Genomic DNA, 124,416 nt, shown 5'->3' on the forward strand with positions numbered 1-124,416 from the left:
GCTATGCCTCGATCCTCGCTTCATTCCGACTCCTAGAACTCAAGATTTCTTCGAAATTACCTCGAACAGTAAAATGAACTAACAGGAATAGAAAAAGTGTTTTCTAACGTACGGTTCTATCTGACAAGCTACTTCAAGCTTAAGTAACCTCAAATAAAATCTAGTGCTCGGGGTCCCGAAAACACCTTCGGGGACATTATAGTCAAAATTCCCAAAATTTCCTCCTGATCTCAATAACTCCCAATTTATCATCAAATAAACATTCTCATTACTCAATATCCCCAATAAATGATCCCGTTATGACAAAGCCGCTAATTCACAATATAAGACCGTCTCATGCCGAATAGCTTGAATATATCTCCATAATAATGGGATCTCATCCATAACTCACAATATGCACCAAAATACACAAATATGCCTTCAACGGGCCAAATTACCAAAACACCCTAATAATCAAATGTGGACCCACATGCATGCATATAACATCATTTTATAATATAATTCACATAACACATGCATATTATCAATTAATGGCATAATTAAACAATTATGGACCTCTCGACATACTAATCCAGCCATTAAACCGCATTAGGGATTTCGGGACATTACAATATCCCATTACCCTTTAATTCCCGGTAATGTACTAATCCTCAAATTACCCCGAGACTCACCCCGAGCCCCGAAATTAACTCCTTTATGACCAAACCGATAACTTGTATTCTGAGATCATCTCATGCTGAATGGCTCGAAAAAATCCACATTATGATGTGGTATTATTCATAATTCATCAACATGCATGAAAATACACAATTACGCCCTCAATGGGCCAAATTTCCAAAATGCCCTTATAATGAAAAATGGACCCAAATGCATGCATTTATCATCATATAATAATATAATTCACATAAACACGCATATAATCATTTAATGACATAATAAATCAATTATGACCCTCCTGGCCTCTTAATGAAGGTCCTAAACCTTATGAAGAAATTTGGGTCATTACATACTTGCTTATTTTGAGCTTACATTTTACGAGCCTATCTTTCGAGGCCATAATTTTTATTCTCGAAATTTGGGTGTAACATTTTGCCCCCTCAAAAGTGTTGGTTCGAATCCTATTAGAAGGAAACTTTTGAACTTATCCTTTCGAAAAACATGCCACCTACCATACTCAAGTATGGACACACGTCACTCAGAGATTGCACATTCAGAGTACTTGAGTACCCTATTTTTTCGTGCACGTCCATCCCGATTCTTTTTGCTGCCAATGTTATAACCAAAACTCCATCCATCAGATCAAGTCCCAATCCAAACCAAAGGTCCAGATTCATTCGACCTTTTATATCCCACTGGGTCATATATAAGCCCTCTCTTCTCCTTCATCACTCTCATTCTAATCCTTATTCTTCAGAAAACTCAAACCAGAGAAAGAAGAAAAACCTAGAGTTTTTTCTGTGCATGTTCTCTAAATCAAAGAAAAAATGTACCCCAGTACTTCCGACTTCGTGAAAGCTTTACTGCAACCGTTCCTTCAATCAACGATTTCATCATTCCTTAACTAAATTCTCTTTTAGACTTGTGTGTCCAGTTGACTTTAGTCTTTTATATATCCAATTATCATCGCCCTCAGCCCACGGAAGCCATGAGAGAATTAAGAGAATCCATCCTCAAGATCCCCTATGGTCGACGATCCCTCTCCTATCTTGTAGCGACCCAAATTTGCTAATAAGGCCTGAAGCCTTGATTAGTGTGCCTGGAGGGCAATAATTGTTATACTGTATTAATATATGTGAATTTAATGAATATGTGGTTAGAATGCATGTTTAGGTGATTAAATATGCATGTGGGCCCCATTTGGTTGTTAGGGGCATAATGGTAATTTTTGCCCGTTGAGGGCATAAATGTAATATATGTGATAATTTCGATATAATGGTGATATATTTGTGATGCACGTTCCGAGACGGTCTTAGAGAGCTATTTCGCTAAAAGTCACAACGAGATTAAATACCCGGCTTGGGAGGAGTCTAAGGGTATTTCGAGAATATTATAAATTTAGTTGGGGACTTTTAATTAATGATTAATGGTATTTTAGTAGCTTGGGTAACCATAGGCAACCATTGAGGATAGTTACTCTAAGTGAGAAAATGGTATGTTTGTAAGAGGATAAGAAAGGTCTAAGTTGGCCTTGAGGGTTAATTAGAATATGGGTTAGATGGAAAGGCAAATGGGTCTTTTGGCTGGGATTTAGATAACTATGGCTGAGTGGGAAAGCTATTCACGTTTTCTACACTTAGACAAATTCAACTCTTGCTGAAAGTTAAGGAAAAGTTAAGAAGCAAGAAGGAAATGAAGGAAGGGCAAATCTCTTGGGATCAAGAAAGGGGTTTAGAGCTGAGATTAGAGCAATTGAATTCAAGCTTTAGCTCAATGGTGTGTTAATCACAGAGGTAAGAAATTCATCCATGGTGTTTCTCTAAAGTTTAAGCTTGTTTTGAGGATTTGAGAATGAGGGTTGATGCTGAATTTGCAGCTTGTTGTTTGTGAGAATTCAGCTGGGAATCAAAGGGATTTAGCTTGGAGTTGGAGTAGGAAGAAGCTCAAGGTCGAATTCCATCTTGAGGTAAGAATTCCATGCATATTTGAAGTTTATTTATGGTTTAGTTTAAGGATTCTGAAGGCTGGTTTAAACTTTGCAAGGGCTGGTTTAAGTTTTGAGAATTTTGAACCACTAAGTGATTCTTGGGTTTGATTGTGTATCTAGGCTTGTTGTTCGTGTTTCTGAGTTGTTAGATGGTTTATATGGGGTTTTGAATTGAATTTGTGACTTAGGTTTGCATTGGTATTGGATTGGGAGTGTTTTGGCTCGGGGAAAATGTTGGGAGAAACCCAGATTTCTGGGTTTGTGAAGGGGTGCCGCGACCCTGTTCTTTTGCGCTGCGGCGCTAGGTTGCATCAGGGAAGGGGGCCACGCTGGGCGCCGCGGCCCTTAAGGGCTAGCACCGCAACGCTAGGCCATTTCTGGGCAGGGGAAAATTCAGTCTTTAGGCTTTTGCCCAGGGGGCTTGGGGGACGCTTCCGCCACTTTGTGTGGGGATCCGGGAGGTCCCGAGGGCTCGGGATTGGTTCCGGGAGATGCTTTGAATTGGTAGTAATGGGAGTGCTATTTATGTGTTGTGACTAGTTTCTCAGTGAGGCTCAGATTAGGGGACCGTGCTCAAGGGTTCGGTGCTCAAGAAGCTCGAGACACAGGTAAGAAAGTTGTTGTACCCATAGAGCAGGGCGAGGCCCCATAGTTGTGTTGCAGGGCACGACCCTATATGATTATGTGTTGGGTATAGCCCATCGATTATGTTAGTATATGCTTAAGTTATGTTTTAATTATGTTGTGTATGCATATATGTGAATGATCGGCAAGAGCCAGGAACGGCGAAGGCCGGGAAAGGCGAAGGCCGAGAACGGCAAGGGTCCGGGAGCAGCGTTTAGCACGCGGAGTGCGAGTTGCCAGGGTAAGACCCTGAAGGATACCTGGGATATCCTTACGGTGTAGACCGCAACTCAGGGTCTGGTAAAGCGCTTGTGATGGCATGGTCGTATGTGTTTAGCATGTAGACAAATTGGTTATATGATAAATGGTTCGTATGTGTATGTTATCTGTTTATGTGGAGTTTTCTTGCTGGGCTTCGGCTCACGGGTGCTCTGTGGTGCAGGTAAGGGCAATGAGAAAGTCAACCAACCATGAGTATGGAGAGCGTGATGCGACGCGTACATGTCTGGTCTGCCTGGCTGCCACGGCCAAGGGTATTATTGGGAGTTGTTTGTAAATAACCCTATTTTTTCGTTTAATCGACTTTAAATATATTTTGAGTTGTAAATATTTATAAACAGTGTTTTGGGATCCCAAATGTTAAGCATTTTATGATTTTCAGTATATGGAATTATTTTCAAAGTTTAAGACTCTGTTTATGGTTTGATTACACATTTGCCTTAAAACCTCGATTAGCGAGCTAAAAGCACGTTTAAAACTCACTTAGTAATGACTCTAAGGAAGTAGGGTGTTACAACTTGGTATCAGAGTGAGCCAAGGTTTATTGGTTCTGAAGATTGACCAAACATGTACGCTCACTGCCAGTGACAAGCTCGACTCGGGGTTGGTCGGGGTTGGTTGGTATGGTTGATTAATATGCTTGAATATGTGCTTGAATGCCCTGTTTGCCTGCTTGTTTCATATAGAGCATGATGAATGGGTTAACATATGCATGATGCCAGGGCATGGCCCGTTGTGTGTTATATGATATCTGAATGTTATCTGGATTGTTGTTCATGGTTGGCTGTTGTGATTGGGAGGTGGTATTGGATTTTTTTATCATGCCTGATGAGCGGCGTCATTGGTTGCAGGCATATAGTCGTGATGCCTCGACAATCATCTAGACTTCGCGACAGTCGGGCCGAGGATGACAATCAGGGTCAGGACCCTCCACCTGCCCAACAGAATTGGCAAGAGATGTTTGCGGAAATGGAAGCAAGGTTGTAGAGAACATAAGAAGAACTTCGTCAGTTGAGGCAATAGGCCCCTCCACAAGTCACTGGGCTGCCAATTCAGCAGGGTGTGGCGCCAGTGCCGGTTCAGCCTGTGGTAGAGAACAGGTGGGAACCTCTGTATGAGAGGTTCAGGAAGCAGCATCCTCCCACCTTTGATGGTGGACCAGACCCACTGCAGGCAGAGCAGTGGATGAATATGGTTTCCTCTATCATGGATTTCATGAGGGTTGAGGGAAACAAGAGAGTAGCCTATGCCAGTTATATGTTTAGAGAGGATGCCCACATTTGGTGGGATGTTGTGGTTCAGAGAAGGAATGTGGCAGTCATGACCAGGGAAGAATTCAAGAATATCATTAATGAGAAATATTCTTCAGGTGATATGGAGTCGGATCTTGACAGCCTCTTAGGACAGCCCCCCAAACCCCGTGGATCCAAATGAGGTCGTGTAACCTCGAAGAAAGGGCTCGCCTCAAAGTTGGTCAAGATCGCTGAGGGCTCATCTCCCTTAAAACCCGTCTCTACCGAGCCTAAGGCCCAAGCTCCAGCCTCCACCAATGGTTCTTGGCATCACTCTTGCAACCTCAATTGCCGCCACTGCCAAGCCTTTGGAGACCATGCCACCTCCCCAGTTGAAGAAGGCTCCTCCCGTTCAAACTCCTGTCGCGAACAAAGGCAAAAAGATCATGCCTCCTTCGGCCCCTAAGGCCACGAGTGCCCCGACTGTGGTCCGCAAGTTCATGGCCTCCACCCGCATGCGGGAGTACCCTCTGGAGAATGGGGCGGGGGCTCTAAAAGTCGATCTGTGCTCGAACATGTTGTTTTGGGCTGGCCAAGCATGCAGCAACCTCGATGCTGACGTTTGGCGGTTCCTGAGAGGTGACAATCCCATACACCTCACTGACCAAACAGTGGAGCTTTCGATATTGGTGAGTTCTATTTTTTATTGTCTTTTAACTTCCTTTATCATCCGTCTAGTTCCTAACCCTTCCAAATTTTTTGCTCCAGGCCCTTCTTGGTGTACTCCGTCAGAGCTTAGTGTTTTCCTCCAAGATGACAACGGCAGAGAACCTGGTTTATGAGGCAAACCATGCTCGTATTCAAGCTGAGGATAATCTGAAAGAGGCCAAGGGAGCCTAGTCAAAAGCTGAAGAGGCCCGTGCCAAAGCAGAGGATGCCCTCAAACCTCTTCAAGCCAAGCTTAGCTCCTCTGAGGCGTTGGTCAACGACCTAAAGCCGGAGCTTGACACCAAGATAGCAGAATTTGATGCTGCTAGGGCCGAGATACCTCCTCCGAGGTGTTGGTCAATGACCTAAAGTGCTGCCAAGGCCAATGTCGAGCGCCTGATGGAAGAAAAGAATTCCTCCTTCGAAATTCTTGAAGAAGAGAACAAATGCATGCTCTAGGAGTTTAAGGCCAGGAAGGATTGGGCTATTGACCGAGACATGTGCATGATGTGGTCTCTCAATCCCGACATTGACACCTCATTCTTCCAGGACAAAGAAGAGGAGTTCGTGTCTAAATGGAAGGCTCAGTTGGCCGAGGAGGAGATCACGACCACCACTCAAGATGGCGGAATGGGGCAGAGAAAGGCGAGGAGGCTGAGTCCAATATGGTCAACAAATAAACTGCTTCAAATAGAGTTGTATCCCTTAGGATTTCTTGTAATTATATTTTTCTTACCCTTGGGGTAAAGACAATTTATAGCTCGATTTTGAGCTATCTTAATTACCAATTTATAACAATAGTAATTTTTATGCACACAATTTTCTAGCTCAAAAATCTTTATGCATTCGATTTTACCTTTAGCTTTTTGCCTTAATATTATGCTTTGCATTTCTTGATCGAAATATTTCGAGCCTACCACTATTAAGGACTTGCTTTTATACTTGTTTATTCGTGCAAATATATCTATTGGATTTAGGTTCGAATTTCAATGCATTCATGCATAGTTTATTCAAAATATCCATGTTCAACTTCATTATTGTCAAGGTCGAACCTTACTTTTACCATATACTTGAAGGTACTTAATTGGCATGTAATTTTAGTAGTCTAGTCATATTTTGCTTTTCCAGTCACTTTTCCTCATCCTCGAGTATGGCCTCAAGGTTGCGAGGTCGAAATTTGTTTGCAAAATTTTCTATCCTTATTGTCGACTTAGTTTACAGTTGGTTTATCTAGAATTATAATTTTTTACCATCGGTTAGGTTTTGCTGGTTTGTTCCAAACTTATTTAGCTCGCATGTTTGGTTTATAATCCATACCCTTATTGACATGTCGGGTTAATAATTCAGACATTTTTAATTCGCGATCCATACACTTATTTTCATGTCGGGTTAATATTCCAGACATTGTTGTTTTTTATTTTTTTATGTCATATTTTTTCAAACCTATGGTATGATTGTATACCACTTATGCCCCCTTAATATCCTATGATTGTGATCTTAGGTTATTGAATTACGAGGGTTTGCAAAAAAAAAAAAGTATAACAATAAAAAATATAATTTTTGAACTAAATTCAGAATTTTATTGATAAAAAGTAAAAAATCAAGCACATGCTTGGTTACAATGAAAGCATCATTCCTACATTACTGATAATAAGGTCATAGATGTTCACCATTCCAAGGTCGCAGAACCAATTCTTCGTTTAACCTCACTAGCTTATACACTCCAGGTCAAATAATGGAGTCGATCTGGTAAGGTCCAAGTACCCTGGCAGACGGGTCTCGTGTGGCTAAGAATATGCACCTTAGCACCAGGTCTCCTAATCCGAATTTTCTATCTAAGACCTTCTTGTTAAAATATCTATTAGCTCATTGCTTGTATGCAACATTTTTTAATTGGGCTTCATCTCGTCTCTCTTTAATGAGGTCCAGACTTTCTTCGAGCTAAGATTGGTTCGAGGCCTGACTGTATGCATCACACCTTATTGTGGGGATTTTGACCTTGATAGGCAACATGGCCTCGCATCCATAAGTCAGCGAGAAGGGGGTATGCCTTGTTGACGTCCGGGCTGTGGATTCATAAGCCCACAAGACTTGAGGAAACTTCTCTTGCCATTTCCCCTTTGCCTCTTCTAACCTTTTCTTCACGGAGCTCTTTAAGGTTTTATTGACTGCTTCGACCTAGCCTTTTGACTGGGGATGGGCGACAGAGGAGAAACTTTTTATTATCCCATTTTTTTCCCAGAAATGTGTAAATAAATTGCTGTTGAACTGGGTCCCATTATCTGATACTATCTTCCTGGGCATCCCATATTTGCAGATGATATTCTTTACTACGAAATCTAGGGATTTCTTTGAGTTAATAGTGGCCAAGGGTTCAACTTCGGTCCATTTTGTAAAATAATATACTACGACCACAACATACCTCACTCCACCTTTTCCAGTTGGCAAGGAGCCTATGAGGTCAATCCCCCATACTGCGAATGCCCATGGGGAACTCATCATGGCGAGGTCGGTGGGTGGAGCTCGTGGAGTTGAGGCAAACCGTTGACATTTATCACAATATTTTACATACTCGAATGAGTCTGCCTTAACTGTGGGCCAGAAGTACCCCTGCCTAATCACCTTTTTCGACAAACTATGCCCCCTAGTGTGATCTCCACAAAATCCTTCATGGATCTCTTCCAAAATATTTTTCGCCTCGGGAGTAGTTACCCACCGAAGTAATGGCATAGAATACCCCCTTCTATACAATTTCCCTTCCATAATAGTGTACCTTGGAATTTGGTACATCCGCTTTCTAGCCTCATTCTGGTCTGCTGGGAGACTTCCGGTTTCGAGGAAGTCAACTATTGGGGTCATCCAGGTTGGTTGTGAGTCGATCATACATACATCTTCTTCATCAGGCTCATTAATACACGGGGTCGGTAGAAATTCTACTGGGACCACGTTCAGTGTGTCAGCTTCGTTAGTTATGGCGAGCCTGGCCAATGCGTCTGCATTTGAATTTTGTTCTCAAAGGACTTGTTCTATTGCGTAGAACTCAAACCTTCCGAGTGCTGTCTTTATCTTTTCTAGGTACATGACCATTTTTATACCACGAGCCTTATACTCCCCCATGACTTGGTTAACCACCAACTACGAGTCGTTATAGCAATGTATAGTCTTTGCTTTGAGCTCGGTGACTATTCGAAGTCCTGCTAATAACGCCTCATATTCAGCCTCGTTGTTTGACGCCTCGAAGCCAAACCTTAGTGTCGAGTGGAAGCGATTTCCTGTTGGGGTAATTAGTATAATGCTTGCCCCCAATCCATTTTCATTAGAGGATCCATCGACATAAAGTTTCCACAGCTTGCGGGCTAGGGTTATGACTTCATCGTTGGAGATCCTAGTACATTTGACAATAAAATATGCCAGAGCATGTCCTTTGATTTCCGTTCTTGGGTGATAAGTGATCTCGAACCGTTTGAGCTTGACAGCTTCAGGCTTGGATAAAACCTGCCTCAGTGGCTGGTTAGTTAACACATGGATAGGGTGTGCTTGGAAATATGGTCGAAGCTTTTGAGATGCGTGCATTAGGCACAGAGCCAGTTTCTCCATTAATGGATATCTTGATTCTGCCACCAGTAATCTCTTGCTGATGTAGTATAAAAGTTTTCGTATTTTCTTATCCTCCCGTACCAATATTGCACTAATGGCATGCTCGGTCATGGCGAGGTATAAGTACAAAATTTCTCATGTATTAGGTTTAGACAAGATCAGTGGTTCGGCGAGGTGGTTCTTGAGATTTTGAAATGCGAGTTCACACTCCTCCGACCACTCGAACTTTTTGTCCCATCTTAAAAGATTAAAGATTGGAAGGCATCTGTCTGTAGATTTCGAGAGAAACCTACTTAAGGTCGCCATTCGTCCAGTTAGGCTCTGGACATCTTTATGTTTTCGAGGTGAGGGCATGTCTATTAACGCCTTGATCTTGTCGGGATTAACCTCTATTCCCCAATAATTTACTATGAATCCAAGGAACTTACCCGAAGATACTCCTAATGAGCTTTTTTGTAGGTTAAGTTTCATGTTGTATTTTCGAAGTACAACAAAACACTCAGTGAGATCTTCCACATGATTATTGTTATGTTTACATTTGACCAACATATCGTCCATATGAACTTCCATGTTATTCCCTATTTGTTCAACAAACATCCTTTTTACCAGCTTGGAGGGGATATCCAGCTTGTGGTAATTCTAGTATATTGCATCCCCGCGGATCCCCAGAGACTCGGGATCCCTTTATACGCTTATTTATGACCAGGCTGTCATATTTATTATCCGAGATAGCGGGAACCTATTTATTCAATTATCAAATCATATCTCAATATAAATGTGGATTATTTGTGTTAAATGTAATATTTATGTAAATGCGTGATTGACTCACGTGGTTACCCAAACCTGTCCATGGAATTCCCTTATAAATATTTGGAATATTAGACAGGAAATGGACCATTATTCTGTAATACCAAAACTCTGCCAAAATAGAGAGAGAAACAACAATAATATTGACTCGTGGACTAGGTGAATTTTAACCATTGAACCACGTAAAAGTTCTGTGTTCTTGAGTGAATTCATATTATTATTCATTACGGTTTACTATAAAGCACTAATCTTCCTTATTATTTCTTAATACACTGTTGGCGAAAAACTGCGTCAAAAACGTCGGGAACTTGATGGCCAAGTGCCTAACAGACGATACTGCCCCTAGCCCAATCAGGGTTGGTCTCCCGAGCAGTACGTTGTAGGCCGACGGTGCATCTGCCACCACGAACTACATCATCTTGGTTACCGAGACTGAATAGTCTCCCATGGTTACGGGGAGTTCAATGGATCCCGTACAGGAAATCCCTTCTCCTGAAAATCCATACAATGTGGTTGCATAGGCTTTCAAATCTCGAAGCGTGAGTCCCATCTTTTCTAGAGTGGCCTTGTAAAAAATATTCACAGATCTCTCGTTATCAATTAGGACCATGCGTACCCTCTTGTTCGCCAGCTGAAGCGTGATGACCAGGGGGTTGTTGATAACTCTACAAAATAGAGTTATTTTACTACTTTTTATGTGCTAATTGTTGCTTAATTCTTGAGTTTTTAATTAAATTATTAAGTTTTAATTACTTTTTGAATTTATTAGTTTCATTTTAATTTTTATAGATTTTTATGTATTTTTATAATTATTTTGTTGTAAAAATTTATATAAATAAAAAAATGAGTATTGTTGAACTTAAATGTTAAATTAAGTTATAATGAATATTTTCAAAGAGTTTATATGAATTATTTATAATTGAAAATATTTTATCATGACTTAATTTATATTTATTTTGTAGGAAATTGTTTTATTTTCTTGTTCTTGAAGAGCCAAGAAAGAGTGAGAAATAAAGAGAAAAAAATGTTAGTTTTGAAGAAAATGACATTGTTGAAAATGCCATGCCTTCAGCTCATTTGGGCCCAAGCCCAACAACTCCACCACCTGAAGCTCCAGCTGCCAACATCACACCAAGCATCACCACATCACTCAGCACTCCAACTTCCCCAGCCGTGACCATCACCTCACATATGCACCCAGCATGTGCATCTTCATTCGGCCAGCCTTTCATCCAAGGCCCAATAATGAAGCCTTCCTCCACGCCACCAGCTCCAATCAATGAACCCAACGCCTGGCTCAGCATCAATCCATGCCTTCAGTCCACTTCGGCTCAAGCACCATCTGCTTAGCCCAAGTCAACCATGCCAAAGCCACAAAAATAAGACCAAAAACTCACATTTTTCATTCCCAATATTTTTCACTCAAATATCAATTCACTCTTCCCTATTTTTCTTACCTAAATAAACATTCCTAATTTATTTTTTTACCCTAGCTTTTCACCAATCTTTTACCCAACCAAACATTTCATTTTTCCAATACTCTTACACTTACTCTATTTATCCTACCACTTCCCAACACAATTAAATTAATCAATTTATTTATTTTAATTTGATTAATTTAATATCCATATTTTGCCTATAAATAGAGTCTTGTAAGACCATTTGGGGAGCTCTTCTTCTTCATATTTTTCATCCTCTTCTACACATTTTTCTCTCTTCTTTTCACTAGTTTCTCTCTACCATTTTCATCTTTTGAAGAGCATGTCAAGTATGTTATTTTGTAATTTTTATCTAGTTATGAGCTTCTAATCTTTTTCAAAGGTTATTAAGATGATGATGAAGCAAAATGTAACTAGATAGTATTTTTTATTGTATGTTGATTTCCCATTTGTGTAACATTGTTTATGGATTTTTCTATCAATGATATGCATTTTTCATCTATTATTGAGTGTTAAAGCATATTACACTTAGTTCTTCATTATGCAAAAAAATATGATATTCTTTGATTAAATGTTTTTCATTAAATTGTTCACATCTAATTCTTAGAGCATAAGTATCATATTTTGCCTAAACATAATCTCTTTGATTTTTTGTAGTTTCATTAGGTTGTAACACAGCTAATGCTTAGAAATTATATCTTATATAAGTGAAGAAAAATCCTACATTTTTTAAAGAGTAACTTGTGCTTGAATAGAAAATATATTTTAAAAAAAATATATAGTGTGATTTATTTCAACTATATTAAAACTTGGGAATCAATATACTTATAAATACTATTGAACTTGCATTTTGTGGATTCTAAAATCTTAATAATCTTATTTTACATATCTCATTTGAAAACCATTTTTATCATTAATACTTTTATTACTTATCTTTTATTTTTCTAAAACAAAATCTCATCAAATATTTGGAACTAGGTTAGAATATTATTGCTTTGTTTGAAATAGTTTCTTTTGATGTTAGTCAACTCCCATGGGTTCGACCTCGTACTTACATGAACATTATATTCCGAAACGATTCGTGCACTTGCGAGTTTAAATTTTAAAACACCCTCTTTTGGGTCCAACAGTTGTTGTGAGGAAACGTGACGTGTGACGCATCATCTTCTATAAAAGTGATGGGTTGAGTTTCAACCCTCTGCTGTTTCGGAGCTCGTGTTTCGGGCTCGTAGGGAGACCCGTCCCTAGTTTTGAGTTCGTTTACGTATCTCTTTTGGGCCTTTCTGCCCGATCTTGCAAGATGTGGTCCCCCAGCGATGGTTACCACATCCTCCCTATCTATAGGGGGAGGTCAATCATCCTCCCATGCCCGAGAGCTTTTATGTTGGGAATGTTGCGCAGACGTTGCCCTTTGTCCTGTCGAGGCTTGGTTGGGATTCCGGTTTCTCACATACTGTCTGAAATATTCCTTCGAGATCAAGCCTTCAATCTCGTCCTTCAACTGTCGACACTCATCAGCTGTGTGTCCGACGTCTCAGTGGAATCTACAATATATATTGGAGTCCCTCTTTGCCTTCTTATTCCGCATTGGGTCAGGTCGTCTAAATGGGACCTAATTCTCGTTGGCAATAAATATATTCTCCCGAGTCTCATTAAGCTCAGTGTACACTGTGTAAATGGAGAAATACTTGTCTCCCTTCTTCTTTTCCCTCCGTCAGCCTCGGGGTTATTCCCTTCATTTTTCTTCCTTTTTGAAGGGTTATCCCAAAAGGGCCTTGACGTTTATGGGGCCACCGAGGTCGAGGCTGAGTTGATATTTGTCATTGTAGTTACGGGCTGAGAGGCCAGGTTTAATGTTGACCTCGCCTCTTCTACATTGACAAATCTCTGGACCCTCCAGTTGAACTTGGTTAATGACCTTATGGGTTTTATTTGCATATCTTTCCAAAGGGGACTCCCTCGTAATATACCAGCTCTGACAGCCATCAGGTGGCCACTATCATCGACATTACGGGCTCGAGCCACTTCTATATTAAACCTCGTAAGGTAACTCTTCGGTGATTCTCTCTGCTGTTGTCTGAGGCTTTAGGCCTGACGCACACTATGGCTTTGAACTGTTTCTTAAACTTGCTAACTGATCCAAAGACGAGATCAAATGTCTTCTAAACTTCTCGAACTAATTTTTTGCTGGTCCTATAAGAGTAGTTGGGAACAACATACATCAGAGCTCATAACCAACATTGTTGGCTCGCATGATGTTATTGAATGTGCTCAGATGACTGTACGGGTCTGAGTTCCCATAAAATGGTGCTACATGGGGTATCCTAAACTCTTGCGAATATGGAGTGTTAGAGATATATGGGGCAAAAGACTCGAGCTCCTGATCGGAGTCTTCAGCCTTCTCTCTACGACGCTCATCTTGTAAGTGTTATATTATTTCATATAATATAATGTTAGATTAAATAATGTGATTTGTCACACAAATGTGATTTTTCACACCTTGTAACATATTATTGAGAATCACAAAAATTAGACACATGTGTGTGCCCAAATGTGACATATTTTGGAGTTACAAAATCAGTTACAAATTTGTAACTCCCAAATATTACCCAATAATGTGTATATTATATGTTACACATTTGAGATTGGATTTCATAAATCCATATGTGAAATGGTTGATAGAGATGTGATTTTAACTCCCATAATGTGTATGGAAGTTACAAAATCAAGTGGGAATGAATTTGGAACGTTTTGAAAATTTTGAAAAAATTGGTTGCTGGAAAAGGTCTAGGGATGCGGCGCCTGTTTGTCAAGCCGTGGCCGAAGAGGCAGAAACACTCTGTGGGCCGCAGCGCCTGCTTGTTAGCCCACGACCCAAGTGGCTGACAGCATATTCCAATTTTCGGTTTTATCCAATTTTGAACGTTTCCAACAGCCAAATAACTCCTAAATCTCTATTTTAATTCCATAAACATATAATTAATCATTGGTAATAGCCATGGGGGTTGGTGGAATTTGAAATTCAAAGGGTGTCTCAAAACTCTATAAATAGGGGCCTAATGCTCACTTGTAAGACACACCATTTTCCATCCACAAAGCACTTGGCTGGAAAATACACCATAGAGGCTTGATAATTCCATAGAGCTATTTCCTAGAGAGATCCCTTAGTGCTTAGAGAATTGGGGAAATAAGCTTTTGGACAAAGGTTTTGAACCTTGTTCAAGTTGGTGATCCCCACTACTCTACACTTTGGTTGTGTGAGAGTTTGTGTTTTCCATTGATATTTTCATTCCGTTGTTCTTCTTGTATTATTAGTGTATTGATTTTGTAATCCTCTTCTTTTATTCCCATTTACATATTTATTGGTGTCTTTTGTTTTAGGGTTTTTGTTCTTATAATTCTCTTCCTTCTCTTATTTCTATTTGCTTGTATTTTGAGCAATTGAGTTGTAATATTTATTTACTCAATTACCTTGTCTATTGTATTTTTTGCATTGAGTTGTATATTGGTTTTTCCATATTTCCATTGAGCAATAATATATATTCTCTAACAGTAAGAGCCTGAATGCCCTTTCCAGCTGGTTAATTCTCTCCTGGACCGAATCCACTAGGGGTCGAGCTTGAGCTTGAGGGAGCTGGTTATTGTTTATAAAACTCCAAGTCCTTGTCCTGGCATAGGGTTATTTTGGTTTCCATATGCCGATTGTTTTCGACCGTTCAAATGGTCGCGTAAGTCGAGGTTTGTGGGATTAGCCTATCCCCGGTTATGGTTTAGGTGATCCCGAAGGTCAGGATGATTCCCCCGATTCCCAGCATTCCTAGGCTCGGTATTATATATGCTTACAGATGGGGTGTAATCTGAGCTCCCGCTTATGAAGCTAACAGTTCTCTCCGGCTGAGAGGCTCGGTGGTTACGAGGGGGATCATTAACTGGCCTCCTTACCCCAGTCGTTTGTGATCTCGACACATGGCTTCTCGACAGTTGGGGAGCCCTGTGTTCTTGAGTAGCCTCTCTTTCGCTCCTATGTTCGAGTCTGGCCTGAACGGTTTCCATTTCAACTGCCACTGTGAGAGGGCCTCTATGTTGCAGGTTCTGGGGCCTCTCGGACTGGTGAGGGGTGTCTTATTAGAGAGGGTGGATGTCTTAATGGTGATGGTGGCAGCCTCCCATTGTTGGGCCTAAATGGTAAAGAATGGGCCCGGACAGGTTCTGGGTTATTTCTTACTATTTCAGTGTTTGGGTTCCGAGCTACTAGAAGAGATCGGTTATTCCCCGTTCCTGTAGACAGTTCTGCAGTTGGCTTGTTAGTAGCCTCCACCTGAGTGTTTCTTCTGGGGCGTTCATCACCAGGATTTGTTATGGGCCTCGGCTGAGCCTGCTGAGCTCCTTGCTCAGCTCTCCTGGGGGTCGTGCTCCCTCGGGGATGTCTTATTGGCCTCCGGGGTGGTGCTTGGGCCTCAACAGCCTATTTGGCCAACTCTTCATTGCGCCTTGTCGCTTTTGCCAATTGTTGGCGCAGTTGGCGATTCTCTAATTCAACAATAGAAATGTATCTCTCTATATTATAGTAGAGATCCTCATCAGGCTTGGGAGTAAGCGGCCCCTGGGAATTAGATGAATCACTTCTCTCCTCAGGGCCCTAGACAGCCATGGGCTGCTTCCCAGGTTGACGTAGGTAGTCGTCAGTGCGAGGAGTTTGTTCCTCTGGTATTTGGGGCAATGGTCGCCCACCAGTACTGGGTTTGTTTGTGGCGGCCATTGATAATTCAGGAGGCTTCTGATTAAACAGTCTAACGACTTGCTTAATGCTCTCAATGAGAGCACCAAACTGTTGACGCCATTTTTCGTCAACTTAAATAAGAAGAGCACTGCACACTGAATTAAGAAAATTAATAAAAAACACACGAGATCTTATGTGGTTCAACAATTAAAATCTGTCTAGTCCACGAGTCAATATTATAGAGTGGTGAAATTTTCTCAAAGCTTTTAGAAAACAATTTTCGCAGAATATTCTCAATTCCAAATTTTTTGTCCCCACAAATGAAATTCTTCAGTCTATTTATAGACTGGTTTACAAAATATATTCCTTCTTATTTTGGGAAGTTACAATTCTAATTTGAAATAAATACAAATAAATACATTAATTACATAATATCCCATGATATTCAGAATTTATTATCAAATTACAACAAATCCCCAAGAAATAGGGATTTTCAAATAGTAACCGTATTCAAACTAGATCACCAACCTCGAACATATAATTTACACACTTTCGAGATCGACCAATATCACGAGCTCATCATTATGGTTAACCTCATCCTTAGCCGGTAAATTTATCGAGATTATCCTCTTCGAGCCTGCAATGCCTAGGCTCGAACCTTCCTGACTGTTGCTTGGTCGCCAATAAATACAAATCAAGAAATTCATACAAGTGTTGAACCCTTGTAGTTGATCAGTCCTGACTTCGAGCTTGACTTGTAACCTCGGAACACCTTTGAGACAGTGTGTAGCTTCGAGCTCGCCAATTCCATCGTCGTATGACGTGGCTTCTGACACTTTATGATGAATTGTACAAGTATTATATAGATACTTGCTTATTTTGAGCTTACATTTTACGAGTCTATCTTTCGAGACCATAATTTCTATTCTCGAAATTTGGTGTAACAAATGGTTTTTTATTTTTTTCCGTTAACTTTAACGGAATATTCTTATATTTAACAGAATATTTTTTTATTTAATAGTAGATTGTAAACATAACTTAAATTAAAATTAATAAATAATTAAACAAATTAAAATATGATATTTTTGAGATATTTTATAATGATAATTATTTAAAAATAATAAAACCATTCATTTTATAACTTAAATAAAATTTAATTAAACTTAATATTATATTAAACATATAATATATAATATTTTCTTGGCATTGCCAAATTCAAAAACTAAAACAAACATAAACTTAAACAAAAATAAATTAATTAATTAATTAAAATATTATATTTTTAAGATATTTTATGATAATTTAAATAATTAAATTATATTTATTAAAAAATAATAAAGGCATACATATCATTTTTTTATCTTATAAATTTTGTGTGATAGTTTATTTTTTATCAAGTGATTAAAGCTATTTTTCTTCATCAAATTCACCAAAGGATATTAGGAGATATAGTAAAAACTAAAAATAGTTGATGCATATATACTACTATCTACACTATGACTTTTTCTATTATTATTTTATTTCTATTAATAATTTTTTTAAAATATTATTGTATTTTATATATATGTCATGTAGCCATGTAAATATATATTTATATCAACATTGTCTTTAGATGTCATATATGTAGAAATTATTGATATAAATATTTATATATATTATAGAACTATAATTTATTCTATTATATATATATTTAAAAAAAACAACGAACCAGTTTTTATTAAAATTATAGGCAATATTTATAATTTTAAAACTAAGCAAACATGTATTACACATTGCTTCTACTGCTTCTACCTAGTATATATAAATCACTTTACATCTGGGAAAATATTACAACTTTTTCAATTGCATATTACATATCATGCTAAATTAAAGTTAAATTTTAGTATTTGGTCTGCATACTATATTTAGCATATTTTTTAGTATAATCTAAAATAATTGTGCCAATTATTACTATATCCATACATAGTTCATTATAATTGATGTAAACTAGTTAATATGACATTGCATAGCTACGAACGTACCTATGTCAACCAGTCACCAATGAAAGAAAAATGTGTCATTTTCATATATATATATATATATATACTTTTTTTGTTTTCAGTGTTACATATAAAAATGCATCTTTTTGAAGAGTAGTCACCAACGGTTCTTATTAATTCGTTACTTGAAAACAATTAGAAGTGACTAGCTCCGACAAGTTATTACACCTTCAAACTTCAAAATCAATGTGAAATCAATGTGAATTCGAAGTGATAGTATCGATCGAAACCACACACGCATATCTATAAATATATATATCTACAGCAAGAGGATGATGGAGATATTTTGATTTATTAGATCAGTTTTTTTGCTTTTATTTCACTCAAAAATAATGTGGCTGCCAATTATATATAGTATATATCTATATATGTAGGTCGTATATCGACCTATTACAGAGCTTAGATTCTTAATATATAGTACATATAACATGGCTCTACAGTTTATCATACTTTGTCAAACATTTTCATTTCAATACGTAACTTGTGCCCTCGCTTTCGAGAGATACAATAATGCATTTCGCTTCTACGTAAAAAGTTTGTAGATAATGAATTTTTTTTGTTTTAATAGTTTTTTATTTTTTTTCGTTAATTTTAATAAAAAATTCTTATATTTAATAAAATATTTTTATATTTAACGATAAATTGTAAACATGACTTAAACTTAAATAAATAATTAATTAAATAAATTAAAATAGGATATTTTTGAGATATTTTACAATGATAATTATTTAAAAATAATAAAATCATATATTTTATAACTTAAACAAAATTTAATTAAACTTAAACTTACTATTATATTAAAAATATAATATATAATCTTTTGTTGTCACTGCCAAATTCAAAAACTAGAACAAACATAAACTTAAACGAAAATAAATAAATAAATAAATTAAAATATGATGTTTTAAAGATATTTTATGATAATTTAAATAATTAAATCATATTTATTTAAAAATAATAATGAAATACATATCATTTTTTTATCTTATAAATTTGTGTGATAGTTTGTTTTTTATCAAGTGATTAGAGCTCTTTTTATTCATCAAATTCACCAAAGAACAGTATGAGATACATTAGAAACTAAAAATAGTTGATGCATGTATACTACTGTCTACACTATGACTTTTTCTATTCTTATTTTATTTCTGTTATTAATTTCTTTTTAAATATTATTGTATTTTATATATATGTCATGTAACCATGTAAATATATATCTATATCAACGATGTTTTTAGATGTAATATATGTAGAGATTATTGATATAAATATTTATATATATTATAGAACTGTGATTCATTCTATTATATATATATTAGGGTTTATACATTTTTGGACCCTGTGTTTTTTCTGATTACATGTTTGGACCCTGTGTTTTAAAAAATTTATTTGTGGACCCTATATTTTGTAAAATGATTCAAATAGACCCATAAACTCAATTTCGATGAAGAAAAAACTAAAATGTAACAACACAGTTTTTAAGCAGAATGATTTTATTTTTGTTTTGAATTGTTAGTTTGGTGAATTATTTGTGATTTCGGTTGAGAAAACTTTGACCAAAATCAGGTTTAGGGTTCTATTTGAACCATTTTACAAAACATATGGTCCAAAAAGTAATTTATCAAAACACAAGGTCCAAACAAGTAATGAGACAAAACACATGGTCCAAAAATGTATAAATCCTATATTTTAAAACAGTGAACCAATTTTTATTAAAATTATAGACAATTTTACAACTTTAAAACTAAATTAACGTGCATTAGATGTTGCTTCTACCTAGTATATAAATATAGATTAGATCATAAGGTCTTATTATTTGAAATAAATTTTTTATTAAAACAATAATATTTAAAGAATGAATATGAAAAAAGCATATTAATATATAAGATGGCGCACAACATAAAGTGATATTTTTATGTATAATTAAACGTACAACTGAGTCTTATTTATTATAATTTAAAATATGAAAATAATTAAATACAACAACTCAATTACCCTATAGTAAATGTAATTTATTATAAATGTAAATATAATGCCTGGGGCAGGTGCCATCTCGAGCCAAATAGTTTTGACTGTGTATAACAGCGTACAAACATGTACAGATAAGATAAGAGACCATTTAAATATTCCAACAAATTAATAAAAATAATAGAATTTCGAAATGATTGACTCGAAAAGATAAGAATTAATGAAGGTATTCAAACAAAACTACGATATCAAGCTACGAAAAATACACTTGTAATAAGTTAAATATATACAATTCTATATATAAGAGGTCCTACAAGGTAGCTTTTTGAGAATTAACATGGCCTTTGGCCAGTTTTATATATGGCTAAATATGCATGTTTGATAAGAATGGAAGTCAAATAATAAGTGGAGGAGTGTTGTGTTGTGCCACATAAAAACACCAAATAAACCTTCCTCAGTTAAGAATAATGAACATACAAAAGGTTACACCTCACCAACGACTACTACTACTTGAAATTGAAATGTATGATTGTGAGCAGCACATCAAAAGCGAAACCCTACATATATAATAATTATATATTTAGTTTGAAATGGAATTACTTACTTGGTACAGAGAATATATACACATTTATTCATTAAATATTTTTGTATCTTTAATCTTGTGCTCTTATTAATTATTGATATGTGTAGGGTCTAGCCATCCTTTTTGGCAGCCTCCCCCTCACTCAATCATTACTTGCTTATAGTTAAGTTTTTGCCCCCCCTATATAAAAAAGCTCTATAATTGATCGAATATAGCCTCTATATATTATTAAGAGTTTTATTTTTGTTCTTTAAACTTCTAAAAATGTTGGCTACATCACTTCTAATTGAATATGCATATGCATGGTTTAAGTACATGAAATCAATATTATAAAATTGAGTAGATTTGAATTATATACCACAACATTAGATTAATTAAGGTACTTATAGTTATATAACTCATACTTACTAAGCTAAATTTATGAAATCAATAGCATATATATTTATTTAATATCAATTATTAGAGATCAATATAAACCATTAATTTTAATCTAATAGTTAATATTAAAGTAACTATTAAGAGTTCACATATATAGTTAATATTTTAAGTAATTATGATTGTGAATACTTTATAGATCAATAATGCATAGTTAATAATTAGTATTTTAAGCAATTATTATTTAGGGATCAATAATTTGTGGGAAAGTTAGTTTATTAAAATGGTAAGTTGTGTTAAGGGCAGTCAAGCTTCTCCGGCGATCGAGCATGTTTTGAAACTAAAGCAACCTTTAATTTTAATAAATAAAGGATAATGATGAAAATAAAAAAAAATCAACAACACAAGTGAGTTCATATATATAATATAATATAATAAGAATTATATTTTATTAAGATCAAGACTCCGTGTTTCTTAGTATATTTATATAGAGGTGTGATATATACATAAATATTATGTACAGTAATATATTAATTTAACCTATTAATTATATTTATCAAAATTAGAACTTATTATTTAAAAAAACAGTACCACATAATTATAATGTGTAATGTTTAAATGCATTGAATGCACGTATTATTACTCACTTATATATCCGCCAGTGAGTTGATCTATTTATATATATATATATATATATAGATTCTTAACTATATAATATATGAAAAAGAATGCTGGTTAATTAATTAATCTACAAAAGATAATCTTTGTTCCAATTTATTGGACCCCAATAAATATGGATAACGGATACTATTTTTCTTCTTCTTCTTATATTTTTATATGAGTAAAGAGACGATCTACCAATCTTGTTAGACCACTTTCAACTCCTTTTCCCTACATGTTGTTCGTTGCTTTGTGACATAATTAAATTACATTATAGCAAATATTAATTTCAACATATGCTTCGATCGAGTCAAGCCTCAAAACGACTAATTAAATGGACCAATATATATATACAGTATATAATAAACGAATTTGAGGTAATATTTAATACTATAAATGGAATTACACGTGGAGTCCATTGCTTGTGCTCTCAACTACATATATTTATTTGCTACCATACCATATATATTAATTAGAATTATATATACCCACCAACGCGCATGAAACATTAGCATATACGTCACAAAACTAGAATAATCATAATGAGTATAAAAATTATAATAGCAAACAAAAATTGACTTGGACACAATAATTGAAGATCGATCACGAACAAGTGTGTTTCCGCGTAAGCCGCCTAATATAGCAGAAACTATTTAACTTATTCTTTCTAGATTTTTTTTAGATATATATTTTAGTTTCCCATATAATTAAATTTGGAGTGTATGATATCGTACAAAATGATACTATACATATATACATTATTATTGTTAAATTAATGTGTATTATTAATTTTAATTTTAATTACTCACGTCTCTGTAAATATTTGGTGTGCAAATATTATGACTCTCTATTGTGAGTGAGAGAAAAATGAGATAGAGTTGGTAGTAATTTAGGTTGTGTTTGGTAAAAATTTTGTTTTTAAATTTTTTAAACACAAAAATAGAAATATTATTTTTATTTTTGTTTTTTATTTTTATTTTTAAAAAATAAAAAATAATAAATGTGTTTGATAACTTTTATTTTTATGTTTTGTTTAGCAATATAAAATAAGGTGGTGATTTGAAAAAGAGAAGAAAAAAAAAACTAAAAGTTGAAAACAATTTAAAAAAAATTTGAAAGTGAGAATTTTTTATTTTCAAAATTTAATAAATTTTGTTTAAAATTTAAAAAAATAAAAAATAAAAATAGAGTTACCAAACACTATTTTATATTTAATTATCAAATTTTTAATTAATTAAATAAAAAAGTTGTTTTTTTAATAGTTACCAAACAACACCTTAATTATTACGTTTTTTCAAGTATTGTAGACAACTTACTTCAATTTTATAACTCATCATTTCACTTGAATTGTTTGTTTTCTCTACAAACAAATGATTTTATTACTTATAACATTTGATTTTGTTAAAAATATCAAATTTCTTTTATCAATATTATTTACCAATTCTGAGCTGGCGTCATACCTTTCTAGATTTCCTTTATTCTTTGAATTCTTTTTCTCTCAACCAATAAGATTGTGAAGGAATATTTTATTGTTATAGATATTTTGGGTATACTTGTACTATAAATACCCCTGTAACCAACTGTACAATTCATTTTTCAAAAAAAATTATACGTAAAAAGCACCTTTCACTCTCTCTGTCGATTCTTCTTCTTCTTCTTTTGGTCTATTTTATTTCTTTAATTTGGTATCAGCGCCAATGGCTTCAACAACCTCACAGGGAGACTCTTCAATCAACAATGACAGACCTCAAGACGTCGACGCTCCTCCTCCAGCTCCGGCTCCGATTGCACCAGTTCCTGTTGCTGCACCTGCCCTGCCAGCTCCCCTGCATCAGCCTCTAGCTCCAATCGCCATTCGTCTCGACAGGGACAACTATCCTTACTGGCGATCACAAGTAGTTCCAGCGGTGCGTGCCCGTGACCTCGATGGTTTTCTGTTTGGCACAAGACCGTGTCCCCCTCAGTTCGTCGACATACCACCTGGTCATAACCACGAAATACAAAGGCAGGTAAACCCTTTATATACTATTTGAATTTGAACTGATCAGGCCATATTAAGTTGGCGTCTCAACTCTATATCTGAGGCTATGTTAGGTCATGTTTTGCGGTGCCGGTTTTCTCATGAGCTGTGGTCTCTCTTAGAGAACCTTTTTACCACTCAATCTCGAGCACGCACACTTTAGCTGCGATTTCAGCTTCAATCCCTTAAAAAGGGATCCCTGTCTATCCACGATTACATCCTGAAAATGAAGGCCATAGCAGATGGTCTCAACTATGCAGGACAAACTTTTAGTGATGATGATCTCATCCTATACATTCTTGGAGGCCTAGGATCGGAATACGACTCGGTTTTCATCAACCTTACCTCCAGGGCTGATCAACTCACCCTCTCTGAAGTTCAGTACATTCTCCAAAGTCAGGAGATGCGCATCGACCAAGCTAACTCTGCCCCTAATGCAGTTCTTGCTCCACCTACTGCACATTTTGCAGCACGAAATAGAAAACCCTTTGTTCCATCCAACTCGGGCAGATCCTCTAACTTCCGCGGTCATGGATGTGGCAGAGGCAGAGGAAATCAAGGACGTGTGGTCTGCCAACTATGCAACAAACCTGGTCACCATGTTGCTAAATGTTACTATCGATTTGATGCTGCCTTCAATCCAATTAACAACAATCAAAACCTTACTCAAGGTTCTCCATCAGCTCCTACTCAAGGCACCAGACAGCAAGCCTTTCTTGCCAACTCCAATTCGCAGTCACGTCTTGATGAGACCAACTGGTATGTGGATAGTGGAGCCTCGAATCACATAATAGACAATACCCACAACCTGCAAAATCCAGCAGAATACAGTGGTAAGACAAAGCTCACAGTCGGTAATGGTCAATCTCTATCAATTTCTCACATTGGTACATCATTTATTAAACCTCTTGGCAACTCTAAACCTGTCAAGTTAAATATTGTCCTATGTGTCCCCAATATTGCTAATAATCTTTTGAGTGTTTCACAGCTTACCAAAGATAACAATGCTTATGCCACAGTTTATGCTGACTCTTGTGTTTTGAAGGATATGGATTCGAAGAAGGTTCTTCTTCAAGGGAAGGTTAGCAACGGGCTATATCAACTCACAGCACCAGCAGCATGTTCTTTGCGTCACACACCATCTAGCTTTTTCAGTCAGTCATCAACCAACAATAGTCGTAGTGTTTGTCCCAATTTCGAGTCTGTCAAGTCATGTTTTCAAGTTTCTGTTAATGAATCAAGTTTGTGGCATCTTAGGCTAGGCCATCCTTCCTTGAATGTACTCAAACATGTTCTAATTAATGAAAAGAAATCTTTACCTTCTAATATGCATTTCTGCTCTAGTTGTCAACTTGGTAAAGCTCATCACAAAACCTATCCATCCACCCTTAAGGAATCAAAACAACCCTTAGAACTGGTGCACTCCGATATATGGGGTCCATCCCCCAATATATCTCGACACGGCTATTGTTACTACATACACTTCCTCGATAATTTCAGTCGTTACACATGGATTTTTCCTCTCAAAACCAAAGATGAAGCCCTCTCTGTCTTTAAAATATTCCAACTCCAAGTCAAAAAACAACTCAACAACACCATTAAAACTGTCCAAACGGATTGGGGTGGTGAATATCGAAAGTTCGAACCATATCTTAAATACATAGGAGTCAAATTCCGGCATCCTTGCTCCCACACTCATCAACAAAACGGCAAAGCTGAGCGTAAACACTGACATATCGTCGAAACCGGCCTAACACTTTTAGCACACTCGAGTATGCCTCCACGTTTCTGGTTGGAAGCTTTTCAAACAACTACCTTCCTCATCAATCATTTATGCACACCTGTCCTTAACTACAAATGTCCTATCCAGAAACTTTTTGGCCTCACGCCTAATTATAAATTTCTGCGAGCCTTCGGGTGTGCTTGCTACCCATATCTTCATCCATATAATTCTAACAAACTTCAGGTTCGGTCAGCTAAATGTGTGTTCATCAGGTATAGTCCAAGCCATAAAGGATATCTGTGTCTTCACTCTTCGGGTCGTGTTTATATTGCCAGTAGTGTTTCATTCGATGAAACAGATTTTCCATTTGCCAATGGCTTTACCTATCCTACTGCCCACACATACACCTCTCTCACTTCCACTCAATATCCTCAATGGCTCCCATATATTCCTAGTGTGACTTCAGAACCTACTTCTGGTGCTATGATTGATGATGTGGCCGGCTGCTCACCCTCCCCTAAAGATGATTCAGCTTCGAACTCCCCTGCTTCACAACCACGACCAACAGTGGCCTCCCCATCTTCTTTATCTCCTTCCCATACTACACCTTCTCCTGGCTCAGCATCTTCTTATTCTACCATACCTCTGCATATTACATTACCTATATCTCCCCTGCCCTCTCCGTCATCACCAACACCACTCTCTGGACCCTCGAATATCCGTGCTCCAGTCCCTTCTCACCCCATGATCACTTGGGCTAAAGCCGGGATTTACAAGCCTCGTGTCTTTCATGCTTTCTCCCCCTCTCCTCTGGCCTTTCTTGCCGAAACTGAACCTGATTGTGCCCTTACTGCCTTAAAGCTATTCCTCATTGGAAACGAGCCATGGACATTGAATTATTTGCCTTATTGAAGAACAGGACTTGGGTTCTTGTACCCCGCACTGCTAATATGCGGGTAGTCAACAACAGGTGGATCATTCGTATCAAACGCAACTCTGATGGTAGTGTTAATCGCTACAAAGCACGTCTCGTTGCAAAGGGTTTTCAACAACAACTCGGTGTCGATTTCTTTGAGACATTCAGTCCAGTTGTGAAAAGCTCCACCATCCGTGTCATTCTTGCTCTTGCTGCGTCCAATAACTGGGACATCCAACAAGTGGATATTGATAATGCATTTTTGAACGGTGTCCTCACCGAAACCGTATACATGAGTCAACCTGTTGGCTATGTTAGTACCACTCACCCCACCTATGTGTGTAAATTACACAAGGCTCTTTATGGCCTCCGCCAAGCACCTCATGCGTGGTTTGATCGTCTCAAACAGGTTCTGTCTTCCCTTGGCTTTATCAACTCTGTCTCAGACTCATCCTTATTTTTTTATAAACAAAGAGGGGTCGAATTGTATCTCCTTGTTTATGTCGATGACATCTTGCTAGCAGGGAGCAATGATTTTGTTGTCCAAAGTATTATCAACAAAATGCAGCAAGTTTTCTCTCTTAAGAAACTCGGATCCATGAATTACTTTCTCGGGTTTGAAATTACTCGAGGCACATATGGCATTCATCTCTCGCAAGGCAAATATACTCTTGATCTCCTCAACAGAGCCAACATGATGCATTGCAAATCAAGTCCTACTCCCATTAGCCAAGGAGACAAACTCAGCTCTCATGACAGTAAACCTTTCGATCAACCAACGTTCTTTCGCAGTGTTATGGGAGGGTTACAATACTTGACTTTTAGCAGGCCAGACATTGCGTTCACAGTAAATAAACTCAGTCAATTTATGCATAATCCCACACAATGTCATTGGAATGCTTGCAAGCGGTTATTACGCTATCTAAAGGGCACTGTTGGACAAGGACTCGTTTTCAAGCCATCGAAAGACAGGGGTGTTGAATGCTTCAGCGATGCAGATTGGGCAGGGTCCATTGATGATCGAAAGCCAACAACGAGATATTGTGTATACTTGGGAGGCAGTCTCGTCACTTGGTGCTCCAAAAAACAGAAGGTTGTGGCAAGGTCTTCAACAGAGGCCGAGTATAGAGCCCTTTCGCAGACTGCCACTGAAGTCGCATGGCTCTTCTCTTTGTTTGCTGAACTTGGCATTAAGCATAATACACCTGCTGTCATATGGTGCGACAATGCTGGTGCCAAACAACTCGCTTCAAATCCAGTATTTCACAGTCGCACTAAATACATTGAAGTTGACGTACATTACATTAGAGACCTGATTAAGAGGGGGCTGATCGAAGTTAGACATATTCCCACTTCCGAGCAAACTGCAGACATCTTCACCAAGGCAGTCTCCATTAATCAATTCACCTACTTAAAAGACAAGCTTGTCGTGGTGACTCAACCAAGCCAAGCTTGAGGGAGCGTGTTAAAAATATCAAATTTCCTTTATCAATATTATTTACCAATTCTGAGCTGGCGTCAGACCTTTTTAGATTTCCTTTATTCTTTGGATTCCTTTTCTCTCAGCCAATAAGATTGTGAAGGAATATTTTATTGTTATTGATATTTTGGGTATACTTGTACTATAAATACCCCTGTAACCAACTGTACAATTCATTTTTCAAAAAAATTTATACGTAAAAAGCACCTTTCACTCTCTCTGTCGATTCTTCTTCTTCTTCTTTTGGTCTATTTTATTTCTTTGATTGATTTACATGTGTTTTTTATTTTTCAAGCAATGGCAGAACTTTTTAAGGTCAAAACTCTTGAACTTCTTCTTAATTAGTTAATTTGATGATTTTTTTTCTTCGTTGTTTTATTGTCTGAATTTTAAGGTCATTTCTGTCTTACTAGGTAGAACTAACGTGCAATACATATTTGCTTAGTTTTAAAATTATAAACATGTTTATTCAAACATGTATTTATTTTTATTATATATTTTTTAATTATCATATAAATTTTAAATAAATACAAAATATTATAAAAATAAATAAAAGATGTATAATGTATGGCATAAATGTATTAAAAATATTAGGGCAAAACATTGACTATAATTTTAATAAAAACTGCTGGTTCACTTTTTTAATATATAAATATAATATAATGAATTACAGTTTTATAGTATATATGAATAATCTATACATATATAACATCTAAATACAACATTAACATAAATATCTATTCTATATAATAAGTGTGTAGATAACGGAAATTCTTGGTTTTAACGGTTTTTTAATTTTTGAATGTTAACTTTAACGGAATATTCTTATATTTAACAGAATATTCTTATAATTAACGGTAGTTTGTAAACACTTAAAATAAAATAAAATAAAATAAATAATTAAAAAAATTGAAATAGGATATTTTTGAGATATTTTACAATGACAATTATTTAAAAATAATAAATAATTAAACAAATTAAAATATGATATTTTTCATATATTTTACAATGTTAATTATTTTAAAATAATAAATAATTAAACAAATTAAAATATGATATATAAAATAAATAATTAAAAAAAATTGAAATAGGATATTTTTGAGATATTTTACAATGACAATTATTTAAAAATAATAAATAATTAAAAAAATTAAAATATGATATTTTTCATATATTTTACAATGTTAATTATTTTAAAATAATAAATAATTAAACAAATTAAAATATGATATTTTTGAGATATTTTAGAATGATAATTATTTAAAAATAATAAAATCATACATTTATAACTTAAATAAAATTTAATTAAATCTAAACTCACTTATTAGAATAATATCATATTAAACATATAATTTAATCTACTGTGAATTAGCAACAAATTTTTTATTTTTTAAAAAACTAGCAAAAAACTTAAATTTAAAATCCACGTATAATATTTAATATTATATTAAATATATAATATATTCTTTTCACTCCCAAATTCAAAAACTAGAACAAACATAAAGTTAAACAAAAATAAATAAATAATTTAATTAAAATAGGATATTTATTTCAAAATTTATATGACATTAATATAAATTTAATAAAAATAATTAATAAATTCTATAAATAAAACTAAGTAAACGTGCATATTGCACGTTGCGCTTACCTAGTATATATATATATATTTACATGACTACATGACATATATATAAATTACAATAATATTGAAAAATAAATTAATAAAAGAAAAACTCATAATGTAGAGTAGTATACATGTATGCATCAACTATTTTTAGTTTCTAATGTATCTCATAATATCTTTAGTGAATTTGATTATGAATAAAAATAGCTCCAATCACTTGATAAAAAATAAACTATTACACAAATTTATAAAATAAAAAAATGATATGTATGGTTTATTATTTTTAAATAAATATGATTTAATTATTTAAATTATCATAAAATATCTTTAAAATGTCATATTTTTAATTAATTTAGTTTTGTTAAGTTAATGTTTGTTCTAATTTTTTAATTTGGCAGTGACAACAAGATATTATATATTACAAATTTAATATAATATTGATATTAAATTTATGTTTGTTGCTATTTTTTATTTTATTTTATTTTTGAAAGAAAAAAAATTGTTGCTAGTTGATAATAGATTATATTATATTATATGTTTAATATGATATTATTCTAACATGTGAAGTTTAAATTTAATTAAATTTTATTTAAGTTATAAAACGCATTTTAATATTAAAACATGTATATACATACGACACTAAAATTATATATTATAATTAATAAACTTAACGTTGTTGTTAAGTTTGCTGTTTGGATTTTATTATATATTTTAATCATATTAATATGGTGCTAATAGAATATATATGATACATGAATTTTAATTAAATTAAAGTTTGTTGCTAGTTTTTTTTTAAAATAAGTTTGTTGTTAGTTAATAGTAGATTATACTATATGTTTAATATGCTATTATTCTAATATGTAAAGTTTAATTAAATTTTATTTAAGTTATAAAAAGTATGATTTTATTATTTTTAAATATTTATTATTGTAAAATGTCTAAAAAATAACTTATTTTAATTTATTTAATCAATTTTACGTAAGTTTAAATCATGTTTGAAGTCTACCATTAAATATAAAAATATTATATTAAATATAAAAATATTTAGTTAAAATTAATAAAAAAAATAATGTTAAAACTAAAAATTTTTATTATCTGCGCACTTTTTATAAAGAGGAGATAGTGGATAGATTTTTAAGAGCATATAAAAATGTCAAGCATGCCTTTAGAGTTAAATAATAAATTTAGATGGGTGAAATCTTTTCCATTTTCCTTATTTATATTGTCTTCTTTCTAATTTAATGGTGATATCATTCACTCACCCATAAAAAAACAAAAAAGAAGAAGAAGAAGAAGAATGCAGTACCCCATAGATATGTACACGTGGGGTTTAATTTGTTGACCCTTTGGCGAACAGCTTGATAAAATCTGCCATTGAGTCTTGGCGCTTGACCTTTGGCGAACAGCTTGATAAAATCTGCCATTGAGTCTTGGCGCTTGACCTTTGGTAACTCGGAAAGTCCAATATAATTATAGTTCTTTTTTGGCAAGTCGCCATTATATATGGTAGTGTCCGGTGACGAAAGAGGATCCTTATATACGTATATCAATAAAATCTCTAATGGCCATCGCTTTAAACATGTGCTGGTATATATAATAAATACGTACATAATAATTACCCTTGATCTTCTTCTTTATTATTTGTTGAAACACCACATTATCTTTTACGAATCTTTGTTCGGTTGTATATGCGTACTATACTACTGTAGGTATTCGTTAATGTAAGGTTCAATTTATAATTATTAAAAAAAAATGTCAAAACTAAAATAATGTACCTACGTACGAAATATATATAAATACGTGTTTTTCTATGTCGATAGTAAATGATTCTTTTATGGTGACCTCTATACATATTAATAAGTCGGCAATTAAGAAAAATTTTAACTAAATTTTCAAAATGCAGCTGGCCTAGACGTATACATATTTGTATCTAATAATTAGCTTTTAGGAATTAGAACTCTAGGAATTCAAACATGGGCTCTGAAAGTCCTAAAAACTGAATCAGCTAGATTAGGATGCCACCTTGTATTTTTAATATATATTTGAAGTAGAAGAACTATATAGTACTTAATTACTCGTAATATAATTAACATCTTATCTCATAGTATTATACATGAAATGAAAGATTGTCAACATATAAATTATGGCCTGCAAAAAAAAAACCTAGTACAGTAGTTCCCATTAGCCTTTGCCCTTTAATGATCATTATTTTCCTGTAATTATTTCCAAACTGACTCGAATATATATGGTTGTTATAGTTGTTACACTTAGTGCGCAACAAAGATATCTGTATAAACAAGTTTTACACGTTGTTGTGAGGTGTTTGGATCACAAGAATATATCAGGGTCGACAGTGTTATTTTTTTTGGTACTAAAGTTGACAAATCACATTTGATGCAATATATGGTCTGATCACCTTTTAAAATAAAATGCTATTCATTACGTCATTAATTGACGTATGCAATTTCATATCTCTTACCAAAACAAAGTGTTGTTAGGCGTAAGTTAGCGTTACTCTATATAAAAATAAGTGTTGTTATTAGAAATAACATGATGTATATATAATTATATTATAGAATCTTGGGTCGTCAAGAGGATTAAAGAGTATACGTAGACAAGTATGCAAGCAAGAGGAAGTATATATATATATATATATGGTGTCCGAGAAGAGCAGATCGATCGGCAGAGCCCAAATCTTTGCTATTAATTAGTTTCCATGTAGAAATATATATAGTAGTTTTTAAACCATCTCAAAAAATTAATATGCGGTATATTTTGCATAATTTTAAGTATTATACTCCAATGCATAATTGTAAAAATTGATGTAAAAATAAATCTTTCATTAATATTTATTTGATATTTATTGAAAATATACAAAAAAAAAATTATTTAATTTTTTTTATTGTTGATAGTTAAATATAATAATAAAATAATGAGTTAAAAATTCTAGTATTTAATAGTAATTATTAAAATAATACTAAAATAATAAAAATGACATAAATATAATAAATAAAAAGTGTAGTATTTATGGTAATGCAAAATATGCAGCATGTTATATTATGTGTCAAATTTGACATAATTTTTAGCATATGCCAAATTTGGCATACTATTTGAGCAATTTTTTTTGTTTGTAAAGTGAGTTATATTTTAGCAATGCATCACCAATTTGCCACTCTAATGCACATTAAATTTTCACCATCTAACACATGTACTGTGCCACACTGGATAAATGGACACTCGATCCATGACCTACTAACTATTATATTAATTAATTCGAATTATGGGAGTTGCAATTCAAGCTCAATCAATTTATTAATTATGATGCCCATGCCCAGCTAAGTCAACAAGGATCAGTCGGCCTAATAAATAATGCTTACTAATAGAGATCACAACTAAAACCCAATCAGCATGAAATCACCAATAGTTAGAGTATTGTGAAAAGTCACCAATATTGTACAACACCACCATTTCATATGTGATATTATTATTAGTGCAATTTAGTATTAAGTTATATATTTTTATTTAATGTATAATATGTAGTATCTGATTTCAATCAACATTAAGCAGTTTTAGTTACATAATAGTATCCTATAGCAATACTCCTAATCTTATGTTTAATTATATGCATTAGTCAACATATATATACTAAACAAAAATATTACTTTTAATCACTAAAAATAAAAAAAAAAATTGTAACTAAAAAATTATTATCATACTTGTGTTATCACTAAAAAGTTCGTGGTTAAAAATGTTAGTCACAAAAAATATAATGTTATTACTAAATGTATTTCTAGTCATTATATATAATATATTGTGCCTAAAATTATAATGGTAACTTGTAATCAAAAATTACTTTTTAATTCACTTGCAACTTTTTATTATGACTAAAAGTTACATTTAATCACACAAAAATAAAAAGTTATCAATAAATGATATAATTATTTTAGTGTTAACAGTAATTAATTAAATCTATATGTATATTTATAAATAGATACTAGCTAGCTCCTTGTCTCGTTGATAATGTGCACCCAATAAAAGTAGCTACAGTGCAGTCAGCAAGGGTTAAACCCATATCTATATATAATATACAGTTTAATAATTACGATCGAGGCACTATTAAATCACCTCTTTGTTTAGTAGCTTGATCAGTAGTGACTCAAATATCTAAGAGCACTTAATATGATATAGTGTTTCTCACCTTGTTTCACACATACATAGTTCAATACGTATTTCCTCAAATGAGGAACGATAGGGATATATGCATAATTTGGGTGTTTTTGGAGCAAATTTTTGGATCAAGAAATGTTAATAAAATGTGGAAAAACAACTAATTCAAAGTTGTTTTAATCACATATCTAATATGCTTAATTATGTGGTCTTTCCAAAATTGACATAGAGTGCTTAGTTGGCGTTTATTCAAGCTAGGCAACTCACCCGTCTATAGATATAGACAAAAACGTTTCACACGCACACGCCCCTCCAATTAAAATCACGATCATTTCCCAACTCATAACAATGACCTACGCACGTGCTTAAAATAGTATATGCCACTACAATGTGAACTACGTACTAATAGAAAGAAATGGGTAAAAGATCGTTATGTCTACATTCAACTAATTAGTAATTTGAATGAAGATTTGTGGAAAGGACAATAATTATTCGCAGGAAACTCTTTTAACTATTAGTCGGTCTAAAACAATTCAGCTTAATCTAATTTATAAATCGTCGTAGTTAATGTACCTCATTTTCCCTCAATTAATTAAGAAATCGACACTCTTTTGTCGGCGATTCCCAATGAACCGTTGAGTCAAGACCATCCTATGTATTATAGGATAATTCTTAAGTTGCTGAACTGTGTATCTCGACAACTAAATAAGCTCATGGCGCGGTTCAATTAAAACTTTTAATAACGGTAAAAAACTTCCATAAAAATATATATGTACTTATTAGTAATATAATGTACCTTGCATGTAAAAAATTACTTTTGTAGCTAATAGGATAAACGCAATTGAAGATAACAACAGGAATTCCCACACCAAAATTAGAAAAAAAATCTTAATATATATACATTCATTCACTCAGTACGTACAATGAAAATTTTGGTTTACAAAAAATAAAGAAAGCAGTTCTGGACTTCGACTCTTCAATACATTTACAATCCAAAAAAGTAGCAAGTTGTTCTTCTTCATCCTAAAATATGAGTTTAAATTAAAATTGAGATAAATAATATGAAGGAAAACGTATAAATTATTAACTAGTTGGTAGTTTCCTTGATTGCCTAGTTATAAGTACTTGTTAAGTTTGAGATATTTGTGTTTTTATATAATATAAAGTAATTAATAAAAAAATATTTTTTAATGTCACTTTTACTGTTTACTGTCTTTATTTTTCATAATTTTTACAAATTAGTATTTTAGATAAGGTATCGAGTGTATTCCACAATGTATCAATCTTTGATTATCTAAATTAAAAGTATTGAAGCTGGCAATTTTTTTTTAAAGTATTGAGTATGTGAACCTCTGCAAGGTTTTAATAAATTTTGAGTAATTTAGTGTTAAAAATAAAATTTAAATAGTTTATTGCGCTTGTATTTTTTTTTATATTTGTATAAAAATAGTTGTTTAAATTTTGTTTTTAATACAGTAAATTATTTAAAAAAATTTAAAAATTTGTAGAAGATTGTTATAATTACAATGAATATCACTATTAAAAAAAAAGTAAAGTGCGAGCATCCCACCTGCCCAGACAGAGCCATGCGGGGCTGAGATAGGACCTAGCCCACACTTAAATTTTGAAGAAAAAAATAATGTATATGTATATGTGTAAAAAAAATTATTTATTTTATTGTAATAATTTAAATCATGAATAAGAAGATGATAAACTCAGGTACAAGACTATTTTGCTTTTAGTCCCGATCTTTCATAGTATATAGGCCCATCACGTTATAAAGCCCATTTTGTGTAGTTTCATATTTGATTTTACATAATAATAATAATCAATTTTCCAAAAATGACTTTGATCTTTAATTGATGCTAAAGAGTAATACTGTTATTTTAAAAGTAAATTACTTCTACAAAAAAAAAAGCGAAGTACTTTGACCTTTTCCATAGCACCGTCAAAGAAGAAAGGAGGATCACTAGCTTAATCATTTTAGAATATTCGTCAAGGCATCAAAACTTAAACTCGCCTTAATTAATTAATTTCGAAAATTAAAAAAACCTTAAACTCCGTATGCCTAAAGTACATTGCTACATGCAGGTAATGAGGAGAAGCTGCTGCTTTTTCTAAATAATCGGACGTTTTATAAAACACTTGAAAGCCTTATAACAAAATCAGGCATTTATTTCTCTGGTCTAAAATTAGCACATTATTATATTCTCTTCCCCAACCGTACATAATAATAATAAAAAAAAATGAAATCAATTAATTTCAAATAACAAAAAAAAAATATTACCACAGCAGGCTACTCATATATTTAATGAATATTCTCGTATGATTCCTTACTCAACCAATGGATGCACGCCACGTTACCATATAAGTACAGTACGTACACACAACAATGGTGTAATATTTTCCATGCACGTGTCTTCTGTACGTAAATATATGAAAACCATGCATGAAGCTTTTTCCCAAATAACTAATTAATCCTTATATATATAACCAAGTATATTACTGTCTATAGCTACCACATCTTTCTCATCTCTCTCCTTATTCTCAACCAAGTACTAAGTCAAGTTCCTCTCTTCTCTCATTATTACACTTTCCTTTTCTAACAATCGTACCACTTGTTCGAACTGATTATTAATAAATAAATAAACAAAAAGAGAGGAGAATGAAAATGCCGGCCGGAACTGATGATGATCACGATGAGAGCTCCAACAATAAGAAGCAAGTAGTAGGTCAAATAGAATCGTCAAAAATTAGAAAGGACGATCGTGATTGTGATTATGAACACCGTGATGATTCGATAACGATAAGTATCAACGGCGAAGAAATGGCAGCTGCAGGTAGAAGAGAACGACGTCGTTGTAATAGCAGCGAGCACTCGCATTATTCGCATGCAATCCACCCAGTGATTATACCACCTTTCTTTTCAAGTGTTGAGAAACTTAAGCACAAGTTGTTTGAGATATTCTTCCCGGATGATCCCCTTTCGAGTTTCAAAAACCGTACGGTTTGGGAGAAAGTGTGTAGAGGAGCTCGGAGCCTCTTCCATATCTGCCATTGGTTGCCTCATTACAATTTCAGGCTCTTTAGATCTGATCTCATAGCTGGGATCACCATTTCTAGTTTGGCCATTCCACAGGTACACACATATATATATATATATATTATATAGCGACTATTTATATATAATACATTTGATGATCAATAATCATCTGTTTTGCTTTATCTTTTTAGTTATATACATATATAGACTAATTATTTTAGAAACATTAAATATATGTGTGTGTTTTCTTTGATCATTTCAGGGTATTAACTATGCTAAACTAGCGAATTTGCCTCCAATAATTGGGTTATGTGAGTTATGTTTTTAGTTTTCGTGTATATGTATATATATTATCTGATATAACTTAATTAGTAATAATATTATATATGTTGATCAGATTCAAGCTTTGTGCCACCGGTGATTTATTCGTTTCTAGGGAGTTCAAGACATTTGGCCGTAGGTCCAACCTCCACAGCAGCATTGGTGATGGGGACAATGCTAAGCGATATGGTTTCCACTAATAGTGAACCAGAACTCCATCTCAGACTTGCCTTCACCGCTACCTTTTTTGCTGGCTTGTTTCAGGCTTCTTTGGGGCTTTTTAGGTAACAAAATCCATCGAATTAATCTTTATATACATAATATGCTAGTTATTAATTACCATGATATATAAGACTAATAATTTATAAGGAGTTTTAGTTGAGCATAAATATATATATGAAAACCTAGAACTGAAATTGCATGTATATAAAAATAATAAAATAACTCTTATTCTATTGAGGTTCACTGTTTTAGGTTAGGCTTCATTCTTGATTTTCTATCAAAGGCAACTCTGATTGGATTTATGGCTGGAGTAGCCATCCTTGTGTCCCTCCAGCAGCTTAAAGGATTGCTTGGGGTATCTCATAATATCACTAATAAGATGCAGCTGGTTCCTGTTATGTCTTCTCTATTCAAATATAGAAATGAGGTACTCATATATTATTGCTATAAAGCTATCAAATCCACATTTATTATAGTTAATAAGGTTGGACAACCAAACATAAATTAAGAGATGCCACCAAATTTAATGGGCTTTTATTTTTAATTTTGTTTAATTAAATATTCTTATTGGGCCTTAAAATTGTCAACTTTCAGTGGTCGGGCACAATCATTATAATGGGCTTCTGTTTCCTGGCATTTCTTCTAGGAGCAAAACGATTTGTGAGTAATGGCCTATCAGTACATATTTTATAGGGAATTTTTAAAAAATAGGGCTTTTATATTATTATTATTGTACAAAAATATGAGAATTATACTGTTCTTAATTTGTATGGGAAATTTATTAAAGAAAAAGTTAAAGTATGAAAAACACAATTAGTAGCTAACTAAAATATAAAAATATCACATTTTTTTTTATCATAGTTATGTTTTTTTTTTATTTTGAAGGTAATTTTTTTTTTTTTAATTTTCCATTTTTTTTTCCTTACTTGTTTTTTCTTCTATTTTTTTCCTTTTTCTTTTTTTTTTCTACCAATTTTTTCCTTCATTTTTTTTTTCATTTATCTATTTTTTTTCTTTCATTTGTATTGTTTTTTTTCATATTTTTTCAGTTTTTTTTTCATGCTATTTTTTTTTCATTTTTATATTTATTATTTTCCCTTTCCATTTTTTTTCTTTTTTCACACATATGAGCTTTTTTTTCTTTTTTTTTTCTTCTTCCATTTTTTTTTCATATTTTTCTACCAATGTTTTCATTCATATTTTTTTTCTATTCATTTTTCCATTATTTTTCTTCTTCTTCTTTTCATTCTTATTTATTCATCTATTTTTTTTTCATTCATCATTTCTTTTGTTTTTTTTTTCATTTTTGTACTTATTCTTTTCTCATTCTATTTCTTTTTTTTTTCTTTTTTTCACACATATATTTTAACATTACATAATTATTCTACTATTTTTTTTATTTATTATCTTTTATTATTGTAATTTTTTTTATAGTTTTTTCCACTATATGTAAAAAAAATTCAAATCAAATTTTCAGCATTTTCTTTTTATTGTAACACTTATAGGAATACCAAAATTTGGAAAGAAAACTAATAAAAATATGAAAACGTGAATGGGTAACTGGTTACCTTCACATTCTTTGTGTGTATATTTCTGAAGGTAACTAGTTACTTTCACGTTCTGGTGTGTGTATATTTATGGTTTCTTTATGGTAACTAGTTACTTATGTTACTAAAATCATAGTTACTTCTTCTTCCATTTTTAATGAAGTGTTCTTCCATTTTTTCCTTCAAATTTGATGTTTCTTTTCATATTTAATATGAGTAACTCCTCACCCCTCTTAGGTAACTAGTTACCTCTCTTATGAAAGAAAGTTACTCATCTCAGGATAACTGGTTACCCCTCCTGGTGTATGTTATTTAACCTAGCTCTAGGATTTTTTTTTTAAGATCAATCAAGTAACTGGTTACCCTACCCAGGATTTGAAAAAAAAAACGTACAATCTTAAAAAAAAACATGTTTATAATAAATAAATAATAATTTTAAAAACAATTCATATTACAAAAAAAATTTGCAAAACAACCAAAGAAAAATTTAATATAAAATTAGTAATATAAAAAAACAAATAACCTAAAAAAATAATAATCAAATTACAAACATACCCTTCCAAATTTGATTAAGAGTAAAACTATGGCATAAACCAACTTTTATACAAAAATATGGGAAAATAAACTCATAAAAGTGAAAATTCTTAAAAAAAAAAAAAGCCATAAATTAACTTTTTTTTTTTTAAAAAGTCATATTTTTGCACACTCTATTAAAAATCTCATATAAAATATAATTTCCTCTATTTTATACTAATTACTTTTTTTTTTTTGGAGTACTAATTACTATTCATAACTAGCTTTTATATTTCTCAGACCAAGTGTAACACTCATTATGTATTTGAACATCTTATACACCAGAGCTCAAAAAAGCCAAAGTTCTTCTGGGTTTCAGCAGCTGCTCCATTGACTTCTGTTATTTTTGCAAGTGTCATAGTATTTGCCCTTAAAACGAAATTCAAACATGTTCCCAAGGTAAGTAACAATACGATACTCCAGTACTTAACCTTGCTCATCACTTTACAGATAAAAAGACTGAACTAACAAGATCATTCTCAAATACCCTTATATTCATCATTATACATATATGTATATTCGAAAGACTAAATTGAAACATTATTAGATACTTGTATTATGTATACTAAAATGATCAACTTTTGACCCTATTTAGTTTATATTCACTACTGTCAAAAGCAGATTGGTGAGCTTCCAAATGGTATCAACCCTCCTTCAGCAAACTTGTTATACTTTGAAATTGATCCTTACCTGGGTCGTGCTATCCAAACAGGCATTGTAACCGGCATCTTAGCTCTCACCGTACGTTTCCACTCTTTTGTTTCTAAATTATCTTTTTGTATTCTAGAGTAGGTACTTAATTAATGCATATTAAAGTATGTTCAATCGCAGTTCCAAGTGAGGTTCTGTTTGGTATATTCTTTTGATGAGATCAAAAAACATTAAAATTGAAATTTACACAAAATTATTATAGCACTATAATAGTAGTTTTTCGGTCAAGATACTTAATTATGAGATATCAAGAAATAAAACCTTGTACAAGTATTTTATCTTGTTGTAAGCTCTTAGTGGTATAAACTTTAAATTTTTTATTTTGTTGGCTTCTTGGATTGCACTCAATAGGAAGGAATTGCGGTTGGAAGAACATTTGCTTCAGTGCAAAACTGTCAACTTGATGGGAACAAAGAAATGATGGCAATTGGTGTAATGAATGTAGCTGGTTCTTGCTGCTCATGCTTTGTAACATCAGGTAAAATATAATTATAAAGATATATAAAAGTTTTTCTAATTTTTAAAAATCTTTACAATCAACCGGTTATGATATTGAAAAATCACAAACATCAGGTTCATTTTCGAGGTCCGCGGTGAATTTCAACGCAGGAGGAAGAACACCACTTTCAAATACAATAATGGGAATAGTTGTGCTTGTGACCCTGCTATTTCTCATGCCACTGTTTATTTACACACCAGATGTAACATTAGCAGCAATTATCATAACGGCTGTCCTTGGATTAATCGATGTTAAGGCTATGGTCAATCTTTGGAGGCTTGACAAGCTTGATTTCTTGGCTTGTTCTTGTTCCTTTTTTGGTGTTCTATTCGTCTCTGTGCAGACTGGCCTGCTTATTGCTGTAATACTACATATCTTACTTTCATTTGCTTTTTTTCCCTTAATTATTATAGCAATCAAATGAAATATAATGATGAAAATGTGTAATAAGATTTGTTATACTAATGATGAGCATAAAGGAGTTCATAACAACACAATCTGTATTAATTATTTTTATAGGAGCTGATGACTCTTCTGTTTTTTTATTTGAAGATTGGAGTTTCTGTGTTCAAAGTAATTCTACATTTGACAAGGCCAAACACTATGATTTTGGGAAATATTCCAGGCACCCAAATATACCACAGTCTTTATCGTTACAAAGATACAAGAAGAGTTCCTTCCTTCCTCATTTTGGGGATTGAATCTCCCATCTACTTTCTTAACTCAACTTACCTCCAAGAGAGGTTAGTATTTAGTAATAGCAATCTCTTCCCTTACTTCCAACTTTCCCAAACTATCGTAATTTACTCAGAATCTACTTATATACTAGTGATTTTTTTTATTATTATATTACATATAATCTGCTGTCAACAAAGTAGTTTTGTACACATAATGAGTTTTGAAATTGTATTTGACGCTTGACTCGTTTTCTTTATTTCAGGATATTAAGATGGATACGGGATGAGGAAGAAAGGATTCTAAGAGACAATGAGTTACCTTTGAAATGTGTAATCTTTGATATGACTGGTAATGCCATTATATACATACATAATTCTTTGCTATTAAACTGTTTATAGAAACAAAGCTAGACCATTGAATTGAATCAGTTGACATCTAAAAGGATTTTTAGAAATGAAAAAGTCTTTAGATTGATTCATTTTCGCTTATCCATTTTTCAGCGGTGACAGCTATAGATACCAATGGTCTTGATCTTATATCGGAACTTAAAATGACTCTAGACAAAAAATCTCTCCAGGTAAGATTGAGAAACGCACTTAAATATTATCTGAGTACTTAGCTTGTTTTAATATGTATTTGGGCTTTGTAGTTGGTTTTGGTGAACCCTGTGGCAAGTGTAATGGAGAAGCTCCACCGTTCAAAGATAGTGGATTCATTTGAATCCAAGGGACTATATTTGACAGTAGAAGAAGCTGTGAGTGACATATCATCGTCATGGGAACCTTTACCATAAATGGGATGTGAATCGTAATTAATCAGGATATAACTTCACCACAATTTCACAAACAAGTACGTGGAAATGGGGTTCTGCTTAATGACTTCAGCAGAGTACCAAAAGCGATTGAGAGCTTAATAGGAAAGAATATCTGTGCACATATGTATACTTAGTCACAATTCACAAACACACCCAGTTACAGCTACAGGTTAGAAAATAGTATATATATTTATATGGATCAATCAAACGACAATGTATATGTACTTACCGTTTATGAATGAAAAGCAGAGAAAAGCAGGGCCGCTAATAAACCACTGGTCCACTACTACTGCTTTTGCATCGTTGTTGTAGATAAACACATTTTTCATGTACTCTTTATTTTTAATTTTCAGGGAGTATTAATTTTGTAATGCTCTTATCATCTTATGAAAATATTATATGTAAAGTTCACTTTTGGATAACATTAGCATAGCATTACACTGATGTGAAAACAATTGAAGAGCAGAGTACTAAGACAACAAAATCAGAAACTACATTTGAGCTTTTTCTTTGGATAAAGCAGATAAAAAAAACTCTGTAGTACTAATACTAATGTTAGCGTCAGTTGTACTAATTCTTGCCACCAACAAAACCGCCGCCTCCACCAAAGCCGCCCCCAACACCTCCACCAAATCCTCTGCCACCGCCAAAACCTCCCCCCATTCCTCCGCCTATCCCTTTCCCCATTCCTCCACCAAATCCAACGCCACCCCCTCCACCATAACTACCTCCAAACCCACCGCCAGTGCCGCCACCAATCCCCCCACCAGAACCACCGCCAGTGCCACCACCAATCCCTCCTCCAGAACTACCACCGTTGCCTTTGCCAATTCCTCCACCAAATCCGCCTCCAATTCCTCGGCCACCTCCATTACCACCCACCCCTTTGCCAATGCCGCCTCCTGCACCACCGCTAGCACCCCCTCCTCCCACTCCTTTGCCAATGCCTCCTCCAAGTCCACCGCCAGCCCCTTTTCCAATGCCACCTTGATGATTCTGGTTATCATTTTTCTTATGCTGCTTCCCCCCACCGCCTATGCCGCCTCCGCCTCCAATGCCACCAACCCCCCCACCGCCGCCGCCGCCAATGCCACCAGCTACACCACTGCCTTTCCCAAAACAACCGGGCTTTCCAAAACCAAAATTGAACCCGTAACCTTTGCCAAAACTAAAAGAATGCCCAAAGCCCAATCCTTTCCCGCTACCACCACCGCCACCCCAACTCGGAAAACCATCAAAAAACCACTCTGGCTTCTTCACTTCCTCCAGCCTCCTTCCTTCAACACCCACCCAAGCTACTATAACCAAAACAACCCATAAATTCACCAACTTCCCCGTCCCCGCCATTACTTGTATGAATTATAATGATATATTTCTAAGCTCTAATGTTGAAGCTTGAACTCTTTGATGTACCGTGACTTTATATATAGCATGTATGGATCCAAAATAAAGTAAATAAATGAGACAATTATTCAAGTGGTAAGTTAAATGATATTGTTGGAAGTTGGAAGAAGGAACAAGTATTGTAATTGCTACCGCCATCACCACCATGGACAATTACAGCTTTCAGCTTTTTTTTCCATGCAATCTAGGTCGATTTAATCACATGCCGGTTTACGTGATTGGGTCAATTGCATTGCATGCGTAAGCATTCATGGTCTCCATGACTTTCTCATGTAAGTACCTCTCTCTCTCTCTCTCTCCCTCACACACACACACACTAGCCCCTCTTTTACCCTCGTTACTATCATTATTATTTCTTTCCTTGATAACCGAACGACATTAATGGTACTCAAACTACTCAGACCACAATCCGCATGCACACCACACAGGTATCAACAAGCTTGAATTCAAGTTCAATGTTGAAGAGAATCATAATTACATTAATAATCGCAATAAAGAGGCGAAACATCAGACGACGTGTAGTTTTGTACTTACTGAAGTTCGGAATAGCGGAACCAAGTCAAAAGAAACGACGTGTCGTTTTGTATTTATTTCTTTTTTTCTTTTGAAGAATATTTTCTATGGGAAAAAGACTGAAGTCTTTTACAGAATTCTTAGTTCGATAAAGCCTCTCAGTTAGTCCAACGTTGATTGTTTGTTCGGAGATGGAAGCCATTGGCGACGATCCAAGGTACCCTCGAAAATCCTATACTCCAATTCCATATGGTTCCTCTAACCCCCAAAAGCAAAAGACTCGTACTCGAGACACCCCATTTACTCGCCCAATCCCCAACTTTAACGACGACGACGAAATGGATGAGTTCAACGAAGAAATTGACCACAAAAACGGGAACATAAATGGATCTAGTCGTAATTTCGATGAGGAGGAAGATTTCCTGAAGTATCCGAAGAAGAGAAAGATGAAGAATTTGGTTTCGGCATACGAGTTCGCTCCTTGGGTCAAACAGTCGGAATCTGGCCGAACTACTTCTCGAGCCGACGAAGATGATTGGACTGAGCATGGAATGTTTGTGCTGTTGGAGGTTTGGGGAAACAGGTTTCTTCAGCTGGGGCGAAAGAGTTTGAGGTCGGAGGATTGGGAAGAGGTGGCGGAGAAAGTTTCTGAGACTTCGAAGATTGAGAGAAAGGAGAGCCAGTGCCGAAATATGTTGGAATCATTGAAGAAAAAGTACAAGAAGGAGAAGTTGAAAATGGAGCAAATGGGATTGAAATCTAGCAAATGGGGTTTCTTTAAGAAGATAGATATGTTAATGGCTTCTTCTCCGAGGCAGGACTATGGGCTTGCTTGTGGGGTTGATTCGGGTGAATTTGTGTTTATGAATACAAGGGTTTATTTGGATAGGTCAGATGGGTTTGATGAGATGAAGGATAGTCCTATGGAGTCGGAGGCGTCTGAGGAGGAAACTGAGGATGGGAACGGTGGGAGAGATTGGGATAAAGGGTCTTCCTCGTCCTCATCGTTTAGGGTGTTAACGGATTCAATTCATAAGTTTGATGAAATTTATGGGAAGATTGAGAGTAGCAAGAGGCACCAAATGATGGAGTTGGAGAAGATGAGGAAAGATTTTTCTAAAGAACTGGAGCTGCAGAAGAAGCAGATTATGGAGAGGACTGAAGCCGAGATTGCAAAAATCCGGGAAGAAGAAGATGATGATGACGATGATGATGATGATGATGAAGATGATGATGATGATGATGATGATGAAGAAGAAGATGAGGTTGAGGTTGAGGTGGAGGTGGAGGAGGATACCAGCGCTTCTGCCGTGGACCTTAGCGAGTGATACGGGTGTGTATTATGTATAAAACTATAAATTTATTGTTTACAACAATTTTTTCCTTTTTGTCATGTGATGTGATATGGGTGGTTATACTAGTTTTGCTGAAATTACATAGTTCTGAATTTTGATCACTCGTCAGGTCTTATCTATCTACACATGGGAACATTTAGGTTCGTTGTGTTTCTTGACTATGGTGTCTGTTGCTTATGAAGCTCTGATTGGAAACGTCGAGTTGTTTGTTTGTTAGTTTGTTTTTCTTCGTGTTAATGCCGTACGGGGTACCAAACTTCTTATAGCAATGAAGCTAGCCATCTTAGAGGAGATTATACTTGCAGGTGTTCGGACATTCACTCGTGGAGTTCGAGCCTTGAATCTGATTGTTGAAGCTGTGCTTATGTTTCGAGATTTTACATTTATAGGTAGTAACAGAAAGAAAAACTCTAATACCTTTATTGTTATTTAAGTGATTATGCCCCAACACCCTTTGGTTTAGTGCTTGCTTTACTGGGCATTGTTTCTTTAATTGATCTATTTAGCTAGTACTATCCACCTACTACTAGTGTGATTTTTTTTTTTTTTTTTGAAACAGATGGTTTATAATCCTTATGTAATTCAAGCCCTTTTTTCACCTGAAGTTATACTTTTGGTCCAAAACTTTAAACTGCATATATAATCTCGTAGAGTCAAAACGTCCTGCTCAGCTACATTTAAGCGAGTTCTGCTAACTTTTGCTACTACATGTTATAATAAAGTCTAGCTAGATCTTTAGGCGGTAGGCTTTTGTTTCTTGGACATGCGGTAGCCACCAACAATACAAGCGTGGTCATGTTCAAAAGGCTTGAATTGCTCAGCCTGAAGCTTCTTCACTTATTATTGGTTTAGCGGGAACTGTAGAGCCTAAGATGCTTTTAGTTATTGTCTTCCTTTATTTGCGCTTAACTGAATTTTATGCACAATATGAAATCTTTGTCTACTTTTTCTTGTTCCATTTTATACAGACTACTCCTTCGGGTTGAAATTGTAATCTATTTGATTATTACAATCTTATTTTGAATTAATTTTCTCTTCTTTCCTTACTCTTCCCAGGAGATTGAGCCTAGAGAAATATGGTGATCTGTATTCGGTTCAACTGCTGTGGAGAAAAAAGCATCTGCACTGTGCTCAAGAAAAGGCTTTGCGTAGCGAAACCATGGTACTTGCCAAAACGGTGATAACCCTACTGTAAAATATGAAGTACACTCTACTGTAATCTTATATCGTGTCTTATGATGTATTCCTTCCCTTCACTATAGGTTTTTTTTTTTTTTTACTTTTTATTATCTTCATTAGCGTACAACTTTAAAGAGAGGGTAAGTTTATGCTCTGTACCATTTTCTTCATTTTTGTTCTTTAATGCGTTCAATGATTTCATTCCTAAGAGATACATAGTTAAATTGTAGTATTTACACTCATTTCACCTACCACATTTTCATAAGCAAAATTCATAGATAGATGAAGTAAAGACATGTAAAATCATCGGACCAATATTATTGATCATCAAAAGATTTACATGAATAATAGAATACGACATTCATGACCGTGTCAAAAACAAGCACTGAAGAATACATCGAAACCAACATAGGACCTTCCCATAAATTAATCCCCTTACACAGTCTAAACTCGAACACACACTCAACTAGTCTAAAACCTACATTACTCAACAAAGCCATGACCAGAGCTGTTTGTCGCCTTCCTTCCATGAGAGTCTTGGCCTTCAACAGTGACTCAAATCCATAACACTCTCCCTCTAGTACTGATAGAACTCTTGCTAGATTCCCCACAGCCATAACATGTGCAAATGCCACGCAGCAGGGTATCCCTAAGACTCCAAGGACACCCCAGAATCCAAATATTTCTGAACAAATACCAAATGTATGAAATATCTTTGGCATTATTGCAAGACTGAGAATGAAAATTCCAAGTAGGCCAAAAACTATGAGAAGTTCCCAGAAAGTTGTATGAAGAAGCTTAATCCATGCGGATCCACTTCTCATAAACAATCTTCTTCCATCAATAGTTGTTCTACTGTAAATGTCAGAGACTGCTTGAACTGTTGCGGCTCTGCCCAGAAGAGAGAAAGTGATAGATGAAGGGAAGCATATAATGATGTGAACCATGGTTTTGGAGAGCAGCGTAGGCAGAGGACCAGACAAATTATGGGTTATAGTAACTGTTGATGAAGGTATTTTGGGAAAATGGTGGATGAGAAAGTGTGAGATGAAAAGTGAGATGGGTAGAGGAGAAAAGAGGAAGATGGATATGGAATGAAACTGAGTTGGATGGAGAAGTATGACTCTGATAGACTCTTTGAATATCTCAGCTGTGTTCATCAGATACATTGGATCAAGGACTCGTGTTGTTCTTCTTGCCATGATATGCGAAAATGGGATATCATAGAGAATGTGATTGAGAATTTGAGAGACTATATGAGGTTTTCTTAAGAAGAAATCAAAGCTTCAGATTAAGATTAAATCTGGCATTTGGGTTGCTTGCACTATAATATATCATGATTGAAGGAGTTTGTTTAGAAGTGGTCACATCATGATCACAGTTTCACTCTGATATAATATTCTTACAAATCACTATTATTTCTGTTAGTTAAATTATAAATCTAACAATCATGAGGAGCGTGGAAATATGTTGAAAAAGTTCAAAATTCCAGGCACAAGTCAATGCAGAATTTTCTCGATAATTAAAGTATACACTGCTTCTACATGAAACTGTGTTAATCCTATTTATCTATCTCTACCTTCTTTTGATTTTTTTAGCAAAAGAAAATTACGGTCCTCGGAAATGGTAATTATGTTTGTTGTAACTACTCTAGTGGACATAATAAAATAATAATAATAATAATAATTAGGCCGTGAAATGCTAAGCTGCTAGGTTTTCTGTTCTCTCTCTCTCTATATAGATATATATTAGGGAAAAAAAAAGTGAATGGGTAACAAAGAAATGTCACCATAATCAAAAGCAAAAGCAAGTATGTTTCCCGTGAGTTAAATATTGTAATTTAGCTACTTAAAAGGAGCTTGTCTAAATGACATGTTGGATTAATTTGCAAGACAAGAAGGGACAAAATAACATTATAATATCCATACGAAACATACATACGGAATGAAAAAAGAAAATTCCGAAAACATACATATACATGTGTCTGCAAAAGTAACTTGAAACCATTTTAATGATTGTGTTTGGGCGCCTATAAAATAATTTAGGCCACCCTTTAATGAATTTTGAGTTTGATTAAAGAAAAAGATTAAGTAAAGTTGATCTGAAGTAAAAATAATAATAATTAACTTAATTGTGATTGATCGGTATTATTAACGTTGATTCTTTTTTTTTTCTGGGTGGTATGCTCAAGCAAAGGAAAAGAGAAACCACTATTCAAACTGGCTTTTTTTTCATAGCAAAAATTTCTATTAAAGACTTTCTTCAGGAAATAACTCATCTTTAATCCAAGTAGCTATCAATTGCATCTGAGTACAAGTTATCTCCCATAGATCATCATCTACCCTCCGAACCAAAATCCCTGTCTCCATCTATGTAATCATCTTTCTTACAAGTCCAGAACAACTCTAGCTAGGCAACTCTAGCCCAAATCAGCCTTCGTATAAGAATCTATTCTTCTCGAAACTACCAACCAAAAACGGTTGAACCCCAGTGCTGTTCGAAATCTGTGTCATCTACTCCAAAAAGACTTCAGTTAAAAGCTCAATTGCAACAAATAGAGTCCCTTCCATGCTTCTAGTTCCCACTGCATTTTTTCTTCTCGAGTACTCGAACATCTTCTCATGCAAATCATCTACCATGGCAAAGATCACAAGGTTGAAGCAATATACAGTTGTTTGACATGAATTCAAGCTCCTGACCAAGCATAAAACTCTTCTGTAGAGCCATAACCGCAGCGTTTCTTATCTCTTCTCTCCGAGTCAAACTAGTTTTTCTAAGGGCTTTGCCTAGTTTGATGAACAAACTCATTAAGTTCAACGAGCTAGTACCTATCAAGTTGTTGAATGAAGATTTACTGCATTGATTATCATGCTGAAATTGTTACTTGTTATCTCTGAGCAGTTCCTTCTGTGCCACAGGACTAGATGACTTACTGTGCTTGCCAATGGACTTTCTGAGAGCAAGAAAACTAAAAGCAGATATCAAGATGATTAAAGTCTCAACTCCTTGTTCATTAGTTTCGGGATGTCTTCTGATAACAAGTGGAGAGCTGATTAATTTGAAACCTATGCAGATTGGCCAAAGTAATGGCCATTATTAGATCCCAACAGAAGCCAACCGTTTCTTCTTCCTCAACTGATGCCCTAAACATTCGCCCTATCCCAGCAGCTGAGAAAATTAAATAACGCCCAAGTTTGATTAAAGCATCATCATGCAATTGAAGTCTTGCTTTATATGTTTTCAATTCAGCGTTGTTCGATAGTCTTGAGAGATTTCGCTCATATTCACTTTACACCAAGGGAACGAGATTCTTCCATTCTTTCTAATGATGGAAAACGTGAGAAACGGCTGATCGTACCAAAAGCTTAACGACTTCCGAATTTAGGATCAATTAGAGGGAAAATAAAGCATGATTCAGGTGTTCGCCTGGGAATCGGATGATGTGGGGAAAGCAGGAAGGAGCTTAAGTCTTTTGCAAATGATTTTTTTTTCTTTCCAAACCCTCCCACAGATACGAATTCATCTCTCACGAACAAGACAAAGGCATGGTAGTAGGATTATGATTCCCATATCAAAGCTAACTTACATAATACTCGTAATTAATCAGATCTACAAATTTACATTTTTTTAAAAAAAGAGACAAGACACGTGCCTTTTCACTTTATTTGCCCCGACCTATACGAGCTCTTTAGCTCATGCCACAAGCAAAGCAACGTGTCAAAAATATCATCTTCTTCATCAGGAGAACCAGAATTTCCAATCAGTGAGACAGTCATTAGACTCTTTAACCACTCCTCGTGGAGAGTTGAGAACTCTGCTCTCCCTTCACTAGACTTAAAGCTATCTCCAACTATTGATTTCTTCATTTCTCGGCCAGCCTTTGAAGCAGCATTGACCACCTTCTCCGGGATTCCGGCCATAGTTGCCACTTGCAAGCCATAGCTCTCTGGACAGGCTCCTGAGGTGAGCTGGTATAGAAAAACAAGCTCCTCATTCTGGGAAAATGATTCAGATTTGGGCTTGAAAGAGCAGGCCATGTGTTGGAGGAGGACATGTGGGTGAGAAGCAAATTCCTTTGTCAGTGGGTGGTAGTGAGTTGCAAAGAGTAATCGGCAATTGACTTTTTCAATGAGATGTCGAAATACCTGAAACAAATGTGGGCTTATATTTTCAGTGACTGCCATATCATTGTCCAAACTGGTGTTAATTAATTGCTTAAATTTCATCAAACGATGGTAGAAGACGTGCTCTTTTCCCATTGAGCAAAAATCATGATCTATGCTTACATTGAATGTATTTGTCCGTGTGCATATGCATGTTCCATTTAATAGGAGAATAAATCAGTAGCTTACATAATACGTTATGTAAAGCAAAAGATGTACAAGACCTAGATGAATTTTGAAAATTATATAACCTCATGCAATGGTTAGAAGAAAGTAATCTTACAGCATAGGCAATGGCATATCCATCAAAGGTGCTTGTTCCTCGGCCCAACTCATCAAGAATAACCAAAGAATCTTGAGTTGCATGGTGAAGTATCGATGCTGTTTCTGTGCACTCAATAAAGAAGGTACCTAACAAAAGTTGTCATTGTTTTCAAAATAAACCCCATAAACAAGAGAATGTAATAAAGACTAGGACAGGTATGAAATATAAATCGTAAAGGGGAGGTCTGGGGGTCCACCACCTAAACAATGAACTCAATTTTACAAAACAAGAACTTACTCTCGCCTGTCATGATTCGATCAGTTGCACCAAGCCGTGTAAATACAGTATCCACAAGTGAGAGAACACACATTTCACCAGGCACGTAGCAGCCCAGCTGCAAAACATCAAAGAATCAAAATTTTAGTACGAGGAATAACTAAATATTAGCTCATGCCAATGGTCAACCTTTCTAAACAAGACAAACAGAGACCAGGTTAGATATAAGAAATATGGACAAAGAAAAGTCAAGAAAGAAAACCTGAGCCAGTATAACAGCTAGACAGGTGGAACGCAAGAGAGTTGATTTACCACCCATATTAGGTCCGGTTAATAACAAAGTGCGTGGGCAATAGCCATTTGCATCCTCACCAAGGACTACATCATTTGGGACAGGCACTCGTCCATTATCTCCAAAGGCAAATGGATGCCACAACCCTTTAATTTTAAGTATAGGATGTCTGGCTTCTTCATTTGAAGTCGCATTTTTTGTTGGAGGCAAAATGACAGGTCTTGACATTGTCCCACTAGAAAAGCTAGCTGTAACTGCAAAGGATCTTAGCACATCAATGCAGTTGATAGCATGAATAATTTGGGACCATTCACTCGCTTTCTCAATGAATAGCTCAATCAGAATAGAGATAATTTCCGCATCTCTATCTGTTACATCATGATTCTGGTGTCAAAACCAAAGACAGTGTCAGTAACTTGTACAGAGAGTCACCCAGTTGTTAATGCTAAAATATGCATTTATGAAATTGAACATACAAAATAACATCTGCAGTAGCTAAGGTAACAATAGTAAGTACAAAAACACAGGCTTAATGAATCCTTACTATAATTTCAAATAGAAAAGGAACCAGTTCATGAGAAAGACAAGTCATTGAGGTGTAGAAATATGATTTTCAACAAATTGGTATTTTTAGAAAATATTGGGTGAATTCTGCCAGAAGTAAAACTTAATATTACTTAATGCTACCAACTCCATTTTAATAGACATCAAGAGAAGTTACATGCAGTACAAAAGTAGAGAAACAGCGACTTACAAATAGCGTATTCAGCTGCTAATCAAAAAAGACAATTGGAAATCTTAGTTTGAACAACATAAAAACAAAGAATTAATCAGAAAAAAAAAAGACCTGGTAATTAGGGAAGTCACTATCTACAGCTGCTTCAAATTGGGAAAGAAATTGATCAAGCCCACCACTTCCACTCAAAAGAGGAAGACTAAAATTTTTTGACAAAAGAGAAAACTCATGTCTTTCCTTCTCTAATAACAGTAACAAATCAAAGCCAACCCGGAGACCTTTCACTAGAGTCCCAAATACTTTAACCTGCACCACACAAAAAGATTTTATTATGAAAATATAAATGATAGCATTACCTATTAGAAAAAAGAAGATATCATTTATCATACGTCATAAAAACTCAGTTACTGCACTATGCATCAGTTAAAACATGAAATGAATTAACAATATTTGAACAAGAAGAAAAGTAAAAATCGAACAGAAATATAAACAAGAAGACATACTTGTGATTTAATGTGGTGAGATTTTAATGAATACACATTACACTCGAGCAAGAAAACTTTACTTGTACCATAACTAACAAGATCACCAAAACTATAATACAAGATACACTTAATCCAAAGCATTTTCCAAACCCTACTAAAATTGGAGTTACCATTTAATAAAAAATAAGAAAAAACAAAGTAAAATTGAAATTAGAGTTACCATATATTCATTTATTGAAAATCCAACAGAAAAATGGAGTTTTGGGGGTGGCTAGCTAGGGAGAGTGGGGTTAAAATGATTTTAATAAACTTAAATGGATATCTGGGGTGAAATCTTCTTGCACAAGAAAGTTAACACACTTATCTATCAAGAAAAACCTTCTCAAATTAGAGAAGACTTACTTTCTGTTTCAGCACTTTTTTTCCATATACAGGCACTGACAGAGTAGCTGATGACTTAACACTAGCCCTAATCCGTCCAAGCAACCTTTCCAAGTCTGGAAGCTTGCGAAAATACTGAGCAATAACTAGCATAATTTCTGAATGTTGCATTAGAGCTTCAACAGCATTAAGCCTATAATTTATTCTGTCAATATCTTTCAGTGGATGGCAGATCCACCTCCTTAAAAGCCTCTTGCCAGATGATGTCACACAATTATCAAGATATTTGTATAATGTACCTGAAAATTCAATTATCATATAAATTTCAGCAATGTATAGCCCTGAATCAAAGAAATAGGAATTATGTCAAATGAAGATTATGCTAAAAAATAAAGAGTATAAGAAGCACTTGCCAGAAGTACCACCATCGGCATTGTTATTGAAAATCTCAAGATTTAACAGTGTCTGTCCATCCATTTTGAGGCAACCCCTATACACTTGGTATGGTAATACATCCCCATTTTGTAAAACATCATCTAACTGTATGAAAACGACAACAGATACATCATTGAATACAAATTATTCAATGCCAGCGAAAGGTATTGGTCTGGTTGCATTAAGCAACTACACATAAAAGCAAAAAAGGCAAAACTCACCATCAATCTAGATAGATGATTGATAAGTCCACCAAGAGCAGATAAGGTTATATCATGATGCATCACATTGCCAAGAGAATGATCCCACATATTTGAAGACCCCTTGAAGTAACCTTTCAACTGAATTAAGCTTCTTACTTCAGAAGCATCTGCAAAATCAGTAGCTGACTGCATTGGAGTCAATTGTGGAGCTGAAGAACCTGCAAGACAAAATTCTATTGATCTTAATTACAAGTTTCAAAATAGAAGGACAACATTCTTATATTTTCAAAACATGTGCTTTAGATATAAATTAACTAATTACACTAAATTTATTTTAATGTATTAGCACACAAGTACAAGTACTGCTAGGTAATGAACATATCTGTACGTACAAGAAGATATATGTCTTATATAACACACTGAACTGAGTGCTAGAAGACAAATTTAAACGAGAAAAATATTTGTTTAGTGAAATATTTGAACTTTACAATATGGATATGTCCATGTATAAGCACAACATCTGTAAAATTAGAAGAGAGGTGATTAATGACCTGTTAAAGAGTACTTTCTGAGCGCTTTCTGAACTTCTTTGGACAACCCTGCAGAAATTCAAATTCTATATTCTCAATTATACATTTAAACTTTCATTAAAACTTCAAAAATGACTTAAAACAACCAAAATAAGGAAAAAAGAGTTAAGGGATTGATGATTGTTGGGGGTGGGGGGCAAAAGTTTCACCTCTGCTTTCATACAAAACTTCTTTAGGTGACACCTACAGTCAAATCCAAAAGAGAGAATTAATTCAATTTTTGAAACTTTGACTGACAATGTAGACAGTATGCAGAATGGTAGCAGAACATACTTGCATCATTAAAGCCCCCAAACCAGCAAAGGATGCATCATCTTTGATGGAACCAACCCAAAATTTTAAAGCAGCACAGTCTACAAAAGCAAAACCGTACACAGTTGACCCATTTTCCAGCTCGGAGTTACCCTGAAGATGCAATTCAATTCATACACATACTGTTAATAGTTGTCAGCTGCTTTCATGTCACATCGAAGAGAATATGGAACAAAGTTATAACTTACAAGAAGTTTTAATATAAATTACTTATTTAACACCCATAAGATGAAAAGCATTTTTTAATCAGGACTAACTTTATAGGAAAATTCATAGAATTTCTAGCTTTTCTTCCCACGTGTCAAAGTTGCAAAAGTACTATGAAAAGAGTTCTTAAATATCTTTTCTGCTTCAGACACAGTTGGTTTAATGTCCCTTAAACCATTGCTTTGACTATTTTATCTAGGAGTCCAAATTGTTCAACTTCTACAGGAGTAGGTCAAGTGATCATCCCATGGTTAGCTCCTATGAGATTTCAATTTGATTCTTTATGAGCTAGCAATATGCTAGAATTTTCAGCCTCGCAACTTTTATGGGGAAGATAAATATAAAACACATATGTCTATCTGTTCAAAAATAACCTTTTGATATTACCTGTTAACTTGCCACTAATTATCACAAATATAGATTCAAACAACAAAATTGAAAGGACATGGATAGTAATGCAAAGAAGCTTTCTAAGAAGTGACCTGTCTGTATAACATAATATGACAAAACAATTCCAGATTTGAGTTCACCTGTGGTCATTCATAGATGAAGAAAACTGAGGTAACAAACCTCTTTTATCGCAAGAAGATGAACAGCATCAGGACCTAAATTACAATCACTTGCAGTTGATGGTGAGACCACCTGAATTAGTTTTCTTGATATTACCTGAAAGTATATATTAGAAAGTAATACTTAGCAGTTATGTAAGAAACATGATACAAGAGAATGCAGAGCAATTAACTAGCTATCTTTCGAAGTTTACATAGTTTTTATCTATTATTATATTTTAGTTGAAAAGTTTGTAGTACAGGAACTGGCTTTGACCACGACCAGAACGCAAGATCATAATTACAAGTGCAAACTATGAAAAAGCAAGTTATTAGAATTATAAAACCAAATAAACAGAAGCTTTGGACACAGGGATCTGCCTCTTATTCGGCCTATTAAACTTACAGAATTTGAACCTCTAGCCTTCGATTCTCCAGATGTTTCCAACTGCTCAATTCGGCCAACTTTATGCCTTCAAAAAGTAAAAGTAAAAGCAAAATTATTTTTTCTTTTTTCTATTTTCTTTTTTTTTTTTTAAAAATCATCATATTACATGTAAAAGCAGTGTAAAACACATTAACAATCAAAGATTGTGCTTCCACCAACAGCTTTTGCTCTCTTATAAGACGTCTTATGATAAGATTATAACTCAAACATCAAAATGGCACCAACCAAATAGTGCTTAGTCTACATGCAATCGCATAAAGTAACTTGTTAATCTTGTACTTGTCTCAAAGTAATTGCAATTATTTTAGAAACTAATGGATCATTATCTTACCCACGTGCAACCAGCTTCTGAACAGCATCATCAATACCACTTTCAGGGACACCAACCTAAACAAACAAAACAAAATATTCAATGCATGCAAATTACATTCAGGTAATATCCATAAGCTAATAAATTTAGGTAGTTTAAAGCAAGAGAAGTTAATGTTTGATACCTGCCGGCATTTTCCAACTCCACTTAATGTTATTTTCCAATCAAGCTCTTTATGACCTATTTCAGCATCTAGTTCGTATAGTTCATAAAATTTTCCCTGCATTTGATAGTATGATTTATGCCTTTGTTTAATGCATGAGTATAAAATCAGCCAAATAAACATATAGCAATACTCGCACGAAAAAAAAGGCAGGATTAACTGACCACTTTAAAGAAAAGCATGACATCCATATATTGGCATTTGACATTCCAATATTGTTTTTGTGATGCAGACATTTTCTTCAATGCGTCAGCAGGTATATAAAGTGTTGTGCTATCATAAAGAGGGTCATCACGCTTCCTCCCGTTAGCATCTTTGATTCGAGATGGATCAAGCCACTCAAACTTGCTGGCCGTGTCAGATATTTCCCAATGATTCTTATTCAAACCTGTTGATTCCTCTGAGAGTTTTAGCTTTTTGCTAGAACCCAGCAATCTGTCATACTTATCCTTGGATGCAGGATCATCATCTTGAATTCGCTTCAATCGTGGAACAAAACGTTGTGTTCCTGGCGTTTCTGGTCCAAGGATATCGTCATCACTTCCAACATGAACGATGCAACTTTGATCAGCGTTCCCATTGGATTTCACAACACCTATCTCTCCTGAAGGCTGAGTAGCCAATCCCGGTTTAGACAATTGTTTGGGTTCATTAGACTGTTCAGAGCCCATACAAATGTCCACGCAGCTGCCATGTGGCTTGTTCCTGGAAATATCACATAAATAAAATTACATTCAAAATGCAAACTCATATACACGGATAGAGTACTGTACCAGAGGCACATCTACTTAAACATCCCAGGACCACGTAAATGTCATTTACCAAGATCAATCATACAGTAAACAGCAGAACTCTCGTGACCAACAGATAGAGTTTAAAAAAAAAAAGAAAAAGAAAAAAAGGCATTGGAAACGATTCCGTATCCAATAACGAATTCGGACTCTGGATGGTTTGTTACTGAGTTCCCAGACTCGGAGTTTTATGCCCATATTATCACTCGTATTATTCTGTATTCAACATAAGTTTCATTCCGGCGTATTATTCTCATTTCTATACTGACTATAAACAGAAAGCAAGAATCAACAATAACAAATAGACCAGCAAAGGTGGAAAAATCACAGTAAAACCCTAAATACATCCGTTATCCTAAAATGTTTACCTTTGGGGGAACTTCTCCCTCTCATTGGGCTTCACAAACTTATGCATAATACTCGAGAACAATGAAGAATCGGTTTTGCTCTCATTTGCGACATAACTGGCTGGAAAAATCTGACGAGGCACCTTCTCCGGCGGAGTGTCGGTTCCTATGATTTCCAAAGCCGATTCCGTCACCGGAACTTGAGAGACAAGCTGTCTGCCGGAGCTTAGGTTGGCCGGCGCGGGTTTCTGGAAGAAAGAGAGGATCGTCTTCTGACGCTGCATTTTTCCAGAAGTTGAGAAAAGAAACCTGTGGCCAAGGCGGAAATGTAATATTTATTTTATATAGTGAGCTGAGAAATTGGCGCCAAATAATTTGGGGTTCCCGAGCACTTCAATGCCGAAAATGCCCCGACTGATCTTTTCCTCCCTTCATAATTTTTCGCTTCCTTTCTCGTAAATTTACAATTCCATTATTTTCTTGCTGACTGCAAGTAACTACATGGCCAAACATAAACTAAAGAAAAGTTGTCCCTTTTTTTTTTTTCAGTTTTGTACAATTCTAACATACTTAACATACCATTAAATATGGGTAGAAGACATGTATATTTGATTAGTTATTTATTTTTAAATTCTCAATCTAAATATTAATTTTAATTTTAGTTATAAAATAAAAAAAATTATTTTTATATTTTTTTCAAATTTAAATTATTATATTATAAAATTCTACAAATTTATTACTTTTTTATATTTTCAGATTCTCTATTAATCACATATTCAGTTTTTTAAAATTCAAAAATAGTTTACAGATTCTGAACCAATAATGTGTAGATTATATGTTACACATTTGAGTTTAGATTTATATTACACATTTGAGTTTGGATTTCACAAAGTCATTATATAATATGATTGTTAGAGACATTGTTTAACACCCAAAATGTGACTTCCACTTAGCGGTGGTTGTAGTATAGATCGGGCAGTCGATTCCACAATGAGGCAAAGAAATAAAGTTAATCAATAAATAAAATTTAGAGATAAATAATATGAAGAAAATAGAACAAGTGATATTTTTGTTGTTTTTGAAATTTAAAGATTAGAAATAAAGATAGAATAAAGTGTGATGCAATAATAGGTAACAAATAGGAAGGATCAAGAGTCACCAATATGCATACTTACTTATTTGGATATTTGATTTACAAAAAGTTACACAAATGAGAAGTTCACATCCCAACTATTCATTTGGAATATTTAATATTAAAGCACAAATATGTTTTATAAAAATGTATTCAAGTGATTATTATTCTTTACCGTGGAAAGATGAGATAAATCTTATGAGAAATCTAAAAATGACATTATACCATTGACAATAATGCAATAAAAGATTGGACATAAAACCTAACACAAATATTATTTTTACCATTTATAAAATACATAGAAAGAGCATGACTAATTTTATATAGATTTTAGCAAAAGTAAATATATATGGATGAGATGGAGAAAATGATAAATATATTATCTATATTATTTTCACTAATTTGATAATACATAGAAAGTGCTTGACAAAATCTATATACTATTAGTAAACATAAATATAGATAACAAGATGAAGAAATAGAGATGAAAGAAAATAAATCACTCAAATATATAAACTTTAACTACATCGTGAATCAAAAATACCAAACAAAGTTATAGTGCATATAGGATCATCCTAACCTTCCCAAGAAGGTTAGCCTATTATGCTAGACATTCTCATAAAATTCTAGAGAGAAAATATGAGAGATGAGACTAAAATTTGGTAGAGTTTTGCTACCTAAAAATTACATACAAGATGTAGAGAATGAGTCCCTATTTATAGAGGGAGAAAATGACTAAAAAGAAATTAAACAACAATTTGAGGTTTACAAAATAAATCTGAAATATTAATAATAAAATATGATTTTGAAAAATCAAATCTTATTATTAATATTATCCTAGTTATTTTAGTGTATGGTCAAAATACCCTTTTTCAAAAGCACAAAAAAAATATGAGCTTTAAAGCTCAAAATGGTAATTTTGCAAAGTCCAATACCCACAAAATATTGGTTGAAAGTGGCTGGTGGCAGATGGGGGTTTTGACCCACTCCCAGCCAATGGGAAGGCGCCACGTAGGCGCTGGCTGGGACTGCTTGGGCCTTCGTGTGTGAGAAGCTTGGGTGTGCGTGTGGCTGAAGGAGGATTGAAGGCAGATGGGCCTTGGTGATGCTGAAGGTTGACCGGGTCAACGGCTGGAGAAGTTGGGTTGTATTTGGACCTTGGAGGCTGGGAGTGAAGCTTCAACGTGAAGGAGTCAAGGGATGTAGAAGACAAGTGGCGCGCGAGCAAGGCGCCACGTGGCGCTGGATGTGGAGAAAGAAACCAGGTGGGCCTGGGCTGATTTGGGCCTAATTTTGGGCTTCAATTTTGCAAAAATACCAACTTTTCATAATTTCTTCAATTTTATTTATTTATTTCTTCTTTCTTTTTCCCTATAAAATAACAATAACAATAACAATAAATCAGTTTAATTCCTACAATATTTTCCCAAAATGCAGTTTAATTCCTACAAAATAACAATAAATTAAATTCTAATAAAATATTTTCATTTATAAAATAAATCATATTAATTCCATGAAACTATTAATTAAAACTTAATTTATTTTGACAATTAAAATCAACAAATGTGCATTTTTCACCACTAGTCAGACATATTTTTAACTCTCATTAGGTGTATGGAGTTTACAAAATTACGTGGGAAGAGATTGTGACATTTTTTTTTTTAAACTGAAATTTGAAGGTTGAAATTTGCACTATGGTCGCGCCCATTAATTATCCCTGGCCGCAGCCTGGGGGACAGAGGTTAGTGGTCGCGGCCACTGATACTCCTGAACGCCGCTAGGGGTGCTGACAGCTGATTTTTTTTCAATTTTGTACAATTTGAATGATTCTAACATCCCAAGTAACTCCTAAATGTTCATTTTAATTCCATAAACATCCAATTAAACATTGGTAAGAGTCATGGGGTTAGTGGAATTTGAAATTCAAATGATGTCTTAAAACTCTATAAATAAGAGCATATTGTTCACTTGTAATATACCATTTTTTATCCAATAGATCGCTTGGCTAGAAAATTACCTGGATGTCTGTTTATTCCATAAAGTTGTTTCCATTTGTGAGAGTTCCCTTAGTTTTGTTTAATTAGTTTTTATTTTAAAGTTATTTTGAATTTTTTTCGTTTTTTATGAGTTGTTGAATAATATATCATACCAAAATATATATTGAGTTGAAAAATAATATACCAACAAAACTTACAAAATTATTACTAAAAAATGTATACACTATGCTAACAAAATTATATACTATTATTAAAATGTATATATAACGGTACAAAATTAGATACCATCAATGTGTATAATAAGATAGAAACCAAATATAATAAAAATAAATGAAATTACATGAAATATGGGATTTTTTGTAAAACTTTAATAAATATGGCTTTTTTTCCCTGACATAATTTATTTATTTATTTACATTTTTATGGAATTTTTTTCCCATGTTTTTCTAATTTTATTAAAATATACCATATACTTGATATAAAATTTCAATATTGGTTTTTTTTTAATTACGGGATATTTTTATTATTATATTTTTTTAATTATATTTAGGTTAATAATATTGTTGACTGTGTTTTTAGTCAACGACGTGAGAACGTCAATAACAACAAGTCTTCAAGAGAATGTAAACGACAACAGACAGTTTAATCAATGAAAGTAAATAACACAAGAAATTTTATAGTGGTTCAGCCCCGATCAGTCGGTAATGGCCTAATCCACTTGGAGATTTTATTACTCTATTCACACTCAATATCAGATGAACCAGTGTCAACTGAGTTTCTTAAGTGTAAATATTCAAGAATACAAAAAGGGATTCTCTTAAGAAAAACATATTTTCTCTCTCTAGAACTCAGACCAATTCTCAATTTGCCAAAAGTCCTTTTACGATCCCACCAACCCTCTATTTATAGGCTTGGGATCCTCAACTGATATCCCCTTCAGATAAGGATATTTTATTATTCATATTATATTTAAATTACAAGAAATAATTAAAATACAACATATTCCTCAATTTGAGTGAGGAATGAGAGATTCCCGCGGTGCCCAGACCGATTCTTACTGAAGTAGTTTCCGGGAATTTGACGTAGTCTAGTTTGTCTGTTGATGAAGATCGTCTTCTGACCAAGGTCTGAGCCACATGCATTGGCTCTCCTCGGACATGGTTCGAGCCAACCTCTTTGAGCATACCTCAGACTAAGGTCCGAGCCAAGTAATTTGGCTCCTCGGACTAGGGTCCGATCGGACCTATTTTTGCCTTCTCCTCGGACTAGGGTCCGAGGCAATCACCCTTGCCTCTCCTCGGACTTGGTCCGAGCCAACCATCTTGGAATCTCACCTCGGACATGTCCGAGCCAAACATCTTGGAAGCTCACCTCGGATAGGTCCGAGCCAAGCACTTGGTTCCTCCAACTAAGGTCCGATCGAACCTTTTGTGGCCTCTCCTTGGCCAAAATCTAAGTCCATCCCTTGGCATGCATGGGACCTCTCCTCGGACTTGGTCCGAGCCAACCATCTTGGAAGCTCACCTCGGACATGTTCGAGCCAAACATCTTGGAAGCTTACCTCGGACAGGTCCGAGCCAAGCACTTGGAAACTCACCTCGGATAGGTCCGAGCCAAGCATCTAGGGGCTCCTCAAGCTAAGGTCCGATCGGACCTGCTACTTCTGTCCCTCGAGCCAAAGTCCAAACCCATCCTTTAAGCTCCTTAGACTTGGGTTTGAACCAAACACTTAGGCTTCTCGGACAAGGGTCCGAGCCAAGCACACTTTAGCCCAAGTATTCTCCTCGGGTGTATTTGACTTGACTATGGCATCTCTCAAGCAGTCCAAATTCTTCACTGATGCATTGGGCTACTGCTAAGCCAGATCACCCAACTAATCCATGCCACGTGTCAATTTTACTGCCACATCATCCTTTTCAAATTTTGGGATAACAAATATATGTACACATATATATACAATTAATCGTATACATATAACTATATAATTTCTTCCATTATATATATACATATATTATTGCTATTATTATTTTTATATGTATATACATATATATAAGATTATAAAATAGTACACATTTATATATATATATGGATGTATTATTATTGTTATTATATTAATTTTATTTATACATTCAAATATGAGGTAATGAGAATGACTTTCACTAATTGTGGTGATGATGATGTTTGGGTTATGTCATTATACATATGTATGTTTTGGATATTGTTGGAGATGTATATATGTCATTTAATTTCATTTTAAATAATAATCGATTACCACTATACAAATAAATTTAGATTTTTTAGTAATGTGGTAGTAACCGATTACTTCTATTGACACAGTTCTTCGCCAACAGGTAATTAAGAAAATAAGAGAAAGAAATTAGTGATTAATAATGAACCGAAACAGGTGAATGATATTTAAATGGATTGATGACACAATTACGTTTTTAGGTGGTTCAAAGGTTAAAATCCTTCTACTCCACCAGCCAATATTATTGCTATATTTCTGGTATTCTTTACAAGGTATTTCGTTACACAATAGAATCCAACCCTTTGCAACTCCCAGGGTCTCCATATTTATAGGAGAGGGCACTTGGGAGTTGGTAAGGGGGGTCATCCCGTGACCTTCTGACCCATCATGTCACTTCTGTGACATTCATGATTAATTCCTAAAACCTGACAAATGAAGTGTGGTCTAATCAATAGGTAAGGGGGATAATGGGCTGCACGGCCCAACCCAACCGTGGGTGCCTGAACACGCACGTTCATGCGGCGTGTCCGAGAATTCAGGTATATATCAGACACGTGATGTCTGATATATGCACGTTTATATTGTGTGGTTGACTTTATAAAGGGTCACAGCTTCCAACTCCAGCTCGTGCCTCGAGTTGGATGCCTTCTTGACCTGCGGTCTTTATTTTCCTGACTCGGCCCTTAAATAATCCTGGTAAACCTTTGGTTACCTCGAGGTAAAGAGGTAGGACCTGACGACAGCAGCTCCGGCCATGTGGTATCCACGTGGCTGATAAAATTAGGCCATATCTCAGCTCGCTAATAGCCCGTGGAAAATCAGGGTGTACATGTGCCCCCCAAGCCTCTGCTCGTGGCACACGACATCATCTGGGGCCCAGTGAGGGCTTTTAGGCTTCTCCATGGACTCTCCATATTCCACTTATTACGCAGGTGCCGAATACGTGGAGCATCGTGGTTGGTGACGGTACGTCTTCCAAGAACCGCATTAAATGGCCTAGCCTATACTCAGCCGTCGTTTCGCCTTTCGAGTGGAGAGCCATGGATCCCACATCAGGGCAATCCAACAGCCCTCCTCATGTGGCCTTTCACGTATATAAAAATGGTGGCCACCTTACGCATGGGCCACCCGTTTATTTGAAAATTTTCTAAATTTCCCATCTTCTTCTCTCTTCTCACCCTCAAAAAATCCTCTTTTTCTCCCGTTTACCGTTCCCAGCATTCCAGAAGATCGGGTGCAAGGGCTCCTTCGAGGCTTTGGTACCAGTTATCCCGTCGAGGCCCCAACTCAGACGACCCCTTCATCTCCCCCATAGCAAAACATTTCGTAAGTTTTCTGATTGTGCATGCTTTAAATTTTCTTTTCACTGTAGCCTAGGTAAATAGTAGTATTGTAGCTGCATGCAATATTCTGCTGGTTTTTGTGTGTATGGAGGGTGTAGGTTTTTATTTTAGGGCATCGATTGTAGAAGAAAACCATTTAGGAGCATGGTTCATAGGGTGCGTTTTTCTGGGGAAATTTTCTGGGTAGGATTTTTTTTGGTATGCTTATTTAAAATATCCAACATTTTGGGTGCAAAACCGGGTAGCTTAGGGGACAAGCTTCACAGGCGGTTCTGCACTTCTTGCTTACTGAAACTTTCCTTCCAAGACAAACTTTTATCCTGGCCCTCCTAACACACGAATTCCGAGTAATCAGGGATCTGTTGGGAGCACAGGCGCGTGTTCATAGAACCACGTGGTCTCACTCTCCACGGGTTGAGCTTACCTCAGCCCGTGCAAAGGAAACACTTCTCTTCAGATTCTTTCTTATGTTTAGGTCGCCCTTTCTAAAATTTCTTCTTTTGTTCGCTAGGTGACCAGATGGGACCCAAGAAGAACGCTCCTAAGAAGACTGCAGGCAGCTCGTCCTCCCAACAGTCTAAAGGAAAGGAGGCGATGACAGACTCCCCAATCCCCGTCTTTGGGCCGACCGTGGAGCATGAGCTCGAGGTGGCGCCCGATGCTTTTTTCGAGGTCGAGAGGATTGTCTCGAAGATCACCGACCAGGGGAGAGTGAATAAAATATTCCTCTCCCACAACATTGAGCTGGGGAGGGGCGTCCTGATCGCCCGACCTCCCCTAGAAGGTGAGCGGAGCTACGCGCCGCTCGACGAGGAATACGCGACTTGGAGTGATGAGCACTTCAAGGCTGGGGCCTTCCTCCCGCTGGACCAATACTTCGCCGACTTCCTCAACTACGTGAAGTTGGCTCCTTTCCAGCTCCCCCCCCCCCCCAACTCTTACCGTTTGTTGGCGAGGTTGAGATATATGTTCCTGAAACAGGAATGGGAGGTCCACACTCCGGTGGACATCTTATATTTTTTCTGCCTCAAGGCCAGCCCGGAGCAGCGGGGGCGAGGCGATGGGTTCTACTACCTGACCCGCTTCCCAAACACGGCTGCAGTCATCGAGCTGCCTAGCCACCCCAATGACTTCAAAGACCAGTTCTTTATGTCCAAGGGGTTTCGCAATTGCGAACTTCATTACTTCAACCGTCCTCGTAAGTGCCTTTTACTCTTAGCTCGTAAGTTAAGTATTGGTTAGCTCCCCTTTATCAGTTTCTGACTTAGAACAATTCTGCAACCATTTTCGCGAGGACAGACAAGTCTGTGATCCTCGGGAGTTAGTACGAGACACTGGCGGGTTTGCCCCCAGTGAAAAGGACTATCGCCAGCTCGGGACAGACGAGACGATGTTTGCGTGCAAACTGATCTCTTCGGGCCAGACTTTGGCCCTGAGGAGACCCCGGGGGCTTCCCTCAGCTCGCGAGATGAGGCCCATCCTCGAGGAGGAGGCCGCAGGGGAAGGAGAGGATGAGGACGAGGAGGACGAGGTGCCCTTCGTAAGGACGAGGAAGAAGCGGGCGCTGGAGGTTGCCCAAAGAACGGACGAGGAGAGGATCCGGTCCGGAGCAGCCGCAAGTCCCTCTGGGCAAGGTAATCCTTACATGTTTAGGGGCTTAGATAGGGCCACCGCCGATCCTCGGTTAGCTAGGTTTAATCCCAACCAGCCCGTCCAACGCCATCGAAACAACCCCGACCTCAACGTGACCCTACTCCAGTGTGTCGACCGGCTCGTGCTGGATTACGAAAGTAGCCGCCCTAGGGGTACTATAGTCGTAGGCAAAACCTTAGCTTTAGGTCGGCCCTCTTTGAGGAGTATGGGACTAATCTCTGATCGTGGCCCTCTCTTTGGGAGGGTACTGTAGCTCCGGGTCTTAGGCAGTATGTAGAAGAGTCTAGTCCCGAACCATATCCGAACCCAGAACCTGTTCCAGCTCGCGAAGTCATTGTCTTAGATTCCCCCGCAGGAGCTCCGGGGCCGATGGTCGTGACCATAGATTCCTCTTCTAGCTCGAGGGGTAGGATCCATTTCAATATATATACTTGAGTTCCGCTTTTTCCTCCTTATTTTTATTCTTGCATAAATGCTTACTTGTATACTAATGTTGTCTTTGTTTTGCCAGAGGAAATGTCTCAGCTCGGGAACAGAGACCTGCGAGCTATGTTCACCGGAGGGAACTCTTCTGCTGGAGCCTCTGGGCCCAAAATGAAGAAGCTCCGGGTGGTGAAGGAAGCCGCTGGGACCCCAACCAAGTCCCCTGCAAAGGGGAAAGACCAGACCCCAGCTGCCCAGGCCAAGGTACCTCCGCCTCCTGCCGCAGTGGAGAAGATGCCCCCGTCCCCTCCACGAGCTCCGGCCTTTGTTCGGGATATGGGGGCGGAGCCCGGGATTTTGGCAACCGCAACCCCCGAGGTGCGCATTCTGGTGGACCCCCAGGCCCTGGAGAAAATTTCTGACGTCTTTCGGGGGACGGTGTACGAGACGGCAACCTACACCGTCGACCACTACTACAGCGCCACTGAAAGGGACCTGCGGGCGATCGATACAAGGAGCCCGGAGAGCGTGATGGAGTCTTCACTGGGAATGGCTCTAACGGTAAGCTGGCTTTACATTTTGTACTCTTTTGGTTATCATGCATCGCACGTTCTTTCTATTTTTCTTTTTTTTCCTAAGGCAGTTGCCTCTTTGCTTTGTAGGGTGCCTTGGCTCTTCACCGGAGCATTTCCAAGTCCAAGGCTCGGCTCGAGGACATGAGGGGCGAGCATCAGGCTGTTTTGGCCGCCCATCAGACTACCTTGGCCTCCCTGAAGACTGCCCAAAAGCAGGAACAGGAGGCTAAGGATGCCTTGGCAGGCGCGCGGGCCGAGCTGGACGCGTCCCGCCCCAAGCTGCAAGAGGCCGAGGCTAACAAGGCCGCCCTAGCTGCTGTAATGGCCGAACTCGAGGGGGCCAAGGCTACCCGGGCCGCACTAGACTCTGCGAAAACCGAGGCCGCGGAGGCCAAGGCCGCCTTGGCAACGGAGAAGGCAGCTTCCATCTCCGCCATGGAGGACATGCTACACCACTGCTGGGTTTTCAACCCGGATGGCGACTTCTCCTTTCTAGGAGCGAATGTTTGGGAGCCCTCCTCGAGGGGTTTAGAGCTCGTCTTCAGCAAGAGGCGCTCTCTGAGACTGGGGAGACCTCCACAGCGGCCGAGCAGGAGGGCGAGACGGCGACCTCAACGGAGCAGCCCGGTGGGGCCTAGGGCATTTCTTTTTCGAACACTTTTATTATTATATTTTTTTTTTGTAACTTTTGTATGAGGTTTTTCCACCTCGAGACAATTGGCTTTATCCATTTTTGCTTCTATACACTTTTCTTTTTTTTCTTTTTTTTTGCCTCGAGGTTTTTCTTTTTGTTGGTGCTACGATTGATGCTTTTATACTTTTCTTAGAAAAAACATGTTAACCAAGCTTAACCCAACTTCTAAGATAAGTCCTGGTTGCACTCCGGACATAGCATTAAAAACTTAGTTCGCGATAACCTCTTATTGATATCTCGTGCTTTTTAAGAAAAACAATGATCAATCAATTTAAATTAACTTCTAAGTTTTATGAGCTGGTTATGTCCAGGACGTTAGTTTGAAAACTTAGTTCGCGTTAATTTTTATCAATATCTCGTGCTTTTTAAAAAAAAAAAAACAACGATCAATCAATTTGAATTAACTTCTAAGTTTTATGACCTGGTTATGTCCAGGACGTTAGTTTGAAAACTTAGTTCGTGTTAATTCTTGACTAATATCTTGTGCTTTTTAAGAAAAACACCGATTAATAATTTGAATCAACTTCTAAGTTTTGGACCAACCTGGTTATATCCAGGATAGGACTTAGTTCGCGTTAATCCTTTATCAATATCTCGTGTTTTTTTTAAGAAAAACAACGATCAATCAATTTGAATCAACTTCTAAGCCTTTAAGGCGTCTTGGTTATATCCAGGCACCATATGCCTCCCAAGTAACTAGGAAAGGGTCTTTCGTGGTTACTTGAGATTACACCCACAAATATACACAATAATAAACAAAGATTTAATTCTCATTGCTTAAAAAAAAAGTGGCCTTTAAGCCTTACAAGGGTGCTACTGATAATATTTCTTCAAATGAATAACGTTCCAGGTTCGTGGGACTACTTCTCCATTGAGCTGAGCTAATTTGTAAGTTCCTTCCTTAATGACCTCGGTGATTTGATATGGCCCTTCCCAGTTCGGTCCCAATACTCCATCTTTGGGATCCTTACCGGCTAAGAAGACTCTCCTGAGGACCAGGTCGCCAATGCTAAAGGCGCGTTTTTTGACATTTGAGTTGAAATAACGAGTGATTTTTTGCTGGTAATGTGTGAGCTGAAGCTGCGAATGTAATGCCCCGAATTCTCCGTTGTGTTTAACGGCGTGAACAGTAGGCCGGGAGGGCCATACTTGCTTAATTATGTCATTAATTTATTAAATGCATGTATATGTTGATTATATTATGATATGATGTGAAATGCATGCATGTGAGTCCATATTTCTATCCACAGGGGTGCGATGGTAATTTGGCCCGTTGAGGGTAAATTAATTATTTGTACGCATGTTGGTAATATAGATTGAGACCACATTATGATGTGGGTTTGTTCGAGCTATTTGGGCATGAGACGATCAAGGAATGTTTAATGTCGGTTTGGTCATAACGGGCTTAAGCTCGGGGCTCGGGGTGAGTCTCGGGGTGTTTTAATGGTTAGAGTGTTACCGGGCATTAAAGGGTAACGGGATGTGAAATATTGGTGTTTGAGGATATTGAGATTAGCGGGAAAAGGGAAGCGTTAATTATGATTAACGGTGTAGGTGGAAAGTACCAAAATTACCCTTGAAGTGGTTATAGGAGCTTTATTAGACCTAGGAGTATAATAGTCATTTGTGATTTGGATATATATGATGTATAGATGGCTGTAAAACATAACCCAAAACAGAGTTTGCTTCATCCTTCCCGTACCTTCACCTTCCTTCATTTCCCTTGTGAGTTTTTGTGATCTTGTTGAGGATTTGAGCTTGGGAGCTAGGTCTTGACACTTTGGGAGAGTGTTCCACAGTGGAAGAGCACCATAACCTGAACTTGAGGTAAGATTTTAGCCATTAATTTCCATGTATGCTCTGTTTTCGTTTTAGGATTTCAGCTTTAGAATTTGGTGTGGAAAGTTGGAATCAAGGGGAGTTCTTGTGGGGTTTTACTTGGGTTATGATGGGGGAGAGTTATGGGTGATGTTTGGAGGTTTAAATGGGTGTTTGAAAGAGGTTTGGATGGTGTTTAAACTGGGTTTGAAGGGTTGGTTCTAAGAGAAATCGTAGAGGAAGAAAAACAAGGGTTTTGGCTGAACTAGGTGTTGGGCCGCGGCATGGCCAGGGTGAGCCGCGACCCTTGGTGAAATCTGAGTTTGAGCGCCTCTGTTTGAGGGGCGGGCCACGGCATGGCCAAGGAGGGCCGCGGCCCTTAAGGCATTTTTGGCCAAAGTGAGCTTTTTAGCATGGGGATTCAAGCCTAAGGCCTCGGAATTGAACCTACTACCCAGTTGAGTAGTGTTTGAGGTCCCGGAGGTTAGGTTTTGGTTTGGGAACCTTTTATTATTCATTTTATTGATGGAATCCCATAATTTGGTTATGACCAGGTAACCGCTAAGGGACCAAAAGGTCGATCGTTCTCAGGGTCACTCTTTTATTTGTTCTTGCTCGAACCGGAGGTAAGAAAACTGCACCCCAAGTGTGACATGCATGGATATTTGTGAGGCATGTTGGTTATGTAATATGGACATGGATTGAACATGGAATGCTTAGCATATGTTGTTCACGTGAGCATAGCACTGACTAATTAGTCAGGTTTGGCAAAGGGGCTAGTATCAACTGTGAAGCTGTGACTGATTAGTCAGGTTCGGCAGTGGTACTGGGCACTGGTCACGATGCACTGACTTGTCAGTCAGAATTGGCAAAGGTGTTAGTGTCAGCTGTGAAGCTGTGACTTATTAGTCAGGTTCGGCGGTGATACTGGACACTGGTCACTTAGCGCTGACTTATTAGTCAAGGATGGACTTAGCGTGGTTCACGCTAGCCAATAGAGATTAGATCTAATCGATTATTAGCATTGAATGACTCAAGGAGCATTAATGCCTGATCGACCCTGAGGGTCGATGAACAAACAGAGCTTGGAGGCTGGTGGCTTACCTAGCAGCCACTCTCCCGCTAGAAAAGAGAGCCTGGAGGCTAGTGGCTTACCTAGCAGCCACTCTCCCGCTAAAATCATGTGATGTTCATTTGCTTGTTGAAAGCTTTATGTTCAGTATGATTATAATGATAATCATTTGATAACGTTTATGAAAAGTATTATGTTTTCTTGCTTGGCTTTGGCTCATGGGTGCTATGTGGTGCAGGTAAAGGGAAAGAAAAGCTCACCTAGCCTTGAGTGGAGAGCTGATGTGGTGTTGTGTACATATGCGGCCGCTTGACCACCACGGCCAAGGAGTTCTCAGAGGAACTAGGGGGTTTACCCTATTTTTCCCGCTTAGGTCGGCGGGATTATAAATTTAAAATAGTAGTGACCATTTTGTACTGAGAACCACTTGTAAATGTTTTGTTTAGCTCTGCAGAGCAGTTTGTAATAAAATCTCCATTTCCTTTTTATTGGTTTAATACCTTAACCTGTTAATTACACTTAAAGCACGTTTTTGACCAAAGGACTCAGGCAATGAGTCAAATTTTCGGTCCACCGTTCACCGTAACTGTTCTGGGGTAGCCAGGGCGTTACAGCGAATCTTTTCGTCTTTCATCAACCAGGTCAAGGGAGGCGCAAAGTAGTTTGTGGTTGCGGTCCTGGTCATATGCCTGGACTCTATGCGAAGATACCTTAATCTCGACAGGGAGGACTGCCTCACTCCCAAAAATCAAGGAGAAAGGAGTATGACCCGTAGGAGTCCGATGCGAGGTCTGGTATGCCCACAGAATCTGGGGGAGTTGTTCTGGCCACACCCCCTTGGCTTCGTCTAGTCTCTTCTTAAGGCTCGCCTTTAGCGTCTTATTGACAGCTTCGACCTGGCCATTTTCCTGGGGATAGGCCACGGATGAGAAGCTTTTCACAATTCCGTACCTTTTGCAAAATTCGGTGAAGAGGTCGCTGTCGAATTGAGTCCCATTGTCGGATACGATTTTCTTGGGCAGCCCGAATCGGCAGATAATGCTCTTGACCATGAAGTCAAGGACTTTCTTGGAAGTTATTGTTGCCAAAGGTTCTGCCTCAACCCACTTCGTGAAGTAGTCGATGGCCACCACAGCGTAGCGGACCCCACCCTTTCCAGTAGGGAGGGCACCAACCAAGTCGATTCCCCAAACCGCAAATGGCCATGGGGACGAGATCATCTTCAGCTCGACTGGGGGAGCTCAGGCAACTGTGGCGAATCGCTGGTACTTGTCACATTTCTTGACGTATGAGATCGAGTCCTTTGATAGAGTGGGCCAGTAATACTTTTGCCTTAAGACTTTTAGGGCCAAGCTTTGCCCCCGAGTGTGATCCCCGCAAAAACCCTCATGCACTTCCTGCAGGATGGCTTTTGCTTCGCCTGGCATAACACATCGTAGGAGAGGTAGGGAATGCCCATGCCGGTACAACACCCCATCTATTATCGTATACCTTGGAGCTTGATACAGTACCTATCGTGCGTCATTACGCCCCTCGGGTAACTTTCCATTGGTGAGATACTCGAGGAGGGGGGTTATCCAGGTCGGTCTGGCGTCAATCATCTCGACCTCTACCCCGACCTCTTCTACACTTGGTTTCTCCAGGAACTCTACCGGTACTAACCCCAAATCCTCCGTCTCCCCGGAGGTAGCGAGCTTGGCGAGGGCGTCTGCGTTAGCGTTTTGCTCTCGAGGTATCTGCTCGATTGAGCCTCGTTTAAACGCGGACAGTTAGACTTTTACCTTGGCCAGGTAAGCAGCCATCTTGGCTCCCCGTGCTTGATACTCACCTAGCACATGGTTTACCACGAGCTAGGAATCGCTGAAGCACTGAACGGAGCTGGCCTTCAGCTCCTGGGCTATCCTTAGCCCGGCCAGCAAAGCTTTATATTTGGCCTCGTTGTTGGAGGCTTTGAATCTGAATCTCAAAGCCGAGTGGAATCTATGCCCTTCTGGGGATATCAAAATGATTCCAGCCCTGGAGCCGTTCTCATTGTATGAGCCATCCACGAAGATCTTCCATGACGCCTAGGTCGAGGTGACCTGGGGTGACCCTTCCACAGTATCCTCCTTGAATCCTGCGCACTCTGCCACAAAATTGGCCAAGGCCTGACTCTTTATAGCAGTTTGTGGGGTGTACAAAATCTCGAACTGACTGAGTTCGATGGCCCATTTCAACAGGCGTCCCGATGCTTCAGGTTTTTGCAAAACCTTCCTTAAAGGTTGATCGGTCATGAGGTGTATTGAGTGGGACTGGAAATACGGCCTGAGCTTTTGGGAGGCCGTGATAAGACAGAACGCCAACTTTTCCATCAACAGGTATCAGGATTCGGCCCCAAGAAGTCTCTTGCTGATGTAGTAGACCAGTTTCTGAACCCGGTCTTCCTCACGGACCAATACGGCACTAGCTGCATCCTCTATGACAGCTAGGTAGAGGAAAAGAGGCTCTCCTACCTTTGGTATGGACAATATGGGTGGCTCGGCCAGATGTGCCTTCAGGTCGAGGAAAGCACTTTCGCACTCCTCTGTCCATTCGAATTTCTTATTTCCTCGGAGCAGGTTGTAGAACGGCAGGCACTTGTCGGTAGATTTTGAAATAAACTGATTAAGGGCTGCCACCCTTCCTGTCAGGCCTTGAACGTCCTTACGCGACCTGGGTGAGGGAAGCTCGAGCAATGACCTGATCTTATCGGGGTTTGCCTCGATTCCTCTAGTGTTGACAATGAAAGCCAGGAATTTTCTAGACGCGACCCTGAAAGTGCACTTTTGAGGGTTAAGCCTCATGCCGTATTCTCTTAGTATCTTGAAGCATCCAGGTTATTCTGCAGAAATTTGATCAACTTCGCCTTCCTCTTGCCATAGAGGTTTTTCCCGAGCTTAACCATCCGTGAAGGATTTTGTGGATCGATATTTACTTCCTCGAGCTCTTCAATAGCTTGGAGCTCGGACTTGTCCTCACCTATTCGGGGGTCAATATCCTCACTTAGGACGATACTTTCCCCCTCGGCGCTCTGAGGTATTTCAATCTCAAGATTAGGCAAAGGTTCCTGAGATTCCTCTTCTCCACCTTGGATGGCCATGGTTAGCTGCCCGGGTTTCGATTTTCCCTTCATGGAAATGCTGTAGCATTCCCTGGCAGCAAGCTGATCGCCACGACCATGCCTATCCCCGTGGAAGAAGGGAATTTCAACGCGAGGTGGCGAACGGAGGTGATGGCTTCAAAAGCTATAAGTGTAGGTCGGCCCAAAATGACATTGTATGCAGTGGGGCAGTCGATGACCACGAACTCAAGGAGTTTTGAGACTGTCCGAGGTCCCTCTCCTAAGGTGATCACCAGCTCGATCGTCCTTATAGCCGCTGATCCTTCTCCCGAGAAACCATACAGCATCATGGAGGTCGCCTTCAGCTCAGCGACAGTCAAACCCATCTTCTTCAGCGTGGACCGGAATAGAAGGTTTACCGAGCTCCCATTATCGATCAACACTCTCCTAACCCTCCGATTAGCGAGCTGCACTGCTACGACCAGAGGGTCGTTATGAGGGAACTGAACGTGGCTAGCATCTTCTTCAGTAAAAATGATTGGTTGCCTTTCCAATCGCTGCTGCTTTGGCAGACGTTGCTCGGGGATGAACTCTACTCCATTATGAGCCTTGAGTTCGTTGACGTACCTCTTTTGGGCACCCCTGCTCGTGCCAGCCAAATGCGGACCTCCCGAGATTGTGGATATCTCTCCTCCTATCACTGGAGGAGGGACGTCTTGATCTACCCGAGACCCGAGCTGACTGACCGGTACTTCCAGAGTAGGTCGGCTTGTTGGAACCCTGTTCCGTGCATACTGAGCCAAGGGGCCGGCTCTGATGAGAGTCTCGATCTCATCTTTCAGGTGTCTACAATCATCGGTATTGTGGCCAACGTCGTTGTGGAAACGACAAAACTTGGAGGTGTCTCTCTTCCCATTCTGGTGCTTTAATGGCTCCGGCTTCTTCCAGGGGAGGCAAGCAGATTTTGCTAGGAAGATGTTCTCCCTAGAGTGGGTGAGCTCCGTATAAGTCACGTAGACCGTCTTAAATTTTTCTACGGACTTATTCTTCTTTGGGCCGTGCTGGTTGCCCTCGTCGTTCCCCTTTCTTTTGCCTCCACCGAACTGGTTATTTTGTGTAACGTTCTGGGTCGCTGTCACGACCTTCGTTCCCACACCAGCGGGCTGCTCAGGGACCTGGCTGGTTCCTGCAGCTGAGGCTTGGGCCTCCTCCAAGTTGATCCACCCCTGGGCCCTATTTAGGAATTCGTTTACTGAGCTGACTCCCTTCCTTTGTATTTCGTTCCAGAGTTCCCCTTCGACGAGGATTCCAGTCCTCAAAGCCATGAGCTTGGAGCTGTCATCTGCGTCTCTGGCCCGAGCAGCGACGTTCGCGAACCTGCTCAGGTAAGCCTTCAAAGGCTCGTCAGGTTGTTGCCTCACGTTAGCCAGGGAGTCGGCCTTGACACGAGCAGCCTGGGAGGCTCGGAATGCTCTTTTGAAGTCAGCAGAGAAAGTTTTCCAGGAGCTGATTGACTGCTTCTTGTTCTGTTTGAACCACGGTCTGGCCGGCCCAATCAGTGTGGAGGGAAATATCAAACACCTCAGCTCGGGGCCAATGTTGTGGGCCATCATTAGTGTATTGAACATACCCATATGATCTGACGGATCTCCGTCTCCATTGAATTTGGACAAGTGCGGCATACGGAAACCGGGCGGGTATGCCATTGCTGCTATGCTGGGGGCGAAGAGCTCAAGCTCGTCCCCCGAATCATATTCGTCTTTCTCTTTCTCCGATAGGAGCTTCCTCATTAGCTCCTCCATCTGAGTCAGGCGCTCAAGGGTTTTGTCCTGATTTCCTTGGTTATTCCGGGGCTGTTCGACATTGGTGGGTTATTGCCCCTTCTATCTTGAGAAAGGTTATTTGGGACATTCCCGCTGTTACGTACCTTGGACAGGTCTCCCCCTGAGGGGGCATGGCTGCCACCTCCTATTGGGTCTCCCCTATGAGAGTTAAGGCGATCTCGTAGGTCACCCCTCGGGGTGGCTTGAGGACTTTGCGCCGAGCTTAGGCGTTGACGCAGATCTCCGCCAGAAAGGTCACTTCGGCGACTTCCGTTCTAGTAGCTCCCGTTAGAGAAGCTCGGAGCCCGCCTCTGGGGGTGAGGATCTGGGCTTCCTCTGGGTGCCTTGCTACGATGGGAAGGTCCTGTGGATGGCGGGTTTCTCCTGCTGCTTCCATAAGCTGGAATATCTCGGATAGGTCGAGGAGGAGACAGATATCTTATTGGTGAAGGAGGATGTCTGACCGGGGATGCAATCCTGGTTCCGTCAGGGCGGATCAGGTTAGGTGGGGGCCTTTCGGCCCTGCCAACTTGCGGGCCTTGCGCCTGGCGATCTGGACGAGGCGCAGGACGGCTGGTGCTGTGAGTCCTCCTCGGATCTCATTCTAGAATTCCCTCGAGCCCTCCTGGGCGCGCTCGAGGTTGGTAATGAGCTGGGAGTTGAAGTTCGAACCGAGCGGCTATACTGTTGTTCGGCTCTGGGCATTTCTTCGAAGTTTGCCTCTCGGCGGTGCGATGAGGGAGTAGAGTTGGACGTCGGAGGTCTGACCAAGCGGCTAGGCCTGGACCAATTACCCCAGCGGGACTTACAAGTCTCACCTTGCCTCTTTCCGACGTTAGCGTCGGTTGTAAGAGGGGTAGTCGGGCCAACACCTCCTTAATCTGCTAATTAGCTTTCGCCAGTTGACTCCTTAGCTAAGCATTCTCCATCTCTACCGCCGTGTAAAAGTCTGGGTTTGGATTAGGTGGTCGGGGTGCCGAACTTCCAGTGTCATCCTGGGCTATTGGCTGCTTGCCCGGTCACTGCTGAACTTCAAGGTTTTGCTCACCGGAGATGGCGGCATGATGAGCCTCCTGCCCATCATGTTGTTCCGCCTCGTTACCGTGCCTTGATCGAGTGGTCACCATAGTTGGATGTTTGCGATAGCACCAATCTAACTAGCTCTCAACGAAAGCACCAAACTGTTGACGCGGTTCTTCGCGAACAGGTAATTAAGAAAATAAGAGAAAGAGATTAGTGCTTAATAATGAACCGAAACACGTGAATGATCTTTAAATGGACTGATGACACAATTACGTTTTTAGGTGGTTCAAAGGTTAAAATCCTTCTACTCCACCAGCCAATATTATTGCTATATTTCTGGTATTCTTTACAGGGTATTTCGTTACACAATAGAATCCAACCTTTTGCAACTCCCAGGGTCTCCATATTTATAGGAGAGGGCACCTGGGAGTTGGTAAGGGGGGTCATCCCGTGACCTTCTGACCCATCATGTCACTTCTGTGACATTCATGATTAATTCCTAAAACCTGACAAATGAAGTGTGATCTAATCAATAGGTAACAGAGATAATGGGCCGCACGGCCCAACCCAACCGTGGGTGCCTGAACACGCACGTTCATGCGGCGTGTCCGAGAATTCAGGGATATATCAGACACGTGATGTCTGATATATGCACGTTTATATTGCGTGGTTGACTTTATAAATGGTCACAGCTTCCAACTTCAGCTCGTGCCTCGAGCTGGACGCCTTCTTGACCTGCGGTCTTTATTTTCCTGACTCGGCCCTTAAATAATCCTGGTAAACCTTTGGTTACCTCGAGCTAAAGAGGTAGGACCTGACGACAGCAGCTCTGGCCATGTGGTATCCACGTGGTTGATATAATTAGGCCATATCTCAGCTCGCTAATAGCCCGTGGAAAATCAGGGCATACAACTACTATCAATTTTGACTGTCATGGCAAGTACTCGAGTGAATTGTAACTGGTTACTGGCAAATTTGGAAGAAAAAAAAACAGATCCGAATACAGCTAGTAAAGAAGAAGAAGAAGAAGAAGGAGGTAATCGGTTACCCCTATTAAAATAACTAATTGATAATTAGTTACTGAACCAAACCTAGAAAAAAAAACTTAGAAAATAAAAAATTAATCTGAGGAATAGAAGAAGAAGAAGGTGGTAACTGGTTACCCCTATCAAAATAACAATTAATTGGTAGCTAGTTACTTAGCCACATCTTTAAAAAAAAAAAAAGAACTACATCTGAAAAACAAAATCACATATAAAAATAACCAAGAAGAAAAAGAAGATCGAAGAAGGTAACTAGTTACATAAGTAGTTTTACAAAGAAAATCAAATCTGAAAAATAAAATCAGATTTAAAAATAACACATGAGAAAGGAGATTAAATAAGGTATAGGTCCACAAAAAAACTCAGATCTGAAAATAAAGTATAATCGTGACAGTAACTAGTTACTTAGGTAGTTTTATTAAGAAAACTAGATCTAAAAAATTAAATAAGATTTAAAAACAACCATGAAGAATGAAATTAAATAAGGTAACTAGTTACAGCTAAGTATACAAAAAACTCAGATCTGAAAACAAAATAGAATCGTGATAGTAACTGGTTCCTTAGACAGATTTAGAAAAAAAAAACAGATTTGTAAAATAAAATCAGATCTGAAAAGAAAAAACAGATATGAAACAACAAAGAATACGCAGAAGAACATAAAGAAGAAGAAGAAGAAGAAGAAGAAGAACGTGAAAACGAAGAAGAATACGAATCAGAAATGGTGTCGGTGGTAACCGGAGATACGTTGTCTATTTGCCGGTGTGAGAGAGCTCCTATTGTTGTGAGAGAAAATGGTTGGCTGCGATTGTTGTGAGAAAAATAGAGAGAGCAAGTGACGAATACGTGAGAGATGGAGAGAAAGAGGAAAGTAAGAGAGAGAGTGTATGTATTTTTGTTTATGGCATTTTGTTTATATTATTTTGTGGGATTTCCAAATTAATTTTTTTTTTCTAGAATTACCATATTTTGTGGCATAAGTTTTATGCCCATAAATATAAAAAGTAATTTATTTTTTCCCATATTTTTATAAAGTTCTCTAAAAAATAATAATATACCAAACTACACAAAACATTTGTGCTAGTTGGAAAATAATATACTAACAACTCATAAAAAAACTTAAAAATTAAAATAACTTTAGAATAATAACTAATTAAACACAATTAATATACATACACAACTATATTAAAGTCATATACTCCTAAATAAATAAATTATATAAAAAAAATAATTTATCCTAAATAAATAAATTATATAAAAAAAATAATTTAAGTAATCAATAATGTAAAATGTCATTTTCTTATAATTTAAAAAATGATGAGATTAGCTTTTTCACACTATTGTTTTGGTATAATTTCTTATTTTTCTTTGAGGAAGCTTGGGATCCAAGAATCAAACTTGGTGTCCAAGTTTTTTTTTTCTATGGGAATTTGTTGTTGTTTTTAGCTATGTGATTTTTGTCTTAAAAAACTAAATAAATTGAGATAATTATAATATTGCACGAGCAATCAACCAATAACAATTGGCCACGTTGCAAACATTCGATAAATACTCTTAGGGGCCTTTTCTTTTCGTAAAAAAAAAAAAAAACATTTATAGAGAAGGTTCCAGAGAGAGAGAGAGAGATACAGTTCAGACCAAAGAAGCTTCCAGATTCTCCGTCCGCTATATAAATCCCTTTCATTTCCATAACGTCTTCATCATCATTAGCCACTTTCGCTTACCTTTGTAAAATTCAAGAAGCTTTCTTCTCTAAACTATCAAGCCCAACAAAAATGCCGAGCAGAAACCCAGGAGTCCTAACTCAGGACTGGGAACCGGTTGTTCTCCACAAGTCTAAGCCCAAGGCTCAGGACCTACGGGACCCGAAGGCTGTGAACCGGGCACTCCGGTCCGGCGCCGCTGTTCAGACCATCAAGAAGTCCGACGCCGGGGCAAACAAGAAGGCCGCCACCGCACCGGTAGTCAACGTGAGGAAGCTCGATGAAGGGACCGAGCCGGCGGCTCTGAATCGGGTAGCGACCGAGGTGAGGCAGGCGATTCAGAAGGCGCGGATGGGGAAGAATATGAGCCAGGGCGACTTGGCCAAGCAGATCAACGAGCGTCCTCAGGTGGTACAGGAATATGAGAACGGCAAGGCCGTGCCGAACCAGGCCGTGTTGGCGAAGATGGAAAAGGTTCTTGGCGTCAAGCTCAGGGGAAAGATCGGAAAATGAGTACGATCAATCACCGTGGTAAAAAAACAATTGTGAATTTATTTTAATTGATAGCTGCGATCTTTGTTTTGATAGTACATACTGTAGTGTTTCTTTGTAATAAGTTTGGCTGCGGATCTAAGATTCTGATCATGAAAGTAATTAGATTGTAAAAATATTTGGATATAATAGAATAAATCTCAATCTTGCCGGAATCTTTAACGAAAATCTTTTTGTTGTGTTTGATATTTGATTTGGATAAAATAGAATAATTTTCCCTTCTTTGGATATAATAGAATAATTTTCCTATAATAGAATAATTTTTTCATCTTTTCCTAACTGGTGATTATGAAGTTTCGGGACAAAACAAATTCGATACGACTGTAATTCTTTTCAGTTTTGATAAGGTTATAGTGAGCATACTAACACTACAAGAATAGTGTGTTTGGTACGAGGATTGTAGCGAGGAAATATGAAACCAAATCCCTAAATCATTAAAATTAAATTTTCCAAAAGAGATGACATTTTCATTTCTAACAAATCAAACTCTAATACCAAACATGTCCTAAATGAGATAAGTTTTTATTGCTCTAATTTTTGTAGTTAGAGTGTAAATGTTAGATAGAAATTTTTGTTAGACATAGGCATGTTTTATTTGCTCCAATTGCTAAAACGACATTCAGGTCCACGCAACCTTTAATATTAAAAAACAAATGATCCTAGGAAAAAAATATATATGTATATTAAATTTACTCTCCAATTATGACTTTGCATCAATTTGAATACGATTCTGATCATTTTTTTATACAATTAACTTTTTTTATTTTTATTTGTTAATATTGGACTTGTTATACCAATAATTAACTTTTCAAAAGCCACAAGTCTTTCCATTTAAAACCGTTCGATCGGTTAGTAGTAATTTCGTTTGCTGATATAATTTGCGAGATAAGTATCCACATAAAGTTATAGTACAATAAGTCCTAACCAAGACAATATATAAAGCAAGCCATTTCACCAATCCCATGCCAAGCATTTTATTATTAGTTTCAAGCATTTTACACGCGCGTTTCCTTCTCGTTTTGGGTGCATTACAAACCACAGAACTGTACTCAAACTATAACTAGCCGAGTTTATTTCTTATCAAGCTAAACAGGGAAATACAAAAGAAGTTCTACAGTAACTCATTAATTGTCCTTTATTCAAGTATTTTTATTTGTTCTTTTGCAGTGTGTGAGCCTTTTATGAAGCTCATCAAGTCTTCAACTTTGTCGTAGCTAAGCCTTTTTAGTCTCAGAGCCAAGGAGAGTTATAAAGGGGTGTGACTACGGACTTAATTTGGACATACTTATGAAGAGCCTCCAAGCCCAAGTCCCTTCCGAACCCACTCATTTTGTATCCACCAAAAGGGCAATCGTTACCGAAAGCAAGGTAGCAATTGATCCATATGGTACCCGCCCTAATTGATCTCGAAACAGTATTGGCCACATCCAAGTTTTTGGTCAAAATTCCTGCGGCCAGCCCATATCTACTATTGTTGGCGCTCTTTATAGCCTCCTCCATGGTCCTATATATAATATTATTTATTTGTAATTAATACATTAATGGAATTATTTGAAAAGTATAACAAGAGTCTTACTTGAACTTCATGAGCGCCATAACAGGCCCAAATATCTCGTCTTTTACAATCATCATTTCTTCCTGAGAAGTAATGAAACAAAATTTAATATTGAAAATTAACAAACGATGAGGTTATATATTGGGCCATTATTTATATAATGATATCCATTGTAATTTAATAAGTTAGTTTATTTGTGGACAAAAGTTTTAGACAAAGCTGCAAAATATACCGTAACATCGGTGAAAATGGTAGGCTCAATGTAATATCCCTTCTCCCCAATTGGCTTACCACCAGTTAACAGTGTGGCTCCTTCTCTCTTGCCATGCTCAATGTAGCTCAGGATTTTATCAAACTGCGCCTTGTCAACCTGAATCCAATTGTGATTTTGTGAATTTAATTAATGGTTAACCCTTTTTTTTTTTTGGTATTTTCGGCTACAATATTTACAAATAGCAGTGAAAGTGGAGTACACATAACACGTGTATAAAAAAGAAACAAAATTATCTTTTGACAATTTTCAAAATCTTTTCTTCTATATTTATATAATCTGTCAAAATCCACTTGCCAGTACTAACTAATTATATTTTAGTTCGCTCAAACCGTGAAGCTCATGAGGTGTGAAATATTTGTCCCATGATTAGTGTATATATGTATATACCTGGGGTCCTTGACGAACTTGAGGATCAAAGGGGTCGCCCACTGACCAAGCTTTAGCCTTCTCTACTAATTTGTTCACCAATTCATCGTAAATCCCTTCTTGAACATAAACACGAGAACTTGCCACGCATATTTCTCCCTTTAATAAAAATTAATATTAAAGCCAACTAACAATCATACAATATTATTATATGCATGTAAGTGAAGATACAAGATGTTTAATTTTAGTTTATATGTAGCAAAAAACAAAACTCACCTTGTTAAGTAGGATTCCCATAAGAGCAAGCTCAGAAGCCATATCTATATCAGCATCGTCAAAAATAATGAGCGGTGACTTGCCTCCTAATTCTAGTGATACTGGTTTCAAGTTGCTTGCTGCAGCTGCCTTCATTACTTCACGTCCAATCTCCCCAGACCCAGTAAAACTTACCTATAACGAACACAGAGAATTCTTTATATTTATATATATAGAGCTATATCAAATAGTTATATAGCTTAATTACCTTGTCAATGTCCATATGAGAGCTAATGGCAGCACCCGCAGTTGGTCCATACCCAGGTACCACATTGAGCACTCCATCTGGGATACCAGCCTACATAATAAAGGGTGCCCGAGGTATTATTATTATTGTTGGTAAATTGGATTAAGTTTGATGCATGTATATTTAGGATAATTCTCGGATAAGGATTTCACTTTAAGTCTTATCGGTGGGGTTTTCAGTATTCTCATAATTTTTTGGGCAATTTTTTGTATAACCGTGTATATTGTATCTATTTAGAGCATCGACGCGTTTTTATAAAATTCTGAATAGTTTACCGTACCGAAATCTAGTTACAAATATGTTGTTGCAGCGTGACTAATTTTTTTTACGTACGGAAAACAACATGTTTGAAACTAGTTTTCGGTATCGTAAACTATTCGAAATTTTCTGAAAATTTTCAGCATGTTCTAAACAATTACAATATATACAATCATAAAAAAAAAAAATCACGCAGAGTCGAGAACACACACCGAAGAGTTTCACCTGTAAGATTTAAAGTGAAGTGCGTAAAAGAAGAATTCTCCTGTATATTTTATAGCAATACATAAATACGTACAAGCTTGGCTAGATGAGCGTAAAAGAGAGCTGAGAGTGGAGTTTGCTCGGCGGGTTTGATGAGCATGGTGCAGCCAGCGGCTAAGGCAGGGCTGACCTTAATAAAAAACATGGTGCTTGGAAAATTCCAAGGGATGATGTGTCCCACAACTCCAATGGGCTCAAGCAATGTGTAGGCATGAAATGGACGTGACATTTTGAGCACCTCTCCGTGAATTTTATCGGCGGCACCGGCGTAGTACCGGAGGGTGTTTGCCACTTCAGGTATGTCTATGGCTTTTCCCATGCTAAACAATTTCCCTGCATCACGGGAGTCCAGACTAGCTAGTTCCTCAATGTTTTCCTCTATCAAATCTGCAAACTTCATCATAATCTTTGCCCTCTCCTAATTATTTGAACAAAAGAAAAAAAGAAAAAAGATTTAGTTAAAATTTATTATATGCATTTACTTACAATATATTAAATATAAGAAAATGGAAATTTTTTAGCTAGTGATACCCATACATATTTTTAGTAATTTTGCTATAAATATATATATATATATATATAAGTTTTAACTCTATTTTTTATATAATATAATCATAGGAGATTTTTCGTAAAATAAATTTAAAATAGTTTAGATAACCTAAAATGTTGAAATTATAATTTAAATAATTTTACTGTAACAAACGATCCTCTTAAATTTAATTTTTTTTAAAATATTTATTAATACTCATATAAAATAATTATAGTTGCAATTTATTTATATAAAAAAATACTAAAAATATCTATAAATTAACACTAATATCATAAACAAAATAATATACCTTGTCATATAAAAATTTATTGCGACACTGTATAAAAGTTTCATATTTATGACTTAGATTAATCATGCATTATTTTTTAGCAGAACGTGTACGTACTATACCCTATCCCTATGACCTATAAACGTATCAAATTCTACACTTATTAACAAAGTCCGCCAAAGATATAAAGTATATTTTTTTTTGTTAACACTAATTGATGGACTATATATATGTACACACACATTTATGGTACACTTTTAATTTATTGACGATCAATTAAACCTACTTATGTGAATGGTGGAAAAGAATTGGAAGAGGTCTTTCACATCTCTTATATAAAAAGTGGGGTTTTTTTCAGCTACAGTATTTATTTTTTATACTTTGGTCTTTAAATTTGATTTTGTTAAAAATATTAAATATTTTTAAAAATGCCTTGAAAATATGTCATGTTTGTTATTGTCATAAATTAAATATCCAAACATTTTAAGAATGATCCACCATTTATTTTATATTTTTTTATGTATATTCAAAGAAAAAATAAACAAAAATAGCATTTGGGGACCTAAATGATACAATTTGAAAAAGTTGGGATCCTAACAAATACAAAATTAACTTTTGGGACCTAAATGTTACAAAGTGTAAAGAATAAGGACTACAGCCGAAAATAACTCTAAAAAGTGTATAAATAATAGAAATTTTTTGTTTTAACGATTTTTTATTTATTTTTCCATTAATTTTAACGGAATATTATTATATTTAACCGTAGAATATAAACCTGACTTAAATTTGGATAAAATTAAATAAATAAATAACTAATAAGATATTTTACAATGATAATTATTTAAAAATAATAAAACCATACCTTTTATAACTTAAATAAAATTTAATTAAACTTAAACTTCACGTATCAAAATAATATCATATTAAATATATAATATAATCTACTATCAACTAGCGACAAACTTAAATTTAAAATCCACGTATAATATTAATATTATATTAAACATATAATATATAATCTCTTATTGTCACTGCGAAATTAAAAACTCGAATAAACATAAACTTAAACAAAAATTAATTAATCAAAAGAGAATATTTTAAATATATTTTATGATAATTTAAATAATTAAATCATATTTATGTAAAAAATAATAAAGGGCATACATATCATTTTTTTATCTTATAAATTTGTGTGATAGTTTGTTTTTTATCAAGTGATTGAAACTATTTTTCTTCATCAAATTCACCAAAGGACATTGCGAAATATATAAGAAACTAAAAATAGTCGATGCTTGTATACTAGTGTCTACACTATAACTTTTTCTATTCTTATTTTATTTATATAAAAATTATTGGTATAAATATTTATATATACTATACAATTATAATTTATTCTATTATATATATATTTTTAAGAAAATAATTAACAATTTTTTAAATGTTTACAACTTTAAATGCATTGTAGATTGTTTCTATATAGTATACATTTATAAGCACATGTGTAAGTTGTAAGCCGCTCAATAAGTATAAATTGCAAGTAATGATCATAATAATTAACAAAATGGGGCCTACATTATATGGAGAGAATACTACTTCATTATTACGTACAAGATGAACAAATTTGGCAGAGAAAAGCTACTTTTAAGATCAAATCTAAACTAATAATGTTGAAAATGATTCTTTGAAAATATACACCAAATACATACGGATAGAGGGCAAGAAAATTGTTATGAACTTATTATTATTTGAAAAATTGAAGACATGAGAAAAGGACACTTAGAAATAAAAAGGATAAATCAACATTATTATATATACTATTTATATATATATGTATGCTTATTTAATGAGTTTGTTTAATTTGAAGGAGGGGTTGGAGAATTGGGAATATATATATATATATATATATTGTCAAAGAAAACATAATTTTATATCTCCAAAACCAAATTTATGAGCTATATAGGTGGTTATGAGAGGCCGGGTGACATCAATGTGTGCGTTATTTTATAACTAATGAAGATCATACAATTTACAAACTCCCTTTCAAAAAGAAAAAGAGGTCAGTAGAAACAAAAGACGGTAACATATAAATTTATATATGTATATTTTACATATCCAATTGGTTTGTATATATGTGAAGTGGAACGCCACATTAGTAATTAAGACAATCTAATAAGAATTATAATATATATATATATAAAAGAGTAGATATATTTTTTTCATAATTAATATTATAATTTTATAAACAATAATAAATATTATTTGAATTTGCGAGGGATGAAAATTAATCTATATATTAAAAAACTATATTTAATCATAGAGATCATACAAATTTTATTATTATAAACAGTAAATTATAATTTAATAGAGATATAATTAAAAATATTTTTGAATTCAAGGTCGTATTATATGTTGGCGAGTTTTTAATTACTTAAATTTAAAATTTTTAATAACAACTCTAGATACTAATTTATTGTTTAGAATAATTTTGATAAATTGTTATAATCATTTATTTTAAACTTTAAGATAATATATCACATATATTTATATTATTCAGATTATTATTATTATTACGTGGAGATAATTTCTTAATTTGAGACTTAAGAATTACAATTTATTACAATAGAAAATTTATTTTGATTTATAAATACCCAACTAATTTTTTTTTAAACTATATAAAAGTTATTCTAATATAAAGTAATATTTATAGAGGTTTTGCTTTATATAGGTGATGCATTTCACTTTTGAATAGACTAAAAGTTTTATTTATTTATTTCAAATTAACTAGGAAATAAAATACCCGAGCTTTAAAATTGTTATAATTTTATGCTCTTGTAATCAATATACGTATAGTGAAGGTGATACGTAAATATCTTCTATATATATACATGACATGCATACGAGATATAGCCCATCGATAACGGGCGGTCATACTTAACATATTTCATCATTTGATTTTAGATCTCAATCTCATCATTTAGAAAACCTTGCAGTTTTTTTTCTACAAAATTAAAAATATTTAATAGCTTATAAGTAGCTATAAACTAGAGTTGTTGACTCTTGAGCTATTAAAAAAAAAAGAAAAGAAAAAAGAGGTAGAGTTGATTCTAAAGCAGCGACGTTTAAGTATTTTAAGCAGTAAATTGATAAGTATTTATCAAGGTCAGACATCAGCAAAACGAAGACATCCCTTTCACAAAGGAGGAAAAAACAAAATAGAAAAATCCAGCATCACACGGTACAAACTTAAATAATTAATACTGTAGATATGTATTAGATTTATACTAAATTAATTTTAGTAATTGATGACTACGCCATTCGTATATTATATATATATATTGACTAAATTAGTTTACTATTTAATAAATATATTCTTATATATTATTACTTTATGTATGCAACAATTAATGTAACCACTACTACTTGACTCAACCAATTGTATTGGTATTAAAAACTATACACTACAACTTATTAAATTAATTAATTACTTATATATACTACTAAACATTTTGTCAATCAAAAAAACTATTTACTAAACATGCATGATTGGTTAAAAATATATCTCTTCTATATAAAAAGTGTGTATATAACATAAATTCTTGATTTTAATTGTTCTTTATTTTTTTTCGTTAACTTTAACGGAATATTTTTATATTTAATAGTAGATTATAAACATGACTTAAACTTAAATAAAATAAAATAAATAAATAATTAAACAAATTAAAATAAGTTTTTTTAGATATTTTACAATGATAATTATTTAAAAATAATTTTCAGAAAATTTCGAATAATTTAGAGTAACGAAAATAATGTTAAAATATATTGTTTTTTACGCGCATAAAAAAATAGTCATGAGTGCAACAAGTCGTTTGAATTTTATTTTCGGTAATGTAAATTACTTAGAATTTTCTGAAAATTTGCAAGATGTTCTAAATAACTACAGTATGCACGGTCATAAAAAAAATTCGAGTAAAAAAATACTCACGAGGTGCAAACAAAAAGAGGGTGCACCTCTTTTTGTGTGTTGCACCATAGAAATATTCTATATAAAAAATGTGTAGATAACGAAAATTATTAGTTTTAACGATTTGTTTTGTTAACTTTAACGGAATATTCAAATTATTTAATGGAATATATTTTTGAAAAAAATAAAAATAAAAATTTTATTTATTATATTAATATAAATTCAAATGTTATAAAATATCATTATTATAATAATATTTAATACTAGATTAGATATTTATTAATTATACCCATACAAATTTAATTTTTATAAAAATTTTCTTGAATAAATATTTACTATTTATATACAAAATATACTTTTAAAAACAAATAAAAATAAAATTTTATTTATTATATTATATAAATTCAAATATTATAAAATATCATTAGATATTTACTAATTATATTAATATAAATTCAAAAGTTATAAAATATTATTATAATAATATTTAATACTAGATTAGATATTTATTAATTATATCCATATAAATTCAAATGTTATAAAATATTTATTAATACAAGATTAGATATATATAACATATAATATATAATCTTAACTTTTATTAAATTTTGCTATAATAAATATTTAGTAATTATATTAATATAAATTTAAATATTATAAAAAATATTATTATAATAATATTTATTACAAAATTAGATATTTAATAATTATATTAATATAAATTCACATGTTATAAAACTAGATATTTGTTTTTACAATAATATATATAATACATAAGTATCGTGTGTGTACAAATAATATGACTGTGTAACTAAATAAAAAATCAGAATAACATTTATATTCTATCGAGAATAGATAAGTTTAATCTCCAATCATTGATTTAAATAATATTATTATGAATGTTTTGTACCTTAAATATGGTAGTTTGTGATCTAAAAAATTATCGGGTTATATTTTTTTTAAAAAAATCATAAAAAATATTTTGGTTTAATTTTTATTTTAATATGTTTATGTTATTCTTTCATATTTAATATTATTTATTTATTTAAAATTTATATTACGACAATCATAAAAATTTAATAAAAATAATTAATAAATTTAACGTATATTACTTGAACCTAGTATATAGTATATATATAGAGAGTAAAATAAAAATGTGAAATTAAGTAGAACAAACTAATTGGAGAAATATAAATATACAGATTATATATAATATGCATACTGAGCCAGACATGCGAGGCCAAGGGCCACGATCGAAGGCGGCACGGGCGGCTTTCACAGCCAAATCGATGTCTTCCTTATCTCCTTCGGCAACTCTTGCTATCACCTCCCCGTTCCTTGGATCTATCGTCTCAAATGTTTTTCCTTTTTGGAATATATAAGACAAAGCAAAGTTCTCGAATTAATTATATAAGTAACGTTATTTTTTAACTTTATATGTATGGCTAAACATTATGCTTTTATATACACGAGGAAGAAAAAAAAAGTAATATGGGAAAAAGGTACTGGCATGGCAATCACTAGCTAGCCTACGGGTATTTTTTTTGTTTGCTTGGATATGTTGGCTATATCATCTATAAATAAAATTGTATATTTGTTTGATGTGCACGGCGGTGATCATAGGGCTGCATTAGAATTCATATTGTAATGTAACTATATTCACAAGGCTATTCTTCCTCTCAGAAGCCAATAAATTATTGAAAGCAAAAGAAAATAGAATCTAGTAGTAGAAGTGGGTTTATGTAATACAAGAAAATTGAGGAAAAGTTCAAAAAAGAAAAATGAAGAAGTCATCAAAGTTATACAAGAGATTATTTACATTACTTTTTGTACTTTAAGAACATCTCTTAGAGTGCAAATAACTATTAAAAAGGACATCTCTTACATTAATTATAAGCTCGAAGATATAATACTAAATACTATATATATATTTATATATGTTATGGAGAAAGGGAAAACCTGAAACTGAGTCGACAAATTCTCCATTAATGAACAGCTTAGTGAATTTTATTGTGGGCATCTTCACATCAAACGACTCGGATTTGTTGCCATTACAATTATCAGTATTGCTCCCCATCTCTCTCTTTTTTCTTCAAACACAAAAATCTTCTCTGTCTTCCTTTAAAGATTGGTCTCTCTCTCTCTATACATATGTAGTATACTGTATATATACGCACAAGTGACCTAGCTTATTACGTAAGTAGTGATGAGATATTAATTTGTATAATACTTTGAGAAGAAAAAAAATTACAAATGAAAAGATTTATTTAATATTATATGGTATCCTTTTGGCACGGTCAATTTTGGAATTAATTTGGGAAAGACTCCTGCACCGAAAAACATAAATTTATTCACCTAGCGTGCTCAATTTTATATTCATATTTTTGTACCTACAACAAATTAATTAATCTTTCTCTACAATAATTACCTTTTTTGTTTTAGCTAGTGATGGCGGTCAATATGGGTGTGTTCTTTTGTATGGTACGTTTTCTAATTAGACTTGTTCACTAAGTACATCATTGGATAGGCAAACATCGTAAAATAGGCCACGCGGTATTAGCTATCATGCATACGTGTCGCGTTGACTCGTTAGAATGTAACATATTTACTCTATATATACATAACAAGTTTACTAAACTATCCTAAGAGAAATTAATCAAATAAAACATTAAAAAATCAAAATTATTATTTTATTATTTTGTTTACTAAAACTAATAAGAAAGAAAATTAGAATATTTTATTTTGTTTATATAACTGGAAAAGATAAATGGAATGGTTTAATTTAACTAAAATTGTACTTTATAAAAATGTATATTTTTTTAAAGAGAATATATTTTTAAGAGTAAATTTGTCTTTTAATTTTTAATAATTAAAATAAATAAAAATTAAATACTAGTAATGTCGTTACTTACTAGTATTCTTATTACTAAATAAAAGCAAGCAAATAAATAAGAACAATTACAATATATATGATTCCCATTGATGATTAGTAAACATGCCAATAGTGAATTAATTAGAGTCTTGATTAATAACCGTTCTTCTTTTTTCCAATTCCACCAATGTTATATGTCAGCTTTTGAGAGATTGAGCCCTTCTGGGTTCGAAACTGAGAACATAAAATATATGTAAACAAAACATATGGTGTTTTTGGAAAGCCACGTTGTAATTAGAATAGAATGTAATTTCAAAAAATTACTAGATTTTGACATATTTATCTAATTAAGTAATTACACAATAATTATGTAATTAAAGGTAATTGAAGTGTCCCAATTATAGTATCAAATTCTCGTAATCCCATGAGAATTAGGTGTAATTATACTATGTAATTGCTAAGGGTGTGTTTGAAAAGTCATATTGTAATTGAAATTTTGTGTAATTCAGAGTAATCACCCGATTTTGCGTGTACAGTATTATTTTCCTGTGTAATTACTAACTATTTTGCCAAACATGACAATAAGAATTCATAAGTAATTACTACTTGACATCCAAACACATTTTGTATTTTAAAATATATTATAATTACTCATAAATGTAATTACTACCCTAGTCATCACACGACTTAGTAATTACACAGTTGTTTCCAAACACACCCTTAATACTATCAGTTTTAAATAGTAATTATTACATAATAATATTTTAGTAAACAATTATTATCTCTATTGTGAAACATGACAATTTGAATTCATATATAATTACCACTTAACATCCAAACACACATTATATTTTTAAAATAGAGTGTAATTATTACTATAGAAATTACACGACTAAATAATTATACCATTGTGACAGTCATAATCTTGTGATCCGCAGGGGGAAAGACTAGGTAAAAGCTGTGCAATCCCACACCGCCTGGGGAAGGCCAAGTGTAATGATTCTAAGATTGTGTAGGTATGTGACTACACAATTGAAGAGGACTTAAATGGATTGATGGGTACTACCTATGCCAACAAGATGCATCTTCTTTTCGGTAACCCATCACTTGAGAACTCCGAAGTTAAGCGTGCTTGACCTTGTGTAGTCTCATGATGGGTGACCTCATGGGAAGTTTTCCCAGGAAGCGTGCGAGTGAGGACAAAGCACGCTGGAAAGACTCGTATTGGTTTGCAGGGTCAGTCATCATTCTAGGAAGCAGCCATAATGACGTGTGGCGTTACAAATGGTATCAAAGTCTTGACCCAACCGGAAGTGTGGCCGACAGGAACGTCGGACCCCTAAGAACGGGTGATTGTGACAGTCAGAATCTCGTGATCCACAGGGGGAAGACCAGGTAAAAGTTGTGAAATCTCACACCGTCTGAGGAAGGTCAAGTGTAATAATTCTAAGACTGTGTAGGTATGAGACTACACAGTTGAAGATGACTTAAATGGATTGATGGGTACTACCTTGCCAACAAGATACATCTTCTTTTCGGTAGACCATCCCTTAAGAACTCCAAAGTTAAGCGTGCTTGACCTAGAATATTCTCATGATGGGTGACTTCCCAGGAATTTTTCCCAGGAAGCGTGCAAGTGAAGACAAAACACACTAGAAAGACTTATGTTGGTTTGTAGGACTAGTCATCATTCGAGGAAGTAGCCATAGTGACGTGGGGCGTTACAACCATGACTTCCAAACACACCCCGTCAAAAATAAATTTGTTCCCCTGTTGGTCATAATATATATAATGTTAGAGTGTTGCTATTATAATATATCTATATATGATATGCTTTTATTAACAATTTAATATGTATTTTATTATTATTATTATTGTTAACAGATATATCAAATTGTGTGGAGTAGTGTTATATTATATTGGTTGTTATAAATTTTGTTCCAAATTATTAGTTAGTTGAAATATTATCAACTAATATATATATATATAGAAATTAGATAATTGTCACATATACACACATGTTTCTATATTAGATACAAGCAATAATGCAATGAACGTTTGTTTAATTTTATTTATAGAATCTAATAATTATATTTATTAAAAACGAATGATATAAACATATTAAATGAAAAAATTAAACCAAAACATTATTCTTTATGATTTGGTTTATATATATGTTGACGCGGTTTTTCGCTAACATGTAATTATACGAATAAGTAGGATGAATTAGTGCAAATTAGTAAACCGTAATATGAAAAGAATTATAATCTAGGCTTTGGGAAACTAATAGCAATAGAAAGATGGTCACTCCCTTTCTTTTTAGGTGGTTCGAATGTTAAAATCCCTCTAGTCCACCAGTCGATATTATTGATATCTCTTGACTATTTCTTACAGAGTGCTTCTTTACAAAAAATATCCCAACCCCTTGCATTATCTAGGGTCTTGGTATTTATAGGAAGATGATATCTGGGTAGGTACTGAGGTCATTCCGTGACCTCTTCATCCATCAAATCATTTACGTGACGTCGATGATTAATTCTTAAACCTTGCAGTAAAGTGTGGTCTAATCAATAGGTAAGGAGGGATAATGGGTCGCATGGCCCAAATCAGGCGTGGGATGTCTAAACACGCACGTTTATACTGCGTGTCTAAGAATTCAGGAATAGAATAGACATGTGACGCCTGGGATATGCACGTTTATATTGCGTGGTCGACTTTACAAGGATTCGGGAGTGTCAGGCCTTTGGCGCACTACAAGCTTAATGTGGTGCTAGCTTGTAGCTTTCAACATGTCGACACAATGGCTCCAGGGAGCAGTTAAATGATTAACCAGCTCGGGTTGGTTAAATTAGGGGATGGCAACAAACAGCTCCGGGTGGACGGTTGACACGTAGCAGACCGAGTTAAGCCCTTTCTTAGCTCGCCGAAGTGCGCAAATATTTAGGGCGTACATTTGCCCCCCAAGCCCCTGCTCGTGACTTATGACGTCACCTCTAATCTTCACAGCGGGGGATTTTTAAACTTCCCTTTAGACTCTTCATGTCCTGCCCACTATATTGGTGCCGGACACGTGGAATGTTGTGGTTGGCGACCGTTTGGATTCCGAGAATTGCATTAAATGGCCTAGCCACCTTTCTGCTGTCGTTTCGCCTCTCGAGTTATGATCCTCGTATCTCACGTTAATTTGATTGGACGGTCCTTGTTTCCTCATGCCTCTTACGTATATATAAGGAGGGCAATCTTCAGTACTAGTCACTCTTCGCTTGAATTTTTTTCCTCATTTTCTCTTTTTTAGTTTCAGAAGTTCTTCTTCTGATCATAATCCCAGAGATCCCCACGCTCTCGCCACAAGAGTCTCTCAGAAGTCCAGCTTTAAGGATTCAACCAGTACTCCTACCCTTACGTTTTCTGCAACTTTCATCCAGAAAAATACACTGTGAGTTTCCTGTCAGTTTGCATGTTTCGATTCCCCTATTTCTTTGATAGGCAAATTTATTTCTTAGCCGTAAACAATAGGTTGTTTTTGGCTGGTCTTTTGGTGTGTAGGTTCCTATTCTAGGCATATTGATTACACTTAGAAATATGTCTAGGAATGTGATGTTCATAACTAGGGGACTTCTGGGTAATTTTCTGGGTTACTTTTTGGGTAAAATTTTGAAATGCCTATTTGGAGCATGGAAGGTGAGAGGTTTTTAGGGTGCAAAACTGGGTAGCTTAGGGGTCACGCTTCCTAGGTGGTTTTGCTCCCAAAACTTCCTTTCCAAGGCAAGCAATAATCTGCCCTTCCTGACACAAAGATCCCTGGAGATCAAGGATTCGTTGGGAACGTGGGCGCGTGACTAAGGCAACGCGTAACTTCACACACCACGGGCTGAGAATACTTTAGCCCGTGTATGAAAATCATTTCTTCTCGCACTGTTTTCCCTTTTCTATTTTTAGGTCGCCTATTTAAGCTTTTCCTCGTTCTTGTTCATTAGGCGACCAGATGGGACCCAAAAAGAATGCGCCCAAGAAAAGCATGGCTGGCTCGTTGTCCCAGCAGTCCCGCAAGGGGAAAGAGGTTGAAGTGGAGTCTCCCATCCCCCAATTCGGTCCCACGGTGGAGGAGGAGGTCGAGATGGGACCAGACGCTTTCTTCGAGGCAGAGAGGATAGTTTCGAAGATTACGACCCAGGGGAGGGTCAACAAGATTCTGCTGTCCCATAACATCGAAGTTGGGACAGGCACTCTTGTAGCCCATCCTCCCCTCGAGGGCGAGAGGAGCTGCGCGCCTCTTGATGAGGAGTTCGCGGCCTGGAGTGACAAACTCCTCACGGTCGGGGCCTTCCTACCTCTGGACCAGTACTTCGCAGATTTCCTGAACTACGCGAAGCTGGCCCCCTTCCAACTGCCCCTAACTCCTACCGTCTGCTGGCGGGGCTGAGGTACCTCTTCCTGAAGCAGGAGTGGGAGGTCCCTTGTAACGCCCTGGATAGCCAAGACTGTTACACTGTGTGTTTATAAAGGTGCAAGACTTGTTAATCAAGTCATTTAATCAAAACGTGTTACCAGACTATAGTTGAACTAAGGTTAAAAGATTTTGGTCTCAAAAGCTGCATTTCTTATAAATAAACATTTTCTATTTACATGGGATCCCAAAAGTAATAAGTTTAAGACTGTCTACAAAAGACTCAAGATTTAAATACAGTGACTAGCCATACTAAGGAAAAACAGACAGTTAAGCATATCCCGTCCTGTTCCACTCCTCGGTCGTGGCGGCCGAACAATTGACCATGTACATTCAACCCCGCAGCCCTCCACCTCAGGATTGGTCCAACTTGCCTTTGCCTTTACCTGCACCACGAAGCACCCGTGAGCCAAGTCCCAACAAGAAAACAAAATAACAGAGCACAATCATTCAACAGACAATCAGATAACTCATATCGCATAAGCATGTACTCAATAGTTTAAGCATTCATAATAATCAAGTATTCATCATACCAATTATATCACTTCATATCAACAATCAATCCACATATAATAGCTAGGGTTAATGACCTTAGGCCGCACCCTCTATTTATCCCACTGACTCCGGCCCGCTTAAATCGAGCTCAGTGAATGTTAAGCTGTCCTTAGCTACCAGTGGCCGAGCTGCGCCTTGTGCGCAAGTATTATTTACGACACCCTTAGGTTGTTTATCACATGTCTCATGGCGTAATACCATCTATGACATTATACAGATATCGGGAGCACTTAGTCCCATCACAAACATATAACCAGTTGTAGTTTTCTTACCTTTAGATTTGCTAGCTTTGTTCGATTGATCCTCAAGCACGATCCCTCTTGAGCCCTAGCGTACACCTAGTCATAGCCATAGATTAGAATCATCACCAAACCTCAAGTCCAAAACCTAGCCTCGGGACCAATGCCGAGCCCTCGGGAAGCCCCAATTCCACCAAACGGGGTGGTGGAATCGAACCCCGAACCCCCGGGAAAAAACCCTTGAAAATAACCTAAAAATCCCTTTCTGGAAACAGGGTAGCGCTACAGCGCTACAAACAGAGCCAAAAGGCTCAGAAACTTCAGGGCCTAGCGCTACAGTGCCCAGTGACTAGCGCTGTAGTGCTAGTCACAGCACAGCCCTGCACAACATTTTCTCCTTCGAATTTTCCCAAGCCAAACCTACTCAAAACCCAACCAAACTTCAAAGCAAGCCTTCAAACATCCTCCACTCACCCCAAACATCCCAACCACACATAACTCAAACACATGCACCCCAAATCAAGGAAATCACCATGGCTGAACCTATAGTTCAGAAACTCAACAAAACAACAACTGAAACCATAGAACTTAAACTAGAATTCCTTACCTTTGCTGGATGAGCTTAACCTAGCTCAACCTTCACTTCCTCAAAGCTCAGCCTCAATTTCCCTAGAATTCCCACCAAAGCTCAGCTCAAAATCCTTGTTTACATAAAACCAAAAACTGAAGAAAAACAACCTTAGACCTTACCTTAAGTGAATGGATTGCCCTTGCTAAATCCTTGCCAATTCTTCAAGCTAGACCAGGACTCTAGTCTCAAGCTTCTACTCTGACTTTCCCTGAGTTTCTGCCCCAAAAGACCTCAAGAACTGATGGAGAAAAGCTTAAACCGAGAGAGAGAAAATAGACTTCCTATTTCCCTTTCTCCTTCTCTTCTTTCTTTTCTTTCCTTAAGAATTCCAGCCCTTTCTACACAATCCACTAAGTATAAAGCCTAATAATATTTATCCCTTATAATCCAAATGACCACAATACCCTCCCATAAATCCTAAGCCTTTTAATCCACCTAGAGGCATTTTGGTCATTTCACCCTATTCCTGCTAATTCCTCGAGTGTCTCTAATATTTACTGCTTACCTCCCAGCACCTAACTAATCACCAATTATAGTCCTAAATGCCAAAATTGACCCCAATATATTCTCTAAATTCCCAGAAATACCCCCAGGCTCGCCCCGAGCCGGGTATAAATCTCCGCCGTGAATTTTTCGCTAAACCGCTCACTGGGATTGTCTCAAGTCACAGATTACAAATATATCCACATAATAATGTGGTCTCGACAATTTATCACAAATATATACACTTATGCCCTCAACGGGCCAAAATTACGATTATGCCCTTCTAACCTAATCAGGGCCTACATGCATACTAATACACATAATCATGCATCACAAATATTCAAATAGTCATATAACATGATTTTAAATCATTAAATCACATATAATCCAATTATGCCCTCCTGGCACACTAATCAAGGCCCTTAAGCCTTATTAGTAAATTTGGGTCATTACATCCCTACTCCAGCGGACATCATTTACTTCTTCTGCCTCAAAGCTAGCCCGGATCAACGGGGATGAGGCGACGGGTTCTATTACTTGACCCGTTTCCCAAACTCTCCTGCAGTCATCGAGCTACCCAGCCACCCCAACGGCTTAAAGGACCAGTTCTTCATGTCGACGGGGTTTTGCAACTGCGAGCACCACTACTTCAACCATCCTCGTAAGCTTTCCATTCTCAGCCCGTGGTTAAAAAAAAATATTATTTCCTTTTTCTTTTTTTTTTTCTTGCATGTATACTGACTAGAACAACGTCGTGCATAAATCTTTGCGAGGACGGCCAAATCAGTGACCCTCGGGGGTCACTATGACACCTTGGGGAGTCTTCCGTCGAGTGATAAGGACTACCGCCAGCTTGTGACTGATGAGACAATGCTGGCCGTGTAAGCTGATTTCTGCAGGCCAGACTCTGGCCTTGAGGAAGACGCGGGCCAATTAACCAGCAGCCTGTGTGATGAAGACCATTCCTGAGGTCGAGGTCGTGGCTGGCGACGGCGACGAGCAGGAAGATGAGCCCGAGGTGCCCCTTGTGCGGAAGAGGAGAGCTCCGGAGGCTGCCCGGGATCCAGATTTGGATTGAGCTCAATCAGGGGCAGCAGCCGGCCCCTCTGGCCAAGGTAACCCCTATCTCTTTCGGGACCTAGATAGGGCAGCCGCGAACCTTAGGTTAGTTAGGTTTAACCCACACCAGCTCGTGCACCGCCACCGAAATGACCCGGACCTCAATGTAACCCTGCTCCAATGCGTAGACCAGTTAGTACTGCGTAATGACGTGGGCCGTCCTAGGGTTACCGTAGTAGTAGACAATACGTTGTACTTTAGGTCGGCCTTCTTTGAGGAATACAGGACCAACCTTAGGTCGTGGCCTTCCCTCCTAGAGGGTATAGTTTCCCCTGGACTTAGGCAATACGTGGAGGAATCTAGCCTCGAGGTAGAGCCTGAGCCGACACCTCCCAAAATCCAAGAAGTGGTTGTTTTAGATTCTTCTTCCCCTGTAGAACCTCCGAGGCCGTAGGTCGTGGAAGTAGACTCTTCCTCTAGCTCGGAGGGTAGGAAAAAAATTTCTTTACTGTTATTGTTAATAATTTTCTTTTGAAGAATGTGCATGTATCCTTAACGTATTTTTTATTCTTCTTTTCAGGCGAGGAGATGGCAGAGAGGGGAGGACCTGACATCCAATCGATGTTCCCAAGAGGGAAGCCAATCGAGGGTCCCCTCGTCAAGAGGCTTCGGCCTTCTTCTAAGAAAACGCCGCCCCTGGCTGTAACCACCTCTCAATCCCCGGCTAAGGGAAAAAGCTCAGGCCTAGGAGCTGCTCTTGCTGCCGGAGTTACCGCGACATTTCCTTGCCTTCCTCCCCCTCCTCCTCCTCCTGCTCGGGAACCGGTAGCACCGGTTGGTCCCCAAGCTCTGGTGGTGCTTGCTGCCACAGTTCGCATCCCCGTCAACTCTCAGGATCTGGGGCTGATTCTAGACACTTTCTGGGGGACCGTCTACGAGACGAAAAACTACTCGGTGGAGCACTTCTACAAAGCCAAGCCCACCGATCTGAGGGCAATCAAGGAGAGGAGCCCTGAGAACGTGATGGAATCTTCTCTCGGGACGAACCTCACAGTAAGTACTTATACCGACCACTTTTTACATCTTACTTTTCGAGAATGCGTCTAACTGTTCCTTTGCTTTTTACAAGCGGTCTTGGCTCTCCACCGCAACATCTCCCGGGCCAGGTCCAGGAATGAGGAGATTAAGGCCGAGCTGACCGCGGCCCAAGCTGCTTTCGCCGCATCGGAGCAGAATGAGCAAACTGCTAGGGCTGCCCTGACGGTGGCCCAAGCGAGTGAGTTGGAAGCGAAGTCTGCCTTCACTACTGCCCAAGTAGCCGAGCAGGAAGCAAAAGCTACCCTCACCGCAAATCAGGCAGGTGAGCAGGAGGCGAGAGCTACTTTGGCAGCTCTCTAGGTCGAGCTTGAGGTGGCCAAGGCAAAGCTGGTGGAAGCTGAGGCGGCCGTCCGGGAGGAGAAGGAGGCGTCAGCATTCTCCATGGAGAGTATGTTGTACCACTGCTGGGCCTTCAACCAGGATGGCAACTTCTCCTTCATGGCCCCCGAGGCCTGGGGACACTACTTGGAGAAGTTCAAGGCTCGACTACAATCGGAGTTGCCAGCGACGACTGAGACCGGGGAGACCTCTGTTGCTGGCGAGTAGGATGCTGAGGAGGTGACGTCCTCGGAGTGACCTGGGGGGGCCTAGGATTTTTCCTTTTTTTTTTTTTATCTTTTGTAATTATTTATTACGAGGTTTTTCTCCTCGAGACAATTTTATGATTTTAGTTATTTCATCATTTATTTTTCTTTTTAATATGATGTGTTTGGTAAAAACTTAGTTCGTGTTAGTTTATTGACTTTTTCTTTGAGACTGCAAAGCACTGCCAGTCAATTTTAACCAACTTCTAAGTTTTAAGACTTGGTCATATCCAGGACATTTAATTTAAAAACTTAGTTCGCGTTAATTTTATTGATATCTCGTGTCTTTTAGGAAAAACACTGATTAATCAATTTAACCAACTTCTAAGTTTTGGGACCTGGTTGTATCCAGGACATTTAATTTAAAAACTTAGTTCGCGTTAATTTTATTGATACCTCGTGCCTTTTAGGAAAAACATTGATTAATCAATTTAACTAACTTCTAAGTTTTAGGACCTGGTTGTATCCAGGACATTTAATTAAAAAACTTAGTTCGCGTTAATTTTATTGATACCTCGTTCCTTTTAGGAAAAACACTGATTAATCAATTTAACTAACTTCTAAGTTTTAGGACCTGGTTGTATCCAGGACATTTAATTTAAAAACTTAGTTCGCGTTAATTTTATTGATACCTCGTGTCTTTTAGGAAAAACACTGATTAATCAATTTAACCAACTTCTAAGTTTTGGGACCTGGTTGTATCCAGGACATCAATTTTAAAACTTAGTTTGCGTTAATTTTATTGATACCTCGTGCCTTTTAGGAAAAACACTGATTAATCAATTTAACTAACTTCTAAGTTTTAGGACCTGGTTGTGTCCAAGACATTTAATTTAAAAACTTAGTTCGTGTTAGTTTTATCGACACCTCGTGCTCTTTAGGAAAAACACTGGTTAATCAATTTAACTAACTTCTAAGTTTTAGGACCTGGTCATATCAATTTTAAAACTTAGTTCGCATTAGTTTTATCGACACCTTGTGCTTTTTAGGAAAAACACTGGTTAATCAATTTAACTAACTTATAAGTTTTAGGACCTGGTCGTATCCAGGATATATGTACCCCAAGTAAGCAGAAAGAGATATTTCTTGGTTACTTTGAACACGCTCTTTTAAGCCTATACGCACATGGAAACATATGACACAAGAAATATACTCATTTTTTAATAAAACAGGGTGGCTTTTATAATTAAGCCTTATAAAAGCACGACTATTGATAATATTTCTTTAGGTGCACATCGTTCCATGTTCGTGGGACTGTTTCCCCGCTAAGCCGAGCGAGCTTAAAGGTTCTTTCCTTCATAACCTCTATTATTTGATAGGGTCCTTCCCAGTTTGGTCCCAAAACTCCGTCCTTGGGATCCTTACCGGCTAAAAAGAGCCTTCGAAGCACCAGGTCGCCTAAGTTAAAGATGCGTTTCTTGACCCTTGAGTTGAAATACCGAGTGATTTTTTGTTGATAATGCGCGAGCTGCAGCTGCGAATCTTCTTGTTTTTCATCAATTAGGTCGAGGGACGCGCTGAGCAATTTATCGTTCTGGTCTTGGTCAAACGCCTGGACTCTATGCGAGGCTATTTTTGTTTCGATAGGAAGGATGACCTCGCTTCTGAAAGTCAGGGAGAAAGGAGTGTGCCCCGTCAAAGTTCGGTGTGAGGTCCGATATGCCCACAGAACCTGGGGGAATTGTTCAGGCCAAACTCCCTTGGCTTCATCCAGCCTCTTCTTAAGGCTCGCTTTGAGTGTCTTGTTCACAGCCTCGACCTGCCCATTATCTTGGGGGTAGGCCACGGAGGAAATTTTTTTAACTGTGTCGTGCCTTTCGTAGAATTTGGTGAAGAGGTCGCTATCGAACTGGGTTCCGTTATCCGACACGATCTTCTTTGGCAGCTCGAATCGGCAGACAATATTCTTGACCACAAAGTCGAGGACCCTCTTTGACGTAATTGTCGCCAGGGGCTCTGCTTATGCCCATTTCGTGAAGTAGTCAATAACCACCACTGCATAGCGAACTCCCCCTTTTCCCGTGGGCAGGACACCAACTAAGTCAATTCCCCAGACCACAAACGACCACGGGGACGAGATCATCTTCAGCTCAGCGGGTGGAGCTCGGGCTAACATGGCGAACCGCTGGCACTTGTCGCACTTTTGGACGTAAGAAATCGAGTCCTTTGATAGAGTGGGCCAATAGTATCCTTGCCTCAATATCTTCAAGGCCAGGTTTTGCCCCCCAGCGTGACCCCCACAAAATCCCTCATGCACCTCCTGCAGAATAGTTTTGGCTTCGCTTGGCAGAACACACCGCAGAAGAGGTAAAGAAAGGCCACGCCGGTACAATGTCCCGTCTACCATTGTATACCTTGGAGCTTGGTAAAGTATCCTCCTCGCGTCGTTTCGCTCTTCAGGTAGCTTTCCTATTGTGAGGTACTCGACTACGGGAGTCATCCAGGTTGGCCTGGCGTCGACCATTTCGACCTCTCTCGCGGTTTCCTCTATGCTTGGCCTTTCCAAGAATTCCACCGGTACTAGGCCCAAGGTTTTGGTCTCCCCTGAGGTGGCGAGCTTTGCTAAGGCGTCAGCATTGGCGTTCTGCTCCCGAGGTATCTGCTCAACTAGGTTGTACTCAAATGCGGACATCTCCTTCTTTACCTTGGCCAGGTAGGCCGCCATCTTGGTTCCCCGCGCTTGGTATTCTCCTGATACCTGTTTTACCATGAGCTGGGAATCGCTATAGCACTGGATGGAGTTTGCCTTCAGCTCTTGGGCCACCCTTAGCCCAGCCAATAAGGCTTCGTACTCGACCTCGTTGTTGGACGCTTTGAATCTGAACCGTAACGCGGAGTGGAACTGATGTCCCTCAGGGGATATCAAAATGACTCCAGCTCCAGACCCGTTCTCATTAGATGAACCGTCCACAAAGACTTTCCACAAGGCCCGCACTGGTTCTTCCACTGGTTCCTCTTGGAATCCTGTGCACTCTGCCACAAAATCAGCTAGAGCTTGGATTTTGATCACAGTTCGCGGCACGTATAGTATCTTGAATTGGCTGAGCTCAATAGCCCACTTCAAAAGACTTTCTGCAAAACCTACCTTAAAGGTTGATCAGTTATGACGTGGATTGAATGGGACTGGAAATATGGCCCGAGCTTTCTGGAGGTCGTGAAAAGGCAGAACGCCATCTTTTCCATCATCGAATATCTCAATTCGGCTCTGAGGAGCCTTTTGCTAATGTAGTAGACCGGCTTCTGAGATCGGTCTTTTTCACGAACCAGCACAGCGCTGGCTGCATCTTTCGTTACAGCTAGGTAAAGAAAAAGAGGCTCTCCTGTCGTTGGTTTAGATAACACGAGCGGCTCAGCTAAATGTGCTTTTAGGTCGAGGAAAGCACGCTCACACTCATCGGTCCACTCAAATTTTTTATTACCCCGGAGCAGGTTATAGAATGGGAAACACTTGTCGGTTGATTTGGAAATAAACCGATTAAGGGCTGCCACCCTTCCTGTTAGACTTTGGATGTCTTTTCGCGATCGGGGTGATGGCATTTCGAGTAGCTACCTAATTTTATCGGGGTTCGCCTCTATTCCTCTAGTGTTGACTATGAAACCTAGAAATTTTCCTGACGCAACCCCGAAGGTACATTTTTGGGGATTTAGCATCATGTCGTACTGTCTTAAAATCTTAAAACATTCCTTGAGATCGGGGACATGGTTATCGACAATTTTCAACTTGACCAACATGTCGTCAGCATACACTTCCATGTTTTTCTCGATCTGATTAGCAAACATCTTGTTGACCGATCTATGATATGTAGCTCCTGCATTCTTCAGCCCGAAGGGCATGACCTTGTAATAATAAACGTTAGTTGGAGTCATGAAGCTAGTGTGTTCCTGGTCCGCAGGATTCATGGCGATATGGTTATAACCCGAGTATGCATCCATGAAGGACATGAGCTCGTGCCCCGCAGTGGCGTCCACCAATTGGTCAATTCTCGGCAAGGGGAAGCAATATTTGGGGAAAGCTTTATTTAGATCAGAAAAGTCGATGCAGGTCTGCCACTTCCTGTTGGGCTTCGGGACCAAAACAAGATTGGCGACCCAAATCGGGTATTTTGCCTCGCGAATAAAGCTGCACCTTAAGAGTCGAGCTACTTCCTCTTCTAAGGCCTCAGCTTGGGTCGTGCCTAGGCGCCTTTGTTTCTGGGACTTCACATGCACGTTTTTGTCCAAGTTAAGGGTGTGCATGATGACGCTTGGGCTAATCCCCGTCATGTCTTCATGAGACCAGGCGAACACATCTAGATTCTCTTGCAGAAATCTCAACAGCTCCGCCTTTCTCTCATTACACAGGTTTTTCCCGAGCTTCACCACCCTCGAGGGGTCTCTCGGATCGATGTTCATCTCTTCAAGCTCTTGGATGGTCTGGAGCTCGGGTCTATCTTCGCCTATCCTGGGGTCGATATCATCATTCAAGGTGATACCTTCCCCATTGGATTCCTGAGGTTTTTCTATCTCAGGAATAGATCCTACTTCCTAAGGTTCCTCACTTCTGCCTTGAATGGTCATCGTCTACTGCCCGGGTTGTGACTTTCCCTTCATGGAAATGCTATAGCATTCCTTGGCAACGAGCTGATCACCTCGGACCATACATATCCCCGTAGAGGAGGGGAATTTGACTGCAAGATGGCGGATAGAAGTTATGGCCTCAAATGCCATCAACATAGGCCGACCCAGAATAACATTGTACGCGGCGGGACAATCGATCACCATGAACTCGAGGAGCTTTGAGACAGTTCGGGGTCCCTCTCCCAAGGTTATTACTAGCTCGATTGTTCCTAACGCTGCTGACCCTTCTCCGGAAAATCCATACAGCATCATGGATGTAACATCCCAAATTTCCTAATTGGGCTTAGTGCCTGGATTAGGGGGCCGGGAGACAATAATTGAGTTAATATGTGAATTATATTATAATATAATCATGTTTGTATTTTAAAGATATTAACTATGTGTATGTGGGTCCACTTCTTATAAGAAGGGTATATTGGTAATCTGACCCGTTAGGGGTATAAATGTGAATATGTGCTTGTGTGATTGAGACCACATTATTATGTGGATATATCTGGGTTACTCGACAAGAGGCGGTCCTGATGAGCAAGTTAGCGAAAAATTCACAACGGGGTCTTGATACCCGGCTCGGGGTGAGCTTAGGGGTATTCTAGTAATTTAGTACATTACCGGGAATTAGTGGGTAATGGGAATTTATTGGTAATTGTGTGAGAATATTGGGAGTAGCGGGAATTATAGAATGCAAATTGTGGATAGCGGGATTTAAAGCAAAGGACAAAATTGCCCTTGTGAACACTTGATGAATAAGACAAGGGCAACGGGTAGAGTGGTCATTTTGGGCTAAGTTTAGTGTTTGAGTGGGCTGGGATTGTTGAGAGGGTTAAGGAACAAAAAGGGAAACAAAGAACTCAGCAGCTGTCCTTTCTCTCTCTCACGTTCTCTAGGTGCCATAGAAGCTTGAGGAGGTTTTTTTGGAAAATTGAGGAGTAAAGCTTGGGAAAGCAAGGTGTTAGGCTTGGGGGAAAATCAGGGGCTAGGTTCAAAGGTTTCATCACAGTTAAGGTAAGGGTTCTGAACTGAAATTTCTTGGTTAGCTTTGCTGAATATTTAGAGAAAATATGTTTATGCATGCTTGATAATTGAAGGGATAGGTTTGGGTAAATTTGATGTGTATCACTATGATAATTGGTTGGGTTTGATTGGTGAGAATGATTATATGAGTTTGGGGAATTGAATTGGAGGAGTGGGATGGAATTGGATAAGTTTTAGTTGGATTCAGTTGAAGAAAAACCCAGAAAATTCTGGGTTCGTGGTGATGAGCCGCGGCCTGCGAAGGAGATTTTGACCCAGCAAGGCTCGGATGCAGGGGTGGGCCGCAGCGCCTCAGGGGCGCGCCGCGGTGAGCGTTGGTTTCCAGGGAGGCTGCCTATGGATTTAGAGGCGGGCCGCGGCTCAGTTGGGAGGGGCCGCGGCTCTTAAGGGGAATTTTGGCTTAAGTGAGATTTTTAGAATGGGAACTTAACCGTTTGGGCTCGGGATCGATCCTACTTCCTTGTTAAGTGGAATTCGATGTCCCGGAGGCTAAGAGTTGGTCTGGAAGTTGTTATTTAACTGTTATTGATGGGAGCTTCTTTATCGCGGTTGTGACTAGGTTTTTGCTAAGGGCTTTAATCGGGGATCGTGCTCGGAGGGTTGTTGCTAGTAACCCGCATACGGACCAAAGGTAAGAAAACTGCACCTGTTATGTGAATGCATGATTAGAGCTTAGTTAAGGTAATTAACATGATTATAATTATGTTGCAAATGTCTGATTAGGTATGCTGTAACTTGCATAATTATGATTATGCTTATGACTATTGAGTGAATGTATTATAATGCATTGTGTGATTATCTGTTAAGTATGTTATATGAAACATGTGGCTGTCTGTTATGATTGTGAGGCTTAGTTTATAAACTAGAGTATCATTAGAATGCTAAATGGGGATTGACTTACTAGTTGAGAATATGATGGGCTCTGGGAGATTCTCAATGGTTGAAAATCCCAAGGCTTCAACTTATAAGTTGGAGGCACGTGGTGGCTTGACTTATAAGTCAAGGGCATCAGGAACTTAGTTTATAAGCTAAGATTGGCATAAAGCACATGGAGTGCAGACCACCATGGCTGGGCCACCCTGGGAGTGCAACATGCACTTGACTGGCTCAGATGCCAAAAACATGAAAGGAAGTGCGACATGCACTTGTGTGACTCTATGGTCTCTAATTGGGTTTAATGAGTGCACTGGATTCAGTTATTACTGTTTGATGGTTGTTTTATTCACTGAACTGTTGATTGAGTTTTCTTGCTGAGTCTTCTGGCTCACAGGTGCTTTGTGGTGCAAGTAAAGGTAAAGAGAAGCTCAACCAGCCATGAGTCGGAGGGCATTAGCAGTGGTATGTACATATGCAGTCCGCTCGACCACCACGGCCGAGATGCTTAGAGGAACTAGGGTTAAACCCAGCTTTTGCCATTTAGGACGGCTTAACATGTAATCTGAGTTTTGTAACAGGCTTTTAAACTAATGTTTTTGGGATCCCATGTAGAGAATTGGTTACTAACTTAATGGAAATGTTTATGAGATAATCAAAAGTTTTTAATACCTAAACCTTAGTGGCTTAAGCACATGTTTAGTCCAAATGACTTGTTAGTAAGTCCAGCACTGGTTTCTAAACACACCTGGTAACGGACCTGTAACAACCTCCTTTCTTAACATACATATATAGTATAAAACAAATTTTAACCTAAATACAACAATACTGAAATTCTGAATTTACAAAAACTTTATTAAACAATACATAAACTAATGTTCCTAACTTCAAATCATACAATATCCACAAACTAAATAAAATTTTTATCTTACATACAAATCTCAATACTTTTATAAATAATTTCTGTGGCGTTACTACACCTTAATGTAGAATTAGAAATGTATCCAATAGATAAATTGAAAAGCTTTATGTAAATTACAACGTTTATGAAATACTTTTAAAGCTTTATGTAAATTATAAAGTTCACAAAGTACTTTTTATGAAATATAAATATAAAATCAAGTTTCTTGTTTATTTATAAAAGAGCATAGCAGAACTCCACTCCCTTCAGGTCAGCCCCATATGTACAGTCATGTTGGCTTCACGTATACTCATCAACAATTTATATTTGGGGCCTCTTACCTACAATACAAAACATTATCTGATGAGCTAAGGCTCAGTAAGCAGAATAACTACCTCATATGCATTAAAATAAACGTGCAACATGCTATGTATTTTCTTTCTTTCTTTCACTTTCCTTTCTTTTGGACCCTAGAGGATGCTGCTGCCGACATTACATAGGAAATCACATTCCCACATGAACATAAACATGATAATAGGGAATTTCTCCCTCATAAGCATTCATTATATAGGGAAATACATCTCCCTCCTTACATTTGGGACGTAGGTCTCCCAAGCAGCACCTCTACTTTAACGCTTTCAATAACTTGTTTGTGAACATTAAGCGTGCTTATGCATAAGAAATATAACATTCTTAAAAATAACTTATGCATAACAACATGGCAGGATAAAGCATATAAATGCACATAAGACACATAAAAGACTTGTATTGTAGATGAGGATTCTACTTACCTTGCGTCTTGATAAATCAACCGAAATTGTTAGCTTCCTGATAAAAACACAAACTATTAACTTACATTAAATCTACATTATGAAATGTTAGCTTATAATTGTTATTATTCCATTTTTTTCCTGTTTTATTGCTTATTTTATGTCCAGGCGTATGGTCATACTATAGTTGTCCATGGCAAGGTCCTGATCTAAAAGTCGTGTTCATGGTCATACGGAAAAGTCCAGGTCATAATACTTGTCCATAATAATAGGGAATAAGGTCATAAGAGTCCATAATAATAGTCAAAAGTGTGACCATAGCCTATATAAATTTGATATTATGAAGATACATAAAAAAATAGTTTATATTTCAATTTTGGCATTGTAAATTATAACGACATGGTAAAGTAATCTATATATAAATTTTGGCATTATAACGACATAGTAAAATAATCTATATATAAATTTCGGCATTATAATGGCATGATAAAATAATCTATGTATAAAATTTTTAGACATAGTAGCATAATCTATATATAAATTTTGACATTATAAAGGCATATTAAAATAATCTATAAATAATAGCTAAATAACTGAACTGAAAGACTCGGGAAATAGCTTACCCAAAAAGGTCTTCGTAGGCTAGCGTTATAAATAGAACTTCGCCTAGATTTTAGAGATTTAAAACTTTAAAAGAGTGTTAAAAAGAGTTTTAGGCAGAGTGAGAGAAAGAAAGATTTTTCGTAATTCAAAAATGAATTCTGGAAGGCTCTATTTACAGGAAAACATTGGGTTACTATGCTGTATAGTAAAATAATAAAATATTAAAAATATCAAGCATAGTAAAATAATAAAATATTCAAAATATCAAGCATAGTAAAATAATAAAATATTCAAAATATCAAGCATAGTAATTTGCTTAAGTCATCACTATATCACTACTGCATCAACATGTGGGACCCATGGGGTGGAATCCGCTGTGGGACCCATGTGGACTCTACTGTCGGACCCTTGCGGACCCCACTGTGGGACCCACTATGAATAATACCCGGTGAATAGTAAAAAAATGAAAATTTCCCAATCTTCTTATATTACTTAGTTTAACATTTTTTACTCACAAAAATTTCTGAAAATGTTTCTCTAACACCCATAAATTAATTATTCCCACCTGTAGGTTACTTCAACAACTTAGAATTGTTAAAATCCCATAATAGAAAACAACTATATCCCCAACGGTCAGGATCACTATTCACCAACGGTCATAAACAGCTAGTTTTTGTCCTATAAATACTTGTTCCTTCAACCATTTACTTGCACAACTTCTTCATCTCTTAACCTTCTAGATAAAATTCATCATCAAATCATGAATTTCTCTTTATTTTTCATAACTTTAGCGATTGTTTGCTTGTATTTAGCATCATTCTATGGGTATTATACTAATGAAATGCCCATGAATATTATAGTTGCATATTCATTAGTTATTCTTCCACTTTACTTAATAGCTCTAGTATTCGGTTAGCATTGTAATGCACTCAAAAGTATGAATAAAAATATCTTCTCTTATTTTTCATAATTGTTGTAATGTATTTGTAAAAAGAAATGGGAGTTACAATCTACCATCCTTATAAATTTTCGTCCTCGAAAATCTAGAATAAATCGGGATATTTAGCTTTCATCTCATCCTTTCGCTCCCACGTAGCCTCTTCTATTGTGTGGCTTCTCCACAATACTTTGACCAAAGGTATTTCTTTATTTCTTAAGACCTTATTCTTTCGATCCAAAATTTGGACAGGCTTTTCCTCATAAGTAAGGTCTTTGTCCACCTGGATAACTTCATGTTTCAACACGTGACTGGAATTAGGAATGTATTTCTTCAACATAGACACATGGAATACATCATGTACATCCGACAACTCTGGTGGCAGTGCCAATTTATAGGCCACTTTTCCAATTCGGTCTAATATTTCAAAAGGTCCAATGAACCTTGGATTCAATTTCCCTTTTTGTCCAAATCTTATAACACCTTTCATTGGTGTTATCCGCATAAATACTTTTTCTCCGACTTGGAACTCTAATGGTCTTCTTTGTTTGTCTGCATAACACTTTTGTCGACTTTGGGCTGTTGCTATCCTCTGTTGAATTTTTCGAACGACTTCCGTTGTCGATGTCACAATATCTGGTCCAGTTTGTTGCTCTATGTACTTTCTTTCACCCACTTTATGCCAATGGATAGGAGATCGACACTTCCGCCCATATAATGCTTCATAGGGTGCCATCCCTATGGTTTCCTGATAACTGTTGTTATAAGCAAATTCAATCAGCGGTAAATATTTACTCCACGATCCTTCAAAGTCCAGGACACACGCTCTTAGCATATCTTCAAGAGTCTGTATAGTCCTTTCTGTTTGACCATCTGTTTGTGGGTGGAAAGCTGTACTAAATTTCAATCTTGTCCCCATAGCCTTATGCAAGCTTTGACAGAACTTTGAAGTAAATTTTGAGTCTCTATCTGACACTATGGAAATTGGAATTCCATGCAATCGTACTATCTCTTGCACATAAGCTTCTGCTAACTGGTCCCTTGTGTACGTCACCTTTACCGGAAGGAAATGAGCAGACTTTGTTAATCGGTCGATGATGACCCATATTGAATCATATCCTTTACTTGTTCGTGGAAGTCCAATAATGAAGTCCATTGCAATCTGCTCCCATTTCCATTCTGGTATTTCCAAAGGCTGCAGTTCTCCTCCAGGTCGTTGATGTTCTGCCTTAATCCTTTGGCAAGTAAGGCATCGAGTTACATATTGGGCTACGTCTTTCTTCATGCCAGGCCACCAAAAGTGTTCCTTCAAACTTCTATACATCTTTGTTGAGCCTGGGTGTACCGTGTATGGAGTGTTATGAGCTTCATTCATAATCTTATTCTTAATGTCCTCTCTTGCAGGTACGCAAACTCTTCCATTAAATTTTAATATTCCTGAGTCAGAAACATTAAAATTCTTCATTTTTTCTTCTTTGACTTCTGCTTTGAACTCGGTTAGGTGAGGATCTGATTCTTGACCTTCTTTTATTTCCTCCAGCAGAGTCGACTGCAACGTCAGATTGGACAATCCTCCGATTACTACTTCTATGCCCGATCTTACTACTTCCTCTTGTAGCAGTTTGGACAAGGCTTGAAGGAACATTAAGCTTGTCGACGTCTTTCTACTTAATGCATCCGCTACTTTGTTAGCTTTACTAGGGTGGTATAAAATTTCACAGTCGTAGTCTTTGACTAATTCTAACCACCTTCTTTGTCTCATATTAAGTTCCTTCTGGGTAAAGAAGTACTTCAAACTCTTGTGATCAGTAAAATTTTTACATCTTACTCCATAGAGATAATGTCTCCAATTTTTCAAGGCAAAAACTACCGCAGCTAACTCTAGATCATGTGTGGGGTAGTTCTTCTCGTAATCCTTCAATTGTCATAGTCCTCAAGGCCATAAGCTTGGAACTATCGTCCGCGTCCCTGGCTCGAGCCGCGACGTTTGCGAACCTACTTAGGTAAGCTTTTAAAGGTTCCCCGGGCTGTTGCTTCATGTTCGCCAGGGTGTCAGCTTTGACACGGGCAGCTAGAGAAGCTCGGAATGCCCTCTTGAAATCAGCAGAAAAATTCTTCCACGAGCTAATGTAATACTTTTTACACTGCTTGAACCACTGCCTAGTTGGCCCGATCAAGGTGGAAGGTAATATCAAGCACCTCAGCTCGGGGCCGATATTATGGGCCATCATCAGGGTATTGAACATACCCAAATGATCTGACGGGTCCTTGTCTCCATCGAATGTGGACAGGTGGGGCATCCGGAAACCTAGTGGGTACATTGTGGCTGCTATGTTGGAGGCAAAAAGCTCGAGCTCATCCCTGAGTCATACTTGGCCTTGTCCTTTTCTTACAAGAGTTTCTTCATTAGCTCCTCCATCTGAGCTAACCGTTCTAGGGTCAGGTCCTTAGTCCCTTAGTTGTTCTGGGGCTGTTCAACATCTCCAGTTCCATTGTACGCGTTAGGCGGGTTATTTTCCCTCAAGGCTTGAGCTTGGTTAGGTGGGACATTCCCACTGCCACGTAATTCGGAAAGACCATCCTCTTGGCGAGCATGACTTTCATTTCTGGCTGGATCCCCTCTCTGCGAGTTGAGGCAATCTCGAAGGTTGACCCTTGAGGCGGCCTGAGGGCTTTGCGCCGAACTTAAGCGATTATGCAGGTCTCCACCGGATCTGCCACTTCGGTGGCTCTTGGTCCAGTAGCTTCTGTTGGAAAAGCTTGGAGCCTACTGCCAGGGGTGAGGATCCGGGACCTCCCCGTGTGCTTATGGGCGATGGGAAGGACCGGCGAGAGGAGGATTCCTTCTGCTACTCCCGTGCGCCAGATATCTCGAGCAGGACGCGGGGGGGGGGGGGGGGAGATGGGTATCTTATCGGCGAAGGGGGATGCCTAATTGGTGAAGCGATCCTCGTCCCATCCGACCAGATTAAACTAGCTCGCGGTCGTTCTGCTTTGCCGTCTCCAGCTTCCTGTGCCCAGCAGTCTGATCGCGGCATGGGAGGGCTGGCCGGAGCAGGTTGTCTGCGCGAGCTTTCCCCGGGCCTCCTCCGCGAGCTGCCACGAGCCCTTCTGGGTGCGTCTGATGGTGGTGCCGAACTAGGAGTTGAGGTTCTGACTGATCGGCTGAATTGCTGATTGGCCCTGGGAAACTCCTCAAACATAGCTCCCTGGTTATGGTGTGACATGGGTGCAGAACTTGGAGTTGAGGTTCTGACTGATCGACTGGGTCTGGGCCAACTATCCCGGCGGGACTTGTGAGTCCCACTTTGCCTCTTTCCGTCGTTAACGTCGGTTGCAAGAGGGGGTAGTCGGGCCAAGACTTCCTCAATTGGGCTACTTGCTCTGGATAGCTGACTCCTCAACTGTATGTTCTCCATTTCTGTCGCCGTCAGGTAACCCGGGTTCAGATTTGGTGGTCAGGGCGCCGAACTCCCGGTGTCGTCCTGGCCCATTGGCTGCTTTCCCGATCGCTGCTGGACCTCGGGGTTTGGTTCGTTGGATATGGCGGCATGGTGGGCCTCCTGCCCATCACGTTGATCCGCCTCGTTACCCTGCCTCGACCGAGTGACCACCATGATTAAGTTATTGTGATAGCACCAATCTGAATCCTCTCAATGAAAGCACCAAACTATTGACGGGGTTTTTCGCCAACAGGTAATTATACGAATAAGTAAGATGGATTAGTGCAAATTGGTAAACCGTAATATGAAAAGAATTATAATCTAGGCTTTGGGAAACTAATAGCAATAGAAAGATGGTCACTCCCTTTCTTTTTAGGTGGTTCGAAGGTTAAAATCCATCTAGTCCACTAGTCGATATTATTGATATCTCTTGACTATTTCTTACAGAGTGCTTCTTTACAAAAAATATCCCAACCCCTTGCACTATCTAGGGTCTTGGTATTTATAGGAAGATGATATCTGGGTAAGTACTAAGGTCATCCCGTAACCTCTTCATCCATCAAATCATTTACGTGACATCGATGATTAATTCTTAAACCTTGCAGTGAAGTGTGGTCTAATCAATAGGTAAGGAGGGATAATGGGCTGCATGACCCAAATCAGGCGTGGGATGTCTGAACACGCACGTTTATACTGCGTGTTCGAGAATTCAGGAATAGAATCGACACGTGACGCCTGGGATATGCACGTTTATATTGCGTGGTTGACTTTACAAGGGTTCGGGGGTGTTAGGCCTCTGACGCACTACGAGCTTAATGTGGTGCTAGCTCGTAGCTTTCAACATGTCGACACAATGGCTCCAAGGAGCAGCTAAATGATTAACCAGCTCGGGCTGGTTAAATTAGGGGATGGCAACAAACAGCTCCGGGTGGATGGTTGACACGTGGCAGACCGAGTTAAGCGCTTTCTTAGCTCGCCGAAGTGCGCCGATATTTAGGGCGTACAATATATATAATATGACAACCTTTTTAAACATAAATGACAATTTTTTTAATAAAAAATAAGATTATGTATTATATATTATTATAATTATATTTTATAATATTTAAATGTATATTAATACAAGTATTAAATATCTAGTTTTGCATTAAATATTATTATAATAAGAATATTTTATAATATTTGAATTTATATTAATATAATTAGTAAAAAATTAGAATTATATATTTTTATCATAATAATACTTTATAAAATTTGAATTCATATAAATATAATTAGTAAAAAATTAAGATTATATATTATTATAATAATAATATTTTATAATATTTAAATTTATATTAATATAATTATTATATATGGAGTCTTATATTAAATATTAATATAATAATGATATTTTATAATTTTTAAATTTATATTAATATAATTAATAAATATATATTTAATTAAATATTTAGAATATCCTATTAAAATTAACGAAACAAATTATTAAAACTAACACTTTTTATTATCTACGTATTTTTTATATCGAAGAAATATAATGCTTTTGTCTCGGCGGCCTGCCGGGCCGGGCCACCATTTATCAACTATTTTACTTTAACGGGTACTTAATTATTGGCAATATACAGGCGATTGGTGATTGGGCACTTCATTTAATATTTGGTCAATCAATTTCTAAGAGTGATCCAATAGCAAAAGTGACATCCTCAGTTAAATTTGTTTTATGTATATATTTAGTTTGTCTCTTTCCACTTTTCTCACGCAAATCTTCATCAATTCTTTCCAACTAAATTACTGATGCTTAAACTAATCCTTGACTTTGTTTTAGGAATAATTACACACCTACGCATTCATGTGAAGGCTATAGCTCCATATAGTGCTACCTAATAGGTAGCCACATGGCTGACTATTAGGTACGTAAAGTCACAACATATATACAAATTGACTTTATCAACTTCCCATTTCCTGAGTATTTTTAATCCTCTTTAGACTTGTAATATTAAATATTTCAATTATCCACACATATGCTTTCAAATTTTAATTCCTTCTACAAAATTTATACCGTAATTTATGTATTAATCCTTTCCATTTCAAAAGTACCGTTCCAATAGCTGGTGTTATTTTCCTTTGCTGATCATACATATATACATATATAAATAAATATATGTCATAGAGCCATTTCTCCACACTCAGACACGAGGCTAAAAAAAAAAGGTCATTTTGCAAAATAATATCAATTTGTTTTTTTTTTTTTTTATATTTTCACCTATTACTCTTTTATTATTAGTTTCAAGCAATTTACAAGGTTCCTTTTTTGTTTTGGGCACACTTCAAACCACACAACTATAATACTAGCTGAGTTTATTTCTTGTCAAGCTAAAAAAGGAAAATAATGTAAAAGAAGTAAACAAGCAACTCATTAACTGCCCTTTACCAAAATGTACTTTCTATATTGTTCTGTGAGCCAATTATGAACTTTGTCACAGCTAGCCTTTTTAATCTCAGAGCCAGCAAGGAGAGTTATAAAGGGGTGTGACTATCGACTTAACCTGAAGATACTTGTGAAGAGCCTCCATGCCCAAGTCCTTTCCGAACCCACAGTTTGTATCCACCAAATGGGCAATCGGTACTGAAATCAAAGTAGCAATAGAGATCCATATCACACCGGCCCTGATTGATCTCAAACAGTATTCGCCACGTCCAAGTTTTTGGTCAAAATTCCTGCTGCCAGCCCATATCTACTATTGTTGGCACTCTTTATAGCTTCTTCAATCGTCCTATGTATAATGTTTTTTGTTTCACTACTCTAAAAAGAAGTTTTAACTTTGGTTTTTAAGGGATAGACTCCAATTTTCGCATAAATGCAATTCAAAGTCAATCAATGCAAAATTAAAAGTCTTAAAAATACGGAAGATAAAAGATGAATTTTAACTTCGTTTATTTATAAAAAATCGAAGTCTATTATAGACTTTTAACTTGGTGTTTACCAAATAACCGAAGTTAAAAGTTTTTGGTAAATACCGAAGTTAAAAGTCTAGAATAGACTTCGTATTTTACCAAATAACCGAAGTCTATCCTTTTTTTTTTCTAAAAAGAAACCAATATTTGGCCGAATTTTTAACCAAAATAACTAAAATTTTTAATCCAATTTTCAATCCAAATACCACAAAAAAAAAAAAAAAACAATTTCCTAAAAATTTTAAATAAAAATAAATTATTATAATTATTGAGCTTATAATAACTAAAAACAAACATTCAAAAATAAATAAAAATTAAAAAAATTACAAATAAATTTTTATTAAATGCGGATGTTTAACGCTCAAACGTGACTTCCACTTAGCGGTAGTCGTAGTATAGATGGGCGGTCGATTCCACAAGGAGGTAAAAGAACAAGTTAATCAATAAATAAATGTTAGAGATAAAATAATGTGAGGAAAATAGAACAAGTGATATTTTTGTTGTTTTAGAGATTTAAAGATTAGAAATAAAGATAGATTAAAATGTGATGTAACAATAGGTAACAAGTAGAAAGGATCAAGAATCACCAATATGCATACTCATTTATTTGGATATTTGATTCACAAAAATTACACAAATGAATAGTTCACATCCCAACTATTCATTTGGAAGATTTAACATTAAAGCACAAATATATTTTACAAAAATGTATTCAAGTGATTATTATTCTTTACCATGGAAAGATGAGATAAATCTTATCAGAAATCTAAAAGTGACATTATACTATTGACAATAATGCAATACAAGATTGGACATAAAACCTAACACAAATATTACTTTTACCATTTATAAAATACATAGAAATAGCATGACTAATTCTATATAGATTTTAGCAAAAGTAAATATATATGGATGAGATAGAGAAAACGATAAAGATATTATCTATATTATTTTCACTAATTTGATAATACATAGAAAGTGATTGAAAAAATCTATATACTCTTAGTAAACATAATTATAGATAACAAGATGAAGAAATAGAGATGAAAAAAAATAAATCACTCAAATATATAGACTTTAAAATATATAGACTTTTACCATTTATAAAATACATAGAAATAGCATGACTAATTCTATATAGATTTTAGCAAAAGTAAATATATATGGATGAGATAGAGAAAACGATAAAGATATTATCTATATTATTTTCACTAATTTGATAATACATAGAAAGTGATTGACAAAATCTATATACTCTTAGTAAACATAATTATAGATAACAAGATGAAGAAATAGAGATGAAAAAAAATAAATCACTCAAATATATAGACTTTAAGCACATGGTGAATCAAAAATACCAAACAAAGTCATAGTGCATATATGATCATCCTAACCTTCCCAAGAAGGTTAGCCTATTATGCTAGACATTCTCATAAAATTCTAGAGAGAAAATATGAGAAATGAGACTAAAATTTGGTAGAGTTTTGCTACCTAAAAATTACATTAAAAAATGTGAAGAAAGTGTCCCTATTTATAGATGGAGAAAATGACTAAAAAGAAATTAAACAACAATTTGGGGTTTACAAAATAAATCTGAAATATTAATAATAAAATATGATTTTAAAAAATTAAATCTTATTATTAATATTACCCTAGCTATTTTGGTGTATGGTCAAATGCCATTTTTCAAAAACACTAAAAAAGATGAGCTTTAAAGCTCAAAATGGTAATTTTGCAAGGCCCAATACCCACAAAATATGGGTTGAAAGTGGCTGGTGGCAGCTGGTCCATTGACCAATTTCCAGCCAATGGGAGTGCGACACGTAGGCAGCTGGCTGGGGTGAATTGGGCCTTCATTTTGGGGTTTGGGCGTGAGAGGCTGTTGGAGAATTGATGCATGGTGCTGGGCTTTGTTTGGGCCGCTGGGATGGATGGTCACGTTGTACATAATATGCATATATGCATATATGTGGGTCAATGTAGGGCTGATATGTGGGTCAATGCATATGTGCATATGTGATGGTCACGTTGGCCTGGTCTTCCTGAAAGAAGTTGAATTGATGGGCATTGCTAAAGATGGGAATTGATGGGCATTGCTACGTGGCGCATGTGGACTGGCTGGCAGGAGTGATGCTGGGACACGTGGCGCGAGGACAAGGCGCCACATGGTGCTGAAGTTGGAGAAAAAGGCCAGCGGGCCTGGGCTTTCGTTTGGGCCTTAAGTTACAAAAATACCAACTTTTCATCATTTCTTCAGTTTTATTTATTTATTTCTTCTTTCTTTTTCTCTATGCCAAAATGCACTTTAATTCCTACAAAACAACAATAAATTACATTCTAATCAAATATTTTCATTTATAAAATAAATCATATTAATTCTATGAAAATATTAATTAAAACTTAATTTATTTTGACAATTAAAATCAACAAATGTGCATTTTTCACCACTAATCAACGGATTAATAAAAAATTTAGAAAAAATTAACATAGACAAACATTTAAAGATTCATACCTTCTTCAATGCCCAAATACCCATTTGAATCAAGGTTAGCAATTTTTAAAACCTATACATTATCAAAATATATCAAATTAAAAAATAAAATAAATCCAAAAAATAAAGAAAATTAAAAAAAAAATATTGCAAACATAGATTTAGTGATCCATACCTATTTTCAAGCTCAAGAACATGTTTGAATGCTCAAAATCCATTCAAAATATGGAAAGAAATTGCTAATTCCGACCACACTCATACCCACGGCCAAAGAATCTATTTTACCCCTCAAAATCGAAAATAATCCAAAATCTAAGATGTATTTCATTTGTTTTAGCAGGAATAGTGGTAAAAATTGGTACAAAACAAGAAAAAAAATGGAGAAATGAGTGAAACCCTCTTCTCCCGTACGGTGGCTATGGAAGTTTTCTTTAGGGTTTCGTTTCAGACTAATGAATGAAAGAAGTGGAATAGTAGAATATATATGGCTTTACCTTTTAACTTCGGTTTTTTGGTAATAAGCGAAGTTAAAAGTCTCCGCCTTTTTTATTACAAAGAGGTATTTCTTCCTTTGAGCACTAAACCTAAAATCGAAGTTAAAAGCCCATTAAATGATTTAACTTCAGTTTTCATGTATTTCTCAAAAAAAAAAAATTATGTATAAAAACCGAAGTTAAAGCCTATAATAGGCTTTAACTCCAGTTTTCATGTATTTCCAAATAGTTGCATATGTAAAAACCGAAGTCAAAGCCTATATTTCTAGTAGTGTTTTAATTTTGCAATTAAGTATTAATTAATCAAAGAATTAATGGAATTTGAAGTAGAAAAAATTCTCACCTGAGCCATAACAAGCCTAAATATCTCATTTTTTACAATCAGCATCTTGTCTTGAAGTAATGAAATAACATTTGATGAACATTAACAAAAGATGAGGATATATATTTGAAATTCTATTTTTCTTAATTAATTACCAAATAATTTTAAGCTTATTTTAATTCCTGAATGTAATAAGCAGATGGGTCAAACACACAATCTGATTAATCACAACTGAATGGTGATGTATCAAACTTAAACAGGATAATCACAAGAATATAAAAATAAACACATGAGATTTTTACATGGTTCGGTTACCCTAGTCCGTGGAGCCACACTAAGAGAAGAAAACTTATTAATAATGATCACAAATACAAAAGCATTGACTTAAACAAAATTAGACTCCCTCTATATTATTGTCTCACTCTTTTGTATTCCAATACCAATCTTATTTCTGCAATAGTCAGCTCTTCAATCGAGCTCCCTTTGATGATGACTGATTGCTTCATTCCCCCTAAAGAAAGACTTGAATGACTCTTCTCCTGAAGATTGTGATGCTTTCTTCCTCTCGAAGAAAGTCTTTGAACAACTCTTCTCCCAAAAATTGTAGAAGTAATCACAATGGAAATAATACCTTGAATTCTAAAGACTAAAAGGTTTAACAAACAGTGCAACAAGCACTCAAATACAAGACTGAGTATTTTTACTCTTAAACTCACAAAATACAAACTTTACTCTTCAAATACAAATTACATTCATAATCTGTGTAGAGAGTTGTTTTCTTTGACTACAAAAACTTCTATTTGTAGCAAGCAGAAGTCCACCTTTCGCAACCCACAAAACTAGGGAAGAGAATATCCCTGAATGGAAAGTCTGTCGAATTCCCAGATTGCCCAGCTAGTTAGGCAATCAAACAACTTAGCATGTACCTTGACAGACTTATAATTAAAAAGGAAACAACCCACCAACATTTGTTTCGATAATTTAGAATCAATATGGGAAGCAATCAAAATAATATACAGAATTGATTCATATAAGGTGGTACAAATATATATATATATATTTGAAATCACACAATTACAGATTCGTCTAAACGAATAATATCTGGAAGGAGCCAGGCCGTCCGTCCAAAAGAACGCCAGCTTGAAGTTAGGAGGATGGTTGGGCAGGTCCTCGAAGATCTTCTTCTCCCTGGGATAGCTCGAGAGGTAGTAGAAGCCATCTCCTCCCCGAGCTTGGGAGGAGTTGCTTTTCAAGCAAAAGAGATACAAAATCTCTTTTGGTGAAGGTCCTTCCCACTTCAGTTCGTAGTAAAGTGACCTCAGGGTTGACAAGACCCTATATGAGTTGGTCTGGAGTTGGAAGGGCGCGAGCCCAACAAAGTCCAGAAAGTCCTTAAAGAAGGACTTCAAGGGAAATAAGGCCCCTGCCCTCATATGCTCGTGACTCCAGGCCGTGAGCTTCAACTTATTTTTGGGATTGCCATCTCCCAGGGCGTAACAACTACGTTCGTTGGAGGTCGGAGCTCGACACCTTAGCGAGCCTGACAGTCCTAGGCCATGGTGAGCTAGGATGTTGGTTTCCAATAATGCTCGGCCTCGAAAAACTCTCCCCTCGAGGTGGGAATGGCGGTCGGCTACGAGGTGGATGGACAATTTGCTGATTCTTCCATCAATGAAAGGTCGCCCGATTTGAAAGCGACTGTCACTTTAAGAGTAAGGTCGAGAGGGATTGGTTTGGGCTCGGGGTCCGGGTCTGGATAGATTGCGACCCTAAGTTTCTTCCTCTTTCTCTCTTCGATTGAGTCAATCTGGCGTCGAAAATGAGCTCGAGTATCCTCTTGCTCACACTTCAATTCGTGCTCCCGAATCAGCCGCTGGTTCCGAGTAAAGGGTGACTCTGGGCTCGGAGTTGTCGGTGAGTAAGAAATCCCAAGTATTGACCCCCACTGCTTTTCCAAATTCTGCGGCATCTAGCAAGAAAGAAAAAGAGTGAGGGTTAGGCGTACAAGAAATTAAGGATAAAAATCGAGATGGTCTGAGTTCGAATGCTCGGGACCAAGGAACAAGCTCGATCAAAAGAATGAAATCAGGCTCCGAAGGAACTTGAGCTATCAAAAGAATCGAGCCCCGAGCGTGTATTTGACGCGAAGAGAGGAAAATGGGTTTATTTTTTGAAGATCCCAGATTTTTAGAGAAAAAGTTGGCAGTTACTCAAAAAGTGATATTTTGGGAAACATGCAATTTGAAAACCCTAATCCTATTCCCTGTTTCTTGGTCTACACGATATGATATCCAAAGTCAAAATAGCCCAGTAAAAGAGCCATATTTGCATCATTTATGCAAAATCTGGGTTTGGGAATCCATAACATTAGATGAGCCTAAAAACTACACGATATTAACTAAAGCATTCTAGTACTAAACTATTACCCAAAGTGCAACAACAACACGAACATGCATGGAAAAAACAGAGTACATATATGAGCATATGACATCAGGAACAAATACTTATACAATGCAGTTGGTGGATACAGAGAGATCAATGATCGAAGGATTGGTTGCAAGAACAATTTCACGGAGTCGAACAAGCCAGCGTTGTTTTGCTTTCTCAGCTTGGAAAACATGCAAGAGCAGAACGAGTTTTGGGTCCTGGTTTTTTGTTCTTCTCTTCTCTCCGAAATCTCTGAATGCAAAAGTAAGGGAAGAAGATGGCATTGGCATATTTATAGGCCACAAAAGAATGTCAAACGTCGAATTAATTCGGGCCGTTGGCTAAGTTTGGCATTTGATCGAATGAACGAGTACAGGCGTGGCAATGGCGGCAAAAAGGTGGCAGATGAGAAGACGTGGGCATGGTGCAAACATACTCAAGTACTCTGATCATCCAGTACCTGGCTGACATGTGTCCACACTCAAGTGCAATTGATGGTACAGTTTCCAAGAAGGGCAGTTCAAAAGTTTCCTTCTCATGGTGTTATACCCAGATTTCGAGCCATAGCAAATATGACCTCGAAAGCTGAGTTCGCATTAAATGGTCTCGTGAGGGTTAGGGTATGCTCTACGATTGTAAATCGGAGCCTGCAAAGTATGATACAGACCTCGAATATGGTGACCTCGAAATGATCTCGATCTCGAAGGATAGCTCTGTGAGCCCCTCATCTTCAGGAACAACTTCGGAGCAGGGATCTCGAGCTCGATATGCTATCTCGAAAGCAATGTCAGCTCGGGAAATGTCAGTGGCTCGCACAATGACGTGAAACCTTAGATGCTGAAGCCTTGGAGATACGCTATGATTACCTTGAATATCTACAAGTATTGTAGATATGGGATATAATCCTCATTTATTGATGTAAATCCCAAAAAATCGTGAGATATTATTTAGTCAGTTATGCGTTTCCTGATCTTTGGGGAACGTTTCCTTTTATATCTGATTGTTGGCATTTAAAGCCATTTATTTTTATTCACAAAAGAGTAACTACCCAAAATATGTGGGATAGTATTCTGCATCCTTCTCTATAAATAGAGAAGTCATGCACCATTGTAGAGGACCGAAATTCTGATCCTTGAGAGAAAACTCTGGAGAATTCATGCTAAAGAATTGTTCAGAGATAATCTTGAGATTAATAACAGAGACTCGTGGACTAGGCAGATTTAACTGCTGAACCACGTAAAAACCGTGTGTCTGATTCGTTTGTTTGTTTTAGCTATTGTCTTTAATTGTTTACGTGCTCTCTTCTTTTATCTGTTGACGAAAAACGGCGTCAACACATGGGATTCAAACTGATACTCTTGAGGGGGCAAAATGTTACACCCAGATTTCGAGATGGGAAGTTATGGCCCCGAAAGCTGGGCTTGTCAGGTGTGAGCTCGAAATATATGCGGTCATCATATGATCCTACAGTCGGACCTCTTTGAAGTAAACAACGACCTCGATGTTGTGAAGCCTCGAGTATGCTCTGAGCTCGCAAAGAATAGTTTGACACTTGTATATATTTCTCCCTGATTGTCTTTAGGCGAGATGGGTTGAGCTCGGGAAGTGTAAGCTCGAATGTGACAACATCGTCCACATCTACTTGTTCCGAGCATAGGCGGAACTAGGTGGCGAGATCTACCGATAGTCTCGGCGAGTTCAATATCAACTGCTAATCTCAAAAATTTGATGAGTCCCGTATCCGAGTTAATCGGTTACGTGTGAATTATATGTTTATTGTTGTACAATCCCAATATTTGAGGGATCTCATTTAAACTGTTATCCGTTCCCACATTTCATGGGACGTTTCCGTGTATGTAGGAAATAATGCAGTAAATGGTATTATATTAATTGATTTACAGAATATCTTCTCGATATATGTGGGAATGAATTCTGCAACCTTATCTATAAATAGAGAAGGAAGCACCATTTGTATAGGACGGATAAACTGATTCTGGAGGAGAAACTCTGGGCAACTTTCTTCTGAAAAGTTTCCAAAAAATCTCCAAATCTTAATAATATAGACTCATGGACTAGGCAGAGTTAACTGCTGAACCACGTAAAAACCCTCATGTGTTCTTTTTTGTTCATTTGCTCCAATATCTTTTTGTTTAATCGCTCTACTATTTAAGTTGATGAAAAACGACGTCAACATATGGAATTCTCTCAAAGCTTTTTTGGGAGCAATTCGGCAAAGTATTCCCAGTGTCAATTTCAGTGTGTGTTTACAAATGAATTTCTCCAATCTATTTATAGACTGATTTACAGAATATATCCCCTCACATTTATGATTCAAATCTCAAAATAAATACAATTAAATGTATATAAATATATTACACACGTATAAATCCCCTGATATTCGGGATTTATTAACAGATTACAATCAATACGTTAGATATAGGGATTCGTAAACAGTAACTGCGTCCTGATTTGGCTATCGATCTCGAACATTCGACTTACATACCTTCGAGATCAGCAAATCATCACGAGCTTGCTATCTCAGCTTCCCTCAGTCTTATTAAGTAACTTTATCGAAGTTGTCTCCTCCGAGCTTGCAATGCCCAGGCTCGAACCCTTTTGACTGATGCTAATACAAACAAACCAGGAAAATTAAACAAGTGTGGAATCCCTGTCGTTGTAACTTCGAGCTTGGCTCGAACCTTCGAGATCATGTGGTTCTGAGCTTACCACCTACAATGTCGTCATTTAAAATTGAACGACACTGTCAAACTCGATTCTCATTAATGTTGATCTCATGGCCAGTTTGCATATTTCGAGCTTACACTTTACGAGCCTGACTTTCGAGACGGAAAATTTATATTCTCGAAATTTGGATGT

The 124,416-nt window shown here is 36.9% G+C and overlaps 7 protein-coding genes across 10 annotated transcripts; 3 read left to right on the forward strand and 4 right to left on the reverse strand.

Annotated features, from left to right (window-relative positions):
• The first annotated feature begins 36,273 nt into the window (after positions 1–36,273).
• LOC133795329 (probable sulfate transporter 3.4) lies at positions 36,274–41,989 on the forward strand. The gene is made up of 13 exons (XM_062232782.1): positions 36,274–36,741; positions 36,908–36,956; positions 37,043–37,250; positions 37,441–37,615; positions 37,783–37,848; positions 39,594–39,707; positions 39,930–40,049; positions 40,371–40,497; positions 40,593–40,879; positions 41,071–41,261; positions 41,459–41,544; positions 41,697–41,773; positions 41,846–41,989. The coding sequence occupies exons 1-13, from the start codon at positions 36,274–36,276 to the stop codon at positions 41,987–41,989; spliced, it is 2,112 nt and encodes a 703-aa protein (XP_062088766.1).
• Positions 41,990–42,580: 591 nt separating this feature from the next.
• LOC133795330 (glycine-rich cell wall structural protein-like) lies at positions 42,581–43,357 on the reverse strand. Its single transcript, XM_062232783.1, has one exon. The coding sequence runs from the start codon at positions 43,355–43,357 to the stop codon at positions 42,581–42,583; it is 777 nt and encodes a 258-aa protein (XP_062088767.1).
• A 685-nt stretch (positions 43,358–44,042) lies between these two features.
• Positions 44,043–46,671, forward strand: LOC133797011 (trihelix transcription factor ENAP1). Of its 4 annotated transcripts, XR_009875570.1 has the most exons (4): positions 44,043–45,260; positions 45,392–45,422; positions 45,588–45,671; positions 46,339–46,671. XR_009875570.1 is itself a non-coding variant. In XM_062234761.1 (2 exons), the coding sequence occupies exon 1, from the start codon at positions 44,119–44,121 to the stop codon at positions 45,253–45,255; it is 1,137 nt and encodes a 378-aa protein (XP_062090745.1). In that variant the 5' UTR covers positions 44,044–44,118; the 3' UTR covers positions 45,256–45,260; positions 46,339–46,671. The 4 variants fall into 4 exon arrangements, 1 of the variants encoding a protein (XP_062090745.1); XR_009875569.1 differs by having other exon boundaries at positions 45,392–45,671; XR_009875568.1 differs by lacking the exon at positions 45,392–45,422.
• Positions 46,672–46,778: 107 nt separating this feature from the next.
• LOC133795331 (uncharacterized) lies at positions 46,779–47,408 on the reverse strand. Its single transcript, XM_062232784.1, has one exon. It carries the CDS (start codon positions 47,406–47,408, stop codon positions 46,779–46,781), a length of 630 nt encoding a protein of 209 aa, XP_062088768.1.
• A 2,590-nt stretch (positions 47,409–49,998) lies between these two features.
• LOC133797012 (DNA mismatch repair protein MSH7) lies at positions 49,999–57,912 on the reverse strand. Its single transcript, XM_062234762.1, has 17 exons — positions 57,495–57,912; positions 56,500–57,040; positions 56,297–56,392; positions 56,134–56,189; positions 55,761–55,827; positions 55,377–55,472; positions 54,561–54,692; positions 54,437–54,470; positions 54,249–54,296; positions 53,716–53,915; positions 53,473–53,599; positions 53,081–53,358; positions 52,305–52,499; positions 51,428–51,841; positions 51,187–51,283; positions 50,908–51,035; positions 49,999–50,606 (listed from the first exon to the last, which is right to left on the reverse strand). Exons 1-17 carry the CDS (start codon positions 57,755–57,757, stop codon positions 50,118–50,120), a joined length of 3,261 nt encoding a protein of 1,086 aa, XP_062090746.1. The 5' UTR covers positions 57,758–57,912; the 3' UTR covers positions 49,999–50,117.
• Positions 57,913–79,000: 21,088 nt separating this feature from the next.
• LOC133797014 (multiprotein-bridging factor 1c) lies at positions 79,001–79,803 on the forward strand. The gene has a single exon (XM_062234764.1). The coding sequence runs from the start codon at positions 79,169–79,171 to the stop codon at positions 79,607–79,609; it is 441 nt and encodes a 146-aa protein (XP_062090748.1). The 5' UTR covers positions 79,001–79,168; the 3' UTR covers positions 79,610–79,803.
• Positions 79,804–80,604: 801 nt separating this feature from the next.
• On the reverse strand, positions 80,605–89,827 carry LOC133797013 (aldehyde dehydrogenase family 2 member C4-like). Its single transcript, XM_062234763.1, has 9 exons — positions 89,666–89,827; positions 88,929–89,071; positions 82,962–83,345; positions 82,367–82,456; positions 82,120–82,293; positions 81,865–82,002; positions 81,436–81,573; positions 81,225–81,286; positions 80,605–81,152 (listed from the first exon to the last, which is right to left on the reverse strand). Exons 1-9 carry the CDS (start codon positions 89,781–89,783, stop codon positions 80,879–80,881), a joined length of 1,521 nt encoding a protein of 506 aa, XP_062090747.1. The 5' UTR covers positions 89,784–89,827; the 3' UTR covers positions 80,605–80,878.
• Positions 89,828–124,416: the final 34,589 nt, after the last annotated feature.

This window comes from Humulus lupulus, chromosome 8 (genome assembly GCF_963169125.1).
Source record: "Humulus lupulus chromosome 8, drHumLupu1.1, whole genome shotgun sequence".
NCBI lineage: Eukaryota > Viridiplantae > Streptophyta > Magnoliopsida > Rosales > Cannabaceae > Humulus > Humulus lupulus.

What these genes read in the sequence shown, in the direction of transcription:
- LOC133795329 (XM_062232782.1), top strand. Translation starts at nt 36,274, where the DNA reads ATGCCGGCCGGAACTGATGATGATCACGATGAGAGCTCCAACAATAAG. An exon ending in AATTCAAACATGTTCCCAAG is followed by an intron (nt 39,708 to 39,929) that starts GTAAGTAACAAT and finishes TGTCAAAAGCAG; the next exon opens with ATTGGTGAGCTTCCAAATGG. An exon ending in CTCATGCTTTGTAACATCAG is followed by an intron (nt 40,498 to 40,592) that starts GTAAAATATAAT and finishes CACAAACATCAG; the next exon opens with GTTCATTTTCGAGGTCCGCG.
- LOC133795330 (XM_062232783.1), bottom strand. Translation starts at nt 43,357, where the DNA reads ATGGCGGGGACGGGGAAGTTGGTGAATTTATGGGTTGTTTTGGTTATA.
- LOC133797011 (XM_062234761.1), top strand. Translation starts at nt 44,119, where the DNA reads ATGGAAGCCATTGGCGACGATCCAAGGTACCCTCGAAAATCCTATACT.
- LOC133795331 (XM_062232784.1), bottom strand. Translation starts at nt 47,408, where the DNA reads ATGGTTCACATCATTATATGCTTCCCTTCATCTATCACTTTCTCTCTT.
- LOC133797012 (XM_062234762.1), bottom strand. Translation starts at nt 57,757, where the DNA reads ATGCAGCGTCAGAAGACGATCCTCTCTTTCTTCCAGAAACCCGCGCCG. An exon ending in GAGTTGGAAAATGCCGGCAG is followed by an intron (nt 56,190 to 56,296) that starts GTATCAAACATT and finishes TTGTTTGTTTAG; the next exon opens with GTTGGTGTCCCTGAAAGTGG. An exon ending in CAGAAGCTGGTTGCACGTGG is followed by an intron (nt 55,828 to 56,133) that starts GTAAGATAATGA and finishes TACTTTTTGAAG; the next exon opens with GCATAAAGTTGGCCGAATTG.
- LOC133797014 (XM_062234764.1), top strand. Translation starts at nt 79,169, where the DNA reads ATGCCGAGCAGAAACCCAGGAGTCCTAACTCAGGACTGGGAACCGGTT.
- LOC133797013 (XM_062234763.1), bottom strand. Translation starts at nt 89,783, where the DNA reads ATGGGGAGCAATACTGATAATTGTAATGGCAACAAATCCGAGTCGTTT. An exon ending in GGCCTCGCATGTCTGGCTCA is followed by an intron (nt 83,346 to 88,928) that starts GTATGCATATTA and finishes TCAAATAATTAG; the next exon opens with GAGAGGGCAAAGATTATGAT. An exon ending in ACGCTCATCTAGCCAAGCTT is followed by an intron (nt 82,457 to 82,961) that starts GTACGTATTTAT and finishes TTTATTATGTAG; the next exon opens with GCTGGTATCCCAGATGGAGT.